The 133891-nt window shown below is 45.7% G+C and overlaps 2 protein-coding genes across 3 annotated transcripts; both read left to right on the forward strand.

The window, feature by feature from the left end:
* Positions 1 to 4220: 4220 nt before the first annotated feature.
* LOC142312924 (uncharacterized) lies at positions 4221 to 83285 on the forward strand. The gene is given in 10 exon segments (XM_075351912.1): positions 4221 to 4444; positions 9863 to 9901; positions 11603 to 11615; positions 57110 to 57259; positions 57389 to 57568; positions 57650 to 57773; positions 57857 to 57954; positions 58152 to 58242; positions 81493 to 82752; positions 82755 to 83285. Coding segments are annotated over 10 exon segments (2334 nt in total). The 3' UTR covers positions 82910 to 83285.
* A 17014-nt stretch (positions 83286 to 100299) lies between these two features.
* Positions 100300 to 132841, forward strand: LOC142312144 (uncharacterized). 2 transcript variants are annotated; one of them, XM_075351042.1, is made up of 7 exons: positions 100300 to 100347; positions 119692 to 119829; positions 119959 to 120138; positions 120220 to 120343; positions 120427 to 120524; positions 120734 to 120815; positions 129894 to 132841. In XM_075351042.1, the coding sequence occupies exons 2-7, from the start codon at positions 119752 to 119754 to the stop codon at positions 130661 to 130663; spliced, it is 1332 nt and encodes a 443-aa protein (XP_075207157.1). In that variant the 5' UTR covers positions 100300 to 100347; positions 119692 to 119751; the 3' UTR covers positions 130664 to 132841. The 2 variants fall into 2 exon arrangements, with proteins under 2 accessions (XP_075207157.1, XP_075207158.1); XM_075351043.1 differs by having other exon boundaries at positions 129897 to 132841.
* The last annotated feature ends 1050 nt before the right edge of the window (positions 132842 to 133891 follow it).

Consider the following 133891-nt stretch of genomic DNA (forward strand, 5'->3'; position numbering starts at 1 on the left):
TCCCCCTCCCGCAGCCGAGAATATCAGCCGCAGCTGCCCCGGCACTGTCGCATGCATTATGCTGCAGCACCGGCGTGTCCTCGGCTCTTCTTGCCGCCGTGTAGCAGTGGCAGCAAGGTAATACAAGGGGTTAATGATGGTGGGGGACCACCGCCATTAACTCCAGGCTTGATCATGGCAGCGTCTATGTGACAGCTGACATGATCAACCCGTAAGAAAAGTGAATAAAACACAGACACCGAAAAATCCTTTATTTTAAATAAAACAACCAAGCCTCGTTCACCATTTTATTAACCCCTCCCGCAACAAAGCTCCGGCGTAATCCACCGCTCCGGCGTAATCCACAGGTCCTGCGCTGCTTACATCCAGCCGCGACTGTCACAGACACAGCGCTGAATGAAAGCAGCAGACAGCAGAGGTAATTACCGGTCATTTCCCACGGCCGGTAATGTGAACTCACTGCCGACCGTGGGAAATGCAGCGATCTGTCCTCTATCTATCTATCTATCTCTCTATCTGTCTGTCTATCTATATATCCCTCTATCTATTCTTCTGTCTATCTATCTACTATCTCAGGATTAAATTACTTTTTTTTTTTTTTTCTTCAATGTGCTTTATTGCATTGAATGCAATAAAGCACATCCCAACCCGCACGCGGCAAAACTGCGGCAATACCGCGAACAATACCGCGGTAAAACCGCAGCAAACCGCATGCGGTTTTCGGGTGCGGTTTCCCGCGTTTTTTTACCGCGGGTGCGGTAATCTTTGAGAGCATGCGGAATTTTCTCAAGAAAATTCCATTTCCCAGTGCGCACATAGCCTAATAATCAATAATAATGTAGCCATAACATACACTGAATTCATTATCACTGACAAAAAGGGGTGGGCACTACCAACGTTAAGGGACAAGCTCAATCTATTCACCATAGCACTTAAATACAATAAAGAATGAAACAGTTGGAGTATACATAAGGTAATGATCTCATAAATACTTTTATACAAAAAAAAAATCAAAATTAAAAACATGAAAAAACAAAAATAAAGGATCAATCCATGATAGGATAAACCCACATAAAATCAGAGATATGAGCTTGAAATACTTCTGCTGAGCAATGTGAGGAAAAAAACAAATAAAGTATGCGAAAGAAAGAAATAATCTAGTTCTGTGAGTGGCAGACTTAAGGCGGCGTTACACGCACCGATTTATCGTGCGATCGCATGAGCGATCGTACCCGCCCCCGCCGTTTGTGCGTCACAGGCAATTCATTGCCCGTGTCGCACAAAGTCGTGTACCCCCGTCACACGTACTTACCTCCCGAACGACCTCGCTGTGGGCGGCGAACATCCTCTTCCTGAAGGGGCAGGAACGTTCGGCGTCACAGCGACGTCACACAGCGGCCGCCCAATAGAAGCGGAGGGGTGGAGATGAGCGGGACGTAACATCCCGCCCACCTCCTTCCTTCTGCATTGCCGACGGCCGCAGGTAAGCTGCAGTTCGTCGTTCCCGAGATGTCACATGGAGCGACATGTGCTGCCTCGGGAACGATGAACAACCGGCGGGCAGGAGGAGGAACGATTTTATGAAAATGAGTGACGTGTCAATGAGCAACGATAAGGTGAGTATTTTTGCTCGTTAACAGTCGCTCGTAGCTGTCACATGCTACGATATGTCAAACGATGCCGGATGTGCGTCACGGAATCCGTGACTCCGATGACATATCGTCCGATATATCGTAGCATGTGACGCCGCCCTAAGTCATGGGAGAAAAAAATATACCAAACCAGGCATATTATTTTCCAGAAGCATGGTCACAAAGGAAATCTCTGGTAGCAGTGGGTCATAGTAAAATGTATCCCACGCGTATTGCCTGTGCTCTGCAGGTTTACTCAGGAGTGAAGTACCAGGAACAGAGCTGGTGTTGGGGGAGCACAAACTTGGCAATTGCCAAGGGCAACCTATTGAGGCCCCTAGTGTTTACAACAGAACTTAACATAGCAGTTCTGAATTATCAGTGTAGTTTCTTATGTTGAGAGTGCTTCCGAATATTTGGTGAAATCACAATCATTTGCTCTGTATGTCACCATAGGTTCTGTAGCCTGCTTGAGTCTGGAAGAACTGAAGATGAGGGGACAGACTGGAAAGTGCCATATGGTATGAATCATGGCCAAAAATGTTGGCACCCTTGAAATTGTTCCAGAAAATGAAGTATTGCTCCCAGAAAATTATTGTGATTACACATGTTTTGTAATATACATTTATTTCCTTTGTGTGTATTGGAGCAACACGAAAACAAAAAAGAGAAAAAATAAAAAGACAAATTGTACATAATTTCACACAAAACTACAAAAGAGGCAGGACAAAGTTGTTGTCACCCTCAATTAAATATTTGGTTGCACACCCTTTGGAATAAATAATAGCAATCTATCGCTTTCTATAACCATCAATAAGCTTTTTACAGCTCTCAACTGGAATTTCGGACTCTTCTTTTACAAACAGCTCCAGGTCTCTCATGTTTGAAGGCACCTTCTCCCAACAGCAATTTTAAGATCTCTCCACAGTAGGTCAATGGAATTTAGGTCCGGACTCATGGCTGGCCACTTCTGATCTCTACAGCGCTTTGTTTCCATGCTTTTCTCGGGGCTTCTTAAAGCATGTTTTGGGTGATTGCATTGTCTTGCTGGAAGACCCATGACCTAGGACACAAACCCAGCTTTTTGACACTGAGCACTACATTTTTCCCTTAAATTCTTTGGTAATCCTCAGATTTCATGCTACCTTGCACAGTCAAGGCAACCAGTCCATGAGGCAGAAAAACAACCACAAAACATCTTTGAGCCTCCACCATATTTGAATGTAGGTACTGTGTTCTTTTCTTTGTGGGCCTCATTCCATTTTTGTTAAACAGTAGAAGAACGTGCTTTACCATGTGAGGAAAGAGTTAACTTTAGTTGGATAGAAAATCACAGAAATTCACGCTGCTTGTAAAATGAACACAAACAGACCCAGCTACGTTTCAGATGCTGAGAAGAATCAAGTTATGTCTTCCCAAGGACAAAGATAAGACTTGCGCCTAGCCAAGGACAATGAAAGTTTTGTTTTTTTGCTGAGAAGTTAAATCCACGCTTATGATGAGAATCGAAACTAATGATTATGCATATCCCATAGCTACGCCCCTATTAGCTTGATAAACCCTGTATGTGTGAAAATAAACTAGTTGTTCCAGAGCGCACACTCTCACTTTATGTGCATATATCAGTCTCTTGTCTGAATCTCATTAAGGCCAGGAGAAGCCGGGGGGGGTGAACTGGACTCCCCCCGCATACGGACATCACTGGCAACAGTTGTGACCCATTGGTCAACCTAACATTTCTGGCGCCCGAGAACAGGGACCCGTATAACCCAGGATCCAGTGGACCATCTTGCCATCCTGAGGACGAGGGGACCAGACGTGGGGACCAAAAACACCCGGCCAGGTAAGAGTTGAACCTTCTTCTGCTCTTTTGCTCCCCATCTCTGTCCTCCTCTTTCCTCACCGCTGCAAGAGGGACACTGTGAGTAAAAACTAGGTAATTGGCGGGTCACTACTGAACTCTGAGAACTCTTGCCAGTAGATGTTTTTTTCTGTGCTTTAGTCTTTGTCGACTGCCATAGATAGTGAGTGTTGCTAAGGGAACAGTGTGTCTGTCTGTGTCTGTCCTGTCTAATGGAAGTGATATTCACCGCCCTAGTGTTAGCTGGAATAGCCCTGTTTGCCATTTTTCTTGGATATAGAGTATATCTCTACAATAAGAAGGGTAACCCAGCGCCATTCTCCATACTCAGCCCCCTCTGAACAAAGTTAGGACCCCACCTTCAGTAGGAATACAGAAAGGAGTCAGCCTCCGGGTAAATCCAGGATAGGTGAGGCTAGTCCAGGGGACGTTCAAGGGTCTAAAAGCTGAAGAAAATAGAAGGATAATGGGTCAAGGAATATCAAAGGACAGAACTGGATGCACCCTGCCGCATCTCATTACGTGCTACCATGGGAAAAGTATAACTAGTCAGTCCAAGGAAGTTTTTAAGACATTTGGATTGAAGGGGAAGGATCAACTGGGCCCCAACAAATGGAACAAGATAATAACTACTAGAGCAGGAGTAATAGTAGATAAATCATGGACTGAAGTAGTCAGAACTCTTTCTGACATGGCAAAGACAGCCCACGATCAAGGTTGGATATACCATGAAGAATCAGAAACATGGGAAGAAACTGAGAAAATGGCTTATAAGGATCTTGAGCCTCCCCCGTACCTGTCGACTACTCATACAACGACCCCACAAACAGCAGGACCCCAGGGATGGACCTGCACCAATTGTGGCCAACAGAACCCGGATTGGAGAGAAACATGCCTGGCTTGTGGAACCCCACATCATAAACAAGCCACAGCACCAGCGCCTCTTTATCCCGTAATAGAAAGAAGAGTCCTCATAGCACCACCTGTTGATCCAGCACAACCAGATGCTCCCAGAGATCCAATTCCCCATGCATAGGCTGTATATGTACCTTGGACTCCTGCCGAACAGATGGCTTTCCTGCAAAATGCCCCTGACCCAACTCGAAACCCCGTTAGTTTTTCGCGTTACTTGGCCCAAATACAGGTCTCTTACCAAAGCACTTGGTTGGACATGGAGGGTTTGTGTAGAGTCAAAATGTCCCCTGAAATGTATGCCAAACTCACTGTCTGACAGGGAATGCTCCGGACGATACCCAGACTGTGGCATCCGGCCCTCCGCATAGCACTCAATCTTTTCTGCGCCCAGGAACAAAGAACTAAGGGCACATTGGGACCAGTACACTAAGGTCCTGTGGAGAATGTCAGTTCTTTTTACTATAGATTGATGCAGTCATTCGCAGATGAAGGGCTGGACTTACAAGCAGGTATGATACGTCGCCTGATGGTAAGATCCTTCATGAATGGCATACATGCACCTCTGGCAGATAGGTCGAAAGCGTGCTGTTCCGAATAGAGAAACATGGAAGACATAGATCTTCTAGTCAACAAAGCAAGTGGTTTAGAAACCGACGCAAAGGATAAAAGGACCAAGAAAGACGTCATAGCGGCAGTAGACGGTCAGGCAGAAGTCACAAGAAGAAAGGGACTGATCTGCTACTATTGTGAGATAAAAGGACACGTGATCAGAGACTGTAGAAAAAAAGAGGGAAACTCAAATCCAACCCGAGAGTCAGGAATAAAAGACTGCCTGACTTGTGGCAGCACGGGATAGGGATGCCAGAGGTCCAGTTATACACGTCCCCCTTCAAATTGGAAACAAGGAAATAAGGGCTCTTTTTGGACTCGGGAGCCTCACACTCCGTACTCCCCAGGGACCTGGTACCTGAAGACTCCATCTCGCCCAAGTCTACTATAGTATCCAGTTTTGATGGACAAGACTGCCACAAGGGATGCAGCATTCCCCTACTCTATATACTCAGGCTATAAGTAGTGTCCTTCAAGGCTGGCAGCCCCCTGACCACTGTGTTCTTCTCCAGAACGTGGATGACCTACTACTTTGCTGTCCAAGCGAAGAATGTAAAAAGGCTTCAATAGGTCTTCTAATCTTCCTAGCGGAATCAGGATGCAAAGCAAATAAGGACAAGTTGCAATTCTGCAAGACAAAGGTCACGTTCCTGGGTCATTGCCTCTCTGCAGGACAAAAACATCTCAGCCCGGACAGACAAGAAGTGATCAGGAAAGCAAGCATCCCTGGGAACCTCAAGCAACTAAAAGGATTTTTAGGACTAATTTCATTCTGCAGACAATGGTTTCCCAAAGCATCATTACTCATGCAGCCATTATATGATTGCACCAAGAATGTTCCATTCTTCCTTACAGAAGAAGCTTGACAAAGCTTCCAAAAGGTCAAGGAACTAGTGATTGATGCTCCGACTTTAGCACTACTAAATTACGATCTCAACTTTTACCTGTTCGTAGCCGAGCTTCAAGGATTTGCCGTAGGAGTACTCACCCAGAAGACAGAAAAACATCATATAATCGGGTACTACTCCTCTCAACTCGACAACGTCACCAGAGCGGCACCAACCTGTGTCCGTGCAATCACAGCAGTTTCAAACATACTGCAGAAAGCATCTGAAATCTCACTCGATTTCCCAACCACCATCCTTACCAGCCATGATATCTATGCTGTTCTAAACCAAGTGCAGCTGAAACACCTCTCCTTGGCAAGACAAGTCAGACTTCAATGTGCGCTATTGCTACCCCCAAACATCTCATTTGCTAGAGTTACAAGTCTAAACCTTGCTGATCTTCTGATTTTCACAAGTTTAGAAGGGGGGACAGAGGAAGAGAGTGACATACGTACCAGCGCACCATTTGACCACGATTGTCAAGAACTCATCCAACATGAGGTGAAGCCCTTGCACAATATTCAAACAACACCACTTACAAATCCAGACTTTGAACTTTTTGTGGATGGTAGCAGATATGCAGACGAAACATGCAAATTCCACACCGAATTTGCGGTAGTAACCCTACATGAAGTCATAACCAGGCAACCACTACCTCCATACATATCTGCCCAAGAAAAAAACAAGAGAAGAAAGGGGTTTCTACTAGTGAAACCAATAAATGGTCAGAAATAATGCACAATCAATCAACCTCTTGAAATACAATGGGATTTTTATTAACAACAATTTTTTATAAGAGGAGAAAGTAAAGGTTGCGGTATTTTCCCGTTTCCACCTGGTTGTTCACCTTATTTATGTAATTTATACAAATGTACTTTCTCCTCTTATAAAAAATTGTTGTTAAAGAACAAAAACAAAACAAGCGGCCTTTCTCCCTTTGAAGGAGATGGAAACAGTGTCAGCGACGGAGGAAGACACGCAGAACCTCTCTGAGACTCAGGAAAACGCCTATGTTGAAGAAAAGGCCGGATGGCGGGCCAAGGGGGCACAAAACATGGAGGGGATTTGGTGCCTAAACGGACTTTCTATCCTGCCACGCAGTTTGTTCCTTGCCATTTTCCAAATACTCCACTACCCTACGCACGGTAGCACAAATTCAATCATGAACCAGATGCAACCTCATTGGGTAGCCCCCGGCTTCAGACAATACGCCTCCCAGAGAATAAAAGCTTGTCACATCTGTCAACAGCATAATCCAGGCCAGCTAACAAAAATCCCACAAAGACACATGCCAAAGACGTTTGCCCCATTCCAAGGAGTACAAATAGACTATATCCAACTGCCAAGACATGGCACCTACGAGTTTGTACTTGTCTGTGTAGACCTCTTCTCAGGATGGCCAGAGGCCTACCCTGCCAGCTCAGCCACGACCAAAATCACAGCAAAAAACAAAAAAAATTGGCCTGTGAGCTGGTACCCCGGTTTGGACTCCCCAAAGTCATAGAGTCAGACCGAGGTACCCATTTTACTGGACAAATTTTCCAGAATACCTGTTCCCTGTTAGGCATTCAGTCAGCCTTACACACACACCTTACCACCCACAGTCATCAGGGAAAGTGGATAGGTTAAATGGAACTCTAAAGCTCAAACTAGCCAAGGCAGTGGAGGAGACTGGTAGACCTTGGACAGAATGTCTCCCCATAGCTTTTTACTCTCTAAGGACCACCCCGCAGGGAAAGCACAGGCTCTCACCTTTTGTAATACTTTTTGGAAGTACACCCAGATTAGGATGCTATTTCCCGCAGGAATTACAACTGCAATGTGATAGCCTAACATCTTATGTTGTCTCCCTGCAGCAGAGACTAACTGAAACCCACCAAAGGGTTTATTCTTCTCTACCTGATCCTGATGCCGTTCCAGGATCCCACTCTCTAAAACCTGGTGACCGGGTCTACATGAAGACGCACGTGAGAAAGACCCTCGAGCCCCGATTCGAAGGACCTTTGACTGTCCATGAAGTATTATCAGGAAGTCTTGAGGTCACAGACTGCTGGATATGTACACACGCGCCTGTGACAGCCTTCTCCATGCCTTACTTAGCTATACCAGTCCCAATAAACAAGGTGTTCCAATGGGGAGGCTGTTACAATAGACTATCAGTGAATGACACAAAGTACCAAAAATTGTGGAACACTAGTGTATCCATACCAATAGTAGGCTGGGTAGATTTCCCCTGGTGGCAAGGCAACCTTACTACTGGGTTTCCCGGAACCCAGCAATATTTAGTCTTTAAGGGAAATAGCTGGGTACCCCGTAATTTCACAAAAACACCTATTATGGGCAATATTCCAATGGAGGGAATTAAAATAAGTTTTGGGCGAACCTCTGACAATACAGATGCATTTAAACCCTTGCTGTTAGAGAGACATCTGCATGGCCACAGGTAGACATACAATTCATTGTTTCCAGAAGGCACAAATGATACTTATTATTCCAAACCCGGAAATATATGGTGCAATGATTCGGACCCATATGTGCCTGGCCGAGAAACCTGTGGTGAGCAGTTCGCAGGATATTGTAGTCCCCTAGGCCAACTTTCCGGATGGTGTATGCTGAAAAACGTATCAGCCTTTATAGATATAGTACATAGACTTATACTACAACATTCTGCCATCTGGGATCTCCCGCCGCAAACCTACTGGATTTGTGGCTACACCTACAAATGGCTACCAGTGGGAGTAAATGGCACTTGCACCCTAGCCCGTTTGACGCCTGCCACCTTCATTATCAATACTACTGATATACCGGCAGGAAAAATGCCTCTCCACCTACTGGTAAAGAGAGCGGCAGATAACAAAGACATGCCTAGTGGCCGACCCCATGTAGTTCAAATGAGCCACGTCAACAAATTTTTCAGCACCCCTTTTCCTCTATCCTATGCTAATGCAGATTGTGATAACACGCTCCGGGATCGCCTTTGCTGGGTTCAAAGGGCACGTATTCACCTCAGGCAGACAGCCGAATTCAAGGTATAACTGACGCTTGGTCAGGTTTATTGCAGTGAAGCATAAACAAAAGAAAAAACACCAACAAAATAAATCCTTGCCTGTCCGGTGCTAACTATATACGGTGATATCCTGACTACAAACTGGAGGGCTTCACCCTTCCAGCTAAACCATACAGACATCAAGCACTGCTCCAACTTACAAGTGTCTCCTACACAGACAGGCTTACTGTGTTGCCCAGATGGAGACCCTCCCCCAACTTCCCAGATTCCTTTTACCTCTGTCCTTCACATCCCATTAATCCATTAGTAGCCAGGTGATCCTGACTAGGCTAAGTCACATAGGACCGATACCGGGGTGAGATATACCTGACCTCATCCACTAATCCCACATGAGTCTCACAAGATGTATAATAAGTTGGTGGAAAGCACCGACTATCTTGATGATCAAATTTTCGAGGTTCTCCAAGCAGTAAATACTACCATTGCCATACAGAGACAATTAATCATTAATCATTAATCATAACCATAACCAACCAACATACTTTGGTACTGGATTACCTCACAGCGGCCCAAGCGGGGATGTGCCAGATAATAGGTCCCAGCTGTTGTCACTACATAGATCCAAAGGGAACCCTAAAAGTGCAAGCCAGTCTAACTGAGATACAAAAGCTGAGGAAAAAACATGATGAGGAGGTACTCAGGAGCTCGGATGCATGGTGGAGCAATACATTTTCAATGCTCAACCCTGCAAACTGGTTTAAGGGAATAGGAGGATGGTTAATGGGGATACTGCAATCAGTATTCCAAGTGTTACTCTGTCTGTTAGTTGCCTATGTAGTGTTTAAACTGCTAATGGCTTTATTTTCCTGCTGCTTGAAGAAATGCAAATACAGTGATTATTCAGCACCAATATGACATTTCTAACATATACTTTTCTTCTGCTCTTTCCTAGGATCACCTTAGCGTATTATGATGTGACTCTTGTCGGGAGGTATGCAGGCTCAGTACCCGGAGGACGGATGTGGATTTGCAGACTTCACATCCCCAGGCAACCCGCGGCTTGGACAGCATCTGGTGACCAGCCTGCTATTCCAGCTTCTCAATAGGACCCAGTCCCATCACGCACGGCAAAGGCGGGATTGTGAGGAAAGAGTTAACTTTAGTTAGATAGAAAATCACAGAAATTCATGCTGCTTGCAAAATGAACACAAACAGACCCAGCTACGTTTCAGATGCTGAGAAGAATCAAGTTATGTCTTCCCAAGGACAGAGATAAGACTTGCGCCTAGCCAAGAACAATGAAAGTTTTGTTTTTTGCTGAGAACTTAAATCCACGCTTATGACGAGAATCAAAACTAATGATTATGCATACGACATAGCTACGCCCCTATTAGCTTGATAAACCCTGTATGTGTGAAAATAAACTAGTTGTTCCAGAGCGCACACTCTCGCTTTATGTGCAGATATCAGTCTCTTGTCTTAATCTCATTAAGGCCGGGAGAAGCCGGGGGGGGTGACCGAGACCCCCTCCGCATTCGGACATCACTGGCAACAGTTGTGACCCATTGGTCAACCTATCAACCAAAAAGCTCTATCTTGGTCTCATCTGTCCACAAGATGCTTTCCCAGAAGGATTTTGGTTTATGTAAATTTTGTCAGTCTAGCTTTTCATGTCTCTGTGTGCATGTCATTTAATTCAAATGTAGACCGATAGTTCAAGCTGACACTGATGCACCCTGAGCTTACAGGATAGCTTGAATTTCTGTGGAACGTCATTGGTGCTGCTTATCTACTATCTGGACTATTCTGTGTTTTAAACTTTCATCAATTTTCTCTGTCATCTACGTCCAATGAAATTAGCTACAGTGCCATGGGTTGTAAACTTCATGGGTATGTTGCACACTGGACAAAGGCAACATCAAAATCTCTAGTGATGAACTTGAAACCTTGAGATTGTTGATATTTTTCAACAACTATGGTTGTCAAGTCCTCAGACAGTTCTCTTCCCATCTTTCAGTTCTCTATACTTAGGCGGGCTTTGCACGTTGCGACATCGCAAGCCGATGCTGCGATGTCGCACGCGATAGTCCCCACCCCCATCGCAGGTATGATATCTTGTGATAGCTGGCGTAGCGAAAATTAGCGCGACGCCAGCTTCACATGCACTCACCTGTCCTGTGACCGTCGCTCTGGCCGGCGACCCGCCTCCTTCCTAAGGAGGCGGGTCGTGCGGCTTCATAGTGACGTCACACGGCAGGCGACCCATAGCGGCGGAGGGACGGAGATGAGCAGGATGTAAACATCCCGCCCACTGCCTTCCTTCCGTAGAGCCGCCGGCGGCAGGTAAGGTGAAGTTCCTCGCTCCTGCGGCGTAACACACAGCGATGTGTGCTGCCGCAGGAATGAGGAACAGCACCTGTCGCGGCAGCATAATTATGGAAAAGTCGGAGCCTGCAACGATGATACGATAACGACGCTTTTGCGCTCATTAATCGTATCATCTAGAATTTACACACAACGATGTCGAAAGTGACGCCGGATGTGCGTCACTTTCGATTTGACCCCACCGACATCGCACGTGCGATGTTGCAACGTGCAAAGCCGCCCTTAGTGTAGCACACAGAGACTGAGTCAATGTCTCCCTTTTTATCTGGTTTTGGTTTATCTGTGATTTTCATATTGCCCACTTCAGTTGCTTAGCACAGGTGAGTTTGAAAGAGCATCACATGGTTGAAAAAAGGAAGGTTGTTTACCTTCAATTCTGTAAAGCTGCCAACCATTTTGCCCTGCCCTTTTGGAGGGTTTGTGTGAAATTGTGTCCAATTAGCTTTTTTTTTCGATGGTTTTTTTTTTTGTTTATTTTTTTTTGTGTTGTTCCAATACATATAAAAGTAAATAAACATGTGTATGCATAAACGTGTAATTGCAATAATTTTCTGGTAAACATACTTAATTTTCCGGAACAATTTCATGGGTGCTAACATTTTCGGCTATGACTGTATATGTGTCTGTATGTATGTATGTATTATGCCCTATCTATACATATATATCTAAGTATATATACATATATATGCAGTACGTGTCTGTGTATGTACATTCTCTGGCTATACATATTTCGTATACGTATGTATACGTTCTGTGTATACATGTCTGCATGTATATTATGTGCTTTGTGGATTCATGTCTGTATTTATGAATATGCTGTTTATACATGTTTGTACGTATGTGCTCTGTGTATGCATGTTTGTATGTATGCATACAAATACGCATACACAGAGCACAAACATACAGACATGTATACACAGACCACATACGTATAGACATGTATACATAGCACATTCATAAATAGACATCTATACGCAAAGCACATAATATACATGCAGACATGTATACATAGAGCATATACAGTAGATACACATTACTGTATGTATATGCTTTGTGTATACATATGCATGTGCTCTATGTATACGTGTGTATGTGTGCTCAGTGTAAACCTGTCTGTATGTTTGTGCTCTGTTTCTGTATGTGCTCTGTGTATACATACAGTCATATGAACAAGTGTGGGCACCCTATTAATGATAATCTTTTTTCTTTATAACAATTTGGGTTTTTGCAACCAACAGCTATTTCAGTTTCATACATATATCTAATAACTGATGGACTGAGTAATATTTCTGGATTGAAATGAGGTTTATTGTACTAACAGAAAATGTGCAATCCGCATTTAAACAAAATTTGACCGGTGCAAAAGTATGGGCACCTTTATCAATTTCTTGATTTGAATACTCCTAACTACCTTTTACTGACTTACTAAAGCACTACATTGGTTTTGTAACCTCATTGAGCTTTGAACTTCATAGGCAGGTGTATCCAATCATCAGAAAAGGTATTTAAGGTGGCCACTTGCAAGTTGTTCTCCTATTTGAATCTCCTATGAAGAGTGGCATCATGGGCTCCTCAAAACAACTCTCAAATGATCTGAAAACAAAGATTATTCAACATAGTTGTTCAGGGGAAGGATACAAAAAGTTGTCTCAGAGATTTAAGCTGTCAGTTTCAACTGTGAGGAACATAGTAAGGAAATGGAAGAACACAGGTACAGTTCTTGTTAAGCCCAGAGGTGGCAGGCCAAAAAAATATCAGAAAGGCAGAGAAGAATGGTGAGAACAGTCAAGGACAATCCACAGACCACCTCCAAAGACCTGCAGCTTCATCTTGCTGCAGATGGTGTCAATGTGCATCGGTTAACAATACAGCACACGTTGTACAAGGAGAAGCTGTGTGGGAGAGTGATGCGAAAGAAGCCGTTTCTGCAAGCACGCCACAAACAGAGTCGCCTGAGGTATGCAAAAGCACATTTGGACAAGCCAGTTACATTTTGGAAGAAGGTCCTGTGGACTGATGAAACAAAGATTGAGTTGTTTGGTCATACAAAAAGGCGTTATGCATGGAGGCAAAAAAACACGGCATTCCAAGAAAAGCACTTGCTACCCACAGTAAAATTTGGTGGAGTTTCCATCATGCTTTGGGGCTGTGTGGCCAATGCCGGCAATGGGAATTTTGTTAAAGTTGAGGGTCGCATCGATTCAACTCAGTATCAGCAGATTCTTGACAATAATGTGCAAAAATCAGTGACGAAGTTGAAGTTACACAGGGGTTGGATATTTCAGCAAGACAATGATCCAAAACACCGCTCCAAATATATTCAGGCATTCATGCAGAGAAACAATTACAATGTTCTGGAATGGCCATCCCAGTCCCCAGACCTGAATATCATTGAAAATCTGTGGGATGATTTGAAGCGTGCTGTCCATGCTCGGCGACCATCAAACTTAACTGAACTGGAATTGTTTTGTAAACAGGAATGGTCAAATATACCTTAATCCAGGATCCAGGAACTCATTAAAAGCTACAGGAAGCGACTAGAGGCTGTTATTTTTGCAAAAGAAGGATCTCCAAAATATTAATGTCACTTTTATGTTGAGATGCCCATACTTTTGCACCGGTCAAATTTTGTTTAAATGCGGATTGCACATTTTCTGTTAGTACAATAAACCTCATTTCAATCCAGAAATATTACTCAGTCCATCAGTTATTAGATATATGAAACTGAAATAGCTGTTGCAAAAACCCAAATTGTTATAAAGAAAAAAGTTTAACATTAATAGGGGTGCCCAAACTTTTTCATATGACTGTATGTCTGTTTGTATGTGCTCTGTGTATGCATATACATATTTGTAAATATGTGCTTTTTTTATACACGTCTGTATGTGCTCTGTATACAGGTTTGTATGTGCTTAGTGTATGTGTAACGCCCTGGCCTATCAGGTCGTCACAGGGTATTGTGCAATCTGCCCTTATGTGCAATATCCACCTCCTCCTTGGTTAAGGGTTCCTAACCTCTGGTGTTGCCAAGAACAAGCTAATCAAAATCCTAGGAACACTCTGCAACACACGCAACAGACACACCAGTGGACGGCCTGAGTGGAATAGGGTCTCCCACTTGGGGGGTTAGTAAGGGGAGGTCAGGAGTGTTAGGAGTAGGCCAGTGTAGTGTTGGAGGTGAAAGAGAGAGGAGGTCAGGAGCTGGGCTCCTTGGAACTACTAGGTGGCAGACGTTGGTCTGTGCTTGGTAGGTGCTGGACCCTGGTCGCAGGGGATCATGACAAGGGGCATGGACTGTCGAGGTGGACAGCCGGCGGCCTCGTGCCATCATCGGGCAGGGGCCAGGGCACGATGGGGTACGTGGACCCTAGATTGGGAAGTAGCTTCAGGCATCCTGACAATTTACCCGACGAGGACGGAGCCTTCAAGATCCGTTCTCCACCCGTTCCAAAATCGGGGTACTAGTGCAACGAGAGGGATAGGACTTTCCACACATACAGTCCAGAAAATCCCAAGTGTAAACCCTGAGAACAAGCTCACCCAGTTAGCCATACTGGGGAGCGGGACCCGATTAGTTTCACACTAAAGGGACCAACTAGAAGACAAGGTGCCAAGGCAAAGGTCACAGACTAACAGGCAACACCAATGGGCACGGGATCAAAGCGTGCTCCCTCCCAGCGGCAGCGGTGTCCAGAACTTTGGTTTACCACAGTTGTCGGTGTCAGCGTTATTGGACTAAGTGAGTACACTAGTGACCCTTATCGTCCCAACGGCACACCCACGTCACCTTCACCGAGTCTCGGGGCATCCCCCTACCCGTGGAGGGGTTAAACACCTTGCTCCCCACACCATCGCCACCGGGTACTCCCAATTGCAGCGGCGCACCACAGATGGCGTCACAAACTTTCCACACCATCCCCTGTAAATACACCCCCTTATTCGAGTGGCCGAGCGACCCCCGGGTCCGGAGTCCCCTCGGGCCACCGCGGATCCGGATCCGACCAGCCTGGCTGCTGGCATGGGGGCAGTACATATGCATGAGTCTATATATATGTGCTCTGGGTATACATATGTCTATGCATATGCTCTGTGTATACATATATATATATATTTGTATGTATGTGATCTGTTTATACATATGTTTGTGCTCTGTGTGTACATGTGTCCGTATCTGCTCTGAGTATAAATGTCTGTATGTGCTGTGTGTATACATGAGTGTTTCTATGTAGTCTGTGTATTCATGTATGCATGTCTGCCCGTACAGGATGTGCTCTGAGTATACATATGTCTATGCATATGCTCTGTGTATACATATATATATATATATATATATATATATATTTGTATGTATGTGATCTGTTTATACATATGTTTGTGCTCTGTGTGTACATGTGTCTGTATCTGCTCTGAGTATAAATGTCTGTATGTGCTGTGTGTATACATGAGTGTTTCTATGTAGTCTGTGTATTCATGTATGCATGTCTGCCCGTACAGTATGTGCTCTGAGTATACATATGTATGTGCTGTTATACATAAATGTGTGTATGTACAGTGCTGCTCACCATTATTGGCACCCCTTAATTTTTTTCATACACTACAATATCTTCAGAAATAAATGGATATGGACCAAAGTTACATCCTCAGGATATTTTAATGAGTGGTCCGCAGTAATACAACAATAATGCATTGTTTGTCAACTTACATGTGGCAATTTCAAAGAAGAAACAGAATAAAAAGCATGTGCAGCAATAAAGGCACCCCTAATTAATACTTGGTAGCACACCCTTTGGCATTGATGACGGCCTCCAAATGTTTCTTGTAGCCATCTATAGGTTTATTGCACTTCTCAGCTAGTATCTTCTCCCATTCTTCCTTTGCAGTTTGTTCAGGCTCTTGAATGTTTGCAGGGTTCTTTTCCCCAATGGCACATTTCAGCTCACCCCAAATATTTTCTTTGGAATTGAGGTCAGGACTCATTGCTGTCCATTTTAAAACTGTCCATTTTTTCACCATTCCTGTGTACTTTTTGATGCGTGTTTTGGGTCATTGTCTTGCTTGAGGACCCATGATCTTCGACTCAAACCAAGTTTTCTTACACTGGGTAGCACATTTCGCTCTAAAATCTCTTGATAATTCTCTGACTTCATGATTTCAGTGATACAGTCAAGGCCTCCAATACCAGACACAGCAAAGCAACCCCACAGCATTATGGATCCTCCACCATGCTTAACTGTTGGTTGGGTGTTCTTTTCCTTATAAGTTTAATTGCGCCGTCTGTAAACAAACTGTCAAAAAGGTCTATTTTTGTTTCATGTGTACACAGAACATTTTACCAGAAGGATTGTGGTTTATCAAGGTACTCTTTGACAGAGATCAGTCGTTCCTTTTTATGTCTTTTCTTCAGAAACAGTTTCTTCCTTAGCCTTTGCCCATATAGCTCTGCTTGGTTTAGGGTGCTGTGTATGGTACTTGTTGAAACCATCCCCTCAGACTGTTCCAGGTTGGCCTACAAGTTTTTGAATGTTTGACGTGGTGTTTTTTACACCATTCGCACCAACCTTCGAAGACATCTCTTGTCAATTTTCCTCATTTTCCCACATCCAGGAAGGCTCTTGACGGTTCCATGCTTAGCAAACTTCTTAATAACATTGCGCACTGTTAAAACTGGGATACCAAGAGCTTTGGAGATGGCCTTATACCCTTTGGAAGTCTTGTGTTTGCTAATAATGTCAGTTCTGATATTCTCAGACACCTCATTTTATCTTCACCATTGTGACAAAGGAACAGGGCCTACCATGTGGCTTTTAAAAACTTTGAAGTCATAATTCATTGGCTAATTCATGTCACATAGGCACTGACAATTTATCACAGGTGATTCACTTGTGATTTACCACAAGCGAGTCAAAATGTGTTTCCATACTAATTTAATGTAAAGGGCCAATATCAGTGTCACGGCAGCCTATTATTATTTTGATATATTCAGGACAAGTGATGAAGAATAAAATGTAGAAAATTCACTTAAACTGCAGTAACAGTTGGGTATCAGATCAATGAGACAGCATGGAGAGGAACACAAGATTCATCAGATGTGCTGTCTGCAGTGAGGAAAGGAAAATGAAAATGACTGAGAAAACAGTCGCAGCATGCTGCGAGTACAATGCGAGCTTGTTTCACTCACACCCATTCAAGTCTATGGAGCGAGAGAAACATCGCATTGCTCTCGCGTTACATTGGTGTAACGCGAGAGCAGTGCAAGTCTCGCAGCAGCCAGCAATGGAGGAGATGGGGAGATAAATCCCTCCCTCTCCTATGCAGCGCTGACCCTCCCCTCCTCAGTGCCGGCCCTCCCCTCCGCAACTGTGTTCTGATCACACGATCAGACCACAGTCGCATGACACTCAGCTCCCATTGTGCTACGAGCGAGAGCTGGGTGTCATGCGAGGACACGCTGTAATCCCCGTGTGGCCTCAGCCTAAAGCTGAATTCAGTCATCTGTGACACACAGTCGAAGTGCTCATTATCACATCCACACTGCCTTCTGGTCTCTTGACCCAAAAAGAACAACCTAAATAACATATATGAGGCGACTGAGTTTAGGTCAGGAGACCTACATCTGTTCTGGACACCACGGTCCAATCTGTGTAGTGTATCATGAACGCCTTATTTTGTACTTACATTATTTTGAATTTTCATACTGTACTTGTATGGCACAATGATTTTGCCAGCTTCATCATCGGTAGATGTCAGTTGTATATTATAGCAGACACCATTCTGTGATTGGCACTAGTACTGATCATGGCCATTTAATCACTTAGATTCCATTATCAAAGCAAACAGCAGCAACTAGTTGGTTATTTGGGGGAGGCAGCACCCTCTTAAACCCAATTGGCACCACCACATGATTGTGCAGTGTCAAAACTTGTCATGTTCCTCCCACACCAAGTAATAGCCTTGGGGCCACCCAACAGGTCCTGTCATAAGCAGGGTCTAACATGACTCCTGTCAGTGTAAAATTGAATGGTCTAGAAATCTTAAACCAATGTAGGAATGCTCGGACCTGTGGTGGTGCACCATCACATCATGGGTGTCAGGGCCGAGCATTCCTACATGAACAGTGTCCTGGAAAGTGGATTGATCATCATGGGCCAGTTGAATGGTCATCAAGGTCTCCCAATCTGACCCCCTTCGGCTTTTATCCTTGGGATCATCTGAAGGCAATTGTCTATGCTGTGAAGATACAGGATGTGCAGCATCTGAAACAACAGATACTGGAAGCCTGGGCTAGCATTTCTTCTGCGGTGTTGCTATCAGTGTGTCAAGAGTGGGAGAAGAGGGTTGCATTGACAAGCCAACACAATGGGCAGCACTTGGAACACATTTTATAAGTGGTCATACATTTGTAAATAACTAATGAACAAATAAAGTTATGTTAAAACTAAGCACACCATTGTTTTCTTGTGAAATTCTCAATAAGTTTGATGTGTTACATGACCCTCCACTGGAAAAAACAAAGTTGGATTCAAAATGGCCAAGTTCAAAATGGCAGCCATGGTCACCACCCATCTTGAAAAGTTTCCCCCTCCCATATACTAATGAGCCACAAATAGGAAGTTGATATCACCAACCATTCCCATTTTATTTAGGTGTATCCATATAAATAGTCCACCCTGCACAATTATCATAAACAAAACACAGCACAGACAGGTACAGAAAAAAAGAGGACCCTGCCCGCGAGAGCTCACAGTCTATGAGGGATGGGCGAGGATACAGTAGATGAGGGTAGAGATGGTCATGCGGTGCTATAGAGGACTGAGGGTTACTACAGGTTGTAGGCCTGTTGGAAGAGGTGGGTCTTCAGGTTCCCTTTGAAGCTTGTCAAGCTAGGCGAGAGTCTGACATGTTGTAGCAGAGCATTCCATAGTATGGGGGATGCACAGCAGAAAGCTTGGATGCGATTGTGGGAAGAGGAGATGAGAGGGCAGTAGAGAAGGCGATCTTGTTAGGATTGGAGGTTACGTGCAGGTAAGTACTGGGAGACTAGGTCACAGATGTATGGAGGAGACAGGTTGTGGATGGCTTTGTATGTCATGGTTATGGTTTTGAACTGGAGTCGTTGGGCAATGGGAAGCCAGTGAAGGAATTGGCAGAGAGGAGAGGTCGGGGAGTAGTGGGTGGACAGGTGGATTAGTCGGGCAGCATAGTGTAGAATAGATTATAGGGGTGCAAGACTGTTAGATGAGAGGCCACAGAGCAGGGGGTTGCAATAGTCCAGGAGGGTGATAATAAGGGTATGCACTAGGGGTTTTGCAGCTTGTTGGGAAAGGAATGTACAAATCCAGGAAATATTTTTGAGTTGGAGGCGGCAGGAGGTAAAGAGGGCTTGGATGTGTGGCTTGAAGGATAGACCAGAGTCTAGAATTACCCCCAGGCTGCGAGCACGTAGGACTGGGGAAAGTGAGCAGCCATTCACTTTGATGGATAGGTCAGTTGAGGAGGTTAAGTGAGGAGGAAAGATAATGAATCCTGTTTTGTCCATGTTCAGTTTTAAAAATTGAGCAGAGAAAAAGGATGAAATAGCAGAAAGACATTGTGGGATTTTGGTTAGTAAGGAGGTGAGGTCTGGTCCAGAGAGGTAGATATGCGTATCATTAGCGTAGAGGTGATACTGAAAGCCGTGGGACTACCGAAGGTGTAGATGGAGAACAGCAGTGGTCCAAGTACTGAACCATGGGGGACACCGACAGATAGGGGGTGAGATGAGGAAGTGATGTGAGAGTGGGAGACGCTAAAAGTTCTGTCGGTTAGGTATGAGGAAATCCAAGATAGGGCCAAGTCTGTGATGCCCAGAGATGAGAGAATCTGTAGTGGGAGGGAATGGTCCACTGTGTTGACGGCAGAGGACAGGTCCAGGAGGAAGAATACAGAGTAGTGTTGCTTGGCTTTGGTGGTTAGTAGGTCATTGGAGACTTTAGTTTGGGCAGTTTCAGTGGAATGATGCAGTCAGAAGCCAGATTGTTGCCAGTCAAAGAGGGAGCTGGAGCAGAGGTGTGAGGACAGTTCAAGATGGACATGTTGTTTCAGTAGGTTTTGAGGCATTGGGGAGAAGGGATATGGGGCGATAGATTGAGTATGGGTGTGATGGAGGCAGGTTTAAAGCATAAAGGGAATACACCAGTTGTTATTCATTGGTTGAATAGCTGGTTTAGGGTTGGGGTGAAGACTGGTGAGATTGGGGATGAGGTGGGATAGGAGCGAGTCAATTGGACAAGTGGTGAGATGTGATCTTGAGAGTAGAGAGTAAAGATGACCTGTCATGGTGGAGAAACTGGATTTGGAGGAAGAGGGCTGAGTAGTTATGAGGATGGGCTTTGAGGATTGTGGGCCAAAGCTTCCTCTGATGTTGTCAATCTTCCACTTGACTAAAGAGGCAAAGTCTTCAGCTGAGATGAGGGAGGTACCACTGGGGGACGGAGGAGAGAGTTGAAAGCGTTGAATAGCTGTTTTGGGTTGTGCGACAGGGAGGATATGAGGGATGAGAAGAAGGGTTTTTTTGCAGCAATGAGTGCAGATTTGAAAGTAGTTAGGGACTGTTTGTATGTGATGAAGTGCTCGGCGGAATGGGATCTCTTCCATCTCCGCTCAGGAATCCTGGAAGCCCGTCTCAGTTCTTTAGTCTGGTTCATGTGCCAAGGTTGCCTGTTGATTGTGCAAGTTTTGGTAAGCATGAGGGTGACGACCGATTTGAGAGCTGCAGAGATTGTGGTGTTATATAAGGTGGCAGCAGCATCTGCATCGTGTAAAGAAGCAATGTCTGCAAGAGGGAGAAGGGACTGAGAAAGTGAGTATAAATCAAGGTGTTTGAGATCTCTATGACGGTATGAAAGTTTGTGGAGGGGGGTTGTGTACTTGGAGAAGATAGGGAAGAGAATGTGAGTAGGTTGTGGTCAGACAGTGCGAGTTTGAGAGGTTAGATAGGGAACAGAGATGAGTGAAGATGATGTCCAGCATGTGGCCATCTTTATGAGTAGCTGCACAGGACCATTGAGTCAGACCAAAAGAGGACGTGAGTATTAGAAGTTTAGAGACAGATGAGTGGGAAATGTCAATGGGGATTTTAAAGTCATCCATGATGATGGTTGGATGTCAATGGAAAGGAAATGAAGTAGCCAGGTGGGTAAGTGGTCAAGAAAGGTGGTGGCCGGCCCTTGGGGGCGGTAAATGACAGACAGTTAGAAGTTGGAGGGGGAATAGATGCGGACGGAGTGCACTTCTAAAGAGGGAAGAGTAAAGGAGGGTGGCAGTGGAAATGGGGTTAAGGAGCATTTATCTGACAGGAGAAAACCAACTCCTCCACAATGCTTGTTACTCGGGTGGGGTGTGTAAGAGACATAGAAACCACTATAAAAAAAACTGCAGGTTGACAGGCTGTGTGAGAGGCGGTGGGCCAGGTTTCAGTGATGCCGAGGAAGGAGAGTTTGTTAGTGATGATGGATGTAGGACAGTTTATTACAGACAGAGAGAGCGTTCCATAGGCTGCTGTTAGAGGGACTGGTGGAGTGGGGGCTGGGTGAATGGGTATATGGTTAGAAGGGTTGTGAAAATTTGTCATATATCGTGGATGGGGGTTAGAAGTGACTGTGGGGAGTGAGGAGGGCCACGATTTAGGGAGATATCACCAGCAATAAGAAGGAGCAGAGAGAGTGTCAGTAGCTAGTAGTGATGTGTAGGTTGCGAACGATCTGACACAAAGATCCTGCTCCCTGCAGTGACCGACAGGAGCTGGATCACCAGTGTGAGCCACTAAAATCTCTAAACGGCTCTTTTTGCCGCCAAAACCCCGCCCACCCGTGGCTAAACGCCGCCTACTCAACAATCTAATTGGTCGCTTGTAAGTGGGCGGGGTTTAGCCACGGGTGGGCGGGGTTTTGGCGGCATTACTATAATCTTAAATGTGTGTTCCCCTGGGGTGAACACATATTTAATAAGGAGCCGAGAATGATCTGAAAGATCCGACTCTTTTTGGTGAGTGGAGCCATGGGAACCGGATCACCAAAAAGAGCCGGACTGCCCATCACTAGTAGCTAGAAGCAGGAGAGGCCATCAGGTGGCCACGTGTGTCTGGAGACACAGGGTGTCATATGGAGGAACAGATCTGAGGAGAAGGTGAGATGGAGGGAGAGATGACCAGTTCATAACTGGGTGTTGGGATCAGGGTGGAAAGTAGAAAGTGAACTATTATAGGGGTGAATGTGAAAAGAAACAGAAACATTGTTTATAGGGTCTATGTATCCAGTTACCTTCAGGTCCCTTCCAGTGCAATTCTGGTCTAATTCATTATTATACACTTATAGATGCACACTTAGTGAGGCACATGCCGACAGAACGACCAGATAATGAGAAAATGTATCCAATTATTTCTCTCATATGGCGAATAAAGTAAAAACTAAATATAACACGCGCGGTTCTGCTCTGCAGTTGTCAGACTCACGCGACTCCGCTCCGAACACCCAATACACTTGTGGCTCCGTTCTGTACACACACGACTTTACTCTGTACACCTCGTACACACACGGCTCCGCTCCGTACACCTCGTACACACACGGCTCTGCTCCGTTCTGTACACACACGACTTTACTCTGTACACCTCGTACACACACTGCTCTGCTCCGTACACCTCGTACACACACTGCTCTGCTCCGTACACGTCGTACACACTCGGCTCTGCTCCGTACACCTCGTACACACACGACTTTACTCTGTACAGCTCGTACACACACTGCTCTGCTCCGTACACGTCGTACACACTCGGCTCCGCTCCGCACACCTCGCACACACACGGCTCTGCTCCGTACACCTCGTACACACACGACTTTACTCTGTACAGCTCGTACACACACTGCTCTGCTCCGTACACGTCGTACACACACGGCTCCGCTCCGCACACCTCATACACACACGGCTCTGCTCTGTACACATTGTATACACACGGCTCCGCTCCCCACACCTCGTACACACACGGTTCTGCTTCGTACACCTCGTACACACACGGCTCCGCTCCGTACACCTCGTACACACACGACTCTGCTACATCCACACTGTAAACCCCTCCTGACCCCACACACAGAAACTTCCCCTCACCCAGCACCATGACAACCAGCACAGCATACAGTCCTGCATACACTGAGGAGCTGATCATGTGACCCCTGACTCCTCCCCTCCATGTGACATCATCACAGGTCCTGTAGGCACAGAGCAAGCTATGGTTGAGCATAGAATGTATGGGCTTCTCCCTGGTTAGTAGGCGTGGCTGACTTGATTGGGGGCGTGGTGATGTCTCTTCCTGTCCTCTATAATCATGCAGGCTCCGCCCCCTGCCCCCCCCACCCCATCTGGAGCTCTTACCCCCTGCTTTCATTATAATCAACCCTATGCCCATGTGGATTTAAAATAAATAACGTATATTCCGGCTGCATTTTGAACACGCCCCCTATCATGTGACAGATTACATCATACCTGAAAGGAGCCCATACATTCTAGCATCTACCAATCAACCATATCTCTAGTGTGCGGCTCTGCAGGAGGAGGTATGTGGAGATTCCCCATTACTGGGGCAGTGATATTATTTAACAATGATATTTATTGGGTTTTACAAATGTGATAATCCTGAATCTTTACGCCCAGTGCCCACACTGTGTAGTTTTGACGCGTATTTTCAGAAATCTGCAGCAAAATCTACATGACCATTGTGAAGCCAGCAAAGTCTATGAGAATTCAGGAGTGCTGTGCCCACGTAGCTTATTTTTCCCTTGCGTATTTGGTGCAGAAAAAAGGAAATCTGCACCAAATACGTAAGGGGAAAATACTCAACGTGGGCACAGCATTTCTGAATTCTCATAGACTTTGCTGGCTTTACAATGGACATGCAGATTTTGCTGCAGATTTCTGAAAATCTACGTCAAAATCCGCAGCTTGGGCACAAGGCCTAAGTGGGAAAATCAGAGGAGAGGAGGAACGATATCAATTTTTAATGGGGTGAAAATCCAGATGGTTATCTAAATGTGGGAAAAGAAGCAGAGGACAAGCACAGTCGATGGCATTTATAGAAATCTGCCCACTATGCTTCTTTTTAACACTGTGTAAACTTACCTGCGTCGCGGGTTTCCGAGCTGCAACATGTCAATTTATTGTTCTGAAAGTAAGAACACTGTGAAAATACGCTGTTAGTAATCCTGATCCTGGGCTGGTACAACCCGTTCTCCCACACAGGACACTAGCATCTGCACAAAAGAACTTGCGCTGCTAGCAGAATGGCAGGAAGCCTTACCGTGGGCATATGTTAGGGTGAACTCTTAATCAGAGATCACTAGTTGCCTACTGCCTAGTCTAAATGGTGTGGATCGAGTGCACGCTTGAAAAATGAGATCAGACACAGTCGGATATTCATCTTTCCTCGTCAGCCCATGCTCTGCCTTTATTACAACTGAGCTTGCTCTGATATAACCTTGTAAAGAGGCATGTCCGGATGTGTTCATTGGTCAGTGGGTCGAACAATGTGTTAGTCCATGAGCTGATTGGTGGGCGTCATTGTAGGCGGGTCTATGACATCATTGGATGGATCCATGGTGATGGTGATGGGAGGGACGTCATCTGGTGGATCCATGCTGATGGTTTGGTCTTCTAGCTTGACCAGGGGTCTTCCCTTATATAGTATCTTCTTACACCTGGACATTCCTTGCATTCCAGGCAAGGTGTGGAGAAACAGGCAATGGCAGCCATCTTTATATCTGTGTCATGTATATGATCAGAAACCTGAATTATGTAAGGCAAATCGACATATTTCCCACAATCCCTTGTCAAGAAGTTAATTAAGTATTTCATCTTATGGCTCTCCTCAACAGACCCCCCTAAATACTTTATTAACCTTCTGACCCTACCGTGGTCCTCTAACACATCAGCTCTAATGCTTTAACTGCAACCTTTTTTCATTTTTCTATCCGCTATACAAGCAATACTAAGCCTTTGCCCCCACTGATACAGACTGTTGATCAGAGAGTTGATCACATCCCGCACACACAGTTCACAGAGGCACAGGTAACTAGAACAGATTTATTTAATGCTGAAGAGCTTACTCAGAATTTGAGATTAATCGATTAGAAAGAGTAAGGCAATTGTAAGAATAAGCTTCTTACTGTTATGCTGCAGCTTTTAGCATTACTGTTTCTGAAAGGCTGATTCTCAGTCAATATCCGAGTGCTGTCCGTGTTTTCGAGACTTTTCTACCCGAATACACCTGATTGTATCACAACACTAATGGATCTCTTCTTGTCTCGGGTCTATAATCTACCACCAGGAGGCCTTTAACAAGATTTCCCTTACACATGGATCTGATTACCTTCAGTAACACAGAGTAGCACTTTTACGGCTTCAAATACCAACAAATAAAACAATACCAGTTACCTACAAGTGTATGTTATCCTTAAGTCACTTAAACCTTTAAAATAATTGATTGGTTCAGGTCAGATAATGTTTTTCCCACCATGAGCCCTTATTTGTGTAATGTTCCTGTACCCATTGTTCCCTTATGGTTATTTCCCATGTATCATCCCCAATCTAGAAATTCTCCATAAGGTTCTATGTGAGATAATCCAGCACTATGTGTGTTGTGACTCTCATTCTGCCGGTACGATGGACTCTTTACAGTGGTTGTTGTTTCCAGATGGGTTTTCCCTCAAGCTTCATGGAAGTTGCTGTGGTTGGGATAAGCTGGATCGGTCCACCTGATTCTGACTCGGGGATCATTCTGACTTGTCTTTTTAGGATCACCCAGTCTCCTGGCTGGAGACCACGTGCTCCTAACACTGATTTAGGATCTGGAATTGGAGGATACACATATTTAACACACTATACAGGCAGTTGTATACGGCTCGTACATCACTGGTCAGGATATCACACTGTATCTGCAGTATCTGTGAGAAATATAATCACGTTCTAGGTACTAAACCAAAAATACCTTATATAAAGATCTAATTATTAAGGAAAATGAACATTTGTTACATGATTTGCCAGCGTCCACCATTATCTTGTGGATCGTTACATGTTTATGTTATGATCATTAAAATTCCACACAACATACTATAGACTATAGACACAATTAAATATTCCAATAAAGGAGGGGGCAGGGATTGGGGCAATAGCCCTAAACTCTCCCTACCTCGCAGCGGAGGTCGGCACCCTATAAGGCGAATTGGCGCCCCCGCTCACCGACGGCTCACCCTCCCTATCCCTACACTGCTAAGCTAATACGTGCTGCTAATGTCAGTGAGGGAAATATAGAAACCGTGAGATACAGGGGATAAAGAGGAGTCAATATGCAATTATATATATCCAATTCATTCCCAAAGATTAAATATTCACACTCTGTATTTACATAGCTGTTTGGTAGCTTAAATCAATATGATATAGCAAATTCAAGGACCAAACCCTAAAAGAAATTAAATATCTCACATGTATAACATGTACCCACTGTACAAATATAATAATAATAATAAGGCCAGGTAAAGTCATGAGGAGATTTCGTCCAATCACAGACTCTCCACTGTACAATTGATACTCAGGCTAATAAAATAAACGCATATTTGTCACACACTCAGCATGAAAGAATCCCAACACGTTTCTCCCCTCTTCACAATGGCAGACGGGGTTCATCAGGGGCATCCCCAAGTACTGATCTCTATAGTGACCTCTGCTATAGAATATGTACTTTTACCGCTTTTTAGGAACTCCATTTTTACATAGCACCAGCATCATGAGTTTTTCAGCAGTAATGTTTTCCATACTGGATATGTTTCAGAGCAGACCTGAAAAGAAATTCACACAACACGCACAAAACACATATAAACCTACTCATGGTAGATGTATACGACTAATCTGCAATCACCGGAGCAGTAGAGCGGATGAGGGGGGTGTTGCTATGAGGTCTTTACAGTTTTTCTACCTTAATAAGCACACGTCTTACAAAACTGGAGGTGTCTGGCCACCTGGGTACTGAGCAGTGGTGCCGCCCATATCTTGTCCATCCCAACACCTTTGTCACATGGGTTACCTGGGCCATTATTGAGTAGAGCGCTCATGGCAGAGAAAGCTTACCGCCCTTTATCCACAGACCTTCCTCAGTCAGCTGGCTCCCTGCGTCTCACACGCCATTCCTTGCTGAATCGCTTGTTCCTGTAGGGATTTAAAAACACAAGGAGTGACCAATGTCACGGACGACGTGACAGGAGCTACCGAGGTACTGCTACTGGTCTGCATTGGTAAAGGACTCTCAACTCTAGGCCCATTCACTGCTTCTTTGTTGCCTGCTCCATCAGTCACCGGCTCTTTTGATAACAGGAGAGCGCCTCCACCTGGGCTCATATACACTCTCTACGGTCTTTATAGATTTATCACGTCACACTCCACATTTTCCTATCTTACCCCACTCCGCTCTACAAACCACAGTGATCGCAAATCTTCATCTCGTTCTCCTATTACGATGGGAGAGGAGTGGTTCCATTTTTATTACCTCATGTTGCGTAACCTCAGCATATCCAGTGTAGAATCAACCAGCATCTTGGTATCTGGATCCATCTACGGAAAAACTCAAAATCTGCATTAGCAATGGGCTCATCTGAGACATGTTCAAAACCTGACAATTCTTGTTACATCAGAGCAATCATGAGATATGTCTGTCTGCTGTATCCTCCTTACAGATAAAAATATAAAAAACACTTAATAGAAAAACCCAATCGATGAACAAATTAAAACCTTAAATAATACGTGATTTTTCCCACATCATCTCCCCCCCTTTTTGAATCTATTATCCAAAGCATAATTAGATTCAAAAAATGTGTGGCCCCAGAGCTTTACATTTAGGAATAAAAGTCACATTGTGTAGATTGTACCTAACCGTGAACACCATAAATATGTTATGTATCATTTCATAATGGAAATCCATTTCAATGGCTTTTCAACCTTCGCTTGAACCACAGAAATTTGCATTACAATCTTTCTTTCTATAAAAAGAAAACAGATGATTCAATACATTATATATAAAACACAGAATGCCATAAATCTTCCACTTACCTTAAACCAAATTATTGTAATTATTAATATATTATTAATAAAGATTATTATTATTATTATTATTATTATTATTATTAATAACAACAATTATAATCTTAATGATAACACAACCTGTGGATATAGAGGCGTTCATATTTGCAAAATTGAGGAAATTATCAGGAAATTTTCAGCATCTGTGTGATAATTCTGTCCATGAATACTATTACTTTTTTATAAATTGCTGCTTTACCATAGAAATCCATCTGATTAAACAGCTTCCTATGCTCTTGTATCTACCAATAAATCTAAACATTTCCACAATTAAGTTTTATTCCTTTAGGATAAAATTAGTAACATAAAAAAACTATTGTTAATGACCTTGTTTCCAATATAATTTGCAATGAATTAAATGTGGAAACCCTTTTTTTTTCTCTTTTTTTTTTTTTTTACCTTCCCTCTTTTTGCCTTTTTATGACAAAACAATAGATAGGACTAACCCCCCTTGTAACTTGAAACTCTAGTGGTAAACCTGTATTTTTCCTCCTCCCCCTGTAGCCAAAAACAGGTTTTGTTTCTTTTTTTTTTTTTTCTTCTGCAAGACAACTCAACATTGCGACCTCTCTTCGCATGGATATATTTATCTTTTTATATATTTATTTATTTATTTTTAAAACATACAACTCTCAGGATCAATTTATCAGAATGGAATATTTATTTATTTTCATCAGATCTGTTTTAAGGTACGTTTATTTTAAGGTTTTTCTCTTTTCTTTTATTGCTTACTAATTAATAAGATATTGCTCCTTGTGACTGTCCTGACTCAATCCAACCTGCACACTGGATCTATATTAAGTGTCTTCCACAACTACCCAATCATTCAATATTCCATGTTTTAGTGCTATAAACATTTACTAACACTTCATGTTATTCAGTGGCTGCAGTTTTGTCAGCTCCACTGAGGCCTGTAGAAAATGGCCCCACAGCACGTGATTTCCTTCTCTTTGTTGGGATTGCAGCATCATGTGGGGGGAGGGGAAGGCAAACCCCTCTTTCTTTTTCTAAACTATTTCCCCCTATATTCTATAGTCTGGACTCCATACATATACACCACACATACATCTATATATATCATATACACACATTCAGATATCTACAGCCCTGATCCAACTACAGTTAAAAACACTCATGTTTCTGTCTAAGTATATAGTACTCCATCCAATCCATTGCACATCCCCCGACTCACTTTGTTTTCTTTGTCTCAATCATGCCTCAGCCATGTGCTTCGTCCACCATTTTAAAATCTGATCTAAAATGTCTGCCTCTAGGTCTTGTACCAAACCGTATTAACTACTTAAGTTTCCACTAGAACCACAAACCATATCACAGGCGACAACTAACAGAACTCACAAACCCACATGCTCTCTTAATTTCCCCTCTTCACAAATACACACAACAGACAGCAGGCAACTGAATATGTGACGGTTCTTCCGAGATTAATATGGCCAATAGCCTAGAGACCCGTCTGCCCGTCAACAGATACCCCAAAAAACCGGACACAGTCAGGCAATCAGTGCCACACACCCCACCGAGACCACGGGAAGACTACAGATTATGAAAAATCAGCAGACCTACCGTACTCTCGTTAGGAAGTGATCAATTTCCTGGGGTGTCCAGCACGTCATGCCATTCCAGTTGCCGGTTCATCAGGATTTCAGGTGTCTCCGTCTATTGGCTCCACGTTGGGCACCAATAATGTTAGTGTGAACTCTTAATCAGAGATCACTAGTTGCCTACTGCCTGGTCTAAATGGTGTGGATCGAGTGCATGCTTGAAAAATGAGATCAGACACAGTCGGATATTCATCTTTCCTCGACAGAAGTCAGCCCATGCTCTGCCTTTATTACAACTGAGCTTGCTCTGATATAACCTTGCAAAGGGGCATGTCCGGATGTGTTCATTGGTCAGTGGGTAGAACAATGTGTTAGTCCATGAGCTGATTGGTGGGCGTCATTGTAGGCGGGTCTATGACATCATTGGATGGATCCATGGTGATGGTGATGGGAGGGACGTCATCTGGTGGATCCATGCTGATGGTTTGGTCTTCTAGCTTGACCAGGGGTCTTCCCTTATATGGTATCTTCTTACACCTGGACATTCCTTGCATTCCAGGCAAGGTGTGGAGAAACAGGCAATGGCAGCCATCTTTATATCTGTGTCATGTATATGATCAGAAACCTGAATTATGTAAGGCAAATCGACATATTTCCCACAATCCCTTGTCAAGAAGTTAATTAAGTATTTCATCTTACGGCTCTCCTCAACACATACACCCTTAGGCCCTGTGCGCACACCGCTTTTTTTTGCGTTTTTGCTGCAGAAATTTCTGGTGAAAATGGTTGTAACCTTTCTGCAGACATTCCCCAGCAAAACCTATGAAAAAAAAAAATCGCTGTGCGCACACTGCGTTTTTTTCTCAAGAAAATTCATTCTGCAGATTTTATTGAGAAAAAGAATGAGCATGTCACTACTTTTTTGCAGGTACCTGCATTTTTTGCCATAGATAATCATAAAATAACGCAGGGACCATCCTGCGGAAAAACGCGGTAAAAACTCATGCGTTATTGGTGCGTTTTTTGAATACAAGTGTGCTAATCTTTCAGACTCTCAAGAAATTTCTTGAGAAAAACCTTTTTCTAGTGCGCACAGGGCCTAAAGCTTTCCTCTGGTAACTCAGACAGTCATGGGCAGACTTCTTTAGTGGAGAATTATCTAAAGGAAGAACAAACAGATCAGCCTCTGATACAGTCTATCAATCCTTCCGAAATCAGCAGTTTCATCAAACTGTAGTAACTCAGCAGTACCCCACAATGGAGTAGTTGAGGAGGGAGGGGGCTGTGAGTGGTATAAAGGAGTCCTGTACATCTGTCTTAGGGTACGGTCCTACTTGCGTAAAAATAATCACTCCGATAATCGTCCCAAAAAGTGGGCTGAATGTCATGTGTATGGTCTTGTGTATGTCATGCAAGTGCACTTTTTTTCTCGCCTAGCATCCGTATGACATGAGAGTGTAGTTTTTTCTCACCTAGCATCTGTGTGAGATCACTGACATGCGTATGTAATGCCGTGCATTATTTTTCTCGCACCCATAAACTTGCATTAGCAAGTCTGATGCGATCTACTCTGCATGCTGCGATTTGATCCTCAGCAAAATTAGAGCTGAGGAAAAAATAGGACACTGCCTGATTCATTAACATTGGTGCAAGTGCGATCTGATGTTTTATCGGATTGCACTCGTCCGTGATTATCGCAAGTGGAACCGTAACCTTAAGGTGCAATCAGATGGCTGTATAACCGAACGATGATTGCATCGCAATGCTCGGACTAGCCGATGGCTCATCTGACCCGAGCTGGACACCTGCATAGAAATACACGCTGTCACATTCTGATCAGGAGAACCGCCGGCCGGTCTGAGCATTGTGATTCGATTTTGGTCTGAGTTATACGGTAGTCTGAATGCACCGTTAGATTGCTATTTGCAGAAGCAAATAAATAAACTGCTAGGATTAGCATTGCAGCCATGCCGATGCTGCCCCATGGCCTAGATGTGGTTTACAAAGAGTTGTTTTTTTTACATTGATAAAGTTTCATATTTTTTGAAAAGTAGCATTATATGTCTAATTATTTTTGCATAGTGTTTTACAAGAGATATTTGTGCTAATTTTATTTTGTAACACATTAACACCTGCTTTTTTGGCATTTTTACATGATATAGAGAAACCTGTGGAAAGTATGCAAACCCCCCCCATTAAAATCCAAAATAAACATAAAATATAACAAACACTGTAAATGAGTCCAATTTGTGTGTATCAGCTCACTGTGTATATGCTCACTCCTGGCTTCTCCCTGGAGCATGGACAGGCGCTACCACAGCCCAATATTTCAAGAAAAAGAAGAAAAATCCAGCTGTTCAGGCGAGGAAAGCCAGGTCTTTATTTTAACATGCAGAAACAATCGATAGCATGACCAGCACTACGCGTTTCAGGTGAAACAATCACCCTTAATCATGATCATGATTAAGGGTGATTGTTTCACCTGAAACGCGTAGTGCTGGTCATGCTATCCGTTGTTTCTGCATGTTAAAATAAAGACTGTGGCTTTCCTCGCCTGAACAGCTGGATTTTTCTTCTTTTTCTTACTGTACATGAGACTTCAATATCAAATATCTCCTGTCTACTGTGTGTGTGTCTAAAGAATGAAGTTCTGAAAACTTCCTCAAACTTCTGTGTATGAAACACACGTGAGTAGAGATGGGCGAACACACTAAAGTTCGGGTTCTTAAAAAAAAAAAAAGTTCTGGGGATCATGAAGAAGTAGCACATGAAACGTGCGTCGGGGTCTATCTGACCGACAGGTTGTTTGCACTTTGGCTCACTTTCCATCTTTTTTTCCTTGGCCTTTTTTATCTGTATATTTTCTCTGTTCTCTTGTTCCCTGGTGCTTGGAACACCTAGGATCCCTGTCATTTATTTGCTATATCAGCAGTCTGTTTACATAACCAGCATATTGTTATGAAGCCATTATGTAATAAGACTTCCATTCTGACCACATAGTATTCCATGACCATTATGAACTATTGTGTGATTTCTATTTCACTTCCTTGGACTTTCTCTACATTAGAAACCCTTATAGTTCATTACTAGCATGCATTCATACAGCAATCTTTTTCTAAACTGTTCCTTTTTTCTGTGGATTTAAATAATTTTTTTAAACTTATCGCCATCTTTTTGAGATTTTGTTGAAATATATTGGGGTTTTTTTCAGTGAGCCATTTTTATTGATACAGTGATATATGTTTTGTGTATCATGTAAATGTTTTTGAGTTTTGTATGTGCATAATACAACAGATTGGGTCTGTTATGAGTGTCCTTTTATCTCTTTTGTATTTTAATGTTGAAATCAAAATGATCTTTTATTGCAATTTTTTGTTTGGCTCCTATACTTGTACTCTCATCGGTCGGCATATGGTTGAGTAGTTTGCACTGTTGCAGACATTGATTCGTTCTGTCCAAATGTCGTCCTGGAGTTCACCAAGTTTGTATCCATTCCCTGAAAGACTTAAAAAAACAAGTATAAATACTAGGATAAGCAATCACCTGTGGTGGGATATCTGGTTACTTAAGTGGCGGAAAGAAGTGATAATGATTTACAATTCCCTTCCTTATTTGAGGGGGATATACATTCTATTGTATAGTTTACTTATGTCCTTCTAGGTCCTCCTGATGATTAAAGGGAAGAGAGACAGTTCCAAGCTGTGGTCTGGCTGACTCACAAGCTATACAGTTTAGTTGTTTTTTTTCAATGTATCTAGCCATTCTAACCATTTTTTTCTCCTCATAGCCTCTCTCTAGAGCTAGTTTAACTTCATAAGTCAGATTAGTAAATCTAAGGCTATGTGCGCACGTGTGCGTAATTCATGCAGTTACGCTGCGCTTTGTAGCGCAGCGTAACTGCATGCGTCCTGCGTCCCCTGCATAATCTATGGAGATTGTGCAGGGGCCGTGCGCATGTGGCGTCTTAGAGCGCAGCGCTTCGGCTGCTGCCCGAAGCGCTGCGTTCAAGAAGTGACATGTTCTTCCGTGCGCTTTGCCGGTAGCTCCTGCTCTGTCTATGGCAGGAGCTGCAGGCAGAGCGCATGGAATCGGCTTTTTTTTTTCTATGGACATTTTCTGCAGCGATTTGAAGCGCATGTGTGCTCTTCAGATCGCTTCAGAAATTTCTGCAGGGCTAGTACGCAACGTGCGCACATAGCCTTACTGTGGATCCCGTGAACTCTAAAGTGGTTCTTTCTAACATACTTTCCTTGGGTCGTGTTTTGGCTTTATTCTGAACTTCTATGGAGAAATATCCTATAGGGTCTGTTCAGGATACATCAGCTCCAATGACATATAACCTTTGGTCCCTCATTTTAGGGTTTTTTAAGGTTATCAGTAGTGGGTTACAATCATCCTTATTTGTACAAGGGGAGCTTTCTTTCTTAATGGAGAGCGTGGCTTTTAACTCTATGTAGCTATAAGGCTTATAGCCATATTCTTGGGCCACAGTTTTCCATGCTGTTTTAGGCTAAGGACACACATCCGGCTTGTCGGATCCGGCGCGCTCCCGTACAGTGTATACAGTACAGTGGCTGCGTTGCAACTTCCTGGTCACATGCTCCGGTCACATGACAGCACGTGACTGGAGCTTGTCGCGCAGCCACTGTAGTGTAAACAGTGTACGGGAGCGCGCTGGATCCGACAAATGGGAGAAAAGCCGGTTGTGTGTCCTTAGCCTTACACCAGTCAGCACACATCCCGTCGCCGTTAGTTTGGCAGCTTGGTCCTTATCTCTGTGTCCTTTATGTAGCAGGCAGAAGTCCACCAGAATGGTAGCATCCTACCAGACATCAAAAGTGAGATTTAAGGTCTTGAATCCAAAACCGTTCCAATGTTCTGGATTTTTCTTCCCTGCTGGATCTATTATGCTCCAATTTCCTATTACCATGGATGCAAATAATATACCTGTGGCTAACCCTAATAGATGCATCCTAGATATGACTCTCAAGGGATGGTGGTAGTCACCAGTTTGAGACAAGTTTACCTTGTGGAAAACCTCCCTTCATAGCTGGACAAGTAGGTCAGAGCCTATTCTATCCCTATGTGACAAGTTTACAGTGTGAGATGGATCCAGGAGGTTCCTTCAGCAATCTTGAATGAAGTAGGAGTAGTCAAAAGGATTTAGTAAGCACCTTCCCACTTGGGTTGGTGCAAGTGTTTCTTCTTTATCACTTTCAGAAGGATCCAGTCAGCCTGTTTCACAATTTCAGGCTTTCTTAGGCTATTTTCACACATCAGGTTTTTTCCATCAGGCACAATCCGGAAAAAAACGGATAAAACGGATCCGGCACCGGATCCGTTTTATCCCCATTGATTTGTTTTAGTGCCGGATTGTGCCTGATGTCCTTGTGTTGCATTCGGCTTTTGCCGGATCCTTCTTAATTGACAAATGCGGCGGCCGGATGGAACGTCTCTTGCAACGTTTTTTTCTCTGACAAAAAACCGCAACGCGCCGGGTGCGGCGCGGTGCGGCATGGTGCATAATGAAAGTCTATACACGCCGAATCCGGTGGCATGCATCAAATGCCGGAAGCATGTACCGGATTCGGTTTTTACTTCTGAGCATGCCCAGAAGTGATATAAATTCATTGTTTGTCAGAAAATCTCTCTCTCTCTGGCCTAAGAAAATCGGTGCGAGTGGAGTGCGATAAAACATCGCATTCCACTCGGACCAATTCTAGCTTGTGTGTCTGCGCACATGAGCGATTATTTTCTCAGCCCTAATCGGAACGAGAAAACAATCGCAGCATGCTGCGACTGTAATGAGAGACTCTTTTCTCTCGCCCCCATTCAAGTCTATGGGGCGAGAGAAAAATCGCACTGCACTCGCGGTACACTGGTGTACCGTGCGTGCAGAGCGAGAATCGCAATAGCCGGCTACGGAGGAGGGAGAGAAATCCCTCCTCAGTGCTGGCCCGCCCCTCCTGAGAGCCTGGCCAGCCCCCGCAGCTGTGGTCTGCTCGTACAGTCGGACCGCAGACGCAGGGAGACTCGCATGACCCTCTGCTCTGCTATGCTGCCAGCGCGAGCCGAGTGTGATGCGAGCATGGCAGTAGTGCCCCGTGTGGCCCCAGCCTCTCTCTCTCTCACTCACTCTCACCCACTCACAAATCACCGGCGCGGGGCTGCACGGCGTTCACACTGCTGGCAGCTTCTTCTGATTTGAAAATGTCGGCCGCTCATTATTCAATCTCGTATTCCCTGCCCACCGGCGCCTATGATTGGTTGCAGTCAAACACGCCCCCACGCTGAGTGACAGCTGTCTCACTGCAACCAATCACAGCCGCCGGTGGGCGGGTCTATATCTTGCAGTAAAATAAATGAATAATTAAAAAAAAATGTGTGCGGTCCCCCCCAATTTTAATACCAGCCAGATAAAGCCATACGGCTGAAAGCTGGTATTCTCAGGATGGGGAGCTGCACGTTATGGGGAGCACCCCAGCCTAACAATATCAGCCAGCAGCTGTCCAGAATGGCCACATCCATTAGATGCGACTGTTCTGGGACTGTACCCGGCTCATCCCGAATTGCCCTGGTGCGGTGGCAATCGAGGTAATAAGGGGTTAATCATGGCAGGCGTCTATGAGACACCCCCAATGATTAACCTGTAAGTGAAAGTAAATAAACACATACACCCGAAAAAATACTTAATTTGGAATAAAAGACAAAAAAACACCCTCTTTCACCATTTTATTAAAATCCCCAAATACCCCTCCAGGTCCGACTTAATCCACGAGGTCCCGCGACGCTCTCAGCTCTGCTACATGAAGCTGACAGGAGTGGCAGTAGAACACCGCCGCTCTCTATCAGCTCCACGCAGCAACTGAAGGAAGTCGCGCTGTCAGCAGGGACATCACTGAGGTAATGCCGGGATGTGTGCGGTGATGATGCATGCGGGAGTGCCGGTATGTGTGCGGTAATGATGCATGCGGGAGTGCCGGGATGTGTGCGGTGATGATGCATGCGGGAGTGCCGGGATGTGTGCGGTAATGATGCGTGCGGGAGTGTCGGGATGTGTGCGGCAATGATGCATGCGGGAGTGCCGGGATGTGTGCGGTAATGGTGCGTGCGGGAGTGCCGGGATGTGCGCGGGGATGGTGCGTGCGGGAGTGCCGGGATGTGCGCGGGGATGGTGCGTGCGGGAGTGCCGGGATGTGTGCGGGGATGGTGCGTGCGGGAGTGCCTGCGTATGGAATGATGATGGGGTCTCTCTCTCAGCTTTAAAAAAACAAAACAAAAAAAAACGGATCCCTTTTTTACCGGATCCGTCGCATAAGTTTTTACACACTCTGAGACGGATCCGTTGCATCAGGCACAAACCGGATTGTGCCTGATTGCAGAAAACTGATGTGTGAAAGTAGCCTAAGTGGTTCTCCTGAAACAATATTGGGGGCAGAGACTTCTTTCTGAGTTAGTATCTTAACCATGTATTCTGCCGATGTACAGTTTGCTTCCTCATCTATTCTCTTAAGGCTACTTTCACACATCCGGTTTGAGCTCTGCGGCTCAATCCGGCTGTGAAAACTATGCAACGGATGCGGCGAAAACACCGCATCCTTTGCATAAGTTTTTACATGCGGCCCGTCCGGGTTTTTCCGGTTGCGGCATGCTACTGAGCATGCGCAGTGGAAAAAACCGCATGCGGCGGCCGGATGCGTTTTTTTTCCGCATCGCGCCGCATCCGGCCTCCATAGGTATGCATTGAAAAATGCGCCGCAGCGGCCGGATGCGGGGCGATGCAGTGTTTTTTGCCGGAGCAAAAAACGTTGCAGGGAACGTTCGATCCGGCCGCGGCATCGGCTAAATTTGCCGCATGCGGCAAAAACCGGACCGAACGCAAGCCCCTGCGGCACAATACGGCACTAATGTAAGTCTATGCAAAAAAAAACGCAACCGGCGTTACAAAAGCCGGTTGCGGTTTTTCTGCAGAACGCCGTATTGTGCCGCAGAGCAAAAATCCGGATGTGTGAAAGTACCCTAAAAGGGTTTTAATTGCGGTAACAGAAAAGTTCTCCCATATATGATTTCAAAGGGAGCCAACGCTACAGATGTCAATGTGACGTGCATGTTTAGTTCAATCAAATTATTATGCAAATTGGATTTAAGTGTCATAGCGATTTAATCTTTTTTTTTTTTTTTTTTTTAATGAAACTTATTGCTGGTATTGTGTCTCAGGGTTCTTTGGATCACTGAAATCAATCTCGGATACCTGTGATACCTAGTTGTCCAGGTGAGCCCAATAAAAGGAAAACTGGATGTTCCACAATATTACGCAGGCCACAGTTTTCAAGTAACATGGGAAAGAAAAAGGATCTCTCTGCTGCCGAAAAGCATCAAATAGTGCAATGCCTTGGATAAGGGATGAAAACATTAGATATTTCACGAAAACTTAAGCGTGATCATCTTAAGGCTACTTTACACACTGCGATATCGGTCCCGATATCACTAGTGTGGGTACCCGCCCCCATCTGTTGCGCGACACGGGCATATCGCTGCCCGTGCCGCACAACATCGCCCACAGCCGTCACACATACTTACCTGTCCGGCGACGTCGCTGTGACCGGCGATCCGCCTCCTTTCTAAGGGGGCGGTCCGTGCGGCGTCACAGCGACGTCACTGAAACGTCACTGAACCGCCGCCCAATAGCAGCGGAGGGGCGGAGATGAGCGGGACGTAACATCCCGCCCACCTCCTTCCCTCCGCATAGCGGCCGGGAGGCAGGTAAGGGGAGCTTCCTCGTTCCTGCGGCGTCACACGCAGCGATGTGTGCTGCCGCAGGAACGAGGAACAACCTCGTTACTGCTGCAGTAACGAGATTTGAGAATGGACTCCCGTGTCGCCGATTAGCGATTTTGCACGTTTTTTGCAACGATGCAAAATCGCTTATCGATGTCACACGCAACGGCATCGCTAATGCGGCCGGATGTGCGTCACGAATTCCGTGACCCCAACGACTCCGCATTAGCGATGTCGTAGCGTGTAAAGCCCGCTTTACTGTGAAGAGATTTGTGGCTGATTCTGAGCACATATGTGTTTGCGCTGATAAAGGCAGAATGAGGAAGGTTTCTGCCAGGCAAGTTCATCGGATTAAGAGAGCAGCTGCTAAAAAGCCATTACAAACCTGCAAACAGATATTTGAAGCTGCTGGTGCCTCTGGAGTCCCTCGAACCTCAAGGTGTAGGATCCTTCAAAGGCTTGCTGTGGTGCATAAACCTACTATTTGACCACCCCTAACCAGTGTTCACAAGCAGAAACGGTTGCAGTGGGCACAGACATACACGAAGACTAATTTTCAAACAGCCTTGTTTACTGATGAGTGTCGAGTGTGACGCCCTGGCGCCGCCAGGTATCGCACACACAAGTAGGCCCCCACATAACACTTTCCCTCACAGGGTTACACCGAGCCAACAAAACCCTAGTCACCCCCCCAGGGTAGGAAAGGCACACCAGTGGGCGGGACCAGGCGGAAGGAAAACGCCCACCTAGGGGTCTAGAGAACCCGGGGCGGGTAAAGAGAGAGTTAAGTTTTTAGTTTGGAGTTGAATGGTGGTAGTTCAAAGGAGGAGAGGAGAAAGTCAAAAAGGAAAGGTGTCTGAGTTGGAGCTCCGGCATACTGGCTAGGTGGCAGACGGTGGTCCGTGTCTGTCAGGAGACGGGAATATGGCTGCCGGAGATCCGAGGTGGACCGGGACAGGGTAGGAGCCCGCCGGTACCGACACCAAGAACCAACCCGGAAACCGTGCACAGAGGGGGTACCTGGACCCTGAAGCAGAGATCGGAACCACCGACTTTAATTAACCAGTTGATGACAGGATTACAGGTCCTTTCCCACCCAAAGTCTCAAAAAGCAGACCGGCAGCCCAACGAGAGGGATAGGGCATCCGCCAGGGCCCCTTTAGATCCCACGGGTCAGTGTCTGCGGGCAAGGCTCCCACCTGTAATTCTGGGAGCGGACTCCCTTGTTCTATACCGAGAAGTCGAAGGAGAACTAAGAATAGTGCAGAGGAAAGTGGCACAGAGCATCACCCCGGGTGAGGGACCAGAGTACACCCGGCCGCGGTGGCCGGCCTACCAGCACCTTGGTTTACCGATGGACTTGTCTGATTCTTTTGACTGTGAGTACACTGACATCCCCCGGTCTGACCAGGTGCGCCGGCCCCTGCAATCACCATCCTCAGCACAGAGACACTGGGCCCTGGGGCATCCATCCCTACCCATGGAGGGGTTAATATCCGGCTGCTATCCCATCGCCCCCGGGTGCTCCCCAACAGCAGCGGTGGTGCCACATCTCACCACACATCGTGGGTGGCGTCACCAAGTGATTACAGCAATCCCCGTATATGTACGTCCCCTTTTATTTGAAGTGTCCGCGCGACCCCCGGGTCCGGAGAATCCCTCGAGCCACACTGCGGATCCGAGCAGCCCGACTGCTGGCATGGGGGCGGCACATCGAGCAAACCTGGATGTTCCAGATGGATGGAGTAGTGCATGGTTGGCCACCATGTCCCAACAAGGCTACGACGTCAGCAAGGAGGTAGAGGAGTCATGTTTTGGGCCGGTATCTTGGGGAGACATCTGGTAGGCCCCTTTAGGGTTCCTGAAGGTGGGAAAATGACCTATGCAAAGTATATGGAGTTTCTGACTGACAACTTTCTTCCATGGTACAAAAAGCAGAAACGTGCCTTATAGATTATACCCCAGGTGCTTAAACATAAGTAATACCAATGTACCTTTGCACATACATGGCAGGATAAACATATATATTTTTTGTAGTAGTTTGCAAATCTATATGCTAGAAACAGCCTGGATTGTACTTCTACCATCCATTCTGTTGGGACATGAATTATCCATGTCTCAATACAATGTTATATCAAAATAGATTACTGCCATTTTTCACTTTTGTGACAGATTATACCTAAGGTGTCTAAAACATAAGAAAGTAAACAATACCAATGTAACCAAGGCCCACAGATCCTGGACCAACCACCATCCTTATGATGGTATGGACATTTACTGGAAAAAGAGGAGCATTGCAGGGTGATTTTGGACATTTGGCATTGAAATAGACATTATTTCCCTTTTATCGGTGTTGGAATACTTACATTCATAACATTTAACTAGTTTCTTTTAGTACCATTTTGCCTTGTGTGTACCATATTTTTCGGACTATAAGACGCACCAGACCATAAAACGCACCCTGGTTTTAGAGGAGGAAAATAAAATTTTAAGCAAAAAGTGTGGTCATGACACACTGTTATGGGGCGAGGATCTGCTGCTGACACTGTTATAGGGGTAATGTCCCCAAATTCTCTAACTAAGGTATCCCATCCTGGTAATGATCCTCCTGCCTTGTATATAATCCCCATCCTTGTACATATACCCTGTGAGGTAGCAGCGTTGCTTGGGCAAAAACGTGAGGCAGTGAGGCAGCAGCGTGTTCACACCAACAGTCTATTTATTGTTGCAGCATAAATAGATCCAATTTCCCACAGTCAAAGTCTCTTCCGGATCACAGCCGGTGCATATAGACAAATCCTTCGTATCAAAAAGTCTTGTTACCTTAGGACCCCGTTAAAGGGGTTATCCGGCTTAATTTGCTTTTTTTTATTATTTCCCTATGGGGCTACATTGGGGCAGGTAAGTAGATAGAGACCACTTACCTGCCCTGCTGTCAGCCCCTCTCCCCCGGCTCAGAGCGGTCATGTGACCGCTCCTGCCGCGATTTTGCTGCTTCCGGTCATTTCATGTCTACATGGGCAGGGCCATGTTGACATGCAAATGTGGAAACAGCATGTCGCCTCCCTGCTGGGCTGTACAGTGCGATGAGCCCCGCCCCCCTTCCCTGCACCCTCCCACACATTCCCCCGCACCTCCCCCTGCACTGCTGTGGGGGTCCGTGACCTGGCGGCGGGGCCTGGCGGCAGCTGCCATGGTGTCAGCTCCAGCACCGGCCCCCATGCTCAGGATCACACATTCAAATATACCGGCATCACAGATGCCGGTACATTTGAAAGTGCTGATGAGAAGCAGCGCAGCGCTGCTTCTCATCTTGCACGCTGTCTGAGCTCTCTTCAGCACAGCGGTGAAGTCACCACTGTGCTGATATGTCTAGAGCACAGACAGCGCGCGAACGTGCAGGAGCGGCGGGGACCGATGACGGGTGAGTATGTACTCCCTATGGGGTGGTGTGTGTGTGTGTATGCGGTGCACAGCCCGATGTGTGTGTGTGTGTGTGTGTATGTATGTTTGTGTATGCGGTGCACAGCCCGATGTGTGTGTATGCGGTGCAGAGCCCGATGTGGCGTGGGGTGCAGAGCCCGATGTGGGGCTGTTATTTGCAATGCTGTAGTGTAGTGCGCTGCCCTGTAGTGCCCTGCCGTGCAGTGCGCTGCCGTGCAGTGCGCTGCCGTGTAGTGTGCTGCGCTGTAGTGCGCTGCCCTGTAGTGTCCTGCCCTGTAGTGTCCTGCCCTGTAGTGTCCTGTAGTGTCCTGTAGTGATCTGCCGTGTAGTGCGCTGCCCTGCAGTGTCCTGCCCTGTAATGTGCTGCCCTGTAGTGTCCTGTCCTGTAGTGTCCTGTACTGTGCTGCCCTGTAGTGTCCTGTACTGTGCTGCCCTGTAGTGTCCTGTAATGTGCTGCCCTGTAGTGTCCTGTCCTGTGGTGTCCTGTAATGTGCTGCCCTGTAGTGTCCTGTCCTGTGGTGTCCTGTAATGTGCTGCCCTGTAGTGTCCTGTCCTGTAGTGTCCTGTAATGTGCTGCCCTGTAGTGTCCTGTCCTGTAGTGTCCTGTAATGTGCTGCCCTGTAGTGTCCTGTCCTGTAGTGTCCTGTAATGTGCTGCCCTGTAGTGTGCTGCCCTGTAGTGTCCTGTAATGTGCTGCCCTGTAGTGTGCTGCCCTGTAGTGTCCTGTAATGTGCTGCCCTGTAGTGTCCTGTAATGTGCTGCCCTGTAGTGTCCTGTCCTGTAGTGTCCTGTAATGTGCTGCCCTGTAGTGTCCTGTCCTGTAGTGTCCTGTAATGTGCTGCCCTGTAGTGTCCTGTCCTGTAGTGTCCTGCCCTGTAGTGTCCTGTCCTGTAGTGTCCTGTACTGTGCTGCCCTGTAGTGTCTTGTCCTGTAGTGTCCTGTAATGTGCTGCCCTGTAGTGTCCTGTAATGTGCTGCCCTGTAGTGTCCTGTCCTGTAATGTGCTGCCCTGTAGTGTCCTGTAATGTGCTGCCCTGTAGTGTCCTGCCCTGTAATGTGCTGCCCTGTAGTGTCCTGCCCTGTAGTGTGCTGCCCTGTAGTGTCCTGTCCCGTAGTGTCCTGTAATGTGCTGCCCTGTAGTGTCCTGCCCTGTAATGTGCTGCCCTGTAGTGTCCTGCCCTGTAATGTGCTGCCCTGTAGTGTCCTGTCCTGTAGTGTCCTGTAATGTGCTGCCCTGTAGTGTCCTGTCCTGTAGTGTCCTGTAATGTGCTGCCCTGTAGTGTCCTGTCCTGTAGTGTCCTGTAATGTCCTGCCCTGCAGTGTCCTGCCCTGTAGTGTCCTGCCGTGTAGTGATGAGAGGTCAGTGTTGGGGCAGAATAAACTGACAGGGAATGTGTGTGCAGGGGGCGGGCAGAGGGTGCGGCTGGACACTGAGGCCGGGCGGTGCCAGCTGTGACTGGGAGGTTTTGCACAGGAAGTGGACATGTTTGCTGGAGCTGAATGTAAACAAGAAGCTGCACAGAATAAAAGGTATAATTCAAGAGGAACAAAAGTTAGAAAACAAAAAATAACAATGTAGGGGTGATTAATATGACAATACAGCACAGATTAGCTTAAACTCAAACATTTTTGTTATGTCGGACAACTCCTTTAACCGCAGGGATCTGTTTAAGGTTCTCCTAGGCTCACACTCTTGGCCTGTGTTCACTCCACACAGAGCCAGCTCAGCTCACACAGCATGTGTTAGCTTCATCAAGCCTGGCTCTCACCTGAGACACACACTGAGGTGCTCTGCAACATTTAAACTAAAATCATGGACATGAGGATTGCTACAAAACCTGGACTGAGAGGAAGGATCTGTCTCCCTGTTACTCTTTGTGCTATACTCCCCGTAATAGCTATAGCAAACTCAGAGGGTTTACAGACACATTCTGGGGGACACATAGCGGTCTTCAAATATTAACCCTGTCACTGCCTCACATATCCCCCCCCTCAGTTCAAACGGGCGGGGTTGAACATACGCTAACATACAGGGGGCCCTGGAGAGGGAATCCGCATTGCCCTGCAACCTACCAGCCCGATGTTCCACAGAAAAGTGAAAGTTCTGCAAGGAGAGAAACCACCTGGTGACTCTAGCATTTCTCTCCTTGGCATTCCTCATCCAGACCAAAGGGGAGTGGTCTGTCACCAGGCGAAAGTGTCGCCCCAGCAGGTAGTAGCATAGGGATTCCAGAGCCCATTTTCTGGCCAGGCACTCCTTCTCCACTATGCTATAGTTCTTCTCTGCCGGGCTGAGTTTTCTACTTAAATAGGTGATCGGGTGCTCTTCTCCATCTTATCTCCTGGGACAGAACTGCACCCAGACCCACCTCAGAGGCATCTGCCTGTACTATAAACTCCTTTTGAAAGTCAGGGTTGGCAAGTACAGGCTGACCACATAGGACTACCTTTAGCGCCTGAAAGGCTTCCTCTGCTTGTGTATTCCAGTGGATCATGACCGACTTCTTCCCGTTTAAGAGATCGGTTAAAGGCGCCAACCTTCCAGCAAAATTGGGTATGAATCGTCGGTAATACCCCATTATACCCAGAAAGGCTCTTACCTGTTTTGTGGTAAGGGGACGAGGCCAGTTTTGAATGGCTTTGATTTTATTTACTTGTGGCTTGATAACCCCTTGTCCTATCACATACCCCAAGTAACGGGCTTCTTTGAGACCCATAGCACATTTGTGTGGATTCGCCGTCAGACCAGCAGCTCTGAGCGAATCCACTACCGCTTGTACCTGAGATTGGTGGGTGCTCCAGTCACTGCTATAGATGATGATGTCATCCAAATATGCGGAGGCATACGGTTGATGGGGTTCTAACACTATGTTCATTAATCTCTGAAACGTGGCCGGAGCCCCATGTAAACCAAATGGCAAGACGACATAGTGATAGAGCCCCCCTGGCGTGACAAAAGCGGTCTTTTCTTTTGCTGCCTCTGTCAGCGGCACCTGCCAGTAACCTTTAGTGAGATCGAGAGTCGTGAAGTACTGGGCCCGTCCCAGTCTCTCTATCAGCTCGTCGACCCTGGGCATGGGATACATATCAAATTTCGAAACCTCATATAACTTTTGGAAGTCATTACAGAATCTTAAAGAACCGTCTGGTTTCGGGATCAGCACAATGAGACTGGCCCATTCGCTGGTGGATTGAGCATCTTTTTTACCTCCTCCGCAATGGCTTGCCTACGAGCCTCTGGTACCCGGTATGGCCTCAGGCGTACCCTTACTTGAGGCTCGGTGACAATATCATGGTGGATTACGGTTGTTCGGCCTGGTAGGCTTGAGAACACATCCGTATTCCGCTGTACTAACCTCCGAGACTCCCGTCTCTGCTGTTTTGAGAGAGAATTCCCTATCCTTACTCCCAATTCATCATCAGGGGACTCCTCCTTTGTTGTTGTCAAGGCACCTGAAAAGGTTAGGTCCAACGTTACGTCAGCCACCATACATTCTCTGTCTTTCCACGCCTTCAGCAGGTTTACATGGTATATTTGCTCTGGTTTTCTTCTACCTGGCTGATACACCTTATAGTTTACTTCCCCTACTTTCTCCCGGGTCTCATAGGGACCTTGCCATTTGGCTAAGAACTTACTTTCTGCGGTAGGTATTAGGACTAAGACACGATCCCCCGGTTTAAAAGACCTGACGGAGGCCTTTCTATTATACTGAGTACTTTGGGCCGCCTGAGCATCCAGCAAATGCTCTTTAACAATGGGCATTACTGCCGTGATACGATCCTGCATACCCATAACGTATTCCACCGTGCTTTTGTGAGGGGTGGGCTCCTGTTCCCAAGTTTCCTTAACAATATCCATCAGTCCCCGCGGATGTCTGCCATACAGTAACTCAAATGCCAAGAACCCGGTGGAAGATTGTGGGACCTCGCGGATAGCGAACATTAAATATGGCAATAACATGTCCCAATCTTTCCCCTCTTTGGAGACCACCTTTTTCAACATAGCCTTCAGAGTTTTATTAAAATATTCTACTAGACCATCGGTCTGGGGATGGTACACTGACGTGCGTAGCTGCTTGATCTGGAGGAGTTTGCACAGTTCCTTCGTAATTTTACACATAAAGGGAGTGCCCTGATCGGTCAGGATTTCTTTGGGTAACCCCACGCAACAGAACATAGCAAACAACTCCCGAGCAATAAGCTTCGCCGAGGTGTGACGCAGTGGAACGGCCTCCCGATAATGCGTCGCGTGATCCATCACTACCAGGATGTGCTGGTGACCATGGGCTGATTTTACAATGGGTCCGATCAGATCCATAGCAATCTGCTCAAAAGGCAGCTCTATAATGGGTAAAGGTATCAGAGGACTACGGAAACTGTGCGTGGGTGCAGTCAACTGACAAACGGGGCAGGACTCACAGAACCTCTTAATTTCTGCGCCGACCCCTGGCCAGTAAAACCGCTGAAACATGCCTTCCGTTTTCTCTTCACCTAGGTGCCCACTCATTAGGTGGTTATGAGCCAATTCCAAGGCCTGATGGCAGTACGGCTGAGGGACCACCAACTGTTCCACTATTTCCCCCCGGATTGTATCAACCCGATAGAGCAACTCTCGCTTTAGAGCCATGTAGGGAGTTTCCAGCTTGGCACCAGGCCGCTGGGGTACCCCATCAATTACCTGTACATTTCCACGTCCAGAAGCCAATGTGGGGTCCCGGAGCTGTGCTGTTCCAAAATTATCTGGAGACACGTTCAACTCCGGGATTGCCTCGGGTGGCTCAACCTCTCCTGCCATTACCTCTAGGGAGAACCTGGCAGGGTTACACTCTGTCCCTATACTGGTGACCCCTACGGCAGGTATCCCTGAGTCGGGATCGTCCGGCTCAGGGCCTGGTTCAATCATACACCTCGGAGGGCTAGGTCGCTTCCCACATAATGTCCAGAACAGGGGCAAGTCTCTTCCCAAAATAACATCATATGGAAGTCTTTTAATCACCCCCACTTCATGTTGAACCTCTCCACATGAGGTAGCAATGGTGACCCTTTCCATAGGGTATTCACGTAGGTCTCCATGAATACAAAGTACCCCTACTTTATGTCCCGTGGGGTTTTCCCCGGAGACCAAGGAGGCATGTACAAGAGTCACTACACTTTCTGAGTCCAACAAAGCCTCTGCTGTATATTAACACGTACTTTGCAGAGATGGGGCTCCTCCCCCATAGTAACAGTGCTTACGGCACAAACAGTATGGGCATACATTGATTCCCGGCGAGCGTACTGGCAGTCTATGGGTTCTGATGTGAGTGGGCACTGTGCCATCACATGCCCGAGCTGATGGCACCGCCAGCACATAACAGCAGAGGTGTCCCTGTTTCGGGTGTCCGACTTTGGGGAACCGGGACTCCGGCTGACCTTAGTCTGGGGTTTACTCTCTGCCAGGGCTGAAGACGGGGCAGCACTCGAGGAGGGACGGGAGTCTTTCACCAACTGTGAAGAGGGCGTATCCCTACGGAGTGCCCACCGTGAAGCAGAGTCCCGGACGAACTCCTGGGTAGCTGTGTAGTGTTCCACCAAATTCACTAGTTGGTCTAGGGTACCGGGATCCCCCTGTCCCACCCACCGTTGAATGGGGGCTGGCAAAGTCCGCACAAACCATTCAATCACCACCCGCTCAATCATCTGTCTGGGGTTCAAGGTCTCCGGCTGGAGCCATTTTTTCACAAGAACCAGTAAGACATGGGCCTGTGAACGTGCAGGTTTTCCCTCCACAAAGGACCACTAATTCACTCGCTGGGCCCGGAGATAAGTGTTAACCCCCATTCGTGCAAGGATCTCACCTTTCAGTGTGCCATAGTCCTTGGCCCACTGCTAAGATCCAGGTAGGCTTTTTGGGGTTCACCTACCAAGAACGGGGCCACAACATCAGTCCAACGGTCGATAGACAATGTCTCTCGCTCAGCGGTCCTCTCAAACACAGAGAGAAAAGCTTCTGGGTCGTCCTCTGCACTCATCTTTGTAAGTGCTGCCCTTAATCTGTCCTGGGCCGCAGGTAGGATTGGATGACCTGGAGTTACCACTGGGAGCGCTTCTCGCAGAGCCGCAAGCTGCTGAGTCAACAAGCTGTTTGTCTCCTGTTGCTGAACTAACGCCCGCTGGAGCTGGACATTGGTTTGTTACTGCTGAGCATTAGCCTGTTGCTGTTGTGCACTGGTTTGTGCAAAAGCCTGCTGTAGTTGAGCACTAGACTGGGCCAGCTGCTTTACAAGATCCTCCATGGTGGCTGCTAAGTTAAACTGTAACCTTGCAGGCTTGATCATAAACATGTGGACACTGGGTTGTTGCCCCTAGCAACCAGGCTGCAACGCCTATAAGCTTCGTGGACCTGCCAATCCACCGCAAACAGTCAGTAAAAAAAAAAAAAATATTTTTTTTTTTCCGGGGAAGTACCTCTTAGGCCATTGCCCTTAGCAACCAGGCTGCCTTGCCCGCATTCTCCACCATAATGTGAGGTAGCAGCGTTGCTTGGGCAAAAACGTGAGGCAGCAGCGTGTTCACACTAACAATCTATTTACCTGATACCAATACCAATGTAACCAAGGCCCACAGATCCTGGACCAACCACCATCCTTATGATGGTATGAACATTTACTGGAAAAAGAGGAGCATTGCAGGGTGATTTTGGACATTTGGCATTGAAATAGACATTATTTCCCTTTTATCGGTGTTGGAATACTTACATTCATAACATTTAACTAGTTTCTTTTAGTACCATTTTGACTTGTGTGTACCGTATTTTTCGGACTATAAGACGCACCAGACCATAAAACGCACCCTGGTTTTAGAGGAGGAAAATAAAATTTTAAGCAAAAAGTGTGGTCATGACACACTGTTATGGGGCGAGGATCTGCTGCTGACACTGTTATAGGGGTAATGTCCCCAAATTCTCTAACTAAGGTATCCCATCCTGGTAATGATCCTCCTGCCTTGTATATAATCCCCATCCTTGTACATATACCCTGTGAGGTAGCAGCGTTGCTTGGGCAAAAACGTGAGGCAGTGAGGCAGCAGCGTGTTCACACCAACAGTCTATTTATTGTTGCAGCATAAATAGATCCAATTTCCCACAGTCAAAGTCTCTTCCGGATCACAGCCGGTGCATATAGACAAATCCTTGGTATAAAAAGTCTTGTTACCTTAGGACCCCGTTAACCGCAGGGATCTGTTTAAGGTTCTCCTAGGCTCATACTCTTGGCCTGTGTTCACTCCACACAGAGCCAGCTCAGCTCACGCAGCATGTGTTAGCTTCATCAAGCCTGGCTCTCAACTGAGACACACCCTGATGTTCTCTGCAACATTTAAACTAAAATCATGGACATGAGGATTGCTACAAAACCTGGACTGAGAGGAAGGATCTGTCTCCCTGTTACCCTTTGTGCTATACTCCCCGTAATAGCTATAGCAAACTCAGAGGGTTTCCAGACACATTCTGGGGGACACATAGCGGTCTTCAAATATTACCCCTGTCACTGCCTCACAACCCCCAGGGCCGGACTGGTGTAACGGGGTGCCGGGGGTTGTAGTCGTGGCCCCTTTGTATGCCAGGCTAACCCCCGGCCCCGCCGTCACTATTGGGACAGGAGATTGTTTGATGGGGCAGAGTGTGGTGATACAGAGAACGCTGTCAGACGTATACAGACTTTGCAGACGAAGATCAGTTGAATCAGAAGGCATGTTTATTGCACGCATCTTCACAACAATGGCAGTAATCTGTTAGCTTCGGTTCACAACTCCTGATGGGGGGGAAAACCTCTTCTTGTCGTCTCCTCTCGTGGGGATGTGCCCGGCTACTCTACTTCACCTGGGCTCCCACTCCGGCTACCGCAGACTCGACCCACTCAAACCTGCTTCACCATAGAGGACACTTTCTCTTTCTCTTCTCTCCGTACGCTGTTCACCTAGCTCCCACACCCTGCCCCCACTGCTCCTTCTCTCCTGTCCCGGACTCGACTGCCTCCAGACTCAAAACCTTTTTTCTACAACACACTCTCTCCCTCCCCCAAGCTGCCGGCTCCACCTCTCTCCTGCACTGTTTCTATGGGGACAGCCGTCCCACCCGGCCACTAGGGGAAACCCACTAAAACAGTATAAACATTTTTATTAATAACATCAACATTAACAGCTTTCAGGGGGGAAAACTGCGCCTCCTTGTAAGGGGTCTGCCCACCCCTTACACTGGGACTAAAATTCAGCCCTGGCATTTGGGGGTGCACAGGCCCACTTTTCGGGTGGTGAATGTGTAATATCTTTGTGCGATTGTGTAACACGACGTATAACATGGAGTCACGGCTGCGTCCAGTATTACAGCTCAGGCCTATTTATTGCTTTTAGTAGCAGGGCCTGGTGAAGCCGCTATTTTCCCTACAGAGCTGGGTCTCGCAGATAATGAAGAGGATGCTGCTCTCCACATAATGCTGCCGTCATATAGCTGATGGACAGGGATACAAAATCAGATCCCCCTGAACTAATATTGACCTATTCTACAGATAGGTGATCAGGGAAGCTGTTTTCACTGGTGATAATTTTGGACACATACCACTTAGGGAATGTGCAATGACATTTTTTGGGGTCAGATCCCACCATGGAAACTACTATGAAAAATACTCGAATGGCCATATACATCTTCTCGCTGTGCACAGGCTCAGGCTTTTGAGCATCTTTTACCAACTTCGGGTTTCTAAAACCACCAAGTGATTAAATGAAGTGTCCGCTCCATTCTTCTGGTGTTTTTGCACTCGGAAAACACTCTGTATTTTACAATGCAGATCAATGGGAAGGCTCGGAAGATGCCGTAATCTACAACTCCCAGCGTGTCCTTAACAATGGTAAGGAGATGCTGGGAGTTGTTGTTATCAGACTGTGGACCATACAGGAACCACAATACTGATAAGACGCAGGCATATCACAAATAATCATTTACATCCAGGTACCTTTTATAGGTGACATCTTCTGAGTCATTCCCATCCTTTTTGTCTCCACGCAGTACAGACGCCATGATGAGGTTTCGTGCCCACCGCTCATCTCTGCAGACCTCCCTCTTTATTCTTCAGCAGCACTTCCCCACACAGCACCTTTAAAAATAAAAGAATCATTATACTGCCCCATAAATATAAATATCTCCCATGCTGTGCCCCTGAATAAATAATTGCTGTGCTTCCTTCACAAAATATCCCCCCACACTGCCCTTATCCAAAATACCTCCCACACTGCCTCTCTCCTTAATATACCCCCACGCTGCCTCTTTCCATAATGTCCCCATACAGAGCTTCCCTCCATAATGTCCCCTCCACACTGATTTCTTTATAATATACCCCCACACTGCCTCTCTCCATAATAGCCCCCCATATTGCCCCTCTATTATTATTTTTATTTATCTATTTCCCCCAAACTGCTCTTTTGTAATGTGTATATACACACACACACACACACACACACACCCTCCATTACCCCTCCCACTACACACACACACAATACATTGCACCCTTCATTACCCCCCCCACACAGACACAATACAATGCACCTCCATCACCCCTCCACACACACACAATATAATGCACCCTCCATTACCCCTCCCACACACACACAATACAATGCACCCTCCATTACCCCTCCCCACACACGCGCACACACACACTACAATGCAACCCCCATTACCCCTCCCCCCACACACACATCACCCCTCCCCCCCACACACACACAATACAATGCACGCCCCATTACCCCTCTTCCCACACACAATACAATGCACCCTCCATTACCCCTCCCGCCACACACAATACAATGCACCCCCAATTCACCCCCTACACATACATACAAATACAATGCCCCCCCATTATAAAATACACCCCCCCCACACTACACACTCCTACCTCCCCCTCCCTCGGAATACCACCTCTGCTTGTCAGAAAGCTGTGTTCCTTCACAAATATACCCCCATTATGTGTCCTCAGTCCCTCCCCACTCATCCTCATTAATTATACCTTTCATCTTCGGCTCCTCCATGGAGCCCTTACCGCTGGCTTATGTATCCAGTGTGGCGCCCGCAGCACACGTTGCTGCACATCGGGGCTGGGGCCCAGTCCCGGCGCACTATTCAAATGTATTTATGTCTGAAAAATGCAAATACATCTGAATAGGAAGGAGGAAGCTGTGGTCACTGGCAACGCCACCGCCGTGCTTCTCAGCAGTGTGTGCATCTCGGGCACTCTATCACAGCAGGGCCGGCACAGCGCAGCGCGCTGCCTCCTGCTCCTGCTGCAGCTAGTGTGTGCACGGCATGCAAACACTGCTGAGGAGTGCGGCAGTGACTGCAGATACAGCGGCCCACTACAGGCACCGTCCCACTACAGGCACCGTCCCACTACAGGCACCGACCCATCTGGCATTTGCCAGTATTGCCCTATGGTCAGTCCGGGCCTGTATACCCCCATGCTGCTAAATACCCCCATGCTGCTAAATAGCCCCATGCTGCTAAATACCCCCATGCTGCTATATACCCCCATGCTGCTAAATACCCCCATCTTGTGGCACAGAAAAAATAAACGTTTATACTCACCTTTCCTTGCTCCAGCAGCATCACTCGTCTTGCTGTCTGTGCCAGCAGCAGCGCCGGTGACCTGTGTGGAGCCGGTCACCGTTCCCTGCAGCATCACGATGACCTCCTGTCTGCTGGCCCGCTGATGTGTGTGGAGAGAGATGCACACAGGGATGACGTCATTGTTGTGCTCACCGCTCTCTACACAGATCAGCGGGCCAGCAGATAAGGAGGACATCGCGATGCTGCAGGGACCGGTGAGTATACCATACTTATTCACTGCCCCCCGTGCTGATGATGATGCGCAGGGGTCCGTGAATATAGCCACACATGATCACTCCAGGCTGTAGTTGATCACGCGGGCCGGCTCCCCCCCCATCATCCCGCCCACCTGTCAGAGCTGGCTTCAGTGCTGAGAGATGATGGGCGGAGGATGCATGCATATAAAATGAGCAGACCCACGTGGTCACGGCAGGCGCTGCTACAGCCTGCGCATGCCGCCGATGACCCGCTCCACCGCAGCACTCTCATTTCCCACAGCCATGCCCTATATTCAGAATATAAGACGCACCCCCCACTTTCCCCCAACATTTGGGGGAAAAAAAGTTTATTTTATATTCCGAAAAATACGATATGTCCTTTTAGCTTTTCATGATGTTTTTAAGTAATGTATATTAAATTTAATAAGTTTGTTCCCTGCTGCTCCCAACATACCCACAACAATGAAGAAGAAAAGTATAACCTGGTTGTGTGACCCTGCATTTTCCAGAGCACAGTAAGACTACCTTCAGGCAGTTCAGAAACGTAGGTGTACAAGTGTGTGACAAACAGGGCAGGTGTCTCACTGGCCTATCAAAATGACCACTGTTATTCATAAGCATTGTGGAGTTGATGTGTGACGCCCTGAACTAGTCAAGTCGTCACAGGGTTCTGCACAATCTTTCTCTCCCCGTGCAGAGCTTGACCCCCCCACCCCCCACTTCATGGTTCTGGGAACCTAACATGTAGTACTGCCTCCACCAGTATTCACAAATCCTAGATACACCTTGCACCACACCTTGTCAGACACACCAGTGGGCTGCTTAAGCTGGAATAAGGCCGGCCACCTAGGGGTCAGGCAGGGAGGTGGGAGGTGTCAAGTCAGTTGAGTGGTAGCCTCGAGCTGTGAGGAGCTCTGAGGAAGCTGGGAGTTGTAGCTCCTAGGGGAGAAGCAGACTAGGTCGCAGACTGAGGTCTGGACCTAGATGAGTAGGACCCCCGGTCGCAGGGGATTGAGGCTAGGTGCCTGGGACCTGTCTTTGAGGATGGTGAGCAGCCTGGGCCTAATCACCAGTCTGGGACCAAAGGCACGACTGGGTACACGGACCCTAGGTCGGGGAGAAGCTTCAGGCAACCCGGCAATTAACCTGTGGAGGACAGGACCTCTACGGACTGTTCCCACGAAGCTCAGAGATCAGGGGCACTAGCGCAACGAGGGGGATAGGACTTTCCAAACAAGCAGCCCACTGAAATCCCAAGCATGAGCCCCTGAGAGCAAGCTCTTCTACTTAGCCACAGTGAGGAGCGGCGCCCGGAAAGCTCCAAGCTGACGGGCCACAAAGGACACTCTAAAATACTGTGCCAGGAGGGGGGTCACGGACCACCAGGCAGTGCTGCAGGGGACGGGACCTGGATGAGCTCCCTTCAGGTGACAGCGGCAGTCAGAGACTTGGTTTGCCCTGTTGTCAGCGCCTGCTGTGTTGCTGAGTGAGTACCTGATTAACACCCTGCAACCAGCGAGCCTGTGCTCCCCTTGTATCCCATACCACCATCCAGAGTCCCGGGGCCTTCCCCTACCCTTGGAGGGTAACGTCAACTTGCTGCCCCACTCAATCACCCCGAGTGCTCCCAACGGCAGCGGCGGTACTCCCAATTACCGTACACCATGGGTGGCGTCACAAACTATATTTCCCCTGTAAATACCCCCCTTCCTTATTCGGGTGTGACCCTTAGCCCTAGGGTCCGGAGAACCTCGAGCCACGAGTAGCGACATCCGTATCCGAGCAATTCGCTGTGTGGTGCACTTAGCTCTTTGTGATATTGTGGTAGGTGAGTGGACGAGTTAGTGTAAGAAGCGCAGTCCCCTTTACAGTCACATCCGAGTCACTAATGCAGCAAGAGGGAGGTGTTCTTGACATTCTAGTGCAGAGGTCTCAAACACATGGCCCGGTGGCCGCATGTGGCCCCCGAGGCTGCTTGTTGCGGCCCCCAGACCCCGTGACGATTGCCGCTCTATGCCGGGGGTCGGCGCTAGCACAACTTTACTACAATTGAATCATTTGCGGTGCCGCGCAAAGGAGCTGTTTGCGTCATACCAATGGCAGGTGCCCGCCAATCAGATGCAAGGAAGTGTCGTCGCTGTATGACGTCCCCTCCTTGCATCTGATTGGCCGGCGGTAGCCATTGGTATAATGCAGACAGCTCCTCTGCGCGGCACCGTATATGATTCAATTGTAGTAAAGTGCTGCCGGCGCCAGACCCCGGCATAGAGCTGCGATCGTCACGGGCCGCAACAAGCTGGTACATGCTCACGAACAGGTCCTGCTGCGTTGTGGACGCGGCGAGTCCTGACCTGCGGGGCCACAAGGGTCCTCCTTAAGAGACCGCAGATGCCCATGCCCACGATCAGGGTTCAGAGTGCTGCGGTCTCCTTGCTGTGTTCTACCTAGGGAGGGAAAGCGACTCCCCTCTGCAAGCCGCACCGCAGGTCAGTCTTCACTGCTGGCCTCACAAGCACAGTGGGCATGAGATTTTTACAAATCCATCCACTGTGCTTGTTGTACTGTACATCGCAGCGTTTTAGACGCAGCTGAAACATGCTGCATTCAAAACGCTGCAAACCCTGATCGTGGGCACGGAGCCTAATAAGAGGGAACGGTGAAGAGAATTTTTTTTTTTTGCGTGTTACTAAAGGATGGCCACAATACCACAAGGATGGGCACAATACTACAGGGCACAATACTACAAGTATGGGCAAAGTACTACTAGGCACAATACTGCAAGGATGGGCACAATACTACTGGGTACAATACCACAAGGATGGGCACAATACTACAGGGCACAAGGATGGGCACAATACCACAAGGATGAGCAGATATTACAGGGCACAATATTACAAGGATGAGCACAATACTACTGGGCACATTAATACAAGGATGGGCACAATACTACTGGTCACAATGCTACAAGGAAGGGCACTATACTACAAGAATGGGCACAATACCACAAGGATGAGCACAATACTACAAGGATGAGCACAATACTACAAGAATGGGCACAATACTACAGGGCACAAGGATGGGCACAATACCACAAGGATGAGCAGATACTACAGGGAACAATAATACAAGGATGGGCACAATACTACAAACATGGGCACAATACTACAGGGTCACAAGGATGGGCACAATACCACAAGGATGAGCACAATACTACTGGGCACAATACTACTGAGCACAATACTACAAGAATGGGCACAATACTACTGGGCACAATACTATAAGGATGGGCACAATACTACTGGACACAATGCTACAAAGATGGGCACAATACTACAAGGATGAGCACAATACTGCTGGGCACAATACTACAAGGATGGGCACAATACTACTGGGCACAATGCTACAAGGATGGGCACAATACTACAGGGATGAGCACAATACTATTGGGCACAATATTACAAGGATGTGCACAATACTACAGGGCACAAGGATGGGCACAAAACTACTGGACACAATACTACAAGGATGGGCATAATACTACTGGGCACCTTACTACAGGGAACACAGATGGGGACATTACTACAAGATGTTGGCTAAGATTACTATATGATGCTGCTAATTTTAAAACAATATTACAAGAAGGTGATAAAATTCAAAATAAATCATGATTTATTTTTTTTTGCCATTAAAATGCTTTTTATATATAAACTAAACTAAACAAAAAAGTGAAGGTTTGTTATACTAAACAAGCAAAAAATGTTCAAAAAAAGTGATCCAAAGGTGTGTAGGAAAAAACATGAATTCATTAAAAATGTCACTTTGTCCTGAAAAGAATGCGGCCCCTCTCAATTTTTTTTTTTTTATATGCGGCCCATACACCCAGCTGAGTTTGAGACCCCTGTTCTAGTGTATATGGTTTGTGAATACATCAACCCATTACATCTTATTGTATATTCTCCTTAGCATCTTCAGGAATTGTATCATTACATGGAATTCTTTATGATTTTACATACTCATCTTCCTTCTATTCAGGTCCCTACAATATTGGATCCTCTCAGTGGAGATCTTCAATATAAGATCATTTTTATGATTGACCCATCAAGGATGGAAAAGGACAGGGACAAGATGGTGGAGAGGATATTACAGCTCACCCTAGAGATCCTCTTCCGGCTTACTGGAGAGGTGAGAGATTCTGATGACGTCACATTACATCATTCTTATCTATGGGAATAACAGACGGACAGAACTGGAGAGGTGAGGACTCTGGAAATGTCTGTAGTGAGATTTATTAATGTGTCTCTCCATAACCAGGATTACACAGTAGTGAAGAAGACGTCTAGTGAGCGTTGTCAGGACCCTGTGTCTGAGGAATGGGGAAGACCCCTGAGCCCAATCACGGGGCCTCCACCTCACCCCCTGATACATGAGGACATCAATGACCAGAAGATCCTAGAACTCACCTGCAAGATGATTGAGCTGCTGACTGGAGAGGTGAAAATGCTGGGAATGCTGGGACATTATACAGTTATGCTATGAAGGGATCGGGGATGACGGTATCATTGTATGTGTCAGGTTCCTATAAGGTGTCAGGACGTCACCGTCTATTTCTCCATGGAGGAGTGGGAGTATTTAGAAGGACACAAAGATCTGTACAAGGACGCCATGATGGAGGTTCCCCAGCCCCTCACATCCACAGGTAATAGACCGGACTAAATACACATGACCTATAATTATCTGTATGTAAAGAATGAATTCAGTCCCTGTATGTGTTTCCTCCAGTTCTATCCAGTGAGAGGACAGCACCAGAGAGATGTCCCCGTCCTCTTCTTCCACAGGACTGTAAACAAGAAAATCCAGATGTTCCTCATGATCATCAGGTAGATGGAGAGCAGGTGTCATGAAATCTTCCTATGATGTGTAGATGGCTGTGAAGGTCTTGTGCTCAGTCTTGTTTTATCCTCCAGTATTATATATTTTATACTTGTGTAATGAGAACGGTGGAGATGGCAGGATTAGAGCTGATCATAGATGTGACTTCTCCATCTGTCTGTGACTTTTACAATATTTGTTTCAGGTTAAAAATCTGACCCATATTAATACTACAGAGACATATGTGAGGGGTGATGAGCTGTGTAAGGAGGAGTTTCCTACAAATAACTGCCCAGGTGAGTAATAACCAGTAAATGGAGAGAAGTCACAGGTTGTTCTTTGTCACAGGCTGTGGCTGCTTTATCGGTGGTATAGTCTCCCATATCGCAATCAGGTTACCACCATTTTTATTGCTAAACCAATACAGGGTCCCCAACCTAAAACTGACCCCAATTACTTTGGCTTTTAAAAGTCCTTCTGTTGGAGATAGATTGGTTTTGAAGACCGCTTACAGCCCAGAGTATCCATCCTTTCCTCAGAATTAGAAAATGCAGACCCTTATTTGCTCAGATCACATGATCTTTTTCAGTGCCTCCCAAAATATAGTTAGAGTAAAAAAGGAGGACAGTGATTGATACATAAAGGTCAAATATTGTTACCTTCCAGAGCCTGAAAGATATATTCTCTGTTTAGAATTGTACAAATATCCATTATATGATATCTTGCATTGGAGTCATCCATGGTTGAGTCTGAGATGCCAGAAAATAGAAATCCTCCCTCATTTGAAGTGTACAGCGACTTGCAGAAGTATTCTCAATTGGATTAAGGTCTGTGCTGTGATTAGGCCTCTCCAATACATTTACACATTTCCCCTTAAACCACTCGAGTGTTGTTTTAGCAGTAGGCTTTGGGTCATTATCTTGTTGGAAGGTGAACTTCCGTCCCAGTCTCAAATCACTGACAGTCTGAAACATGTTTCCTTTAAAGGTAAGGTCTTGCGTTTTTTTTTAATTCTTGTATTATGAAATCAAGTATTTTTAATACAAAATTAAATTCACTGTTTATTTAGTTTTTATTTAATTCTAGTTTTACTGACACACTGGGGGCTGTCATCATGGATTTGGTGTTTGTAACGACAGTTACGCACCTCGTTTATTGCAGCTCCCTGGGCATAGAAGACCGTTGTCTGGCTACGACCCTATACTTTAATGTAGAGAATGCGTCTGCTGTGGAATGGACGCGCCCTCTGTGGAACATAAAAAAGCTGTGTGCCAACAAAAGTTGGGACACAGTAGGTTTTGCTTGGTACGGGGGGTTTTGAATCTCGTGGACTGGGGACATCTCATTTTGGTCATCTACCTAGAGCTGCTGTAACACCATGGACAGAAGAAATAAAAATAATTGCATTGTTAACATGCCTAGGTAATTAATACAACCCACAACTTCAGATCATCAGAGGGAGCACTAACACTTTTTTCAATTTTCTGGTTAGATTTCATAGAAGTGCCAATGATCCATCATAAATCAGTACAATTCTAGTTTAATAAACAAAATTCTCACTGTATGTGTAATATTTCTTCAAGAAAGTCATCTGACAGAAAATATTGACCCCGTACAATAGTTTGGATTGCCTAAAGCTACCAAACCACATACAGCTGGGTCCAGAAATATTTGGACAGTGACAGAATCTTTTTGATTTCAGCTCGATATGCTATTTTTTTTAACATGAAATAAAACAATTGAGATGCAATTAAAGTGAAGAATTTCAGGTTCAATTAAAGGGGTTGAACAAGAATTAACTGTGAAACGTTTAGGAATTGCAACCATTTTTCTACAAAGCCTCCATATTGCAGGGGCTCAAAAGTAGTTGAACAAATTAACAACTATTAATAAAATGTTAATTTTTAATAATTTGTAGAGAATCCTTTCCAGGTAATGCCTGCATGAAGTCTGTAAATCACCAACCGCTGTGTTTCTTCTGTTGAAAAAATTGTTTAAAAGAACTGAGAGTCCTCAGTGGTTGATACCTTTTTAATGGCTAACTGAAAAGATGGTAATAATAGCAAGCTTTCGAGACTACGCAGGTCTCTTCATCAGGCTCAGTATAATACAAAATCTGAAGACTGACATATTTATACAACACAGGAAATAAAATGAAGCAGTAAATAAGACAAGTTATGTGAAGCAGAACGATCAGTATGGCAAGGAGACAAACTGTTGTGGCAGTAAATATTGCAGCAGTTCATAGATAAGCAGTGTAAAAGTTTTATTGACCTTTGATTGAGGTCTGGTCCAGGGCTGTGATGCCCCCAGATGCTCTGAGGAGCACATTTCTTAATTGATATAAAAAGACATAAATCCATGTGACACATTCATTCCTGCTCTGAATGTGTCAAAGTGTCTTGCTAAATTCTCCTAAAAAGGGGGCTGAAAGCCCGTACTTACTAAGCGCTCACTGATATCCTAATCAGGCACGAATACTAAGATTCTTTATAGCAAGATACTATTTATTTTATTAGCACATGAATAATCAATGATGGTACATAGGCATTAGAACTACTTTATAGTGATAGAATCTTATACAAAATAATAATAATAATAATGTTATTCATTTATATAGCGCTATTAATTTCACAGCGCTTTACATACATTGGCAACACTGTCGCCATTGGGGCTCACAATCTAGAGTCCCTATCAGTATGTCTTTGGAGTGTGGAAGGAAACCGGAGTACCCAGAGGAAACCCACGCAAACACGGGGAGAACATACAAACTGCTTTCAGATGGTGTCCTTGGTGGGATTTGAACCCAGGATCTCAGCACTGCAAGACTGCAGTGCTAACCACTGAGCCAACGTGACGCCCATGACACAATAACAGAAATATGAATCAACATTACCGTTATGTTGTAGCAATCCTTTCTCATCGGAGGGACTCGATTAATGAGTAGGAAACAACATGGCATCTTGCATCACAGGAGTACTGTGTACACTTCAGCGTCCTGGAAGGGTTCCCTAATCTCATTAATAGAGTCCAGTCCTTTTATAAGAAACTTTGAACGTTGTGTTTTATGAGTGGTTAATTGGTGACCAGCATGTGACAGCTGAGTCATGTTCATGTAACTTGACCACAAGCTGCTGTGGGCACCAGCAGCTTCCTGCACATTTCCTGTATATTCTGCCAGTCGACCACTGGCCGACCACTGTTTTCCTGGGGATATTGCAATGAGCCGTAAATTTTACATGCTAGCTTCCTTACAACGGTTATCCACTAACCACAAATTTCCTGACTGTGGAACTGTAAACGTTAGTTCCTGATAATTGTGGTTTTGCATAAGATCTGTTTGACACGTACACTTGGTCATAGGGAAATAGGGTCAGCCAGAGGACATCTCTCTCTGATACTGAATTATGGATGGGTCAAATAATATCTGGGATAACTATATCTTTTGATTATGATCCCTATCTAATCACACTCATTCTTTCAGTCATATCACATTGGTATCACACAAAGGTCATCATAAGTTTATATTTCCAAAGTCTCCTGTCTCTCTGGGATTTGAAATTTCCTTTCAATACCAATATCCTTGCTATAATTACCATCTTTTCAGTTAGCCATTAAAAGATATCAACCACTGAGGACTCTCAGTTCTTTTAAACAATTTTTTTATCTCTACTGGCTAAGATGGTACAAAGATATATTTTACCTTTCTTCTGTTGTGATGCTTTGCCGACTTTTTTTTTTTCTTTCAACTTTTTATTTTTGAAAAAAGATTTTTTTTACATATTTTACAACAAAGAAAGAAAACTATCAATTATACAAGTAAAGGGAACATTACCCAAGTATGCATACAAATACGATGTGTGATAAACATACTGGAAGTCAAATGAAGGGCGAGTAGAATTCCATCGCACAATAGGCCCAGAAAAGAGAGAGATCAGGGCCAAGCCTAAGCGAACTAGTGGGATACTCACATACCCCCTCAATCTTGTATATATCAGGAGTACCAGTTGCAGTAAATACATTCTCGGCCTCAGATCTGGTAGGTGTCTCCAAGAGCATCCCAGAGAGACCATGTCGCTATAAACCCATCCATTGTATTATGGAGCTGAGCTGTAAACCTTTCAATATTTCTAACATCTTTTATCTGAGCATATAGATCAGAGACAGACAGCGGTGCCACCCTCCTCCAGAACAGTGAGATTAGACATTTGGCAGCTGTGAGGATATGGAGTAGAAGCTTTATTTCAGTTGTGCGTAAGGACGACGGGAGGGCATTTAGTAAGTACACCACCGGGTATCTACTCACACTTCTACCCACCAATCTACCCATCAGGGACTCCACCTCCTCCCAGAAGCCACTGATGGCCGGGCATGTCCAGAATATATGGTATAGGGATGCCCCACCAAGCCCACAACTCCAACACACATCTGGATAGGTATGATTGAACATATGTAGGAGCTTTGGAGTGTGGTACCATGTCATAAGGACCTTAACTAGATTCTGCTTGTAAAGAGTGCTAATCGAGGACCGAAATGTCCTAGCCCACACCACTGACCAGAGTGCTTCCGATAAAGGTCATCCAACCCAACCCTCCCATCTCTTCATATACGTGTGCTTCACTGAAGGGTTCCCAGTTGTCAGTATGTTATAAATGGCTGAGATTAGTCCCCTGGTCGAGGTCCGGCCAGAGCAGAGGGTCTCGAAGGACGACGTACCCCCGTCCTATAATGTCTGTGAAAAAATGTGTTATCTGTTGGTAAGAGAAGTATAGGTGGAAAGGTAATTTGTATTGGTATCCAAAAATGGCTTTAATTTTAGGGTGGACGGGTTGACTATATCACAGAAACAATACAGGCCTGCCTTTGCCCACTGCCCCGTTACTCCCGGACTCATGCCTTCCGTCAAGTGTGGTGTAAACAAGAAAGGGGTCAACAGAGAAGACTGTGATGCCAGCTGGAACTTCAATCTACACTGCCGCCACAGTTCTCTTGTAAATGCCATTGGGGCCAAGAGATCTCTAGAGGGAGTTTCGCTAGGGTGACCCCAGATTAGAGAGCTTGGATGGAAAGGTGCCATCCAAAGCTTCTCTATCTCCGTCCATTTGTTGAAGGCCGGCAAGGTTGTCCATGAGGCCAAGCTACGTAAATGTGAAGCGTAATAGTAGAGTGTAAGATTCAGGCATGACAAACCCCACTTTGTACGCGGTGCGCATAGGACTGAATCTGGAATGCGATGCCTTCCCAAATGCCAGATGAATTGCAGAAGTGATGACTGGACTTTTTTCAGCACTCCCAAGAGAACCCGCACCGGGAGTGTTTCAAACAAATACAGGAATTTAGGGATGACTGACATTTTAATTGTGGCGATTTTGCCTAGAAACGAGATCTGTAGGGATGACCATTTTTTTTATCCGAACGCCAGAAATACTTAAAGTTTTGTTTAAGGGAATGTAGTTTAGCTTCCAGGATGTTGAGAGGTAAAGCGTCTGTTTTGTCAGAATTAAGTTTATATCCCGAAAATCTAGCATATTGGGCTAATACTGCATGCAGGTTTGGTAGGGAGATGACGGGGTTAGTCAGGGACAGCAAAACATCGTCCGCAAATAAGGCCACCTTGAAGGACCTCTCACGAACTTTGACCCCCACAATGTCTGGATTAAGTCGGATTTGTGCCGCCAGTGGCTCAATGCTAAGAACGTGTAGCAGAGGGGACAGTGGGCATCCCTGCCTGGTTCCATTTCGGATAGGTCGGGATTCTGAATGTGCGTGAGGGAGGCGAACTGTCGCCGCAGGAAGAGAATACAGATATATTTAGGCGGTCAGCCAGCAATTTAGTGAATATTTTAAGATCAGAGTTTAAGAGGCTAATAGGGTGGTAGCTCGCACATTCCATAGGGTCCCTACCCGCTTTGGGAATGATAGTTATATAAGAGTGTAGGAATGTATTTGGGATGTCTTCCCCTTCCATAAAAAGATTGAAAAGATGAGTCAGATGAGAAGACAGCTCTCCTACAAAGGTCTTATAATATAGGTAAGTAAACCCATCCGGGCCCGGGGCTTTATACCTTGGAAGGTCTTTAATGATTTGATGGATCTCATCTGGCAATATTTTCCGATTGAGATCCTCCAGAGACTCCTGAGACAGTTTTGGAAGGTGACAGTCAGTCAAATAATCATTCAATATCTTTGTTCTATCTGGATGGGACATTGGTAATGGCGGAGGGATAGAGTACAAAGATGTGTAGTATGCATGGAAAGGTTGGGCTATTTTTGTGGGGTCGTAATGAGGGGTGCCTAAAGTATCCTTTATAGCGCAAGGGGCAGAAGTTATCGTTTGGTCTCTAAGCTTTCTAGCTAGCATCGTATGGTTTATTGCCGTATTCATAGTATTTCTGGCGGGAGTCGCGCATGAGTTTCTCTATTTTTCCATGCGAGATCTCTTTTAGTTTAGTTCTCAGGTCTATCACCTCTATCAGGCGAGTCTTAGTGGGGTGGGCACGGAGATGTTCCTCTGCTGAACGGAGATCCGTTTCATAGTAGCGGTAAAGTTGCTGTGAGTCCTTTTTAAGCTTAGAAGAGAGGGCTATGCACTCCCCCTGATAACTGCCTTGTGGGCCTCCCATATCATCGGGAAGGATGGAGGGGACTGAGAGTTCTCCATAAAGTAGTTCTGTATAACCTTACGGAGAGATTCTCAAGAGGAGATATTGGTAAGTAAGGATTTGTTCAGTCTCCAGTGGGTGCTTTTTAAGGGGGCAGTTGTTAAGTTAAGATATATTAACAGGGGTGCATGGTCCGACCAAGTGATACTGCCAATTTGTGCTTGTTGAAGTGTTCTAAGTGTGAGAACATTACCAAAGAAGTAGTCGATTCGACTATGTGAATTATGGGGGTGTGAAAAGAAGGTGTATTGTCTTGCAGTCGGCTTGTCAATTCTCCAAAGGTCAAACAGTTGGTGTTTGCGGATCAGTTTGCAGAAACGAGTAGATAGATGTGGTGATCTATGTGGGCCTGCAGGGTGTGAAGGTGCAAGCATTCTATCAGCCCTGTCCGAAAACACCATATTAAAGTCCCCCCTATAATGTGAATGGCCCCACGTTCTGATGGGTGGCGTGACAAAACCGAGGAAACAAATCTAATCTGATTAGTGTTTGGAGCATAAAGGTTACACAAGATTGGTTGTATCCCATTCAGAATGCCCTGGACAATCAGGAAGCGACCTGAGGGATCCGCTTCCCACTTACTCACTTGGAATGGGCAGGTGTGAGAAATCAGTATGGTCACCCCTGCTTTCTTTTTTGTGTTTGTGGCTGAAAAGGATTGGGGAAACCAATGGCGGGCAAAGTTGAAAGAACTTTTTTCTGTGAAATGTGTCTCTTATAGAAACACCACTTCCACCATTGGTTTTCACATCTCCTGGAGAACCAGCCTCCTCTTTACATCAGAGTTCAGCCCCTTAACGTTAAAGGCCGCTTTACACGCTGCGATATCGTGACCGATATCGCCAGCGTGCGTACCCGCCCCCATCGGTTGTGTGACACGGGCAAATTGCTGCCCGTGTCGCACAACATCGCCCGGACCCGTCACACTACTTACCTGCCCTGCGACGTCGCTGTGACCGGCGATCCGCCTCCTTTCTAAGGGGGCGGTTCGTTCAGTGTCACAGCGACGTCACAGCAGCGTCACTGAACCGCCGCCTAATAGAAGAGGAGGGGCAGAGATGAGCGGGACGAACATCCCGCCCACCTCCTTATTTCCGCATTGTGGCCGGGAGGCAGGTAAGGAGAGGTTCCTCGCTCCTGCGGTGTCACACGGAGCGATGTGTGCTGCCGCAGGAACGAGGAACAACTTCGTTACTGCTGCAGTAACGATATTCGAGAATGGACCCCCATGTCACCGATGAGCGATTTTGCACGTCTTTGCAACGATGCAAAATTGCTCATAGGTGTCACACGCAACGGCATCGCTAAAGCGACCGGATGTGCGTCACAAATTCCGTGACCCCAACGAGATCGCTTGAGCAATGTCGTAGCGTGTAAAGCCCGCTTAAGGCTCATCAACTTAGCAATCCCAGGACCTCAGCATACGCTAATGTGAAGGCTAGTGCCTGACACTTCCTCTTGGTGTGTGTGGTAAATGTACTCCATGAGCCCTTCTGTGACAAATCATATATACCTTGGTGAATTGCATACCTGTGGATATAACCAGGATATAAAAGAACAAACCAAAACATAACTATGTTCAACTATAAAATAGAAATTTTTCAATTATAAGATAAGTGTATGGTAGTCAACAACAACCATCCACTAACCCAGTACCAGAGTCGACTTGTATTTAGATAGAAAATATCACACTAAATATAACCTGCACTGTAAACCAAAGTGCGAATAAACTAGTACGACTCTGCCAGTGGGTGAGTGGCGAAACTCCACAAACTAGACATATGGGCCTCAGCCCTCCCCCCGGGATTCCTTAAGGAGGAGAAAATCCCAGAAATATAGAAAGTTAGATAGTTAAGCCAATTAAGAGCAAATGAGTTCAATGAGTTAAGGCCCCGTCACACTAAGCAACATCGCTAGCAACATCGCTGCTAACGAACAACTTTTGTGACGTTGCTAGCGATGTTGCTGTGTGTGACATCCAGCAACAACCTGGCCCCTGCTGTGAGGTCGTTGGTTGTTGCTGAATGTCCTGGGCCATTTTTTAGTTGTTGCTGTCCTGCTGTGAAGCACAGATCGCTGTGTGTGACAGCGAGACAGCAACAACTAAATGTGCAGGCAGCAGGAGCCGGCTTCTGCGGAGGCTGGTAACCAATGTAAACATCGGGTAATCAAGAAGCCCTGTCCTTGGTTACCCGATATTTACCTTTGTTACCAGCCTCCCCCGCTCTCACTGTCAGTGCAGGCTCCTGCTCTGTGCACATGTAGCTGCAGCACACATCGGGTAATTAACCCGATGTGTGCTGTAACTAGGAGAGTAGGGAGCCAGCGCTCAGTGAGCGCTGCTCCCTGCTCTGTGCACATTTAGCTGCAGCACACATCGGGTAATTAACCCGATGTGTGCTGCACTAGGAGAGCAAGGAGCCAGCACTAAGCATTGTGCGCTGCTCCCTGCTCTGTGCACATGTAGCTGCAGCACACATTGGGTAATTAACCCGATGTGTGCTGTACTAGGAGAGCAGGGAGCCAGCGCTCAGTGTGCGCTGCTCCCTGCTCTCTGCATGTGTAGCTGCGTGAGCTGGTAACCAAGGTAAATATCGGGTTGGTTACCCGATATTTACCTTAGTTACCAAGCGCAGCATCTTCCACGCGGCGCTGGGGGCTGGTCACTGGTTGCTGGTGAGCTCACCAGCAACTTGTGTAGCCACGCTCCAGCGATCCCTGCCAGGTCAGGTTGCTGGTGGGATCGCTGGAGCGTCGCAGTGTGACATCTCACCAGCAACCTCCTAGCAACTTACCAGCGATCCCTATCGTTGTTGGGATCGCTGGTAAGTTGTTTAGTGTGACTGGACCTTAACCGTAAGTTCACGAGAAGACACGTTCAGGTGGGTCCCTCTTCCCTCGCACTCCTGGATCGCAGTTTACGTGATGTAGTGGCCGGCTGCCACGTCTGACGAAGCTGCGGTATCTGCTGGGGCAAAGTCCAATCTGGTAGGTCTGGAACAGAAAGGTCGAAGGCCTGGCAAAAAGTCTCCAGATCTGCAGGGGCTCGAAGGCTTGCCGACGTCTCTCCCCGCCGTGCGGAAAGGCTAAACGGGAACCCCCATCTGTAAAGGATATTGTTGGTGTGGCGCCCTGGACAAGCCAGGGGCCACAGATCACAACACACACACCCCCACCCCCAGCAGTTTCACAGCAGACATCCCCAGTGAAACTTGATTCCTTTCCTCGGGCTCAGACTGACACACCAGGTGGGCGGAGTCAGGAGATGGAGGCGCCCACCCAGGAGTTAGCTGGCCTGAGGCAGGAAATAAGCCCAGTCAAGTCCTAGGAGAGGAAGAGAGAAGAGGTCTGCAGAGAGGCAGACGCAGACTGGGGCCTAGGATTGGAGCCTAGGGCCCTCGTGCAGCAGAGAGTCAGGCAGACGGTAGTGGCTGTCTGCAGGGAGCCGGGGAGACAGCTGGTGGAACCGTAGGTAGCCGGGGCTGGGCGGTGGCCCACCGGTACTGAATCGGGGAGCCAGCTTGAAGCCGGAGCGCAGGAGGAGTGTACGGAAGGTGCAGGAAAGGACTTACACCACCAAACTGGGTCAGGGGAAAACACCGCAGCGTCTGTGGGACCCGTCCATCCAGCCGAGTGTTTTACCAAGAACTGTGTCCTGATTTCTGGCTGAGTGAGTACCACCGTGCCGTGCGGCACAGCGCTGCCCCTGCGACCCTGCACCTCACCAGGCCCCATAACCCGCCTGCTACCCATCCACCTACCTCACCGGGCCCCGGGACAACCAACCCCCTACCCACGGAGGGGAGAACTAACATCTAGCTGCTCCATACCATCACTCCCGGGATCCCCGTCCAGAGCAGCGGTGGTGTCACAACCTCACCACAAACGTGGGTGGCGTCACGGACAATCTCCCTTACCAAATCCCCTTTTACTGTGGAGCCTGGGATCACAGACCGGGTCACGCCACCGTGATACCCACAGAAGTGACCCCGTGGCCCGGATCTGAGTACCCCTGGTCCCCGGGCGACACATTGGCCCTCAGGGACGACAGTAGTGGGCGGAGAGCCTTCCACTGCTGCAGTGTTATCCATGAGAGATCTTGGAATAGCTGGATCTTGGTGCCTCGGTACATCACTTGGTTTGGGGGTCGTGATTTAAACATTATTTCTTCTTTAAGTTGAAAGTCAATGATGTGACAAATAATGTCTCTTGGATTCCCTTTCAGATTTTTAGGGCGTAGGGCCCTGTGCGCTCTATCCATAGGAATTGGATTGTCAGGAGGCCGCTGCAGAAGTGAGTTGAATATGGTCTGTAGAATTGCTGTAACATCCTCTTTCACTTGGGCCTCGGGTACGCCCCTGACCCTTATATTATGGCTCCTGCCTCTGTTGTCCAGATCTTCAATATGGCGTTGTAACTCTCTTATGACGTCGGCTTGAGAGGAGGTTTGGGACTGGAGGTGACGAATGGTTGTTCTAGCTTTATTATGGTCATTCTCCAGCTGGTTTATTCTTTTAGAGATAGAAACAACGTCTTGTCGGACCGCTGCTATTTCGGATCTGCAGGTGTCTTTAACTTCAGAAATGAGTGCTTGAAAATCTTTCTTGGTAGGGAGCTGCCGAACAAATTCCCACCATTCTGCTGGAGGGCACACAGGCTGTGTGAGCGAGGGTCTGGCCGTCACACTTTCTAGAGCTTTTTCTTGGTGGTTTCCATGTCAGGTGGCGACCTAGGGGCCCCCCTCTGCTGAGCTACAGGACTTGCACCCTGCAACCCCAAGTCTCTAGGTAATTTGTGGGCTCTTTGGGGCCTGGGAGTGAGAGTCTCATTTTGTAACATTGGTGGTTCCAGCGGGGAAGACAAGGGATCACCTTGATTAGTTATTGTATTGTCCCATGGAGGCTGGGGGACTCCAGCAGACTGCATGACCTCATTTCTGGCCTCCATAGCCTCCCTTAGGGCTTCTCTCCTGCTTTCCACCTGGTCATTCACTTTCTCAGAGCTACAACTCCCCAGATCCATGCCCCCGTCATATCACTCTGTATCACCAGCTCCCCTCTGCATGTTATCTACAGGAGCAGCCGGGCTCCAGCCACCGCCGTGCTCCATCAACTCTATGGGGGGGAGGGGCGGCATCATTACCACCGTCTTCTCCTGACTGCCGGGGCATTCATCGAGGGAGAATGTGAACCTCCCACCTGGCCTGGTGGTCCGGGGATGTACAATTTCACCTGGCTCGCTGCGGTCCTGCTCCTGCTGAGGTTCGGGTGAGTCACCACGCGTCTCCTCCCCTGCCACCGCCATCTTGCCCACGAGGGAGGCTCCCGGCCCCCCGACATCCACGGGTCCCTGCTCCTCACCTCTCCCTCCGTCTGCGACGTGGGCGGGCAATCCCTGCTCGGTCTCCTTCACACACGACGCTGCTGCAGTCGTCTGGGGTGAAGATGGTGTGTCTCTCCAGCCGTCCGTGCGTCCTCCTGTTCCCGCTCCCCCGGCGGCTCCTTCATCAGATATGAGTCCAGGGTAAGCAATGCTGGGGTCCCAGGGTCCTTGGCATTCTTTGGGGGTTTTTTCTTCCCCATTTTAGATCCTTCAAGCTTATGTGAATGGGCTATATTAATCCCGGGTGGAGGAGCTCAGTCCTCAGGCGTCCTGCTCCATGAAGTTCCGGACAAGCCCCCCGCTTTGCCGACTTTAACTGCAGCTGACTTCAGTTGTTGCTTGTTTCTGGGTCTTTCTGCCTTAAGTTTTGTCTTAAGCATGTAAAAGGCAGCTCGATGGAGTTGAGATCTAGTGATTGACTTGACCATTGCAGAGTATTCCACTTCTTTGCTTTTACAGTATATTTTGGGTTATTGTCCATTTGTACTGGGAAGTGCTGTTCAATAAACCTTGCTACATTTGGTTGAATCTGAGGAGAAAATAGCACCCTGTAAACTTCAGAATGTATCCAGCTGCTTCTGTGTTCAGTCACATCATCAATAAACAGTTGTGACTCAGGGCCATGCATGCCCGGCCATCACACCGCCTCTACCATGTGTTACAGAGGATGTGCTGTGCTCTGGATCATGAGCTGTTCTAAGCCTTCTCCATACTTTCTTCTTTCCATCATTCTGGTACAGGTTGATCTTAGTTTCATCTGCCATAGAATGCTTATCCAGAACTGAGTGGCTGCTTGATATGTTTTTGGCAAAGTCTAATCTGGCTTTTCTATTTTTAAGGGTGGTTAATGATTTTCTTGTTGTGGTGAACTCTCTGTGTTTGCTCTCATAAAGTCTTCTCTTTATGGTAGACTTAGATATTGAAACACCAATTTCTTGGAGAGTGTTCTGTTCAAATGAATGGATGTTGTGAAGTGTTTTCTCTTCACCATGGAAAGAATTCTGCAATCATCCTTCACTGTTGTCTTTCGTGGACATCCAGGTGCTTTTGAGTTCCCAAGTTCACCAATGCTCTCTTCTTTTCCAGACTGTACCAAACTGTTGATTTGACCGCTCCTGAAATTTCCGCTATCTTTTTAATTGATTTCTTCTTTTTTTTTCAGCCTAATGATGGTTGATTTCTCTTCCAATGAGAACTGGTTCGACCTTATGTGTGTGGTTCACAGTAACAGCTTCTAAATGCAAATGCTACACCTAAACTCAGCTCTAATCCTTTTATCTGCTTAATTGGTGATGGCTAAACAAGGGAATAGCCCATGTAGCCCATTAAAGGTATTTTGAGATAGTTGTCCAATTACGTTTGTTGTCTAGAAAAAAGAGGTGGCTACATGATGAGAGCTGTAATTCCTAAACACTCCAATTATGATATGACTACTGACTACCTTCAAATTAAAGCTGAGAGTCGGCACTTTAAGTCCATATTGGTTATAGAACTGTATCTTGAATATTTTTTCGGAAACAGCTTAGATATCTAAATTTGTGTCACTGTCCAAAAATGTCTGGAAGTAACTGTATATAATTAGCCGGAGATGTTTCACCTCTAGTTACTTAATTGAAATACTATGTCCCAAGAATGACAAAAGTATTTTAGGTGTGATACCTCTAGTTACTAAATCATTGACGATGAAGACTGTTGGGGAGAAGTACGATCATTTTAGTATATTTGTTATTGTCTAAATTTTTTGTGTACAGTAGTTAGTGCCCAAAATACTCTGATTTAACCTCTTCCCAGCAGCGCTTTGTGTTCCAAACCAGGCCCCATATTTAATATTGAACGTGTCACATGACAGTGAAATAACTTTGGAATCCTTAGGCCCTGTGCGCACTTGCCGGTTTTTGCCGCGGATTTCCTGCGGTTTTGCTGAATGTTTCACTGCATGTTATGTTCATAACATCTCTGCAGTGATTCACCAGCAAAACCTATGGGAAAAAAAAATGCTGTGCGCACTATGCGAATTTTGACAATTGCATGTTTTGATGCGGGATTCCTGCAGCAAAAACAATTGCATGTCACTTCTTTTCCGCATGTCGCTGCGGGATTCCACTCAATTGACTGCAATGTAATGGTGAAATCCCACAGGGAATAACGCAGGCAGCAAATTCTGTGCGGTTCATTGCGTTTTCCTGCGTTATTCCCTCCTGTATTTCGTGGTTTACCTGCGGCAATGTTCATCGCTGCCCTGCGGTTTGCAGGGAAGTGATGTCATTATGACAGGAAGAGGAAGCGGAGCAGAGAGGAAACACACAGAGACCACACACACAAATCACACTCACACAGAGACATGTTGAATACACATACAAAACAAACGGACATATAGAAAAAAAAACACGTGGGCTCCGCCGTATTTTTACCGTCCAGCTGAGGTAAGCACACAGTGGCGGCCCGGTATTCTCAGGCTGGGGAGGGTGAGGGCTAGGGTTAATGCCCCCCCCCCACCCCCCCTCCCGCAGCCGAGAATATCAGCCCGCAGCTGCCCTGGGACTGTCGCATCCATTATGCGGCAGTCCCGGAGTGTCCCCGACTCTTCCTGTTGCCGTGATGCGGTGGCAATCAGGGTAATATAAAGAGTTAATGGTGGCGGATCGCCGCCACTAAGTCCAGGCTTGATCATGACAGCATCTATGTGACAGCTGACATGATCAACCTGTAAGTAAAGTGAAAAAACACACACAGTGAAAAATCCTTTTGTTTTAAATAAAACACAAAAAAGCCCCTGGTTCACCCCTTTATTAACCTCCCCGAAACACACAGCTTCGGCGTAATCCACGTCCTGTGATGCTTGCATCCAGCTGCGACTGACACACAGCGCTGAATGCAGCCTCGCAACGAGACAGCAGAGGTAATTACAGGGCATTTCCCACGGCTGGTAATGTGAACAACACACTACCGCTCGGGAGAAATGCAGCGTGTGCTCACAGGGACTCAATCTATCTATCCCTCTATCTATTCTTCTATCTATCTCAGAAGGAAATTACTTTTTTTTTTTCTTCTTCAATGTTCTTTATTGCATTGAATGCATTAAAGCACATGTACCAACCCGCATGCGGCAAAATCGCGACAATACTGCGAACAATGCCGCGGTAAAACCGCAGCAGACCACGGCAAACCGCATGCGGTTTTTGGGTGCGGTTTGCCGCGGTTTTTTACCGCGGGTGCGGTAATCTTTCAGACCCTGCGGAATTTTCTTAAGAAAATTCCGTTTTCCAGTGCGCACAGGGCCTTAATCTGATTTCAGTAATTCTGAGAATGTCTGGGTTTTTTTTAAGTGACACAATGTACTTTGTTAGTGCTAAAATGAGGTTAATTATTTTGCTTTTATGAAATTACAAATTTGTCACAAACTTTGAAAAATTAGAAATATTCAAGCATTGAATTTATATGCCCTTAAAACAGAGATATCACAAAATAATACAATAAATGCTATTTACTAACTTCTACTTTACATCAGCTGCATTTTTCAAACATCCTTTTATTTTTTTTAGGCTTCAGAAGGCTTAAAAATTGAACAACCAGTTATCATAGGTTTTTCAAAATTTCCTTGAAGATATTTGTAGGGGACCGAATCACTATTTACATTTTAGTTTTCAACCAAGTCACGATCGTTAACAAAAAATGGAATGCAAAAATTAAAAATTCTGGGGGCGGGGCGATTTAGCCGACCAGAGAGGACGCATGGGAAGAGAGCGCCTATAATCCTGATCTTATCCTGGCCATTTACACCCGGTTACCTGACCCATTTACTCACTGACCTGCTGCTGTGACAGGAGACACCATCTGGAGGCTGGTGATTCCCACTGGAGCTATTCCCTGACACTTGCACGGCACTGCTGGATCTCCTGAGGCTGGAGAGTGTGGAGCAGCAGCCATCTTCCCTACAGCATGCATTTCCACAGTGAGCAGCAGAGCATGACTCCGGAGTGCAGTGAGGAGTGACAGATTTATACCCAGAGGTGAAGACTCGGGAGCGGTGAGCACAGGGAGTTAATCCCTTAGCTGTGTAACTGGCAGTCAGTGAGCAGCAGCCCATTAATGGGCCGGCGGCTGTGTAGGAGACTTTAACCCATAGAGTGCTGGAGGGTCTGGAGTGTGTGCCTTGAAACACAGGCCCTGCAGATTCTCCCTGACACATGAAAACAAATAAGTGGCACATATTGAAGTCCCCACGCTGCGCAGGCCTGCATCACCCTGATAAATACACCCTGAGTGCTGTGCTGCCCTGGGACTCCCTTCATTCTTATTATCCACCTTATAAGTGGCTGTTTTCTCGCTCTCTGGACGTGGTGAGGAAGTGGAGAGAGACATATTACTAAATATACATTATAAAGGAACAGATTCAGACGCACGGTGGCACGATAAGAGAGGGGTGCAGAATCAGTAAATCCCCAGTGTATCAATATGAGTCCCCCTAAACAAAGTGGAGCTATTGACAAACTTATGGAGTTCGCAAGGGGTGGTCAGGCAGATGCCCCTAAAGCCAAGAGAAATGCCACACCAAAAGGTCAGGCACTATTGAATGACGGGTCAGGATCAAGATGATTTAACCCTGAGGCAGGTGTATGAACAGCTTCTACAAGCAATTTCTACAAGCAACAGCTCCCTCACAGGGAAGATTGAGGAGGTACATTCAGAGGTGGGCCTCCTGCGTCAGGACATGCAATCCCTGAGGGCCCGAACAGCGGAAGTCGAGACGCGAGTGTCTGAACTGGAGGATCAAACTGTAACACTCAAAACAAAAATGACCACAATGGCCGGATCGGCAAATGCATGGCGCCAGAAAGCAGACGATCTGGAGAACCGCATGCGTCGAAACAATATACGAATCATAGGACTGCCAGAGCGCTCGGAAGGTCAGCATCTGGAACAATTCCTAGAGAAGTGGCTGAAATCTAATCTTGGAGATGAGTTCTCCTTGACATTTGCGGGGGAGAGGGTGCACAGAGTTCCAATGAGGCCTCCTATTCCAGGCATGCCACCACGTCCCTTTTTAGCAAGGATGCTCAACTACAGAGATAGAGACACAGCACTCCATCTGGCCCGACAGAAGAGCCCACTCAAGTTCAATAACGCTGCGCTCTCGATCTTTTCGGTGGACCTCCAGAAACAGAGGGCCCGCTTCATGGAGGTGAAGAAGAAATTAAGGGAGCGGAACATCATCTACTCTATGCTGTACCCTGCCCGGCTCCGCATAGTGCATGAAGGGTCGTCTCTGTTTTTTACTACACCTGCTGAGGCTGAGGACTGGCTACAGGTACACCCGAAACCTAAGGGGCAGATGCACTGAGATTACTTTCCTAGGTGACATCTTCTGTTCTGTGTCCCCTGGCGACCCTCTTCCATGGTTTCTTGAAGCCCCCTTTGGAGACAGATGGGACTTCCCCGTGCCTCGAGTGATGGAGGAATTGGCCAGGAATTGGTTCTTGTGAAATGGGAGCCCTATCTTGTGCACCCTTATACCACCTATACCAGGACACTGTATTCAGTGGTGGTATCCCCATTGATGTTTGAAATGTTTTACAGGACTTATCGGAAAAGTCCTGAAGTTTGATATTGGTTCTTTATGTTTACAGCTGCAATTGCATTAACTTTATTTCTTTGCAGGGACAGGCTTATTACTGTTGGAGGGTTAACCACACTTAATTGCAGGGCAGAAAGCGTCTTATACGTGGGATCCTGGTTCTATAAAAAGATCTATGTGATATGGGGTTAGAGCTGATATTTATGACCTGGAATGTCAGAGGCCTTAAATCGCCCAAAAAACGTATTAAGGTATTCTCCCAAATTAAGCAAGTCAAGGCCCAACTGGTGGTACTGGTAGAGACTCACCTCACACGGGACACAGCCAGACTAGTAAACAAACCGTGGGTACAATGGTCGGCACATGCGTTCCACACCAGCTACTCCAGGGGTGTCTTTCTATTGGTCCATAGACATATCCGTTGGGAAGTGAAGGTGGTGAGGCATGACCCGGAGGGGCGATTTGTGTTTATATATGCGTCTATAAACTCTAGAGATTATGTGCTGTTATGTATTTACAACCCCCCGCCAGCTCGCATCTCCATTCTTAAACAAGCACTGAGTTTTGCCCTCAATTATCCAGATGCATATGTGTTATGTATGGGGGATTTTAATCTTGTGATGAATGAGGAGCAGGACAGGTTTCGGATGGATGGAGGGGTTCAACATTCGGCCACACACTTGACTGATTTGCAGCAATGCGCGGAGGGAGGTGGGTGGATTGACCTTTGGCGACTCCGGCATCCTAATACCCGAGAATATACATGTCATTCTTCTACTAGACGCACGCTGTCCCGACTGGATTATATTTTTGGGTCGAACAATATCGCAACCTGGGTGGATGACGTGGTACACGGGGTCAGGGGCATATCAGATCACAGCCCAGTGATTCTTACTATGAAGACTAACCAAGGTGTTGGTAAACCCTTTTGGAGGTTAAACCCCTTTTGGCTGAAACTAATAGATCAAAGTGATAGAACTCTGACCCAAATAGAGGATTTCCTGGAAGCCCACCCTAAACCCTGGAATATTAACTTGGTGTGGGACACTCTTAAAGCCTACCTTAGAGGGTGTTTGTTTTCAACCATAACATATCTTAAAAGAGTGACTAAAACTGAGGATGATATAGTAGAGGGGAGACTTAGGGACTCAGAGGCAATATATATATCGGCCCCAACCGATGGAAATAGGGCGGCCTGGATGCAATCATATAGGTTATATATGCAGCACTTTGAGACAAAGTCCAAACGCAAATTGTTCTCTACCCGACAATCATATTTTGAGCTTGGAAATCAATCCAGTAAATTATTGGCATATATGGTTAGGCAGAACAACACTTCAAATACAATATTGGGTATACGGAGGATGGATGACTCAATAGCTACATCCCCTGAAGATATTTTAGAGTGCTTTTGTGAATACTATAAAACCCTATACACTTCTAGAAATCCTCATAGAGTTCAAAGTTGTGTGACATATTTGTCGGATTTCGAGTTTCCCACTTTGAGTGGATCACAATGGGAGTCTCTGGAGGCGGACATCACACTGGATGAAGTGATTACTGCCATCTCGGATATGGCTAAGGGGAAATCTCCGGGTCCAGATGGCCTTCCCATAGAATTCTATAGTAAATATTGTGACGTATTGGCCCCGATTCTTTTACAGGTTTTCTCACATTTTTCAGCCGGCGACTCTCTACCTGCCTCCTTGTACGAAGCACATATAGTCGCGCTGAGGAAGGAGGGTAAAGACCCACTAGACTGCGGTTCATACCGTCCTATATCCATAGTTAACGTGGATTACAAAATCTTTACCAAAATACTGGCGTCCAGGCTTAATTCAGTCATATTGAGTATAGTTCACCCAGATCAAACCGGATTTATGCCTGGGAAAAACACCTCTATAAATATAAGACGGGTCCAGTCCATAGTGCAATATAGCACACTGGTCCAGGAGAATGAATGGGCCTTGGCCTCGCTGGATGCGGCCAAGGCATTTGACTCGGTAGAATGGCCATTTTTATTTGCCTGCCTCCAGAGATTCGCCTTTGGGCCTAAATTCAGTAATTGGATTCATATGTTGTATAGGTCCCCGACAGCCAGGATACTAGTCAATGGTGCTATGTCTACACCCTTCTCATTGAATCGGGGCACAAGACAGGGATGCCCTCTGTCTCCAGCATTGTTTGCACTAGTTATTGAAGCTTTGTCAATTAGAATCCGCTCTCATCCATGGATCACTGGAATCACTATAGCTGACCTCACAGATCAAATAGGATTGTATGCGGATGACATGGTTGTCTTCTTAGATCGAGTGCAAGAGACTCTACCGGTGGTTATAGACACTAGAGATAAATTTGGGGAGTTTTCGGTACTACGCATCAACTGGGATAAGTCGGCTTTGATGGCATCAATGCATGGGTCTGGAATTTCAATGGAGGGTAGGTCACCTCTGCAAGTGGTAACTAGCTTTAAATACCTGGGAATACACATACAGAAAGACCATACACTAGACCTACAGACGAGTATAACACCACTTCTGGAGCACGTTAAACTTAAATATAACTTGTGGAGCTGACCCCTGTCAGTGGTTGGCAGAATAAATTTAATCAAAATGATATTATTTCCAAAGCTTAGTTATACACTACAACATAGTTCAGTATCAGTACCCAAATCCTTCTTCTCAATGTTTAACTCGCTTACTACCTCTTTCATATGGGGGAAATCCAGACCCAAACTTCGGTTATCCATTTACAGAGATCCAAAAGACTGGGAGGGATGGCTTTACCGGAGTTCTTCCTCTACTACCTCGCGGGACAGCTTAGGGCACTAGAGACTTGGATGCCTGGATGTCAGCTGCCAAACTCTGAGAGTCACTTGGCACACGCGGCTGGGACTGATTGTTTAATGGGTTTTCTGGAATCAGATGGACTGAGAACACCACGACAATTACCCCTCCTCAGGTTGGCAAGATTAGTCTGGCGACAAGCCAAGAGGGTGGCACACTTCGAAGGGTGGTGGCGGAACTCCCGGCGATCCGTCTCCTTTCTAAGGGGGGGGGTCGTGCGGCATCACATCGATGTCACAAGGCAGCTGTCCAATAGAAGCGGAGGGGCGGGGATGAGCGGGACGTAAACATCCCGCCCACTTCCTTCCTTCCGCATAGCCGGTGGAGGCAGGTAAGGAGATGTTCCTCGCTCCTGCGGTGTCACACACAGCGATGTGTGCTGCCGCAGGAACGAGGAACAACATCGCTAAAAAGAATTAAACGATTTTTTGTTTTAGGACGACCTCTCCACGGCAAACGATTTTTGACGCTTTTGCGATCGTTTTAGATCGCAGATAACCGTTACACGCTACAATATCATTAATGACGCCGGATGTGTATCACAAACAACGTGACCCCGATGATAATTCATTAACGATATCGTAGCATGTAAAGCCCGCTCCCTGTTTTGTGTGACCCTTTGATATGCCTGTTTGGGGTGGTGGAGGAAGAGTCCTGGGATCATTACATGACAATATTCCTCAGAGAGGCATTGTTTCTGGCTAGGAAATTAATAGCTCTGAGGTGGATGGGAGATTCGAATCCAACTGTCCGGTCCCGTGTTAAACTAGTCAATGCAACCATAGTCTATGAGCGGGTGGTGTATTATAATAGGGGGTGCCCGGGAAAATTTAACAATTCTTCTCCAGACACACTTGCGGAGGTTTGAGGGAGATTATGTGGATAATGGTGGTTCCCGTTAGATGTTGGGATATGAAACACTGTCCAATGATATATTGAGGTATAATAATGCAATGTGGCTGTTGTTGTTCTTTCTTTCTTTCTTTTTCTATTCCTCTTTCTATCTTGTTTTCAAAATATGGTCATACTGATAGTTAGAGCTGTTCTTATGCTCAATATAAAATTAGATATATATGCAAATGATAAGAAGCATGGATAATAACATTGTTCTATCTTAAGTGCTAAAGATATTATGGACTTTATATGACTGTTCATTGTTATATTGAAATATTACTATCTATGTACTGAGCTATTTTTATATGGCAAATGTCAGTTGTACCATGTTTGAAATTGTTAATAAAATGAAGTTAAAAAAAAATAAATTAAAAATTCTTTTTTTTTTTGCACTAACATCTTGAGGTAGTCATAATGTTTTTCATTTTCACAAGGTGTAATAGAAAAAAATAGACCCTGTAAGGTATTTTTCAACTTACCCTGAGTCTGACAACATCCTACTGCTTGGGCAGGCGGCAGGAATTAAAGGGAACCTGTCACCAGGTTTTTCCCCTATGAGGTGTGGCCACCACCAAAATACTGTACATAAGAGCCCAGGCTGCGTTGTATAATGAAAAAAACACCTTTATAATACTCACCTTATGGTGCGATCTGGTCCGATGGGTGTTGCTGCTATTGATACGGCGCCTCCTCCACCTTGTGGGATTGCTGTCCTCCTGCCCAGCCGCTTGTGCACGACGCAACCTGCATCATTCACAGAGAGGCCTCCATTGCACTCCTGCGAATGCACACTTTGATCTTCCCTGCTGAGGGCAGAGCAAAGTACTGTAATGCTCAGGAGCGAGAAAAGGTTAAACACCACTCGTGCATGCAGGCTATAGTACTTTGAACTGCCCTCAGTCAGGCAGATCAAAGTGCATAGGAGCACAAAGGAGGTTTCTCTGTGAATGACACGGGATATGTCATGCACACAAGGCTGAGCAGGAGGATGGTGATTACACATGATGGAAGAGGTGTCTGACTGAGAGCAGCGACACCCATTGGACCGGACCACCGCCAAGGTGAGTATTATAAAGGTGTTTATCTCGTTATACAGTAGGGCCTGGGCTCTTACAGTGTGCCCACCTATATCCTGTCCACCGCCATTAACTTGAGAACGGCGGCAGCTATAGGCATAGAAGTGGTATTTAATTGATGATGCCCTACAATTTTTTTCCCTATCTCGTTCCGTTTCAGATAAAAATGCTAACTCCGTTGCTTTCCACCAGGTGGCGCTACAGGTGGTTTCATTGCGTAGCGCATGGCTACTTTACTATACCTAGACACCATTTCTATGCTTATAGCTGCCACCATTCTCAAGTTAACGACGGTGGACACACTGTATACAGCATTTTAGAATGCTGAATATAAGATCTCACTTGTGGTGCCTGCAGCTCATAAGGGAAAAACCTAGTGACATATAGCCAAAAATGAAATGAATTGAAATAAAATAACTCCATTTCCCTCAAGGAATAAATCTATAGGTGTATAAACTATTTGACGCCACTGGCACTTTCTGAAAATTAGTACACAGTGACTAGTGCTGGGTGAAAATTGTAAATATGCCATTTTAGGGCCCAGTACATTGAGTCCAGCTTGTGCTGCTAGAGACATACACAGCATCAGTTTTTAAGTGGGTTCTTTCTGCTGCAGCAATGCGAAAAATATAGACACTAACTATGTTTAAGCACATTCCAAGGCGCAAAACGAGGTTCACATTTGTTCTTTGGGAGCGGGGATTTTACTGGATTGGGTTATAGAAGCCAAGATGCTTTTCAACAATCTTTCAGCTACAAGTAATGTGGAAACAATTTTTTTCATTGACAAATGACAGACCTAAGTGAGGTTTTGGCTTTTTGAGAGTTTGATTAGGGATTTTTAAAAGTATCATTTTGACTTGCATAACAATTTTGGTGGCTTATTATTCCAGTATTTAAGAGTTAGAATGAAGAAGGAGGGTCTAAGTTCATGGTTCTTGCTCTAAGGTTCGGACATGATTAGTTCAACTCTTGGATTGTGAACTTTTTTGTCCTAAGTGATTGAATTTTGCTACATAATGTGCAATTTCTATAGAGATTTTTTTAAATGTTCTAAAAATACAATTTTAAGGCTTTTTTATTCAAAACTAATAACCTTTATTGTTGACAGATGACTGTACCAGGAGATCAGAGGGACAACTCAGATCTGCAATTTTTAAATCAGATGACTTTGATGTAAAACAGGAAATAACTGAAGTGAAAGGTATTATTTCAGATACACCAACATCCCTTCGCATCAAAAATCTATCATCTAATCTTTTTAAACAGGTCTGTTCTACAAATTCATCACAGACTGTTAAGAAAAATAAAAGTCATAAACGAGGCATTGAAAATCAAACTTCTGTTACAGCCATGAAGCAATTTACAAGTGTAGAATATGGAAACCGTTTGTCCCTCAAAATGTCTTTTGTTACAGATGAAACATTTCATACAGAGAAGAAAAGATTTTCTTCTTCTGAGTGTGGGAAATATTTTAACGAAAAACCAGAGCTTGCTAGGCATGAAAGAGTTTATGCAGGGGATAAACCGCATTCATGTTCAGAATGTGGGAAATGTTTTGGAAGTAAATCATCTCTTGTTATACACCAGAGAACTCACACAGGAGAGAAGCCATATTTATGTTCAGGATGTGGGAAATGTTTTGCAGATAAATCAACTCTCGTTAGACATCAGAAGTTACACACTGGAGAGAAGCCTTTTTCATGTTCAGAATGTGGGAAATGTTTTGTAGATAAATCAACTCTCGCTATACACCAGAGAATTCACACAGGAAATAAGCCATATTCATGTTCAGAATGTGAGAAATGTTTTGTAGATAAATCCATTCTCATTATACACCAGAGAAGTCACACAGGGGAGAAGCCACATCCATGTTCCGAATGTGGGAAATGTTTTGTAGATAAATCAACTCTCGTTAGACACCAGCGAATTCACACAGGGAAAAAGCCTTATTCATGTTTAGAATGTGGGAAATGTTTTGCAGATAAATCAACTCTCGTTATACACCAGAGAATTCACACAGGGGAGAAGCCACATTCATGTTCTGAATGTGGGAAATGTTTTGCAGATAAATCAAATCTTGTTAAACATGAGAAAAGACACAGAAAGGAGAAGACATCTTTATGCTCAGAATGTGGAAAATGTTTTGCAGATAAAGCACATCTTGCTATACATCAGAGAACTCACACAGTGGGGAAACCATTTTTTTGTTCAGAATGTGGGAAGCATTTTAAGCAGAAAGCATATCTTATTATTCACCAGAGAACTCACACAGGAGAGAAGCCATATACATGTTCAGAATGTGGGAAATGTTTTAATCGAAAATCAAGTTTAATTGTCCATAAGAGAACTCACACAGGGGAGAATCCATTTGATGTTCAGAATGTGGGAAATGTTTTACTCACAAATTGAGTCCTCTTGAACATCAAAAATATCACACAGGGGAGAAGCCATTATCATACATAGAAGGTGAAAAATGTTTTTCTTGTAGATCATATATTGTTGAACACCAAGAAAATCTTAAATGAGAAAAAAGCATATTTTGAGTATCTGTGCAAGAAATAACATAACAAAAGCAGTCAAAGTAATGTCAAGTAAAGGAAAAAAGAATTTAGCTTAGAATTAACAGATGTCTGTTAAGAAATGCATATATTATGTAAAAGGCAATATTCTCAGAATATTGAAAATTTTACATTGTTAAATATTTATATATTCACTGTATGGACAAAAGTATTGCGACCCTCCTTTCATCTCAAAAATACCCAACATTTCCTCCTGTCTCTCTCAACTCTGAATCTGTCGTTTGCCCAATCATTACACTGTCTTACAATCCACAATCATGATGTTTTAACAAATTTCTGTAACTTTTCACTATACTGTAATAATAAACATGTCCATATTTCAAAAGACTATTTACATATATGGTCTATTATTTCTGTGTAATTACTCCAGTGAAGATGGGGTACACACAGAAATAGTTGTCCTCACTCCACTAAGGGTATGCAATTGCAGGTATAAAACTGAAAGCAAAGAAAGGATTAAACATCAGCAGATCTAAAGATAATTAGCTCTCAAGGAATAACAGGACCGTGCACACCGAAAATCAGGATCTATAGATTCCTTTTTTTGTAGAAACACTTGGTGTGATCCAGCTTTTTAAATCACTTTCCGTGCTAAAAATACTAATTTTTCACCATCTTTAGGATCCAATTCCCATTTGTGTACTCCAATAAATATATTATTGGGTTTAATGGGACTTTAGTCTCAGGGGTAACATCCCTCCTTGTGGAAAATGACATGCCAGTGTACGGAGACTTATAGGCCATGCCATGCTTCTCTAGGAAATTAAATATGAAAACTGCCTGTTCAGATAGGAGGACTTGAGCTTGTGTCACCAATTGGAAGTAGCAATTTTACAAGTCAATATCGATCCTTTAACTAGCTGTGCCATATGACTTGGGATAAAAAACAAACCAGAACTTCAATTTTTGGGTTGCTGTCCCTCAGCAGTGCTAAGAATGAAATCTGTTTTGTTGTATGAGAGGCCTCTGACTGTGGTCTAAAAGCCGCTTTACACACTGCGACATCGATAATGTCGTTGGGGTTACGGAATTCGTGACGCACATCCGGCCGCGTTAGCGATGTCGTTGCGTGTGACACCTACGTGCGATCAAAAATCGTCGCAAACGCGTGCAAAATCGCTAATCGTTGACATGCTCCCCTATTTCCAATTATCGTTGCTGCTGCAGGTACGATGTTCGTCGTTCCTGCGGCAGCACACATCGCTATGTGTGACACCGCAGGAACGAGGAATTTCACCTTACCTGCGGCCGCCGGCAATGAGGAAGAAAGGAGGTGGGCGGGATGTTTGTCCCGCTCATCTCCGCCCCTCCGCTTCTATTGGGCGCCCGCTTACTGACGTCGCTGTGACGCCGAACGAACCGCCCCCTTTGAAAGGAGGCGGTTCGCCAGTCACAGCGACGTCGCTAGGCAGGTAAGTAGTGTGACGGGTCCTCGCGATTTTGTGCGCCACGGGCAGCAATTTGCCCGTGACGCACAAACGATGGGGGCGGATATGCACGCTAACGATCTTGCTAGCGAGATCGCAGCGTGTAAAGCGGCCTTAAGGGGTAATGTCTCTATTTGTGGAGAGTGATATGCAAGTGTAAGGAGACTTCTAGGCCATGCAATGCTCCTGTGAGAAATTAAATATGCAAATTAAGTCTTGAGAGAGAAAGAGTTTTAATAAGGAGTATGTAGCCATAAGATGCACTGAATTCATTATCATTGAGAAAAAAGGGGTGGCCACTACCAACATGAAGGGATCAGCTTAATATTTGCACCACAGCACACAATTAGAAATATGAATGAAACAGGTGGAGCATATATAAGATAAGGGTCTCATAAATACCTTTATATAAATGTAAAAACTACAAAGCAATTAAAAATGAGAAAACATAAAAAAGAAAAGAAAAAATCCATAAGCTAAACCCACATAAAAGCAGACATTTTGCCTGAAAAAAAAATAGTCAATTGTAAATACAGGTTGGGGCCACACGGGGATTACTGCGATCCCCTCACATGACACTCTGCTCACGCTGGTAGTACAGCAGAGCCGAGTGTCATGCAAGTGTCCCTGCTACTGAGGTCCGATTGTGTGAGCGGACCTCGGCTGCGGGATGCGGGCCGGCACTTAGGAGGGGTGGGCCGGTGCTGCGGAGGGGAGGGAGGGATTTATCTCCCTCTCTCCTCCGTAGCCGTTTATTGCTATTCTCGCTCTGCACTCTCAGTACACCGGTGCACCGCGAGTGCAGTGCAATCTTTCTCTCGCCCCATTGACTTGAATGGGTGCAAGAGAAACACTGATCGCATTACAATCGCAGCATGCTGCAATTGTTTTCTCGGTCCGATTGGGGCTGAAAAAATAATGGCTCATGGGTGCTGACACACAGGCTAATATTGGTCTGAGTGGAATGCGATTTCACTCGCAGCAATTTTCATGCCATGTGTCTTAGGCCTTAAGCATAAATTAAGCACTCTAGTGTTTAATTTAGGTGTCCCATAACAACCCACATACTGAGAACTACATTAATGGCCAAAGGAAGAAATAGTTATAAAGAGTGCCAAGCTTCAAACAGCTGCTGAGTAATGTAGGCAAAAAAACAAATTGCTGTGAGTGGGGGAGTAAGTCATTGGAGAAATAAGTTATACCAAACAAGGGATCTTATTGACCAAAAGCATGGTCACAAAGGAAAACTCTGGTAGAAGTGGGCCATAATAAGAAGTATCCCATATGTATTGCCTGTGCTCTGCAGGCTTTCTCTGGAGTGAAGTACCAGGAACAAGGTTTGTGTAAAGCGGGGGCGCAAACTGGGCAATTTCCCAGGGCCTTCACCACCTTGCTGGTCTCTAGTTTACACCAGAACCTAATATAGATAATAGTAGTTCTGCGTTATCAATGTAGTTTCTGATGTTGAGTACTTCAGATCCTTCAGTGACCTCACAATCATTTGCCTGTGATGTCACCACAGGTCATGTAATCTGCAGGAGTCAGCAAGACCTGAAGAGGATACAGACTGGAAAGTCCTCTATAGTGTGTGTATATATGTGTATGTATGTGTATATAATATATAATGTACAGTATATATCTACTGTTTATTGTATACAAATCAAAAAAGGTCAGTGGAGCCTCTGTTAGGAGTCTCCTTACAGAAAATAGTCAGATATTCTTCTGGGAAGGACCCAGCCAAGGAGTGGCTTTTTTTAGGAGACCACAATAACCACCATATTAAGTGGCCCTTTTAGTCAATATCCAACTTTTTGACAAGTTTAAAGATATGACAAAGGAAATACCAAGGCCAGGTATCCATCCACAGACAGCTGTTTCGGGGTATTGCCCCTCATCAGTGTGGAGTAGGATTCTGGCTAGGTGGGAGCAATGCCTAGTAGACCCTAGTTGTGTTCCTTGGTCTTTATGATGCTATCTGTGCTTTAAATAAAACACTGAGCCTATCACAGAGCAGGTGCATTTATACGGAGGCTTGAATACACACAGGTGGATTATATTTATCATCATCATCAGTCATTTAGGACAACATTGGATCATTCAGAGATCCTCAATGAACTTCTGGAGTTAGTTTGCTGCACTGAAAGTAAAGGGGATGAATAATATTGCACGCCCCAATTTTCAGTTTTTTATTTTTTTTTTTATAAGTTTAAAATAAGCAATACATTTCGTTCAACTTCACAATTGTGTCTCACTTGTATTTGATTCTTCACCATAAAATTTAATTTTTTTTATCTTTATATTTGAAGCCTGAAATGTGGGAAAAGGTTGAAAAATTCTAGGGTGCCGAATACTTTCGCAAGGCACTGTATATTATAAAGTCACAGGCCCACACTATGGAGAAAGTCGTCAAAACTTTGGTCCAGGCCCAGGAGCGAGCCTTTGAGCATCAGTGCCAGTTACAGGATAAAACCACCCGCCCAATGCTGGAGCAGATGGCTTTGATGAAAGAAGTGGTTATGGCATGCTCGGAGACAACAGCAACCAGGGGGGGAGGGGGGGCTGTGTAGTGGGGTGTTTAGGTTGAGGGTATAACGCTCCCTGCAAAAAATCACTCTAGATGATGATGTGGAGACTTACCTCACTTTCTTTGAATGGGCAGCCAAATGTAAATCTTTCACATAGAAGACTGGTTACCTGCTCCCTACCTGGTAGAAGAGTCTCAAAAAGCTTAGCTTGGTCTTAGTGAGCAAAATTTGCAGGACTATGCTAAACTAAGAGGTGAGATTCTTGCTCACCTTTGGGTTATGGCCATTGTGTGAGCCAGAAGGGTCCGGGTCTGGGGGTATTGGTTTCATAGATTTCCCCAGTCCCAAATGTTCGACCTGTTCCATCTAGTAAAGAAGTGGCTGGAATAGGATGTCTGCATGCCAGCATAGATTGTTGAAAGGGAAGTTGTTGACCTTTTTTCCAGAGTCCTTCCCACTAAACTACAGTGATGGGTTGGCCATGGCAACCCTTAGGGGTGCTTCACACACAGCAAGATCGCTGCTGAGATCGCTGCTGAGTCACGGTTTTTGTAACGCAGCAGTGACCTCATTAGCGATCTTGCTGTGTGTGACACTGAGCAGCGATCTGGCCCCTGCTGTGAGATCGCTGCTCGTTACACACAGCGCCGGTTCGTTTTTTTTATTGTTGCTCTCCCGCTGTGACGCACAGATCGCTGTGTGTGACAGCGAGAGAGCGACGAACTGAAGCGAGCAGAGAGCAGGAGCCGGCATCTGGCAGCTGCGGTAAGCTGTAACCAGGGTATACATCGGGTAACCAAGGTGGTTACCCGATATTTACCTTCGTTACCAGCCTCCGCCGCTCTCGCTGCCAGTGCCGGCTCCCTGCTCTCTGCACATGTAGCTGCAGTACACATCGGGTAATTAACCCGATGTGTACTGTAGCTAGGAGTGCAGGGAGCCAGCGCTAAGCAGTGTGCGCGGCTCTCTGCTCTCTGCACATGTAGCTGCAGTACACATCGGGTAATTAACCCGATGTGTACTGTAGCTAGGAGAGCAGGGAGCCAGCGCTAAGCAGTGTGCGCAGCTCCCTGCTCTCTGCACATGTAGCGACGTTATGATCGCTGCTGCGTCGCTGTGTTTGACAGCTAAGCAGTGATCATAACAGCGACATACAAGGTCGCTGTTGCGTCACAGAAAATGGTGACGTAACAGTGACGTCGTTGTCGCTATGTGTGAACCCAGCTTTAGAGTGCAGATCATCTAGTGGAGTTGATGGAGAAATTTGTTGCCACAGAGAGAAATTTCCAGGACGCTCCCACCCACCCATTCATCTGTAGCCCACCCATAGATGTCGACCAACTCTTAGTAAGTGATGTCCCACCAAATGGGGCTTTGGAAGGTGCTCACAAAATGCTGGCTTGAATAGGGACTCTATGTTTAGAAAAAAAATGGACTGCGCCAGTGTAATGACCTTGTGCACATTAGCCCCAGAGGCTATGGAATATGACACCAGCTGGCACCAGTCCTTGATTGTAGCCCCTTCCTATGTGGCCACATCTGGACTAGAGCCTGCGCAGCAAGTGTGTAAAATAAGGTTGAATGGCTGCCTTGTCACATTCCTGCTAGAATTTGGTAGTCTTGTGACACTAGTACAGGACTGCCTCATAACCAGAGGTCATATACCTGACAGGCTCATAAGTGTAGTATGCATCCTTGGTGACACCAGAACATATCCTGTGGCTGTCGCAAAAATAGAGACTTCACATGGGATGTAGATTATGGAGTGGGGGTGGTAAAAGTCCTTATGCACAGCGTTAATTTGAAGCCGTATTTTTTTTTCTTGTTTTGGAAGCTGTGGGGGAAAGGTACAGAAGCTGAAGGAAACCAGGAGACTTCTCAGGAAGCTAGTGTTAGTGTAATGTACATGGAAGAGTGTGAGGATTCTCCTCTGCAGGTGTTAGCTGTTGAAGACAAATTTTTCCCTTCTTTCCTAGTGATACCTGATAGAGGAAACACAAGAAAAGTTTGGTACGTCACAATTGAAAGACGACACTCTTAGATATACAAGGCAGAATGTGGTCATCCTTAATGGTGGTTTCCAGACGTGGATCAAAAAGTTACCCACTTTGCTATGCATAATGATCTTGTATAGAATCATCAAGAAAGACCTGAAGATTGTTGAACTGGTCCCTAAAGTATACTGGCGTAAGCTTATTGATATGGCCCATAGTCATCCTCTAGGGGACATTTTATATATATATATATATAATATATATATATATATATATATATATATACAGTTAGGTCCAGAAATATTTGGACAGTGACACAAGTTTTGTTATTTTAGCTGTTTACAAAAACATGTTCAGAAATACAATTATATATATAATATGGGCTGAAAGTGCACACTCCCAGCTGCAATATGAGAGTTTTCACATCCAAATCGGAGAAAGGGTTTAAGAATCATAGCTCTGTAATGCAAAGCCTCCTCTTTTTCAAGGGACCAAAAGTAATTGGACAAGGGACTCTAAGGGCTGCAATTAACTCTGAAGGCGTCTCCCTCGTTAACCTGTAATCAATGAAGTAGTTAAAAGGTCTGGGGTTGATTACAGGTGTGTGGTTTTGCATTTGGAAGCTGTTGCTGTGACCAGACAACATGCGGTCTAAGGAACTCTCAATTGAGGTGAAGCAGAACATCCTGAGGCTGAAAAAAAAGAAAAAATCCATCAGAGAGATAGCAGACATGCTTGGAGTAGCAAAATCAACAGTCGGGTACATTCTGAGAAAAAAGGAATTGACTGGTGAGCTTGGGAACTCAAAAAGGCCTGGGCGTCCACGGATGACAACAGTGGTGGATGATTGCCGCATACTTTCTTTGGTGAAGAAGAACCCGTTCACAACATCAACTGAAGTCCAGAACACTCTCAGTGAAGTAGGTGTATCTGTCTCTAAGTCAACAGTAAAGAGAAGACTCCATGAAAGTAAATACAAAGGGTTCACATCTAGATGCAAACCATTCATCAATTCCAAAAATAGACAGGCCAGAGTTAAATTTGCTGAAAAACACCTCATGAAGCCAGCTCAGTTCTGGAAAAGTATTCTATGGACAGATGAGACCAAGATCAACCTGTACCAGAATGATGGGAAGAAAAAAGTTTGGAGAAGAAAGGGAACGGCACATGATCCAAGGCACACCACATCCTCTGTAAAACATGGTGGAGGCAACGTGATGGCATGGGCATGCATGGCTTTCAATGGCACTGGGTCACTTGTGTTTATTGATGACATAACAGCAGACAAGAGTAGCCGGATGAATTCTGAAGTGTACCGGGATATACTTTCAGCCCAGATTCAGCCAAATGCCGCAAAGTTGATCGGACGGCGCTTCATAGTACAGATGGACAATGACTCCAAACATACAGCCAAAGCTACCCAGGAGTTCATGAGTGCAAAAAAGTGGAACATTCTGCAATGGCCAAGTCAATCACCAGATCTTAACCCAATTGAGCATGCATTTCACTTGCTCAAATCCAGACTTAAGACGGAAAGACCTACAAACAAGCAAGACCTGAAGGCTGCGGCTGTAAAGGCTTGGTAAAGCATTAAGAAGGAGGAAACCCAGCGTTTGGTGATGTCCATGGGTTCCAGACTTAAGGCAGTGATTGCCTCCAAAGGATTCGCAACAAAATATTGAAAATAAAAATATTTTGTTTGGGTTTGGTTTATTTGTCCAATTACTTTTGACCTCCTAAAATGTGGAGTGTTTGTAAAGAAATGTGTACAATTCCTACAATTTCTATGAGATATTTTTGTTCAAACCTTCAAATTAAACGTTACAATCTGCACTTGAATTCTGTTGTAGAGGTTTCATTTCAAATCCAATGTGGTGGCATGCAGAGCCCAACTCGCGAAAATTGTGTCACTGTCCAAATATTTCTGGACCTAACTGTATATATATATATATATATTACACTGTATATATAACTAAAATCCGGCACTCACTATGGTGCTTTATTTTTGCATTTCTTGTATAGTTGGCTACTGCCTTTTAGTATAATGATAATGTGCTGATTTTATTAAGTACCTTTTTATTTGCGTTGAATAGAATTTTTTCCCCTGGGGCTGATTATATGATTCTTGGATCATTTTCATCGTGAGCCACCCCCCTTTTTTCCAATTAGACAAAGGTATTTAATCAAAGATTTGGTCCTTCTAATCTATTTTATCAGAGCTTTCCTGTTCCGAGGTGTTATGGATCTAAAACCAGGCATATTATTCCTCCATGGGGAATCTTGAGACGCACTTCATAGGGTTTCTGACGTCCATATTTTCCGATCTTACAGATCGATTAATGTCTAACCTAGTTCTTGCCCGGTAGTTTGGTTTTTAGAGCTTTTGTACCCAGCCTGTGCTATTTTTTTTTATTGCTCCTGGTGTGCTGTCTGGAGAGAAGTGATGGAAATAAGGAGTTAGTACTACCGATAATTTTGGTTTCCAGTAGTTCTTCAGGACAGCACCCTTATTTCTCTTCCCTTATGTTTTATCTTGCAGATGAGTTTCTATTGGTTAGTGTAGACCGTTTGCATCCATCTTTCTGCTGTACTTTAAGAAAGTACTGGAGGGTGGAGGTGGGAGCGGCCTTTTAACCCCTCTGTGATCTTGTCCCTGTATAGATCAAGGGAGATTACCTCCTAGTGTGCTGTCCTGAGGGACTACTGGAAACCGAATTACCGGTAGGCACGGTGGCTCACTGGTTAGCACTGCAGTCTTGCAGCGCTGAGGTCCTGGGTTCAAGTGCCACCTAGGACAACATCTGCAAGGAGTTTGTATGCTCTCCCCGTGTTTGCGTTGATTACCTGCGGGTACTCCGGTTTCCTCCCACACTCCAAAAACATACTGATAGGGACTTTAGATTGTTAGCCCCAATGGGGACAGTGTTGCCAATGTATGTAAAGTGCTGTGGAATTAACAGCGCTATATAAATTAATAAATATTATTATTATTATGTCTAATTTCCACCACGAGGAGCAAAATAATAACAATGGAGTGACATGATAATAATGTGCATAACTAATTATATGCTAAATAGTTGGAAGTTAAATTTTCTGCTCTGGCTAGGACGTCTCCGGGCGGACTCTGTGACTCACTCCTGACAGGCTAACTACGTTGAGCTGACTTTTTTTTTTTTTTTATAAAAAAAACTAACGGTAATAAACATTTGGGTCCGCTTTCTGACTTTTCTATTGACTCAGATATTTTGCTTTTATTTGAAGGAGAAGTTTTGTCTGATGATTCTGATTATTCCTGAAATAAAGGGCTACAGTACATCTCTTTCATAATGAAAGTTCCTTTAAAGCAGTAAAAAAAGGTGATTGAGCCAGAAAAACCAGCACAACATAAATCAAATAAAAAATGTCTACAGTAGTAGAGCAGATCTTTTCTTACAAAAGCTTGTTGGTATGCAAGGTCATTTGGTAAGCTTGCCAGAGCCTTTCTTAAATGGCTTAGACCAGAAGGAGTTACCAAAGAAGAGATGCTACACAGTTTTTAAATAAGGTGAGGTTTCTTTGTTGCTCACATGAACACACAGTACATATGAAAACACAGAGGTGTGTCGATCACCATAGATTTTAATGATGATCTATGTCAACATGTCTCCGGGAAGTGTTAAAACGGATGTGGGAAGGGGACTGTCACAAACTGGGCCGGGGAAGTCACTCGGACGTCTCTCCGCTTGGTCGTGACCCTGTCAATCTGTGGTGAAACCGCACTTCACAGCCCTACTCTGACGTCTCTAATACATTGGAGCCACACGATACAACCTAATGACTTCCGCCAACAAGTGACATTCCGAGCCCCAAGAGGTACTTAAGGTCCGCTTGGCACAATGCAGCACTGACACCTCCTGCCCCCCGCGGGTACAGGAAGAGGAATCAAGCAGGTCATGCAACCTCCGACACGACACCCAGTTTTCCTACAAATCCGACAGGAACTTTCCACTAGCCCCAGTGGAATATAATTCTGCCGATCCAGTACAGTGCGGTAGACTGCCATCAGTTTCTCGTTAGATATAGACCTGATCCATTGACAGAACTATATTGGGCCAGAAACCAGCCCAGGTAGCGTGTAAAACTAAGCCAAACTCATGGACATGGTATTCTGGAATCGAGATAAAAGCAACAGCCCAGGATTAAACTTTATATTTAATCAACTTAAGGTGATAATACACTATATACAAGATGGAATTTACAGATGATATATGTCAGACGTACAGTTACAGATAAGACATAGTTACAAACAGATACACGGATGGATCACTTATCTTATTCCTTATAAATGTACCTCTGGTTGGCTTGCACAGGGGAAGCACTGTGGAGCCACGAGTTCCTTGAACTCCACAGGCGTGTCACACGTGACCTCTCAGAGAAGAACACCCAAAAGATGTTCGCACAGTTGATGAATCCCTGCACATTTCATGTCTCCTCCCAGCTAGTGACCTAAGATTTGGCAATATAGATTCCAGGTAAATATGGATTTTCAGTTTTCCCCATATCCTCCGCCCCTGACCATCTCATACGGAAGATATGACCATTATATTTCCCCTCAGGATTTTATCTATGCATAGATAGTAAAACTCGAGGTGCCTATGGTCTTCCTATGGCCAGTTATTAATTATCAACTGCTATACACATCTCATAATTTAGCGCAAATATGTGTGACGTGCGTCTTGCTGTCAGGAATCTGTAAATATGCTTGCCTTATTTGTGGGAGCGACGCACTCCCCAATATTGTAACTCTTACATTGGCACCTCAAAGTCTGGAGACTGTCTTAGAAGATCGGTTGTAAAACTTGTAAATGCTGCATATAGGGTAAGTTCACACAATGCGTTTTTCGCGGCGTTTTTGCGCGTTTTTTGGGTGCGTTTTTGCTCAGAAAACTGCATGAATTTGCTTCCCCAGCAAAGTCTGAGTTTTCATTTTTGCTGTCTGCACACGTTTTTTTTAGCTGCATTTTTGTGGGCACCACAAAAACGCAGCATGTCAATTATTTTTGCGTTTTTCACTGCGTTTTCCACCCATTGAGTTCAATGAGATGTTCTAAAACGCAATGAAAACCACAAACTGCAAATATATCTGCGTTTTAGTGCGTTTTTATTACTAAAAACGTAGCTATAAACGCAAGGGGTGGGTAGTAAAGTGACATGTACAGGAAGAGGATTCCTTCTGTCAGTAAACACAGAAGCGTGAATCCTCCCGGTACCGCCACCACTGCTTCCATTTCCCGCCCGGTGCCATGTCCGCTCCCGTGCAGGACGTGGAAGCAGCTGCTAAATCAAAAGTGAACAGTAGAAAAATCTCATACTCACCTGTCTGCAGACTCCCGGTGCCATGCTCCCAGCTCCTCTCCCGGTACCGCCACCCCTGCTCCGGCTGTGTGCCGGCTCCCAGGCATGTACGATAGCTGCAGGACCTGGCGGTGATCACCTGATGGGGTCACCTGACGCATCAGCTGATCGTAAGTCTCGCGGTGACGGTGATTTTACCACCCGGCCGGCTATCAGCTGATGCCATCAGGAGACTTCATCACTGATTACCGGCAGCTCCTGCAGTGGTCGAACGGGAGTCAGCATGGACGTGTGTAGTTTTTTTTCTTTGCACTGATGCATCAGCCTAGATTGTACAGCGAGCGCCGAGTGACTGATTCCCCGGCGCTTGCAGTCAGTTAATGACAGCTGCAGACAGGCCGGGGTGATCTCCAGAGTTCAGGTGAGAGCACCGGAGATTAGCCTGGGATGTCTTCAGCTGACATGAACTGAACCGCAAGTGCTGGGGAATCAATCACTCGGCGCTCGCTGTAATGTCCAGGTTGCACGCCGGAGCTCAGGTGAGAACTCCGGAGTGTAGTGCAGTTACCTGAATCCAGGCCTGGCATTACTGGAGTTTCCTTCGGTAGCCAGTCCGACGCTGCACAGACGTGTGTAGTTTTTTTTTTTGCACTGATGCATCAGCTGATTGTATAAAAGCCTGAAGTATACAATCAGCTGATGTGTCATGTGATTCAGGCCTTGAACCTGACACATCATCTGATCGCTTTGCCTTCCAGCAAACCGATCAGATGATATTGGATCTGGATTGGACGTCGTGGGACCCTTGACCCAGGGGGGTTCTTTATTTCAATAAAGATGGAGTCACTAATTGTGTTGTGTTTTATTTCTAATAAAAATATTTTTCTGTTTTTTTTGTTTTTTTTTTCATCTTTACTAGAAATTCATGGTGGCCATGTCTAATATTGGCGTGACCCCATGAATTTCTGGCTTAGGGCAAGCTGATAATACACAGCTAGCCCTAACGCCATTATTACCCAGCAAGCCTCCCGTCACCAGGGCAGCTGGAAGAGTTGGATACAGCGCCAGAAAATGGCGCTTCTATGAAAGTGCCATTTTCTGGGGCAGCTGAGGACTGCAATTCGCAGCGGGGGTGCCCAGAAAGCTTGGGCACCCTGTATTCGGATTCCAATCCCCAGCTGCCTAGTTGTACCTGGCTGGACTAAAAAATTGGGCGAAGCCCACATCATTTTTTTTTTCATTATTTCATGAAATTCATGAAATAAAAAAAAAAAAAAAAGAGCTTCCCTATATTTTTGGTTCCCAGCCAGGTACACATAGGCAGCTGGGGGTTGGGGGCAGCCCGTACCTGCCTGCTGTACCCGGCAAGCATACAAAAATATGGCGAAGCCCACGTAATTTTTTGGGGGCAAAGAAATCCTGCATACAGTCCTGGAAGGAGGATGCTGAGCCTTGTAGTTCGGCAGCTGTCTGCTCTCCTGCATACACTATTGGATGGAGGATGCTGAGCCTTGTAGTTCTGCAGCTGCTGTCTGCTCTCCTGCATCCACTATGCTGAGCCTTGTAGGTCTGCTCCCCCTGACTCTCCCTCCAGCATACAGTCCTGGATGGAGCATGCTGAGCCTTGTAGTTCTGCAGCTGTCTGCTCTCCTGCATACACTAGTGGAGAATGAAGAACATATTGAAGAAGGAAATGACATCAGACCTTTTTTTTTTTTTTTTTCTTCCAACAATCTTTAATGGCAATGTTCACTGATAAAAAAAAGCATAAAAACGCAGTGAGCAAAAACGCAGCAAAAAATGCACCAAATCGTGGTAAAAATGCATGCGTTTTTGCCGCCTTTTTTTGCCGCGGGTGCGTTTTTGTGACAAAAACGCACAAAAACGTAGCGTCAAAAAAACGCAGTGTGTGAACTTAGCCATATCCTGCTGAATGCTCAGGTCAGCAGGGGGTCTTGCTTGAGCTCAGGAACTGTTTTGATTGGATTTGTCACCTCACCATTTGACCCTGGAGGCAGAGCAGGATGATTTCTTCTGGCTGCAGTTCAGGGGGTGTGCAAATGGAATGGGACAGCTGGGTGACATGTATGACTATCATAATCCTCAGGCTCCATAAACCAAAGGCTGAATTCAGTCATCTGTGAAACACCGTAAAAGTACTCCTCACTTCCACACTGCTATCTGGACTATTGACCTAAAATCAACAACCTAAATGACATATATGAGGCAACTGAGTTTAGGTCAGGAGACCCACTTCTGGTCTGGACACCATGGTCCATATTTGGACCATGTTTCATGAACGCCTTATTTCGTACTTTCATACTGTACTTGTATGGGATAATGATTTTGCCACCTTCATCATCAGCAGATGTCAGTTATGTTATAGCCGACACCCTGTTTTGATCAGCAATAGTACCGATATTGGCCATGAAATACATTAGATTCCATGGTTAATACAAACAGCAACAGCTAGTTGGCTATTTGGGGGAGGCAGCGCCCTGTTAAACCTCATCGGCACCACATGATTGTACAGTGCCAACAGTTGCCATGTCCCCCCCACAATATCCTTAAGCAGGGTCTATTGAATGATCTAGTAATCTGCAATACATATCTGTTGCAAAGTATTAAACCAACAATCAGACAAGTGAAAAACTGAAGACCTTTACTAAGACTAAAGCCCCCGTTACACATAGAAATGTCGTTAGCTTCATCGCTGAAACGTCACAGGTTTTGTGACGCAACAGCGACCTCGCTAGCAATCTCACTATGTGTGACATATAGCAGTGACGGGCCAGCCGCTGTGATATCGCCGATCATACCTGAACGTCCTGGTTCATTTTTTTATTGCTGGTGTCCCACTGGGTAGCATGAATCGCTGTGTTTGACGTCATAACAACGACTGGGTGGAAACACTATGCCTCTATCGTGGTCTGAGTCATCAGAATAGCTGCTGTGTTTGTTGATGTCAATAACCGCCGAGGCCGTTATACGGCTCGCCGTATCGTTGCTGCGTCGTTAATTAGATCTGCCTGTTTGCCAGCTAACTAGCGACGTATCAGCGATCCTGACCAGGTCGTATCGTTGTCCGTTGTATCGCTGGAACGTGTAACAGGACCCTAAAGGCTGCTTTACACCAGACAATCTATCGTGCGATAGATCGTCGGGGTCACGGTTTTTCTGACGCACATCCGGCATCGCTGGCGATGCCGGCCTGTGTGACACCTCCTAGCGACGCAGTATCGCTCACAAATCGTGAGTCGGGTACTGCTCGCTAGGTTCCATAATATCGTTTAATTTAGTAGTTCATCGTTTCCGGGGTAGCACACGTCGCTCCGTGTGACACCTCGGGAACGATGAACAGCAGCTCACCTGCGTCACGTGGCCGCCGCCGGCTATGTGAAGGAAGGAGGTGGGCGGGATATTTACGTCCCGCTCATCTCCGCCCCTCCACTTCCATTGGCCGGCGGCCGTGTGACGTCGCTGTGACGCCGAACGTCCCTCCCACTCCAGGAAGTGGACGTTCGCCGCCCACAGCGAGGTCGCACGAGAGGTAAGTATGTGTGACGGGGGTAACCGACTTTGTGCGACACGGGCAGCGATTTGCCCGTGACGCAAAAAGGACGGGGGCGGGTACGATCGATTGTGAAATTGCACAATCGGTCGTACCGTGTAAAGCAGCCTTTAGTCTTTTTTTTTCTTTTTTAAACTAATAGAATTTGCTAAAAAAAAAAATACAAAGGTCCAAAATGTCTCAATTTTTTTTTTATCACTAAAAACACTGTTTTATGTTTGTTTATGCTTGGTAAACATCGTACACACACGGCTCTGCTCCGCACAAGTCAAACACACGCGTCTTTGCTTGGTAAAAGTCGAATGTACACGGCTACACTCCATACACCTCGTACACACACGGCTCCGCTCCGTACACTTCATACATACACAGCTATGCTCCGTACACCTCGTACACACACGGCTCTGCTCCGTACACCTCGTACACACACGGCTCTGCTCCGTACACTTCATACACACACAGCTATGCTACGTACACCTCGTACACACACGGCTCTGCTCCGTACACCTCGTACACACACGGCTCTGCTCCGTACACCTCGTACACACACGGCTCCGCTCCGTACACCTCGTACACACACGGCTCCGCTCCGTACACTTCATACACACACAGCTCCGCTCCGTACACCTCGTACACACACGGCTCCGCTCCGTACACTTCATACACACACAGCTATGCTACGTAAACTTCGTACACACACAGCTCCGCTCCATACACCTCGTACACACACACGGCTCTGCTCCATACACACACAGCTCTGCTACATACACTTCGTACACACACGGCTCTACTCCGTACACCTCGTACACACGCGGCTCCGCTCCGTGCACCTCGTACACACACGGCTCCGCTCCGTGCACCTCGTACACACACGGCTCTGCTCCGTACACTTCATACACACACAGCTATGCTACGTACACCTCGTACACACACGGCTCCGCTCCGTACACTTCATACACACACAGCTATGCTACGTACACCTCGTACACACACGGCTCTGCTCCGTACACCTCGTACACACACGGCTCTGCTCCGTACACTTCATACACACACAGCTATGCTACGTACACCTCGTACACACACGGCTCTGCTCCGTACACCTCGTACACACACGGCTCTGCTCCGTACACCTCGTACACACACGGCTCCGCTCCGTACACCTCGTACACACACGGCTCCGCTCCGTACACTTCATACACACACAGCTCCGCTCCGTACACCTCGTACACACACGGCTCCGCTCCGTACACTTCATACACACACAGCTATGCTACGTACACTTCGTACACACACAGCTCCGCTCCATACACCTCGTACACACACACGGCTCTGCTCCATACACACACAGCTCTGCTACATACACTTCGTACACACACGGCTCTACTCCGTACACCTCGTACACACGCGGCTCCGCTCCGTGCACCTCGTACACACACGGCTCCGCTCCGTGCACCTCGTACACACGGCTCTGCTCCGTACACCTCGTACACACACGGCTCTGCTCCGTACACGTCGTACACACACGGCTCTGCTCCGTAAACCTTGTACACACACGGCTCTGCTCCGTACACCTCGTACACACACGGCTCTGCTCCATACACCTCGTACACACACGGCTCTGCTCCGTACACCTCGTACACACACGGCTCCGCTCCGTACACCTCGTACACACGCGGCTCCGCTCCGTGCACCTCGTACACACACGGCTCCGCTCCGTGCACCTCGTACACACACGGCTCTGCTCCGTACACCTCGTACACACACGGCTCTGCTCCGTAAACCTTGTACACACACGGCTCTGCTCCGTACACCTCGTACACACACGGCTCTGCTCCATACACCTCGTACACACACGGCTCTGCTCCGTACACCTCGTACACACACGGCTCTGCTCCGTACACCTCGTACACACACGGCTCTGCTCCGTACACATCGTACACACACGGCTCTGCTCCGTACACATCGTACACACACGGCTCTGCTCCGTACACATCGTACACACACGGCTCTGCTCCGTACACATCGTACACAGACGGCTCTGCTCCGTACACCTCGTACACACACGGCTCTGCTCCGTACACCTCGTACACACACGGCTCTGCTCCGTACACATCGTACACAGACGTCTCTGTTCCGTACACCTCATACACACACTGCTCTGCTCCGTACACACACAGCTCTGCTCCGTACACCTCGTACACACACGGCTCCGCTCCGTACACCTCGTACACACACGGCTCCGCTCCGTACACCTCGTACACACACAGCTCTGCTCCGTACACCTCATACACACACGGCTCTGCTCCGTACACCTCGTACACACTCGGCTCTGCTCCATCCACACTGTAAACCCCTCCTGACCCCACACATAACCTTCCCCTCATCCAGCACCATGACAACCAGCACAGCAGAGTCCTGCATACACTGAGGAGCTGATCATGTGACCCCTGACTCCTCCCCTCCATGTGACATCATCACAGGTCCTGTAAGCACAGAGCAGCCATATATCTAGTGTGCGGCTCTGCAGGAGGAGGTATGTGGAGATTATTATTTATTATTATTGTGCCATTTATTGCATGGCGCTTTACATGTGAAAAGGGGCATACATGGACAAGTATAATAATCATGAACAATACAGAGCACACACAGGTACAGGAGGAGAGAGGACCCTGCCCGCGAGGGATAACAGTCTACAGAGGATGGGTGAGGATACAGTAGATGAGGGTGGAGATGGTCGTGTAGCGATATAGTGGAATGAGGGTTACTGCAGTTTGTAGGCTTGTCAGAAGAAGTGGGCCTTCAGGTTCATTTTCAAGGTTTTCATGGTAGGTGAGACCTAATATTTTGGGGTAGAGCGTTCCAGAGTATGGGGGAGGCACGGGAAAAATCCTGTACATGATTGTGGGGAGAGGAGAGAAGGAGATTTTGTGAAGATTTGGATGTTGCGTGCAGGTAAGTACCAGGACTAGAGTTGAGCGCGGTTCGCGGTCCGAGGTTCTCCAGTTCGCGGCTCGAGTGATTTTGGGGGCTGTTCTAGATCGAACTAGAACTCGACCTTTTTTCTAAAGCTCGATAGTTCTAGTTACGTTCGAGAACGGTTCTAGCAGCAAAACGACAAGCTAATTCCTAGCTGGCTTTCCGCTGTAATAGTGTAAGTCACTCTGTGACTCACACTATTATGACATTTCAGCGTATAGTGTGTGGGAACAGCACATTCAGATCACTGCTACTGGGATAATGGCGATCGCCATTTTTTTTTTTTTTCCTTGTCTTCCTTCCCTAAGCGCGCGCGTGTAGTGGGGCGGGCCAGCATGTCAGCCAATCCCAGACACACACACAGCTAAGTGGACTTTTAGCCAGAGAAGCAACGGCATGTGTGATAGGATGTCCATGTCACATGTCCCTGCATTATAAATACAGGCATCTGCCCGTCCGGACGCCATTATCTCTTCTGCGTCTGGGTGTCAGTCACCGCTGGCGTAGCTCCTGTCTCCGATACTGCTGTGTACGCTCTACACACAGCGCTATACAGAATAGGGATAGAAGTTTCTATTAGCCCTTGTAAGGGCGAATAACAGCAGACTCAGAGCCATAGGTGACAGTCAGGTCCGTGGAAACAGATTTTAACAGCTACAGGAGATAACAGCGTCTGTGTAGCTAAGCTCAGGGACTTCCTCGCTGCATTTCCCCATTAGGAGGGATAGAAAGTGAGGCTTCCTTTCCTGTACACTGACCCAAAACCCTGCCACTGTACCCTCCTGCCCTTTGCACACTCAAGCTCATTGTTACTAAGCCATTATACTAGCAAACACTGAGGAAACTTAGTGGCATTCTAAAAGTGGCTGTTGGACTTCCATTAGTGCCCCACTGGTGCAAATCTGCAGCACCACTGCATTGCACACTCAAACTCATTGTTACTAAGCCATTATACTAGCAAACACTGAGTAAACTTAGTGGCATCCTAAAAGTGGCTGTTGGACTTCCATTATTGTCCCACTGGTGCAAAGCTATTTGCAGCACCACTGCATTGCACACTCAAGCTCATTGTTACTAAGCCATTCTAATAGCAAACTATGCTGCCAGTTTAAGGGCCGTAGTTGCATTGTCAGGGATAGTTATTGTTTATTCTGCTGTTAATAAAGATAGACCACCGCTGCAATCTACACCACCTCTCAATTTTTACTACCACATTTTAAGTGCACAATCTTGTCGCAATCAAAATGAGTGGCAAAATGACAGATGCTGGTGGAAAGGGTAAGAGGCGTGTTGGAAAAGGAAAAAAAGGGTTTGTCCGTGGGGAAGGTGGCAAAGCTCCATTAACATCTGCTGAAGATATACCATCTTCCAGCAAAAGTAAGATGTCTACTACTTACCGTGGACAATCCGATGTGCTCCCTTTTTTACGGACACGAACAACTGGAACAAAGGTAGATGATGGCCAAAAAAAGAAAACGCTTGAATGGATCTCAAGTGGTCCAACAAGGGCCCTCTCCGCCACCTCAACTACCGCATCCAAAAAAAACCAGTCCTCTGAGTTGTCATATCCCAATCACACTTGCTTTCTCCTAGCTCTGAAGTCTCCATCCGCCCTACACAGTATGGTGGAACTGAGATGGCTGAGTCTGCAAAGCTGTTCAGTCACACTATAGCCTGGGAATCAGAAGTCTGCTCCCAAGCTACAGTGAGTACAGAACATGAAATGGTCTGCAGTGATGCCCAGAACCTTTGTGACTCTGATTGAGGCCATGAGGACCAAGTTTCTGTGCATAATGTTGACCCTTATTCACAAACTGTAACACCTGTTGTTATAGACAATGAGGAATATACTGATGACGATGAGACGCAGATACCAAATTGGGATGACAACTTAAATATTCGGTCAGGGCAAGAAGAGGCTCGGTCTGAGGGTGAGGGGAGTGCAAACACAACAATTGATGAGGAAGTTCTAGATCCCGCCTACTGTCAACCCACAGTCAGGCACTCGAGGAGGTCAACAGAGGCGGTGGAGGAGGATGCAACTGACGACGAAGTTACCTTGCGCCTTCCTGGACAGAGTCGGAGTACTGGTAGCACGTCTACAACTGCATCATCAGCCACTACTCTGCCTCTGAGCACTAGTCGGGGTGGATCAGCAGGTTGCATGCCCTCTAAGCCTTGCCTAGCCTGGTCCTTTTTTCACATAGCAAAAGATCGCCCAAATTATGTGATCTGTAAAATTTGTCGTGATTCTGTTAGTAGAGGGCAAAACCTCAGCAGTTTGACAACTTCTTCCATGAATCGTCACATGAATAAATATCATATGTCCCAGTGGGAAGCTCACCGTGCTGCAATGCGGCCTAGCGGAGCGAACCATCCACCGCCTGCCCCTTCCAGTGCATCCGCGCGCTCTTCATCTTCTAGGACTGTGGGGACAGCTGTCACACCTGGTTTTCCACGCACAACTTCCACCACTGTAACCGCAACAGGCAGTTTGCTTGGTACATCGTCTCTTGGTTTGGAAGGGGAAACAAGTGCGTGTACAGCTCTCTCAGACATCGATAGCACCAACGTTGGATGAAGGCAACATCATGTCTACGCCTGTCTGTCTCTTATGTCTGTCGCTGTGCCCCAGTACCAGATGCCCAGTCGCCACTACTTCTCTAAGAAAGGTGTGCCTGCGCTACACCAGCATGTCGCACACAACATCACCACTTCCTTGAGAAACTTTGTGTGTGAATGGGTGCATTTCACCACCGATACTTGGACCAGTAAGCATGGACAGGGACGTTACATGTCGCTGACTGGGCACTGGGTAACTATGCTGATAGATGGTGAAGGGTCTGCTGCACAAGTCTTGCCATCCCCACGACTTGTGTGTCAATCCTCTGTCTGTCCAAGTTACGCCACTGCTTCTGCCTCCTCCACCTCGTTTGGGTCCTCCACCTCTGCCCCAAGCCTGCCTGGTCTGGCCACCAGCGTTCTAACTGCGCAGAAGGAATCACGCACCCCTCATTACTATGCTGGCAGCAGAGCGCAACGGCATCAGGCGGTCTTTAGTTTGAAATGTCTTGGAAATAAGAGTCACACAGCGGCTGAGTTGTGGGCAGCTCTGGAGACTGAGTTTAATAAATGGTTGTCTCCACTCGACCTGCAGCCTGGTAAGGCCGTGTGCGACAATGCTGCAAACCTGGGTGCGGCCCTTCACCTGGGCAAGGTGACACAGGTGCCTTGTATGGCTCACGTGTTGAACCTTGTTGTCCAGCAATTTTTAACACACTATCCCGGCCTAGATGGCCTTCTGAACAGGGCATAAAAACTGTCTGCTCACTTCCGCCGTTCAACCACCGCTGCTGAGTGACTTGCATCGCTCCAGAAGTCTTTCGGCCTGTCGGTTCATCGCCTGAAATGCGATGTGCCGACACGCTGGAATTCGACTCTCGACATGTTACAGCGACTGTGGCAGCACCGTCGAGCCCTTGTGCAATACGTCATGACGTATAGCCTGGGCCACCGAGATGCAGAGGTGGGACAGATCACCCTGATGGAGTGGTCTCAGATCAAGGACCTATGCACCCTTCTGCATAGTTTCGACATGGCGACGAATATGTTTAGCGCTGACAATGCCATTATCAGCATGACAATTCCAGTCATTTACATGCTGGAGCACACGCTAAACACGCTGTCACACACAGCGATGTGTGCTTCACAGCGGGAGAGCAACAACTAAAAAATGGCCCAGGCCATTCAGCAACAACCATCGACCTCACAGCAGGGGCCAGGTTGTTGCTGGATGTCACACTAAGCAACATCACTAGCAACATCGCTGTTACGTCACAAAAGTTGTTCGTTAGCAGCGATGTTGCTAGCGATGTTGCTCAGTGTGACGGGGCCTTAAGCAACATCGCTAGCAACATCGCTGCTAACGAACAATTTTTGTGACGTAACAGCGATGTTGCTAGTGATGTTGCTGTGTGTGACATCCAGCAACAACCTGGCCCCTGCTGTGAGGTCGTTGGTTGTTGCTGAATGTCCTGGGACATTTTTTAGTTGTCGCTGTCCCGCTGTGAAGCACACATCGCTGTGTGTGACAGCGACAGAGCAACAACTAAATGTGCAGGCAGCAGGAGCCGGCTTCTGCGGACACTGATAACCATGGTAAACAGTGGGTAACCAAGAAGCCCTGTCCTTGGTTACCCGATATTTACCTTCGTTACCAGCTTCCGCCGCTCTCACTGTCAGTGCCGGCTCCTGCTCTGTGCACATGTAGCTGCAGTACACATCGGGTAATTAACCCGATGTGTGCTGTAACTAGGAGAGCAAGGAGCCAGCACTAAGCGGTGTGCGCTGCTCCCTGCTCTGTGCACATGTAGCTGCAGCACACATCGGGTAATTAACCCGATGTGTGCCGTAACTAGGAGAGCAAGGAGCCAGCGCTAAGCGGTGTGCGCTGCTCCCTGCTCTGTGCACATGTAGCTGCAGCACACATCGGGTAATTAACCCGATGTGTGCTGTAACTAGGAGAGCAGGGAGCCAGCGCTAAGCGGTGTGCGCTGCTCCCTGCTCTATGCACATGTAGCTGCAGCACACATCGGGTAATTAACCCTATGTGTGCTGTAACTAGGAGAGCAAGGAGCCAGCGCTAAGCGGTGTGCGCTGCTCCCTGCTCTCTGCACGTGTAGCTGCGTGCGCTGGTAACCAAGGTAAATATCGGGTTGGTTACCCGATATTTACCTTAGTTACCAAGCGCAGCATCGCTTCAGTGCGTCGCTGCTGACTGGGGGCTGGTCACTGGTTGCTGGTGACAGCTCACTAGCAACCCGTGTAGCGATGCTCCAGCGATCCCTGCCAGGTCAGGTTGCTGGTGGGATCGCTGGAGCGTCTGAGGGGTACTTTGCACGCTGCGACATCGCAGGCCGATGCTGCGATGCCGAGCGCGATAGTCCCCGCCCCCGTCGCAGCGGCGATATCCTTGTGATAGCTGCCGTAGCGAACATTATCGCTACGGCAGCTTCACATGGACTCGCCTGTCCTGCGACCGTCGCTCTGGCCGGCGACCCGCCTCCTTGTTAAGGGGGCGGGTCGTGCGGCGTCATAGCGACGTCACACGCCAGGCGGCCAATCGGAGCGGAGGGGCGGAGATGAGTGGGATGTAAACATCCCGCCCATCTCCTTCCTTCCGCATATCCTACGGAAGCCGCAGTGACGCCGGTAGGAGATGTTCCTCGCTCCTGTGGCTTCACACACAGCGATGTGTGCTGCCGCAGGAGCGAGGAACAACATCGGACCGTCGCGTCAGCGTAATTATGGATTACGCCGACGCTGCACCGATGATACGATTACGACGCTTTTGCGCTCGTTAATCGTATCATCTAGGCTTTACACACTACGATGTCGCATGCGATGCCGGAAGTGAGTCATTTTCAATTTGACCCCACCGACATCGCACCTGCGATGTCGTAGTGTGCAAAGCCCGCCTGACTGTGTGACCTCTCACCAGCAACCTCCTAGCAACTTACCAGCGATACCTATCAGGTTGTATCGTTGTTGGGATCGCTGGTAAGTTGTTTAGTGTGACGGTAACTTAAGCCTCAGATAGATAATGGCTGCTCTCTCTCCGTTACTTCAGATATAAGTACATCTCAATAAATTAAGTTAACTTTCTGAGGATATTCTATTTCTGTAATTCAATACAGAAATGGAAATGCACATATTAGATAGTCATTACAAACAGTGATCTACAGTATTTCAAGTGTTTATTTCTGTTAATGTTGATGATTATGGCTTATAGCCAATGAAAACCCAAAAGTCATTATCACTGTACTTGATTGGCCAGCAACCTCACCTGACCTAAACCCCATAGAGACTATATGTGGTATTGTCAAGAGGAAGATGAGTGACACCAGACCCAACAATGCAGACGAGCTGAAGGCTACTATCAAAGCAACCTGGGCTTCCATAACACCTCAGCAGTGCCACAGGCTGATCGAATCCATGCCACGCCGCTTTGATGTAGTAATTCATACAAAGGAGCCCCAACCAAGTATTGACTGCATTTACTGTACAGACTTTTCAGTAGGCGCCAACATTTCTGTTAAAAATACTTTTTTTTCAGTTGGTTTTATATAATATTCTAATTTTCTGAGTAAAGGGGGTCTTACACGGTACGATATATCTAACGATATGTCGTCGGGGTCACGGATTCCGTGACGCACATCCGGCATCATTAGAGATATCGTAGCGTGTGACAGCTACGAGCGACTGTGAACAAGCAACAATACTCACCTTATCGTTGCTCGTTGACACATCGTTCATTTTCATAATATCGGTCGCATTCCTGGATGCAGGTTGTTCGTCGTTACTGAGGCAGCACACATCGCAAGGTGGGACACCCCAGGAACGACGAACAACAGCTTACCTGCGTCCTCCGGCAACGAGGAAGGAAGGAGGTGGGCGGGATGTTACGTCCCGCTCATCTCTGCCCCTCCGCTTCTATTGGGCGGCCACTGAGTGACGTCGCTGTGACGCCGAACGTCCCTCCCCCTTCAGGAAGAGGATGTTCGCCACCCACAGCGAGGTCGTTTGGAAGGTAAGTACGTGTGACGGGGTTACTGACTTTGTGCGACACGGGCAATAAATTGCCCGTAACGCACAAACGATGGGGGCAGGTGCGATCGCACATGCGATCGCACAATAAATCGACGCTTGTAACGGGGCCTTTAGTGACGTTTGGGTTTTCATTGGCTGTAAGCCATAATCCTCAGCATTAACAGAAATAATCACTTGAAATAGATCACTGTGTGTAATAACTCTATATAATATATCCGTTTCCTTTTTGTATTGAATTACTGAAAATTATTTGACTTTGTGAGGATATTATAATTTATTGATATGCAATTGTATATGGAAGATGTCTTCTCTTTGTCTTGGTTCTTTTTCTGTCATCCCAAATTAAACTTTTTTAATCCTTCTTAGTGCGATCATACAACATCCGGCCTGTGATTGCTCCGGTGACGCCCTGCACTACTGTAGTACAGAGTATTATCCCTCCGCTCAGTGTAATACTAATGGCCCCATACACATTACATAACATCCGGCCTGTGATTGCTCCGGTGACACCCTGCACTTCTGTAGTACAGAGTATTATCCCTCCGGTCAGTGTAATACTAATGGCCCCATACACATTACATAACATCCGGCCTGTGATTGCTCCGGTGACGCCCTGCACTACTGTAGTACAGAGTATTATCCCTCCGCTCAGTGTAATACTAATGGCCCCATACACATTACATAACATCCGGCCTGTGATTGCTCCGGTGATGCTCTGCACTACTGTAGTACAGAGTATTATCCCTCCGGTCAGGGTTATACTAATGGCCCCATACACATTACATAACATAAGGCCTGTGATTGCTCCGGTGACGCCCTGCACTACTGTAGTACAGAGTATTATCCCTCCGGTCAGTGTAATACTAATGGCCCCATACACATTGTCAAGGTCAGAATGACGATGATGATGAGACTCAAAGGAACTCTCGATATCCGGCTGCTGTTTCTAATTAAAAATGTCATGTGTGCACACGAGAATGAAAAATAACTGCACAGCAAGTCAGTTACATCTATCTCCATGACTGGCTCTTAACCAAGTGTGTTTTTTATTGTTTGAAAGAAACTCTAGACCAAACAGTAAGGGGGTGTAAACAAAAGTTTTAGTCCAATCAGGTATCGTAGGTCAGGGCTTCATGAAGTAGAGAGATCTGCATATTCTCCGTTTATTGGTCAGTCTAGGCTCCAGGAATTTCTTTGTCCATCTGTCTTGGGTGGAGAACAGGAAATAGCAGCCATCTTTACAATTACATGTGGTGGTATATACTGTGTCTAAGGAAAATACACTGAATATGCAATATACATATATACATGTTAGTAAGAAACAAAAGCATTCACAAATATGTGTGTTAGTTCACATCTACTGAACTATATAACTGAGTCTATGAAATGGCTGAATTAAGTATTTGTGGATACTCAATTCTTTATCCTCAACAGTCCCCCCTAAAGACTTACTTCTGCCATTTCTAAATTCTAAGGGTACTGTGTTCCCTTAGGAAGAGAGGTAGGAAGATCTGTTGAAAAACCTGCCTAACTGAACGTTGAAACATGGGCGGAAAGGGGAAAGGGGTTTTCTTCACCGGTTTGAGACCAAGGACTCCTAGGCGAGTCCTCACCCTTTGTAGTTGGACTTTCCCATGTCTCAAGGTTCTCTAAGTCCTCTCTTCTAACTGTTCTGGCAATGGTGGTCTAAAACTGTACAGGGTTTCCTGAAAAGGATAAATATGAGCAGAACGCTCAGTGCAGCTCTGGTTGATGATCCCTTCTACAATGCGAGGTGTGGATCCATAGATATTTCTGTGGTTGGATCAGCTCCTCTAGTGTTGAATCATGGCTCTTTCTCGCTTGTCCTTTAGGATCAATCAGTCTCCTGACTGGAGACCATATGCTAATAGCTCTGATTTAAGATCTGGAATTGGAGAATACACCTGTTTATCACACTATTCAGTCAATTATATAAAAATATACATGTCTATGCTAAACCAAAAACATCTTACATAAAAACCTGCTTATTGCAAAAAGAAAACAAAACATATACATTTTATACACCATTTACTAGTTTCCACTTTTCTATAAAATATACACTGTTTGTAAACACATTTTTTTTACATACCAACTTCATGTGCTTCTCAACAATAATATCGTTTTCTGCACTGGAATACCTCTGACCAAACCTGGAGAGAAATTTACACAACACGCACAGACTTGCATACAACATGCTCATGATATACATCTATAATCAGTTTGCAGTCTCTAAGAATGGGTAGAGTAGGTGCAGGGTGTTTCTACGGACTCTTTACAGTTTTTTCTCATTTCGTTCTAGGCACTTGTCTCACAAGACTGGGTGAATCTGCCCACCTGGGTACTGAACCCTGGCGTCACCAAAGCACACACTGACAATTGTCTTTCACAGATGTTACCTGGGCCATCATTAAGAAGAGCTCTCATGACAGAGAAAGCTTACCACCCTTTGTCCACAGACCTTCAGTCAGCTGGCTCCCTGCATGTCACAGTCCATTCCTTGTTGTTTTGCTTGTTCCTGTAGGGATTTAAGAACCAGGGCTGTGGAGTCGGTAAGCCAAACCTTCGACTCCGACTCCGACTCCTCAAATTCTCTTGCACCGACTCCGACTCCGGCTCCGACTCCGACTCCGGCTCCGACTCCGACTCCTACATATATTGCTTAGTTAGGTGAAAAATTTATTGTAGTACATGAATATGTGTATGTGAACATCAGACATTTAATAATTTTTATGATACGATAATCAAGATATTTGGATAGAACATAAAATATATTTATTGGAATACAACTTTAGAACACAAAAAACTGTAATAAATTGTAAATATGTAATACACTATGTAATATACAGTAGATTACATATATATCTTGTGTGTGTATATACACTGTGTGTATATATATATATATATATATATATATATATTACATATTTACAATTTATTAGTTTTTTGTGTTCTAAAGTTGTATTCCAATAAATATTTTATGTTCTATCCAAATATCTTGATTATTGTATCATAAAAACAATTAAATGTCTGATGTTCACATTGTACTACAATAAATTTTTCACTTAAATATAAGCATTATACTAAATGTTATTATTTAGTAAAATATTCAGCACATTCTGCATTGCACTCCTGTCCCCAATTTATTATATATTTTAGGAGTCGGAGTCGGTGCATTTTATACCGACTCCGACTCCGACTCCACCAAAATGAGCTCCGACTCCGACTCCACGACTCCGACTCCGACTCCACAGCCCTGTTAAGAACACAAGGAGTGACAGAAGTCACTGACGTGACCGTTGTCACCAAGGCATGGTCGGTATTGGTGAAAGACTCTCAACTCTAGGCCCGTTCACTGCTTCTTGGTCAGCTGCACCTGTGCAAGGATCTCCATCCGAATCCATCAGCTCAGATCTAGACTTTCTCTTCAGCATACCTAATTCATTTGACAACAGGAAAAAATCTACAACCTACATACACCTCTAAAGACTCTTACCCACTCCTGTTCTACCCATCAAGAGAGGCATTTAATGCATCACTGTCTCCTGTATCAATAGGATTGGAGGGAGTGGTCGAATTTAGACTACCTCATGTGGTGTAAACAGCAGCATATCCAGTGCAGAATCGACCACCATCTGGTTTCATCTTTAAAAACAAAAACTAAAAAATATACATTAGATCATTCTTATAACTTCATCTCTGATCATAATACAGTTAGTGGTCATCTATACCTCACATGACTGAGAATACTAAATAAACAAACAAATAAACAAATAAACATATAAGACAAGACTTTCCTATTTCAGTTAACAGATATACCTCATAGTAATCTAATAAACATAACCTATGGGAAAAAGGTCAGCTTCAAAACCTATCTAATATGCCTACTGCGCCCTCGAAGAAACTGGAGAATATAATTAATACCTTATTCCCCCCTTGTTTAATTGTTTATTTACCAATATGGCAAAATTCAGCATTTGTATACTGGTATTCCCTAAAAGAAAAAAATAAAACAGCAGGTAATAAATTAGCCACATACTAAAAGCTAAAATGAACAAACACTGAAAATAACGTATATCTCACAACAATATACATTACTGGGAAATTTTAAAACCTTACAATAAACAACACTGTATCCATAAAGAAAAGAAAAACCTTTGATAGTAGAAATAACTGAGACATGATTAAATGATAGCTGTGACTAGGCGACTAACCTGCAAAAATATATGAATTGTTTAGAAATAATCATAAAAACAGAAAAGGTGATAGAGTCACAAAATAAAAATATATTGTTCAAATAAATCGCCATTAAAAACAAAACAACACAAATTATATCGCACATCCCATAAAATTTAATATTCCCTATTCAGGTATAAGCAGTAAACTAAAAATAGGAAATCCTGAACTCCAAGGGTTAAACCAAACTTACGTCACTATTGGGGAAAGACACATTCCATCAAGACACATTCCATCCTTATTTCTTAAAAGCGAGAGAGGAAGAAGAAAAAAACCTCATCCTTTGTTATAACAAAGACGTAGCAGTGAACACATCCATTTCCCATATCTACATCGGATGCATGATACATTTTTCCTAATTCCTTTTTACAAATGGATTTGATACATTTTGACATCAGTAGGGGTAAGTCGTTTACAATTTTTGTTTTTAATTAACTAACAGTACAAAGATATATATATTTACCTTCCTCTATTTTATTTTATGATATAATGCTGCAGGACTTCTAAAATACCAATTGATTCTATGTAAACAGATATCTTTTCACTCTTCAATTTTGTAAAAGTTTCACTTACTTATCTTTGACTTACATGTATTGGATAGCTGAGTAAACAAATATACAATTTATACTTATTCAAATGTGTTAGTCATTTATACCACAGAACACCTCCCACCGGGGATGGGTGGAGAGCTTTGAACAAAGAGCCATTGCGAGGGATGTGGCTTATGAGGTATACTGCCATCAGTGGGTGTAGCAAGACGGCTGCCACAGGAAGTTCCAGGCACCTGACTTCCGGGTGCAGCATCCATGTTGTGACTCCCTGGGTGTACTGGGAGTGTCTGGAACTACGTAGTAAACCAGGGATACTTTTAGTGCCTGTAAATTTGCATTTCAGCATACAAAAGAGAGATTTGATTAGCACCAGATATGATGACTTCTAGAGAAGAACAATGAGGCACAGCTAGAGAAAAACATTTAGTGATTCTACAAACAGCAACAGACAGTGAATGGGGTCTTTGTTCTTCATTATAAACTCACTGGAGATTAATCTGAACTTCAATACATGGATTGCAGCCTGCCATCTAGTGGTAGTCCAACGATATTACACAACTTTTTGCAATCTTTTATATTTTTTCAGTTTTTTGTAACTAGGGTGACAGCGTTCTCAGCTCCTACTAAAAACAACATATTTATCTTTTGAACTGAGTATACAGTGCTTAATTGGATCGGCCGTTCCAACGGAGTCCTTTCTCGCCTCGTCCGCGTTTTGTAATGCGCTGACAGTGACTCGCGTCTAATACGCAGGAGAATCCGCTAACTCCAGCACCCTTACCTCAACTAAAGTGAGTTCCTTTCCCGCCTCGTTATGAAGACCTACCCCCTCATAACAGTGGCTCACGTTTAAAACGCAGAGGAATACGCTAAATCCACTTTAAGTTAACAGAACCCTTCCCGCCTCGTTTATTATCTATCCAACATTCAATATTCAACATTCAATATTTAATATTTAATATCTAATATTTAATATCTAACAAACAGTGGCTGTGTCCGCAACACAGGGGAATCGCTAGTTCTCATACTTCTGTTCAAAAACAAACAAGTTAAAAAAACTGAAAAATGCATGAACCCGTTAATTTCTCTCTAATACAAACCGAAATAACACTTGTTTTTCTTTCAAATCATTACAACTCTGTTTGCTGTACTATACAAAGGCTGCAGCCATCTCCTGTATGTTAGCCCACTGACACCTCCTTTCTCCTCACTCCAAAGAGCTGCGCTGTCTTGTCTCTGCCTGTTCACTCCTCCACCCCCCTTGTTTGTCAGCTAAAAGACAGCAGAGACTGAGCTGTGTAATTTGATCTCCGCTCTGTCTCAAACAGCTGGTGGACATATGGCCCCCACCTTTTTGCTTCCTCTGAGTGTGAGAATGTAAGGATGTAGCTGCTTCTGTGGGCTTCTGCCCCCCCTCTCGCATTCTTTGTTCTCAATAGAAAGACTGTCATGGATGCCCCTGGGCTTAACCAGACCCCCGCAGTCTGCCTCTTCGCTCTCAGTGAAGAAGAAAAAAAAACTGCAGGCAGTGGGTGATTAACTTCCCCCCCCCCGCTTTTTCACAGAACAAAGACAGCAGCCCCTTAGCCTCCGTGTGGGCACTATCAGCCCCCCTTCTCTCTAACACAGCGAAGAAATGCAGACAGCCGGATACTTTACAAAAGACCTAAAAGCCAGCACCTATAGGGTCTGGGTTTCTCTCGGTCACCGGCGAGCGACAGTCACACCGTTAGGTCTCCGGTGCACTACCATTCTCCGGACTAGTGACCACCCACCTTCACCAGGTGTCTCTCGATCCACAGGTAAAACAGCACACACAATGTATATGATGTTCTTACCGTGAAATGAAGGGTGATCAATCCTATCGAGCGACACCTGGATACTTGTGGAGTAGCCCCAGACGTCCGGAAAGTGGAAGCTCTGACTCACTCTTCTCGGTTGCCCCACACTTGGCGCGCCAACTGTCAAGGTCAGAATGACGATGATGATGAGACTCAAAGGATCTCTCGATATCCGGCTGCTGTTTCTAATTAAAAATGTCATGTGTGCACACGAGAATGAAAAATAACTGCACAGCAAGTCAGTTACATCTATCTCCATGACTGGCTCTTAACCATGTGTGTTTTTTATTGTTTGAAAGAAACTCTAGACCAAACAGTAAGGGGGTGTAAACAAAAGTTTTAGTCCAATCAGGTATCGTAGGTCAGGGCTTCATGACGTAGAGAGATCTGCATATTCTCCGTGGATTGGTCAGTCTAGGCTCCAGGAATTTCTTTGTCCATCTGTCTTGGGTGGAGAACAGGAAATAGCAGCCATCTTTACAATTACATGTGGTGGTATATACTGTGTCTAAGGAAAATACACTGAATATGCAATATACATATATACATGTTAGTAAGAAACAAAAGCATTCACAAATATGTGTGTTAGTTCACATCTACTGAAATATATAACTGAGTCTATGAAATGGCTGAATTAAGTATTTTTGGATACTCAATTCTTTATCCTCAACAACATTACATAACATCCAGCCTGTGATTGCTCCGGTGACGCCCTGCACTACTGTAGTACAGAGTATTATCCCTCCGGTCAGTGTAATACTAATGGCCCCATACACATTACATAACATCCGGCCTGTTACAGAATATTATCTCTACATACTTGTCTTATTCTGTTTGTAGGTACTGGTTAGGCTTTTTATGTTTTAGTCCACTTCTTTTGGACTGTACACTCATCTTAATGCATTTTTAATTAGAGCTGGATCCTGCCTACCCTTAAAATTGAACAATTTCAGTCCAGGAGAGGTATTAATTAGGTTTATGGTCCCATTAAAAGGGTACGCCTTATCGCTGGTTATTGGGTCCCATCAAGTGGCCAACTGGTGTGCTAAGTAAATTCATTGTTTACCCTACTTTTTATAGCAGTAATGCAGTTCCAATTTCATATATTCAATATTTGCTTGTATTGCATTTCAGAATGCAGCTGTAATTTCTTGGTTATATTATCCATGCATGTCACTAATGGACCTATACACATTAGATAACCATTGTCTGAATTGGCTGACAGTTATCTCTCCTGACTCCACCATGCATACCTGTCATGTGGAAAAATGCTATTAACCTGCAGATATTGGATTCATCTGCACGTTAATAGCATTCTGAACCTGCCTGACACCTGCACAATAATCCCCACTGCTGGGAGGAAATTAACTTTAATCCCCCCAACAGCATTCCAATTTTATGGGGGTGGTGCTGGCACGGGTTCAGTCCCTGCTCTGTGTATTGAGAGATGCTGCTGTAACCGCTCCTCGCACTGACTGACAGCTGGGTGTAATGCTGAGCGACAGTCAGTCAGTGCGGGGGTCGTGATTACAGCTGCCGCTCGCCATACCCAGAATGGTGACTGAACCAGCGCCGGTGTGCCCCCATAAATGAATCCGGAACCCTGCTGGGAGGAATAAAGTTAATTTCCCTTCTGGCAGTGGGGTTTAATGTGCAGGTGCTGGGCAGGTTCAGAATGCTATTAACCTGAAGATTAACCCCATATCTGCAGGGTAGTAGCATTTTTCCACGTGACAGGTTTGGTTTAAGCTTTACTCTGGTTTCTAAGAGAGTTGCTGTCGTACTCCTTTAGCAGAGAATTATGAGTCTTGTCTTATTCATACAGGTAAAATATATCTTTGTATTGTGTTAGCCAGTAGAGATAAAAAAAAGTTTGTTTAAAAGAACTGAGAGTCCTCATTGGTTGATACCTTTTAATGGTTAACTGAAAAGATGGTATTAATAGCAAGCTTTCGAGACTACTCAGGTCTCTTCATCAGGCATGGTATAATATAATATTATTATTATTATTATTATTATACTGAGCCTGATGAAGAGACCTGAGTAGTCTACAGTTTATACATCACCTGGGGGCTACAGTTTATACATCACAGGAGGGGCTGGGGGTTACAGTATATACAGCACAGGAGGGGCTGGGGTTACAGTGTATACATCACAGGAGGGGCTGGGGTTATAGTATATATATCACAGGAGGGTCTTGGGGCATAGACAGTACTTGAGGGGGCATACATATTAGGCCTATTTCAGACGTCAGTGATTCTGGTACGCATGTGCTAGTTTTTATATGTACCAGAATCCCTGACCTATGCAGACCCATTATAATCAATGGGTTTACGCACACATCAGTGATTTTTCACTGACCGTGTCTCCATGCGGCGCACATGCGTATCCGTGATTGCCGCACAGAAACATGTCCGTTTTTTTTCTGGCATCACTGATGTCCCACGGACCACACTATGGTGTGATCCGTGAAACACGTACCAGAAAAACACGGACATTGAAAATAAAAAGCTTTTTAAACTCACCTTCTCCAGCGATGCTGAGTTCGGCAGCTGCTTTTTGCTTCTTCCTGCCCAGCTCATTATGGCATGCATATTCATTTATGCAGCCACAGCCGACCCGGAAGTAGCTGCAGAGGTGAGAGAGCGGTGGCTGGATGCTGAATCGCGAGACACTTCAGCACCACGGACAGCAGGTGCGGGGACAGGTGAATATATGTCCATGTGCAATCACGGAGTACGGATCACGTATCACGGATTGCACATGGACAAGGGACAACCACTGTGTGCCGTGAATCACGGAGTATGAAGGGACATATGCGTGTTTAACACGTCAGTGAAGAACGTCTGTGTTTTTCACTGAGGGGCATACACGTTACTAAGGGGTATACACATTCCTGGGGGAAATACACTTTACTGTGGGGCATACAAATTACTGGTAGCATAGATATTACTAAGGGGCATATAGCTCTGGTGTTGGGGCTTATACAGCTCTAGGGGCACATACAGCTCCGATGGGGGGGCTGGGGGCATACAGATCTGGTGGGAGGGGGCTGGGGGCATACAGATCTGGTGGGAGGGGGCTGGGGCATACATATCTGGTGGGGGGGCTGGGAGCATACAGATCTGGTGGGGGGCTGGGGGCATACAGATCTGGTTGGGGGGCTGGGGGCATACAGATCTGGTGGGTGAGCTGGGGGCATACAGATCTGGTGAGGGGGCTAAGGGGCATACAGATCTGGTGGGGGGGCTGGGGGGCATACTGATCTGGTGAGGAGGCTGGGGGGCATACTGATCTGGTGAGGGGGCTGGGGGGCATACTGATCTGGTGAGGGGGCTGGGGGCATACTGATCTGGTGAGAGGGCTGGGGGGCATACTGATCTGGTGAGGGGGCTGGGGGGGCATACTGATCTGGTGAGGGGGCTGGGGGGCATACAGATCTGGTGAGGGGGCTGGGGGGCGTACAGATCTGGTGGGGGGTGGCTCGGGCATACAGATCTGGTGAGTGGGCTGGGGGATATACAGATCTGGTGAGGGGGCATACAGATCTGGTGGGGGGGTGGCTGGGGCATACAGATCTTGTGGGGCTGGGGGGCATACAAATCTGGTGTGGGGGCTGGAGGGCATACAAATCTGGTGAGGAGGCTGGGGGGCATATAGATCTGGTGAGGGGGGGTGGCCGGAGGCATATATATATAGCACTGGTGAGGAGGGGTCTGGGGCATACAGCTCTGGGTAAGTGGGGGGTCACATACAACGTTCCTTGGTGCTGCAGCTCCTTTCCCTCCAGTCTCTTTATCTGTGGCCAGAACGCAGCATGTTGCGCGGTAGCTCCGCCCAGAGATGCACTTTGTACACAAGCAGCCCAGCTGAGAGCAGTGCACTGGGCTGCAGGTGCCGGATTTAAAGCGCCGGCAGCCAGGAAAGTGCTGCTGCTGCCGACTCATAACAGCGGCAGCACACAGAGCCAGAGCAGTGAAGTAGCGCTCGGCTCTGCTCATGTGGATAGCAGGGGGAGAAAGACAGACAGGGAGAGAGCGGGTGGGCGGAGCCACGGGACACATGGCTCACGATCGTGACACCAGGACACCCGCTGTATCCGGGATGGTTGGGAGGTATGGTGAGGGGACCTACATGGACTTCACTGACCCACAAACCCAGAGGCATCAACAGTAAAGCAAGGATCAGGGTTCGGACACATATCTGCCCTACAGGGTCCACACTGCCCGCCGTACGGAGAAGGAGACTGCCACCGCAAAGGGACAGTCATGCCCCAAACACTCCACTCCACCCAACCACACTGAGAGTGCTGGGGACAGAGCAACCAAGTCGTCAGCTGGCACTGGATCTACAGGGACCTGAACCCAGCCATCCAAGGGTCCGGAGTGAGTGTAGAGACTGTTAATTACAAACCCGGTGTGGCCTCCATTACATCACATACCTCCCAGGTTCAGCTCTACTTGCGGAGGGCCTACCACCACAGCTACCATTACCACCAGCCCTGGGAGTTCCCACTTCAGCAGCGGCGGTTCCACAACATTAACTGCAACACGCAGGTGGCGTCACACAAATGACTCTTCTCTCCCCTGTAAATACTCCCCATAAAAAAAAGCACCCAGGGCACAGGACTGGGCAACGGCCACCAAAATGACATTCCCCAGTGATACACTGCCCGGGACAAAGTACCCTATTCCCTGGACGACACATATATAATCAGTTTATTTTTGTACTGTTTCTGCCTTATGTCTTTTTATTATTTAATCCTTTTGTCATTTTTTAAGCATTGTATATTAAATTTACAATTTACTAAGTTAGTTCCCTACTACTTCAAACTTACCAACAATTACAAAAAGATAAAGTATAATCTAGTTGTTTCACTTTGAGTATTCCAGAATGCAAAAAGAGTACCTTCAGGTGGTTCAGAAAGTTAGTCATGCACATGTACAAGTGTGACCCATAGGGCAGGTGTATCTCTGGCCTATCAAACTGTTGAGTTGTTTCTGCAAAAAGTGTGGTGAGGTTGTGAGAACTAGCTGTGGGGTGCACATTGTCAGCCTATGGTGATAAGTGAGTGGACAAGTGAGCGTGAAAAGCCGAGTCCCCCTTTACAGCTTGAGGCTATGTGCGCACGTGTGCGCTCTGTACCGCACCTAAAAGGTGCGCTTCAGAGCGCAGCTGAAAAGCCCCGTTCTGAAGCGCATGGTGCCGGCAGAGAACGTGCGCTCTGCGTGCTGCCTCTCCCTATAGACAGCATGCAAACCGCACGGAAGAAGTGACATGTCACTTCTTAGAATGCAGCGATTCGGGCAGCAGCCGAATCGCTGCGTTCTAATATGCCACGTGGGCACGGCTCCTGCACAATCTCCATAGACTGTGCAGGGGACGCAAGACGCATGCAGTTACGCTGTGCTGCAGATCGCAGCGTAACTGCCTGTAATACGCACAAGTGCGCACATAGACTTACAGTCATATCCAAGTCATGACTGTAGAGAGTGGGAGGTGTTCCTGATATTCTAGTGTATACAGTCTGAGAATACAACATCTACATGTTATGTCTCATTATAAGTTCCCCTAATTATCTCCTGTAACTGTCTTATTTCACTGGATTTTCATGATGTTACATATGCTCATCTTCTTCCAATTCAGGTTCCTACAGTATCAGATCTTCTATATATAAGAGAATTTTCTTGTTTTGACCCTTCAAGGATGGATAGGGAAAGGGACAAGATGGCAGAAAGGATATTACACCTCACCCTAGAGCTCCTCTTCCGGCTTACTGGAGAGGTGAGAGATTCTGATGACGTCACATTACATCATTCTTATCTATGGGAATAACAGATGGACAGAACTGGAGAGGTGAGGACTCTGGAAATGTCTGTAGTGAGATTTATTACTGTGTCTCTCCATAACCAGGATTACACAGTAGTGCGGAAGACCTCTAGTGAGCCCTGTCAGGACCCCGTGTCTGAGGGATGGGGAAGATCCCTGAGCCCAATCACAGGACTTCCACCTCACCCCCTGATACATGAGGACATCAATGACCAGAAGATCCTAGAACTCACCTACAAGATGATCGAGCTGCTGACTGGAGAGGTGACACTGTTGGGAATGCTGGCACATTATACAGTAACGCTATGAAGAGATCGGGGGTGACTGTATCATTGTATGTGTCAGGTTCCTATAAGGTGTCAGGATGTCGCCGTCTATTTCTCCATGGAGGAGTGGGAGTATTTAGAAGGACACAAAGATTTATACAAGGACGTCTTGATAGAGGTTCCCCAGCCCCTCACATCACCAGGTAATAGACAGGACTAAATACACACGGCCTATAATTATCTGTATGTAAGGAATGAATTCAGTCCCTGTATGTGTTTCCTCCAGTTCTATCCAGTGAGAGGACAACACCACAGAGATGTCCCCGTCCTCTTCTTCCACAGGACCATAAACAAGAAGATCCCGATGTTCCTCAGGATCATCAGGTAGATGGAGAGAAGGTGTCATGAAATCGCCCTATGATGTGTAGACGGCTGTGAAGGTCTTGTGCTCAGTCTTGTTTTATCCTCCAGTATTATATGTGTTATACTTGTGTAATGAGAACGATGGAGATGGCAGGATTAGAGCTGATCATAGATGTGACTTCTCCATCTGTTTGTGACGTTTTTGTTTTTTTTTGCAATATTTGTTTTAGAGCAAAGGTCTTAATACTACAGAGACATATGTGAGCAGTGTCGAGTGGTATAAAGAGGAGATTCCTACACATGACTACCCAGGTGAGTAGTAATCATGACAGATTCTTCTCACGCAATGTCTGTGGCTGCTTTATTGGCGGTGTAGTCTGGCCATGTCACAATCAATCGATCACCATTCTTCATCTATACCAATACATGCTCCTCTACCCATTATTTGGGGTACTAAAAGTCATTCTTTTAGAGTTAGAATTTGTTTTCGCCAGAACTTACAGCCAGGAAAATTTATTCTATCCTATGGATTTAAAAGATGCTAATACTGAACAGTCCAGATCACATGACCTTTTTAAATGCCTCCCAAAATGTAGTAAGGACAAAAAAAATGGATTTCATAATTTAATATAATTTAATTGCTAACAGACTAAAGAGTGAATACAGCAGAGGAGATCCAGTAAAACATAACCTTTAAAGGGAATCTGTCACTAGGATTTTCCCTTATAAACTGCGGCCACCACCAGTGAGCCCTTTTATACAGCATTCTAGAATACTGCATATAAGAGCCCAGGCCACTCTGCATAACGTAAAAAGGCCTTTATTATAATTAGTTAGTGGGCGGTCGGATCAGATTGATGTCACTGCTTTTGGGTCTGGCGCTTCCTCTCTTCCTTCCATCGCCGTCCTCCTTCCCAGCTCTGTGTGGATGACGCGTCCTACGTCTTCAACACAGAAGTCTCGGTGGTGCTCCTGCGCATGCGCACATTGATCTGCCATGCTGAGGGCAGAGCAATGTACTGTAATGTGTAGGCGCGAGGAAAGGTCAAAGACCGCCCATAAACTCCATTATGTCGATCAAAAAGAATTCAGATTACTGCACAATCTCTCTTGAAATGGGGAGCACTAACACTGTCTCTACTTTTCTGGTTAGAATTCACAGTAGACCCAATGGTCCGCCATAAATGAGTGCAACTCCAGTTAAGTGGACTATATTACAAAGTTTTCTCTAAATATCTAACATCTCATCTGGCAGAAAATATTGGCCCCTATGATAGTTTTGATTTCCAAGAACTACCAGGCCCCATTGTCACAAGTGTGTCACGGCCTGATGTGATCTCAAGAGAATCTTGGTTCAGAAGGTCACAGCATATAATTGATCACAGGTCCTCTTTGGTGCCTGCTTGTTGTTTACCCTGAGTTGGAGCTTATTTAATTCCATCCGGTGCTAAATTGGTTAAGGGTTCCTTTTTATCCTGCTGTGATTTAACGGGTAGTGTTTTCTTTTTGTTTTTTTGGTTTTTTTTTTCAAATCAAGATTTATTGAAGAAAATGTAGTCAATACAAAACATTCAAAGACATTTTTTAAGTGATTACATAAGACTATTAAAGAGATCCAAGAAAAAGGAAACCGAGAATGACATATCTAGTAGATAAAACGATACATGGATCTCAATATCTGAGTAAAAACAGTGATATTGATCTATTTTCAAATTAAAGCATTATCGAAGAGCTAGTAGGAATAGCGAAAAGAAGAAAAAGAAAGAAGTAGAATAGAAACCTTAAAGGGAACCTGTCAGCAGAAATTTTGCACTAAACCTAAAAGATTCCCCCTCTGCAGCTCCTGGGCTGCATTCTAGCAAGGTTCCTGTTGTTATTGTGCCCCCTTTTAGACCAAAATAAATACTTTATAAAGTGGTAACTTTTCCTATGCAAATCTTGTTAATGGTACATGGGGGCGGGCTGTCTGGTGTCCGTTATCCTGCCTCCTGCTGCTTTACGCCGTCCCCCATCGCTCAATTTCATACTTCAGGACGCCGCCCAGTGCGCCCGAGGTCTCGCGCGTGCGCCGTGCCACTCTAGCGGGACTGTGCACACTGTGACCGCTGGTGACGTGTTGCGCAGGCGTGAGATTATGGGCGGCGCTGTGATTTTCATCAGCAAGTACCCGCCCATAATCTCGTGCCCGCGCTTTCCCCTCTGCCTCCACCGTTCTGCGCAAGCGCTGGCCTGATGACCACACGTCACTTCTTTCCCATCTTGCTAAGAAGTGACGTGGACTCATCTGGACACCAGACAGCCCGCCCCCGTGTACGATTAACAAGATTTGCATAGGAAAAGGTACCACTTTATAAGGTATTTATTTTGGTCTAAAAGGGGGCACAATAACAACAGGAACCTTGCTAGAATGCAGCCCAGGAGCTGCAGAAGGGGAATCTTTTAGGTTTAGTGCAAAATTTCTGCTGACAGGTTCCCTTTAAGTAAGAGGGGAAAAAAGGAAAAAGAAAACAAAGCCCTGCATTAGAGGTTCAAGCCTCACTTCTCTCTGTCACCCCATACTAGACATGGTTCACTAACTTTCAATCCACAGTCCAAATTCCACAGATTCTCTGTACATAATCCAGGGGGTCCACACCTTCAGCACCCTTTCTGAAGTGTCTGTTGCCTGTCCTAGAAGTTCCTCCATCCTAAAAATCTCATTGAATTCTGAAACCAGATCAGATTTAGAAGGTGTCACTACCTGTTTCCACCATCTGGGGATCAGCCTCCTGGCGGCTGCCAGAAAATGCCTAAGGATGCTCTTCTTGTATTTAGCAATGGAGAGCTCACTTAGAGACAAAAGGGCAAGCTCAGGGGTAGGCCGAATCCCCATACCTTGCTAAATAGAACAAATACATCTCTCCAGAATGCCCTAATAGAGGGGCATTGCCACCAGATATGTACAGTATGTACGAGCCTCTTTCTCTCAGACATCTCCAACAGGTGTCTGATGAACCAGGGAACAGCTTTAATTGTCGTCGGGCATCTATACCACCGTATCAAGATATTGTAGCTTCTCTCCTGCGTCAGAGCACACATAGAAGAGTGCTTAGTGAACAGTAGTATCTTGGCACGGTCATCCTCAGAAAGGCGTCTCCCCAGATCCTCCTCCCATTTGGTGAAGCAAAAAAGTTGTGAACCTCTAGTAGTCACCGTGTCCAGAAACAGGTTGTACAGCAATGAGACCGGATGGGCAGGAGGGTACCTATCCAAGCAAAGCTGTTCAAAAGCAGTAGGAGGTCTAAAAATATTGTCGCATGGGGTTAAAGACCTAATATAGCTTTTCACCTGCTCGTATAAAAACCAAGCCCCCGGAGGAACCAGTGCTTCTGGGAAAAGAGATGATAGAGATCTAATCTCTGAGTTGTCTATGTAGTCTTTGACCATGGAATGATCTTGTTTCTTCTTATGCAATATGGATTGGCCAGATACACCTGCTGGAAACCCCGGGTTTTCGTAAAGTGGAGTGAGCAGACCAGGGATAGTGGTTAGCTTAATCGCCTCCAAATTTCTCCTGACCCACCTAGACAAATTTTATACTAGAAATGATGTCTCTCGCACAGAATTAGGAATGCTTTCTGGCAACCAAATCTCAGCCAATGGGCCATTGTCTGTCTTGTTATACTCGATATTCACCCAACACTCATCTCCTCTGTTATGGAAGAGATCCAAAATACAGGTTCCCAAGGCCGCAAAACGGTAGAGCCGGAAGTCAGGTAAACCTGCCCCTCCATTTTAGTCTAGTTCTACGCAAAATCTGATAGGAGGTGCAGGATCTTTTGTTGGCCCAGACAAATTTATTTATCAGAGTCTTAAGTCTGGAAAAGAAGGAGGCCGGAAGGCAAATGGGAAGAGCCTGAAAAAAGTATAAAAGACGGGGCAAAAGGTCCATCTTGACCACATTGATCCTGCCAAACTAGGAAAGGTTCAGCTTGTTCCATGTTGATATATCCTGTTCAATAGAATGGATCGCCTTGTGGAAGTTCAGACGCGGAAGACTATCCAGGTCCTTAGATATTTTAATACCAAGATAGGAGATTCCGAGGCCCATTTGTATGGTAATGAGCTACGGAGTTGCGACACCAATTGGGCCGGCATAGTTACATTAAGGATTTCAGATTTATGTGAATTCACCTTGAAATTGCTGAGGCGACCAAAGCCAGAAAACTCCGATATCAGATTTGGTATGGTGGTGACCGGGGACGTGATGTAAAGGAGCAGGTCATCAGCAAAAATAGCCAACTTATGGTCCACACCCCTAACAGACAGTCCTCTGATAGACTATTTAGATCTGATCACCTCAGCGAGGAACTCCATGGTCAACACATATAACAGTGGCGAGAGTGGACAACCCTGTCTCGTGCCATTACTAATGCAAAAAGGCCGAGGCAAGGAACCATTTATTTTAACCTGCGCAGTTGGTGTGGCATATAATACTGTGATTCAATTTAACATGTTCTCCTGTAGTCCAATACTTTTAAGTGCCAGGAACATAAACTCCCAATGCACCCTGTCGAAGGCCTTTTCCGCGTCTATCGACAGGGCGCACATAGGAATCCCCCTCCTCCAGGCCCAATCCATCAGAGAGACAGTCTTTATAATATTATCTCTCGCCTCTCTACCCGAGACGAAGCCCACCTGGTCGTTGTTGATCAGTGCTGGAAGGTTGGGTTTCAACCTATTAGCTGTTAGTTTTGCATAGAAGTTAATATCTGTATTTATGAGGGAAATCAGCTGATAGTTACTGCAGAGAAGAGGATCTTTCCCATGTTTATGGATTACAGTAATATGAGCTCTGAGAGCCTGTTGTGGGAACCTACCCCCGGAGGACACAAAATTACACTTAGTAAGGAATAATGGGCTCAGCAGCTCTGAGAATTCCTTATAATAGCCCACAGTAAAACCATCTGGGCCAGGACTCTTTCCCTTTTTGGCTTCCTTTATAACTGCGGCCACCTCCTCCAAGGTAAATTCCCTTTCCAAGTCAGACCATACTTCTGCCGGCAGTGACGGAAATCTATGTAGTCTGAGGTAGTCCTCAATTTTCTTTTTTAGCATGTCTGTCGGCAGATCAGCATAATGTCCTTTTATATTGTACAAAGCTTCGTAGTAATAAGAAAAGCTAGATATAATATCTTTTGTACTATGGACCTTAGGACCTCCCTCACTGCTGACACAAGGGATGTTGGTGGTCGCTGTTTTTGGGTGGAGGGCTCTTGCTAGTAATTTGCCGCTTCTATCTCCCATGTGGTAAAACTTACTTCTCATTCTATCTTGCCATGCTCTTGATTTCTGATCTAAAATGCTCAACAGTTTTTGACGTGCTGTGGAGAGCTGACTGAAAATCAGGGGCGATAGACCTTGTTTGTGTTTTTTTTCTAAATTTGCTATGGACAACAACAAGTCCTTTTATCTCTAGAGCTCTCTCCCTTTTGAGTCATGAGCCATGAGAGATAAAGATTCCACTCACCACACATTTCAATGCCTCCCATTTTATTGATGACGAAGAAGGGTCTCCCCCATGGTACAGCATGAAATTTTGTATAGCTTGAGATACCTCTGCCTGACACAGGGGGTCTCGCAACAGGTTTTCATTCAAACGCCAGGTTAGGCCCTGCCCACCCTGGGACCCAAAATTCAAGCTCAGGTATACTGGCGCGTGGTCAGACCACAGGATAGATCCAATCTCCGCCTCAACCTGGAAATCTAGCAGAGAATGAGAAATAAAAAAATAATTTATTATTCTACTGTAGGTCTGATGTACCTGGGAAAAGAAAGTGAAGTCCTTATCCTCAGGGTGGAGTATCCTCCACACCTCAACCAATCTCATGCTGTGAGCTAAAGCTTTTAAATCTCTACTTATGGAGAAGGGGATACGAGGACCTGCCCGAGGAGACATCTAAGGTTGGATTTAGAGGGACATTAAAGTCACCTCCCATAATTACCGGAGAGGAGTCTGCAAAATCCTCGAGAAGACGCATACATTTTAGATGAAATTGCTTCTGGCTTTGGTTGGGGCTGTATATATTAGCAATTACAAATCTGAAATTCTTCCAGGACACCTGGAGAAAGACGTACCTACCTGTGGGATCAATAAGAGATTTTAGGACTTCTGGCATTAAGGATCTGTGGAAGGCTATTGAAACACCCCTGTATTTGATTCTGGGTTTGTACTTATGAACCATGTCGGATAATTCCTCGTGCTTAATTTGGGGATCGAATCTGGCCGAAAATGCGTTTCCTGCAACAGCAGGACCTCTACTTTTTGCTTGTGGCATGAAAAAACTATTTGTCGTCTCTTCTCGGGCACATTCAGACCTTTAACATTGTAAAACAGAATTTAATCCTATCCATAGTCTATCTGAAACAGGACTGAGCCTAGGAGAATAGGGGCTATCTGCCACTCGCACGGAAAGGATGGAGGAGAGAAAGCAAAGATAAAGAGTAAGATAGAGCAAGAGAAAGAGAAGATTGTGACAGGGCAAAGAAAAGCTAGACAAGCCCTGTGAATCATTTTGTGCTGGGTTTAGATGGCGTATCGCCACTTCTTGCACCAACGAAGGAGGAAGTGGAAGCCAAGGGCCTAGGAGCTCTTCACCTCCCCCCCTCCTCCGTCTACTATGTATTATAACTATGCTATGTTTAATGAAAGAATCATCGCTGACACAATAAGAACCTATATACATATACAGAGCAGTTCAACCTCAATTTCAGAAACTCGAACTAGACCAGCTGCACAATGCTCAATGCTGGAGGGACAGTTACTGTCTCAATCTACTAGAGAAACTAGTGAGGAACACATTTCTTGAACAGTTATAGATAACATTAACTTTAGAGTCCCAATCCAGATCTCTCCGGAATCCCAACCACTCATGAACATTACAGCCCCGATGGGCTCCATCATTGACCAGGTGGTGTGCATCAAACATTCAAACTCAGACGCTCATTAAGCAACACCCATCCCACGTGATCTGGAGACCTCAAGTGTCTTTTGCCGCCTCGGATTGGGTCCGGGTCTTGTTTTTCTTGTTCCGATGAGCCGTGATCCATCTTAGAGGGGAGACGGAAAGCCCGGGAGCCGAGAGCCACTCTGGGAGATCCACCATCGAAATTTTAAAGGTTCGCAGGAAGTTGGCGAGGTCACCCAGCGAACGGAAAGTAGCCTTCTTCCCCTCCTTGCTGGCTGTCAGGTTGAATGAAACCCCCACCTATATGGAATGTCTATTTCCTTCAGTTGGTGCAGGAGGGGTCTTAAAGCTCTTCTCTGTAATAGAGTACGCCTGGCCAAATCTGGGAAGAGGGAGATCTGAGTGTCCATAAAGGTGATCGGACTATAGTCACGTGCAGCACGCATGATAGACTCTTTTATTTTGAAAAAATGAACCCAGCAGATGACGTCGCGGGGTCTGGAGTCTGAAGCTGATCTAGGACCAATGGCTCTATGTATTCTGTCCAGCTCCACTGAATGAGGCCCTCTCTCCCAGTAGCTGTTTGAATAAATTCTGCGCAACACAGTCCAGTTCACTATTACTCACTGTTTCAGGTATGCCTCTTATCCGGATGTTATTCCGCCTATTGCGGTTTTCAATGTCCTCTAGGCCCCCTGCCAGCTCTTCCAGCTTGTTGGAGTTACTGAGAATGGCTTCTCTGTGTGCCTGCAGCTCACACAGCACCTCATCCTGTGTCTTTTCCACCTCCTCCACTCTCACAGTAAATGCAGCAGTGAGAGACTGGAGCTCCTTCCTGTGTGCAGCTTCTAGCCTGCCAATGCAGCTCTCCAGATCTTTTTTAGTGGGGAGTGATTTTAGTTATTTGCTAATCTCTGACAGGGCCATGTCTTCTATCCCCTCCATGAGCCCCTCTTGAGATTCTTCTGGAGTTATACTGCCTGGACTGCTCCATGCCCGCTGAGAACTCTCAACAGCATGGGAAGCTGGTGCCATCTTTGTCTTCACTGAACGGGGAGTCTTCTGTGAGGTGAGTGGGGATCCATGATTTAAGAAGCGCTCCATGCGTGCCGGTGCTTTATTTTCGGTCTGGCCGGTTGTGGAGGGCTTCCGAGGTCTGCCCATAAGATCAGAGCAGCGGGGATTCAAGTTTAGACGGCAGGATCAGGGGAGATTGCAGAGAGCTCCGGGCTCAAGCTTCTTACCCGGCCATTAGCAAGCCACACCCCCTTAACAGGTAGTTTTAATCTGCTATAAAGATCCACTTCTCACTCCTCCCTATTCTATGCTATCCACTTTGAAAGAGCCTGTCTCTGGAGAAGCTTAGATGTTCACTTTTGTTGCAGCTAAGACGTTTTCTGCAGGAGAAGCTGTGGAGTGCTATTTGTTGTGTCTTTCCCCACCTGTTTGTCTTACCTTCCTCATGTTCTTTTATTGCAGTGGTGAGACTAGTGTCTCGCTGGCCTTAACACTAGTCAGGGTGGTTTTAGGGGCAGCAAAGCCCTAGGCACATGACAGTGCACGGGGAATGGACCCGTGTAGGAGCTTCGGGAGTGCAGGGATCAGCATGAGGTGAGTTTTAGGAGGTGACCCCACTCCCCTATCCCTAGCGCCAGGGCCTTGCGTTGTATTGCTTCCCTGGTTTTTCCTGTGTATTGCGCTGCTCATCGGGAGTCCTCTCGCACCTGGTGTTGACACCCATAGTCTTATTACCCAGAGATGTTTCACCATTAGTTACTACATCATTGATGATGAAGACTGTCCAAGTGAAGTGCAATCATTTTAGTAGATATGTTATTGCCTATAGTCACAATTTACAGTACAGTAGTTAGTGTCCAAGATACTCTAAATTAACCACTTCCCGCAGCCAGTTTTATGTTCCTAACCAGGCCCCATATTTCACATCTGACGTGTCACTTTACATTTTAATTACTTTGGAATGCTTAATCTGAGTCCAGTAACTCTGAGAATGGTGGGGGAAAGGGTTTTATGTGTTACACTGTACTGTACGTTACTGTTAAAATTAGGTTAATTATTTAGCTTTATTTTCTGAAATAATTAGAAATTTGACAAAAACCGTTGAAAAATAAGAAATGCTCAAACAAAACATGCCTTTATAACAGATAGTGATACCACACAAGATTAAATAAATTGCATTCACTGTATTCACTTGAAGCTACTAGCCATGTGGTAACCTCTATATTTTTCTGACAAATAATGAATGTAAGTGGATTCTTGTTATTTTTGCGGGTTCCTACTTTGTGGCTTACTATTAGATAGGCAACTGTTTTTGTTTTAATAATTAAATTTTACGACATAACTTGCAATTCCTCTAGATAGCTTAAAAATGTTATAAAGATATTTTTGAATAAAAAATCTGCTTAAAAATATATTTTTTTCTTAGCAGATGATATCACACAAGATATAACTGAAGTGAATGTCCCTATTCCAGCTATGCCATCATCCCTTCACAGCAAAGAATTATCATCTGATCCTGTTAAAATTTTTCTACCTTCTAATTTATCCCAGACTATTAAGAAGAATAAAATTCACAAAAGAGACATTGAAATTCCAACTTCTGTTCCAGAAAAGAAGCCATTTACAAATATCGAATATGGAAACAGTTTTTCCCTTAAAATGTGTTTTGCTACACGTCAAAAAATTCACACAAAGAAGAAAAGATTTTCTCCTTCAGAGTATGGGAAGTATTTTAATCGGAGATCAGAGCTTGGTAGAAATGAGGGAGTTCAGCTATATTCTTGTTCAGAATGTGGAAAACATTTTCAAAATAATTCAAAACTTGGTAAACACCATAGAATTCACACAGGGGAGAAGCCCTATTTATGCTCAGAATGTGGGAAATGTTTTGCCGATCAGTCAACTCTTGTTGCACACCAGAGAATTCACACAGGAGAGAAACCACATTTATGTTCAGAATGTGGGAAATGTTTTGCAAAGAAATCAAATCTTAATACACATCAAAGAACTCACACAGGGGAGAAACCATTTTCATGTTCGGAATGTGGAAAATGTTTTAATCGGAAATCAATTTTGGTTGGTCATCAGAGAACTCACATAGGGGAGAATCCATTTCATATTCAGAATGCAGGAAATGTTTTACCACAAATTGATTCGGTCAAGAAATCAAAAATTTCACATGGGAAGAAGCCATAATAATGTTTCACTTTTGGGTGGTATAAAAATAGCTCCCAAGCAGCACGCTCGCTTTCTTATGGTCATTTTTGACTCAGAACTTTCCTTCATTCCAACCACTTACTCAACTCGCTCATGTCGCCTGCATCTAAAAAAATCTCCAGAATACAACCTTTTTTAACTATTGAAACTGCAACAACGCTTACGGTCGCTCTTAAGGGGGCTTTACACGCAACGACATCGTTAACGAGATGTCGTTGGGGTCACGGAATACGTGACGCACATCCGGCCTTGTTAGCGGCGTCGTTGCGTGTGAAACGTATGAACGACCGAAAACGATCAAAAATACTCACCTGATCGTTGACACATCGTTCAAATATCGGTGCTGGTGCAGGACGCAGGTTGTTCGTCGTTCCTGAGGCAGCACACATCACTACATGTGATACCCCAGGAATGACGAACAACACGAGGTTGGCGTGTCTTTTTTTCGGCTGCTCTCCGCCCCTCCGCTTCTATTGGCCGCCTGCCGTGTGACGCCGCATGAACTGCCCCCTTAGAAAAGAGTCAGTTCGCCGGCCACAGCGACGTCGCTAGGCAGGTAAGTATGTGTGACGTGGACTAACAATATTGTGCACCACGGGCAGCGATTTGCCTGTGACACACAAACGACGGGGGCTGGTGCTTTCACGAGCGACATCGCTAGCGATGTCGCTGCGTGTAAAGCAGTCTTTATTCATTCTCGTCAGGCCTATTGCAACTGTCTACTGTTTGGAGAGGAGAAAGTTTTGTAAGAGGGAAACCATTCTGTCCAGAATGTGGCAGCCAGGATCGTATTTTTGTCCAGCCAATATACCGATGCCTCCATCTTGAGTCAGTTATCACACTGGTTACCCATCCACCACAGAGAACAATATAAACCTATCGCTTTCACCAATAAATCTCTACACAGTTCTGCACCACCCTACATCTCCTCCCTCATCTCTGTCTAACAGCATACCCATGATCTCCATTCTGCAAGTGATCTAAGACTAAATATCTCCTTAATCCAGACCTCGCACCTCCGTCTCCTAGACTTCTCTCGTGCAGTGCTATTTGTCACAGGTGAAAGACAGTCATGTGGTTTCTGGCTATAGGTCACAGGGTTTGGCTGCGCAAAATGCTCCCTGACTTTCTATTGTACATGCTGTCAGTATTCATTGTAATAAGTAGCTTCCCTGCTGGATTTTCATCTTTCCCCCTTTTGAACCAAGCTGATGATCATCAGTATTCTCCTGGTGCTTAAATACTCCCTGCTGCCCTGGACTGGTGCTGGTGATATTATTCTATTCATTTTAGCTCTGGTTGCAAGCAGGTAGTAGTATTGTTGCTGAAGATTGCTGAACTCCTGTCTGTGTCATCTGTGGATAAGTAGTTCATGCTTTTCCCTCTTGCGTCCCACTTGAGACTTTCTTTAGCATTTAGTGCGGTTGACGAAGAGGTCATCCCATCTATTCCCTATCCGGCACTAGGGATACCTAGGCTCAGGTATCCGGCGTGGCGCATAGGTTCCGTACCTATCTAGAGTTGTGAGGGACCCCAGGGAGCAGCTGTAGGTTTGGTCAACAATCACTATTTCCTCCTTCCCTAGATGCAGTGGTACCCTTCCCTTACCTTTCGCTACTCGCTTGATACTTCCCCGTACCTAGCGTAACATTATCACCAGCCAAACGCTGTGACCTTCTATAGCCAGAAACCGCATGACTGACTCACCTGTGACACTGGTTTTATGAAATGCACTACCCCGGACAATCCGACGAATACCTAGCCCGCACATTTTTGAGCATGCTTTAAAAACACATTTTTAGACAGGCTGGTCAATTCACTTCACTAATGTTCCCCTGTTCCTCCTTTGAACATATCCTCAGAGAATCTGGTCTTGTTTATTTATTTGTCTCCACGTCCTCTATGCACCCAATAGTACTTGGTAACTGTACTTGGATCAATACTGGCTGATGACTGGATCATGCAGCTTTATATCATAACCCCTATTTATTATAATGATGGCCAGACCATACATGAGAAGCACATTCTACCTTTCGTGTCCACTCCTCCCCCCCATTTCCTTATAGATTGTAAGCTTGTGAGCAGGGGGGCGCTCACTCCTCATGTAACTGTTGAATTGTGTATTACTTTGTAATGTCTTTATTGTCTCAGTTGTAAAGCGCTGCAGAATATGTTGGCGCTACATAAATAAAATTATTATTATAATACCCAAAAATCATATTTTGTTGACCACCAAGAAGATCTTAACGGGAAGAAACCATATAATTTGAGAAACATAAAAAACATATAACAGTCAATCAAAGTATCAACCAAAAAGAGAAAAGCAATTTAGAACCAGGGCTATGGAGTCGTGGAGTCTGAGTCGGAGCTCATTTTGGTGGACTCCTAAAATATATAATAAATTGGGTACAGTAGTTCAATGCAGAATGTACTGAATATTTTTTCATAGGAATTTAGGAAAGTTATGAAATGTCCTATAAATGGCTGTTCTATTCCTGATCTAAGGCTACATTCACACACAGCATTTTTGCTTCGTTTTTTGAGGATACGTTTGTCAGCTGCAACAACAGATCAGCTTTTTAACAAACCGCATCACCTGAAAGTTTTTTTAGTTCATAAATAATGCTTTCAATAGCAAAAGCATATTAGAAAAAGGCCACAAAAACTGACATGCTCATTCTTTGTGAGGATCCTCACAAAACGATGTGTCTGAATGTCCTATCTTGAAACTTATTGCCTTTGCTGGGATGCCCAGAGTCACTGCATTTCACTGAATTATTTTGCCATCAATGTTCGATATGTTTGTAAGAAGAAAGAAATTGTTAGCAAGACACTGGCAGTAAAAGATACTAAAGCTCATCACACCAGCCAGTTTCTCCAGGCCTTAGTGGAAAAAGTTCTGCAAGATTACGAACTCAAAAAAGAGCAGGTACTTGCTATTGTAAAAGACAATGCTTCAAACATGATAAGTATAATTAAACTGATAAATGAGAGTACTGAACAACAGCTAGAAGAAAATTTAGGATTCAGTATGTGTGAGATGGAGCCACAGGGCTGTTCATGTAACTGAGGAACAAACAGATATTACAACAGAAGAACAGCAAAATGATACTTTTGGATTAGATGATCTTGTTGAAGCTGCTTCAAAACACTTTCATATTCAGAATCCTGTTATGAAGAGAATGGCACTCACCAGATTCTTGCTGT

Source organism: Anomaloglossus baeobatrachus, chromosome 5 (genome assembly GCF_048569485.1).
Source record: "Anomaloglossus baeobatrachus isolate aAnoBae1 chromosome 5, aAnoBae1.hap1, whole genome shotgun sequence".
In the NCBI taxonomy this organism is placed as follows: Eukaryota; Metazoa; Chordata; class Amphibia; order Anura; family Aromobatidae; genus Anomaloglossus; species Anomaloglossus baeobatrachus.

Excerpts from the sequence above, each read along its gene's own strand:
- LOC142312144 (XM_075351042.1), top strand. The coding sequence starts at position 119,752 with ATGGATAGGGAAAGGGACAAGATGGCAGAAAGGATATTACACCTCACC. Across the intron at positions 119,830-119,958 it reads TCTTCCGGCTTACTGGAGAG|GATTACACAGTAGTGCGGAA; the intron begins GTGAGAGATTCT and ends CTCCATAACCAG. Across the intron at positions 120,525-120,733 it reads ATGTTCCTCAGGATCATCAG|AGCAAAGGTCTTAATACTAC; the intron begins GTAGATGGAGAG and ends TATTTGTTTTAG.